At 43.2% G+C, this 144,179-nt stretch overlaps 1 long non-coding RNA gene and 1 pseudogene across 1 annotated transcript; both read right to left on the bottom strand.

Moving 5' to 3' along the window:
* Nucleotides 1-39,854: 39,854 nt before the first annotated feature.
* On the bottom strand, nucleotides 39,855-111,732 carry LOC105604858 (small ribosomal subunit protein uS10-like; annotated as a pseudogene).
* A 3,760-nt stretch (nucleotides 111,733-115,492) lies between these two features.
* Nucleotides 115,493-118,605, bottom strand: LOC121817813 (uncharacterized). Its single transcript, XR_006057865.2, has 2 exons — nucleotides 118,289-118,605; nucleotides 115,493-115,607 (listed from the first exon to the last, which is right to left on the bottom strand). It is a non-coding gene; the product is annotated as an uncharacterized LOC121817813 (long non-coding RNA).
* Between the last annotated feature and the right edge of the window lie 25,574 nt (nucleotides 118,606-144,179).

Below are 144,179 nucleotides of genomic sequence, written 5' to 3' on the forward strand. Positions count from 1 at the left end.
TATTCCATGAACTGTATAGTCCATGGAGTCACAAAGAGTCAGACACGACTGAGGGACTTTCACATGTTTCTCAGCAGGCTACATTTTCCCAACTGTTACTCAGTACCCTTTGCTTCTTTCTCCCTCTTTTCCTCTACATATTCATCTCTCTCATCCCACATGGAGGACTTCCCACACAAAAGCAGCCCATTAAGTATTTTCCTAATCACACATGGTTCCAGCATATGAGGGTCTCTGGTACCCACTGTTGAAAAAACAGTTTTTATTCCACAAAGTGGAGGAAACTCAGAAGTACAAAGATCTTTCAGACTCCAGGTCAAGCCCACCATATAAGGTTTTATGAGTTGTGCAGTGCACAAAGGTGTCTGGCTGAGAAAGTAAGTAGGGGCCAAAAGGTAGCCAGTTCTCCACTCTCCAAGCTGTGTGTCCCATGATGTTGGGGTACTTCTCCCTAAGTCAACCACTGAGGTAGAAATAGCTTTTTCTAATTTTCTCCCTGGGTGGGGATGATGGGTAGGTGGAAATTGTTGTGGTGTATTCTTTTAAGTTGTCAGTCTCGAGGGGCTCCATTTTCTCATTCTCACAAAGGTACATGTTAGCAGTGGCCTTGCTTGAAGTCAGGACATTGGCAATCAAGTTGGGTAAGTCAGAGCCCGGGATTGAAGTAGAGCAGTGTCAGTAATTGAGTGAAACAGCAGCGGGGCTGTGTCATTTTGAGGGAAAGACATCTGCAGTTCTCCCCAAGCTGTCACTGGGAGGTATCATTTGCATATTAAACAAATATTTAAAATTAACCATGCAGCAAACAATCAGAAGCTGCCTTTACAGACATCACTCCTTCAAAGCAACAGCAGGCAAAGAAATATACCTCTAGGTGTGCTCATCTGGATGGCGGTGGTGTGACTTAAGCCTGGATAAATTTCTATGACAGGTGACATTTTCAAGTATGAAAGGGAAAATAAAATGAAATAAAATGGCATAAAATAAAACCCATAAAATAAATAAAACACCAACTCCTTTATACTCCAGTGGCTATGTTGTTCATCAGCCACTAAATCGTGTTCAACTCTTTGCAACCCCTGAACGGCAACATGCCAGGCTCCTCTGTCTTCCACTGTCTCCCAAAGTTTGCTCAAATTCATGTCCATTGAGTCAGAGATGCTAGCTGACCATCTCATACACATCCACAACTGAATGTCGTTTCCACTTTGGCCCAGGTGCTTCATTCTTTCTGGAACTACTAGGAATTGCCCTCCACTCTTCCCCAGTAGCATATTGGACACCTTCAGAACTGGGGGAGCTCATCTCCCAGTGTCATATCTTTTTGCTTTTTCATACTGTTCATGGGGTTCTTGTGGCAAGAATACTGGAGCGGGTTGCTATTCACTCCTCCAGTGGACCACAGTTTGTCAGAGCTCTTCACTATGACCTGTCTATCTTGGTGGCCCTGCACAGCATGACTCATAGCTTCCCTGAGTTACAAAAGCCCCTTGGCCACAAGGCTATGATTCATGAAGGGGATCTTGGTTGAGAGTTAAATGTGGTGATGCATTTAGACTAGTGGCTAACCATGGTAAATACTCAATAATGTGAGTCAACACTCATTCCAGAGGTGACAGCCGACATACTTGTAAATGGGCCAATCAGAATGGATGACACCTATGGAAAATCAAATTTTGCCTTGGACAGGCAAATTTGGCCTTGAAGTACAAAATGAAGCAGGTTAAAGGCTAACAGAGTTTTGCCAAGAGAATGCACTGGTCATAGCAAACACCCTCTTCCAACAACACAAGAGAAGACTCTACAAATGGACATCACCAGATGGTCAACACTGAAATAAGATTAATTATATTCTTTGCAATCAAAGATGGAGAAGCTCTATACAGGCAGCAAAAACAAGACCGGGAGCTGACTATGGCTCAGATTATGAACTCCTTATTGCCAAATTCAGACTTAAATTGAAGAAAGTAGGGAAAACCACTAGACCATTCAGGTATGACCTAAACCAAATCCCTTATGATTATACCGTGGAAGTGAGAAATAGATTTAAGGGATTAGATCTGATAGATAGAGTGCCTGATGAACTGTGGACATAGGTTTGTGACATTGCACAGGAGACAGAGATCAAGACCATCCCCATGGAATAGAAATGCAAAAACGCAAAATGGTTGTCTGAGGAGGCCTTACAAATAGCTGAGAAAAGAAGAGAAGCAAAAAGCAAAGGAGAAAAGGAAAGATATAAGCATCTGAATGCAGAGTTCCAAAGAATAGCAAGGAAAGATAAGAAAGCCTTCCTTAGTGATCAATGCAAAGAAACAGAGGAAAACAACAGAATGGGAAAGACTAGAGATCTCTTCAAGAAAATTAGAGACACCAAGGGAACATTTCATGCAAAGATGGGCTTGATAAAGGACAAAAATGGTATGGACCTAACAGAAGCAGAAGATATTAAGAAGAGGTGGCAAGAATACACAGAAGAACCATACAAAAAAGATCTTCATGACCCAGATAATCACAATGGTGTGATCATTCATCTAGAGACAGACATCCTGGAATGCGAAGTCAATTGGGCCTAGAAAGCATCACTACGAACAAAGCTAGTGGAGGTGATGGAATTCCAGTTGAGCTGTTTCAAATCCTAAAAGATGATGCTGTGAAAGTGCTGCACTCATTATGCCAGCAAATTTGGAAAATTCAGCAGTGGCCACAAGACTGGAAAACGTTAGTTTCCATTCCAATTCAAAAGAAAGGCAATGCAAAGAATGTTCGAATTACCACACTATTGCACTCATCTTACACGCTAGTAAAGTAATGCTCAAAATTCTCAAAGCCAGGCTTCAGCAATACGTGAACTGTGAACTTCCAGATGTTCAAGCTGGTTTTAGAAAAGGCAGAGGAACCAGAGATCAAATTCCCAACATCCGCTGGATCATGGAAAAAGCAAGAGAGTTCCAGAAAAACATCTACTTCTGCTTTATTGACTATGCCAAAGCCTTTGACTGTGTGAATCACAATAAACTGTGGAAAATTCTTAAAGATATAGGAATACCAGACCTCCTTACCTGCCTCCTGAGAAACCTGTATGCAGGTCAAGAAACAACAGTCAGAACAGGACATGGTATAACAGACTGGTTCCAAATTGGGAAAGGAGTACGTCAAGGCTGACGTACTTATATAAGTACGTACCCTGCTTATTTAACTTATATGCAGAGTACATCATGAGAAATGCTGGACTGAATGAAGCACAAGCTGGAATCAAGATTGCTGGGAGAAATATCAATAACCTCAGATATGCAGATGATACCACCTTTATGGCAGAAAGTGAAGAACTAAACAGCCTCTTGATGAAAGTGAAAGAGGAGAGTGAAAAAGTTGGGTTAAACCTCAACATTCAGAAAACTAAGATCATGGTGTCCCATCCCATCACTTCATGGGGAAGAGATGGGGAAACAATGACAGACTTTATTTTGGGGGGCTCCAAAATCACTGCAGATAGTGACTACAGCCATGAAATTAAAAGATGCTTGCTCCTTGGAAGAAAAGCTATGACCAACCTAGACAGCATATTAAGAAACAGAGGCATTACTTTGCTGACAAATGTCCATCTAGTCAAAGCTATGGGCTTTCCAGTAGTCATGTATGGATGTGAGAGTTGGACTATAAAGAAAGCTCAGTGCCAGAGAATTCATGATTTTGAACTGTGGTGTTGGAGAAGACTCTTGAGAGTCCCTTGGATGGCAAGGAGATCCAACCCGTCTATCCTAAAGGAGATCAGTCCTGGGTGTTCATTGGAAGGACTGATGCTGCAGCTGAAACTCCAATACTTTGTTCACCTGATGTGGAGAACTGATTCATTGGGAAAGACCCTGATGCTGAGAAAGATTTAAGGCAGGAGGAAAAGGCGATGACAGAGGATGAAATGGTTGGATGGCATCACTTACTCCATGGATATAAGTTTGAGTAAGCTCCAGGAGTTGGTGATGGACAGGGAAGCCTGGCATGCTGCAGTCCACGGGGTCACAGAGTCGACATGACTGAGTGACTGGACTGAACTGAACTGAATGGAAAATCAGATTTAGTCACTATTTGACCTGATTTTTCCCACTTGATCAAAATGTATAATTCAAATAATAGCTCAGTGATTTTTGAGTAGGCTAAAAGTGTTACACATTTCATTTTATTTAATACTTGTGATAACCTCATGTAGCAGGGAATAGCATTATCCCCACATTACAGGTGAGGAAACCAAGGCAAGGAGAAATTAAACAAGGTGGCCAAAATCACACCTCCAGCAATGAACCTCACACCACAGCTTGTTCCCATGACCATCTGCCATACTGTTCCTGTCATTCCCTTCCATTCTGCTCAAGGCGCTGCCTAGGAACACGTCCATCTTCTTTGATTTAGCAGGTAAGGCTTTTTGGTGATGTAGTCACTGTGCCCCAGTAAATAAGGTTTCTAACCACTCCATGCTTTTCTCTAGTTTCCAGTTTCCCACAGCTGTTCTAGTATTTTTATAATTGGACAAAGAGTGGTAAATAAAAGCAAATGGTAGTTAAATTTAAAGGAGAAGATAAATTTATGCTTCCCACTCAACCAAAGGGACTATGGATTTGTGTCATTAATTAAAATGCTTTCTTCAGCACAGATACTGCATCCCCATTAGCTCATCTGGTCTTCACACTGTGTGGGAGGGGGAGCTTATATCCATATTGGAGTGAGATTAAACATCCCAGAGGAAGTGGGTGCAGAGAACGTAGTGACAGGCAGCCCGGATGCGGGAGCCCCAATCCTCTAGGGCCTAAATCATTCACGTTGGCTGTGTTCAGATGCCCCTCATCTACAGGCAGAGCAGGTACAAGCCACTTCTGTGATCTGAGACTACTGTTTATGCTTTCTCCAACTAGAACAACATTTGGTTTTAATTTACTGAGCCTGAGAATTATGCGGGGGTACTTGTTAAAAGTGTAGATTCTCCCACTAAGAAGTAGTACTTTATTCCACCAAGAGCAATTCCAGGATCCTTCACCCCCAAGAAACACTTTAGAAGGTTCAGCTGAGAGCATTCCTTCCACTTTGCTTTGGGTGGGAAGTGGGTATGGCCATGGGACAGTTTCTCTGGGTCACGTCTGGACTAAGCATTTCAAAAACACGTTCTCATTTCATCCTCATAACCACCGTCTTTAGCGCCATTTTACAAATGAGTAAGCTGAGACTTAGAGAGTTTAACCCAGACTTATCAGTCCCCAACACTTTGGCCCCTTGAGCTGACTCACTGGAAAAGACCTTGATGCTGGGAAAGACTGAGGGCAGCCAAAGAATGGGGTGACAGAGGATGAGATGGTTGGATGGCATCACCGACTCAATGGACATGAGTTTGAGCAAGCTCCAGGAGATAGTGAAGGACAGAGAAGCCTGGTATGCTGCAGTCCAGGGGTCACAAAGAGCCAGACACAAAAATAAATCAGCCCCCAGGGCCCTCCCTCTTGTCCAGCATACTAGCAACCATTTCCAGATCCAGGTCTACCAGCTGGTCCCATCACGGTCACTAAGATTTTTGTTAAAATACATATTCCCAGGTTCACCCTAGAATCACTGAAGCAGAACCCGAATTAAGGGCCCAGATTCTGAATTTTTAGTAAGTGTTCCAGGAGGTGTGTGATGTGCAGGCAGGCTTACACCCTCTATTTCTGTCCACGCAGGGCTGCTGGTATACCCTGGCACACTTACCTAAGTTGGTGAAACATCAGTGCCTCTCCATCCTGATTGGTAGAAGTGTGCTCACCCCAATCTCTGGTGCTCCAGCCTCCTCCTGCAGCATTCCAGCCACTCAACCAGAACTCCAGCTAGTAGAGGGCTGTTCCCAGCTCACTCAGGGTCTTCAAGGGTCTGCTCCAACGCTGAAGCCATTGCATGTCCTAATTTTTGGTGATTGAACATACCACAGATTAGGTGTTATCAAGGATTTTGAATATCACCATGTACATGAATACATCCCCCTCTTGAGAACATCCGCCCTGGAAGTCAGGAAAGATGACTGACATGTCTTTCCATTTTAAACGGGACCCTATGCATAGTCAAATATTCATTGAATTGAGTTTCTTTTTTTTTTTTTTTTTTATCCCAACTGTATGAGTTTTGTTCTCATATGTGTTGGAAGAAGGAGCCTGCACAGACAGGAGACAGAGCAGATATGACCCAGAACCAATTCCTGGAGGTGGTGCAGCAGGGTGGACTTTGGGAAGCCTGGGACCAACTTCCAGGGACTCAGGAAGACAAGAAATCAGTGCCATTGCATAAAGAGAAAACGGGGTGCTCAGCAGACTGGGTCCTCTAAGAGACATTTGATCAATGTTAGGTGAGTGAACATAACAAGAGAATTGCAACTAGGCTCATTTTTCACATAATCTAAAGAGAAGAAAGGACCCGCAGGTAGAAGTATGTCAGTTTCAATTCCACTGTAGCCACCACATGTGGAAAAGACATTAAATTCTCAGGAAGGAACCCATTAAGTGAAATAAACGTCACAGTAGCCAACTATTATTGGCTCCCTGACTTCCACAGATAACTTTAGAGATGGGTTATTTCCTTACTTGAGAAATCATGGCCAGGTATTTTCAATGGAAATGAGTTTTGAAACCTCTAACATGTTTGAGGAAAAGAAATATTTTTGACACTCCATTCCAATAATAGATAATGCAGAATAATTTCTCCGGTAAATCAGCAAGGTGGAACAATTTGCTTCATCACGGGAAGGCTGGCTATCCCCCCACCCCCACCTTTCCTTTCTGGAATGTCTGTGTCATCTCCCATGCTGCTCTCGGGCTTCAGGAAAGCAATAAGAAACTCAGCGTAATACACTAACTGTGTTTGTAGCAGAGAGCTGCATTTCTGTACCACTGGCACACCCACTAGCTCCCTTGGCACCCGGTCAAGTCCACTGACCAGGGTGTTGCAACACAATCTAAGAATGTCTAACTAATTGACCCCTGATTATGGAAAAATGAGGTTTTTAATAGAGGAGGAGAGTGTGCCAAGGCTTCATCTGGGAGACAGAGAGGAAGAATAAAAAGTCAAACTGTAACCAAGCCAGCTCAGAGCATGAGAATGAGAGATCAGCAAAGAATGCAGATGCAAGCAACCAGACTATTCCCAGAGTCTCGGCTGCAAGATTTCCAAGTTGAGGTAAGCTTTGAAAATAAATTCTTCTACTTGGCTATTCAGGGCAAATTTCAAACCATCCAAGAGCCTCCTGGTTGGAAAATGGATGCAATGGCTATTCTTTGTTGTAGGGGAAGAAAAAGTGAAAGTGAAAAAGTATTAGTCTATCAGTCCAGTCTGACTCTTTTTGACCCTATGAACTCTAACTCACCAGGCTCTTCTGTCCATGGGATTCTCCAAGTATGAATACTGGAGTGGGTTGCCATGCCCTTCTCCAGGGGATCTTCCCAACCCAGGGATCAAACCCAGGTCTCCTACATTGCAGGCAGATTCTTTACCATTTCAGCTACCCAGGAAGCCCTCATACACTGTAGTCATCTTTATTGTGGAGCTGGACCCCAAGGCAGCCTCTAGACCCTAAGGAACAGCAGTCTTCGTAGAGAAAAGTCATTGATCCCCTATGTCTCTGCTTCCTGTGTTTTTACTTTCACTTCTTGGTGGAGAAAACTAAAAGACAAAAATATTTTACAGTAAGGAAGCCTTTCCATTCCTTGTGAACCCAATATTTTCACACAATAGTGAACCCAATATTTTCATTCTTTCCACAGCAGTGAGTTTTCGGTAGAAAAAGAAGTCATAAGATTTGCTGATGTTTTAGAAATCACTCAAAGGGATTTCTCAACAAGAAGTCACCATAAGTGTCCAGAGCAACTGATGTCAGGGAGCTATTAACTAAAGATAAAATATATTATATATTTATTAGAGATGCGTTTGATCCCTGGGTCTGAAAGATGCCCTGGAGGAGAAAATGGCATGCCTCCAGTATTCTTACCTAAAGAATTCCATGGGCTGAGGAGTCTGGTGGGCTACAGTCTATGGGGTCAAAAAGAGCCAGACATGACTGAGCATGAAATGAAGTTGCTCAGTCGTGTCCGACTCTTTGCAACCCCATGGACTGAAGCCTACCAGGGTCCTCCCATGGGATTTTCCAGATAAGAGTACTGGAGTGGGTTGCCATTTCCTTCTTCAGAGGATCTTCCCTACCCAGGGATCGAACCCAGGTCTCCCACATTGTAAGCAGACGCTTTACCGTCTGAGCCACCAGACTGAGCATAGCACAGTATATATAAATAAATAAATAAATATATATGCAGAAGCATGCATATATTTATATATGCCAAAGAGATCAAGAACAGAGGGAAAGAATGCACAAAAGAACTGTACAAAAAAAGCATCTTAATGAACTGGATAATTACTATGGTGTGGTCAGTCACCCAGAGCTAGACATTCTGGAGTTTGAAGTCAAGTGGGCCTTAGGAAGCACTGCTGTCAATAAAGCTAGTGGATGTAATGGAATTCCAGGAGAGCTGTTCAAAAGTCTAAAAGGTGATGCTGTGAAAGTGTTGCACTCAGTATGTCAGCAAATCTGGAAGACCCAACAGTGGCCACATGACTGGAAAAGGTCAATACTCATCCCAATCCCCAAGAAGGGCAGTACTAAAGACTGTTCAAACCATCAGACTATTGCACTCATCTCCCATGCTAGTAAGGTCATGCTTAAAATCTGGCATTCAGCATTGTTCGAACCAAGAACTTCCAGATGTCCAAGCTGGGTTTAGAAAAGGTAGAAGAACCAGAGATCAAATTGTCAACATTTGTTGGATCATAGGAAAAGCAAAGGAATTCCAGAAAAACATCTACCTCTGTTTCATTGACTACACTAAAGCCTTTGGCTGTGTGGATCATAACAAACTGTGGAAAGCTCTTAAAGAAATGGGAATTCCAGACCATCTTAACTGTCTCCTGAGAAACCTGTGTGTGGATCAAGAAGCAACAGTTAGAACACTGTATGGAACAAAGGACTCGTTCAGGATTGAGAAAGTACAGCAGGGCTGTCTGTGTCACCTGTTTATTTAACCTATATGCTGAGCACGTCATGAGAAATGCAAGGGTGGATGAGTTACAAGCTGGAATCAAGATAGGCGGGAGAAAGATACAAAACCTCAGATATGTGAATGATACCACTCTAATGGCAGAAAGTGAAGAGGAACTAAAGAACCTCTTGATGAGGGTGAAGGAGAGTGAAAAAGCTAGCTTAAAATTAAATATTAAAAAAAAAAACTAAGATCATGGCATCCAGCCCTATTACTTTGTGGCAAATAGAAGGGGAAAAGGTGGAAGCAGTGGCAAATTTCCTCTTCTTGGGCTCTAAATTCATTGTGGACAGTGACTGCAGTCAGGAAATCAGAAGACAATTGCTTCTTGTCAGGAAAACAATGACAAATCTAGACAGTGTGTTGAAAAGCAGAGACATTACCCTGTCGACAAAGGTCTGTGTAGTCAAGGCTATGGTCTTCCCAGTGGTCACATATGGTTTTGAGAGCTGGAGCATAAAGAAGGCTGAGCACCAGAGAACTGATGGTTTTGAACTGTTAGAGAAGATTCTTGAGAGTCCCTTGGACAGCAAGGAGATCAAACCAGTCAATCTTAAGGGAAATCAACCCTGAATACTCATTGGAAGGACTGATTCTGAAGATGAAGCGCCAGTATTTTCATCACCTGATGCCAAGAGCAGACTCATTGGAAAAGTCCCTGATGCTGGGAAAGATTGAGGGAAGAAGGTGTCAGAGGATGAGATGGCTGGATGGCATCACCGATGCAATGGACATGAACTTGAGCAAATTCCAGGAGATGGTGAGGGACAGGGAAGCCTGGTGTGCTACAGTCCATGGGGTCGCAAAGAGTCAGACCCAACTAGGTGACTGAACAACATCGTATATCTATTTCTTTCTTCTGTATCCAGCTCCCTCAAGTGCTATGGTTTTCTATCTTAGAATCAGCAAACAGTTTGGAGTTTGGACCATCTGAGTTCAGATCTCAGCTCCTCTCTCTTGAATGAAGCTGAGCAAATTTCTTACTCTTTTCTGTGCCTCCACAGTCTCAACTGTAAAATGGGACTGATCACTGCTGACTGAGGATGCTCTAGAGAGCTCAGTTCAGAGGCAGGGAGGATGGTCCTCCTCCAGCTTTACTTTACACTTTGTCATCTGCTCCCAAAGGACTCAGAACCCATGAAGTCTAAAGACAAGGCAGTTTGTAAACTTCGAGCTCAGAGCAGAGAAGAGCAGTCCCAGAGCCAGGGGAAGGGAGATACCACGCAGGCCCTTCCATGGTTGTTCCCTTTCTCCCTTTGACAGAACAAAATCCTGGCCCCCAGTTCTTCCCTGATTATAAAACAAAAACCTCCATGTATATCAATGCGTGCGTGTGTGCTAAGTCACTTCAGTCTTGTTCAACTCTTTGCAACCCTACGGGCTGTAGCCCACCAGGCTCCTCTGTCCATGGGATTCTCCAGGTAAGAACACTGGAGTAGGTTGCTGTGTCCCCCTCCAGGAGATCTTCCCAACCCAGGGATCTAAGCCACGTCTCTTGCATCTCCTACATTGGTAGGCGGGTTCTTTACCACTAGTCCCACATGGGAAGCCCATGTAAATCAACAAGTGAACATAAATTTCTAAGGAGAAAGAAAAACAACATTCTGTCTGAGCATGGTTGGCCAAAACACCCCAACACTTTATAAAACCCACTTGCGAACACTGTGATTCCTGATTATTAACATTATGGTTAAAAAGACATTCCTCCACCTTGCTTTTGGCTGAAGACTGGAGCAGAACTTTCAGAACAAAGAAAATGAACTTCTTCAGAAAAAGTTAGCTTTTTTCCCCCCAAGACTGAACACAGAATGAATATGAACATATTTTCACAGTGAATTTTATAACAGGAATTACCAGACCAACACAACACTATGCTGATTGGACTGGAGACTTAAAGAGTGATCTTTCACACCTGGCTACACATTAGAAACATCTGGAGAGCTTCAAAATGAATAGCCACCCCCCCCCCACACACACACACAGTGTCCAGGCACTCTCCCTACCCTGAGATTGTGACTTATTTGGTCTGAGAAGTGTGAAAGTGAAAGTGTTAGTTGCTCAGTTGTGTCTGATTCTTTGTGATCCCACGGACTGTAGGCCACCAAACTCACCATGCTCCTCTGTCCATGGAATTCTCTAGACAAGAATACTGGAAAGGGTTGCCATTTCCTTCTCCAGAAGATCTTCCCGACCCAGGGATCAAAGCCATTACAGGCAGATTCTTTATCATCTGAGCCACTTGGGAAGCCCAAGCATCTATTGGCTTCACGGCTCCCATGGAGACTCAAACATGAACTTCAGATTGGGGCACCACTGTTCTAAAATTGTTTCCTTTGGGGCTTTTTGTGGCTGCCAATGCAAAATAAACACCAGAGATTGATGTTTATGTAAACGTAGACACCTTACCCTTTCTGACTCTGAGTTCCAGCAAAAGCTAGCTAAGGTGTCCTGATCCCCAAGGAGTACTGGGTGTGGTCTCAGATTCAAAGAGAAGAAAAAAAAAATCATCATAAACTCATTTAACAAATGCAGATTCACTGGGAGAAGGTTTCTAATGGGGAACCTGCCATTGGCCGCAGCTGCATTCTGTGGTGGGATAAAAAGACTGAAAGAGACTTGTTCAACAAGGAAGAGGTGAAACTGGCAAGGAAATGCAACCACTCTGTCTCACTGCATGCTCACTTTAAGAAACAGACCTAAGGCAGCCAGCATGGCAGAGAGAAACCTTCTGAGCTCAGACTTAACCACCTGTTCTGCTGGCTGTGCTTGGGCCATAGTAAGGTGACCGGTGAATCCTCAGAATCAAAAACCATCTATCAATCACCACTAACATTACACCTTAAACTAGGAATTTTTTAAGTGGCCTGAGCACAGTTTTGATCGATATGGAGTGGGTCTTTACACTGGGAAACTTTCCAAGTAGCCATGGCTCATCTGCCTATGTTCATCAGGGTCTGAGAAAAGCAACCTCTGCCCCCCAGCCCCTCTTCTAGTCTCCCATACACACAGCCACTCTATGGGCCCCTCCGCATTGTCCTGATCCAGTGACAAGGACACTGTATCACAACTCGTTTCTCTCATGGGCGGCAGATCCTTACATCACTATAAGGCAAGTTTTATCTTTGGGGCTTGTAGTAGATTTCATTATTGGTCTTAATTATGTCCTCCTTTGGAACAGTATTTAGACACCCACCTCCTTGCCACGGTTTCCTGGTGGACAGTGTTTCCCTACCATCTGTCTTCAGGCTTGGTCGTGTGACTTGCCTTGGCCAGAGGGGTGAGAAAAAGTGCCGGCAGAGACTTGAAACGTGCTTTTCGGATTGATTACACTTGCTGCCTTGTGCTTTTGTCATCGTCATGACATACACCTGCCCTGGCTCACCTGCTGGTGCACAGAGAACGAGAGATGTGTGGAGCTGACCTGAGCCCAGCTTCCAGCTTGCAGCAGAGTGCAACCTAGAACAGAGGTCCCCAGCCTTTTGTGCATCAGGGACTGGTTTTGTGGAAGACAGTTTTTCCACAGAAAGGGGGTGGGGAGGTGGTTTCAGGATGGTTCAAGCACTTTATTTAATTGAGCACTTTATTTCTGTTACTATTATATCAGATCATCAGGAATTCGATCCCAGAGGTTGGGGACCCCTGGCTTAGTTCATCCATCAATCACCACTAACAATGCACATTTACTAGTCTGTAACTGGTATAGCTAGCTGGCCCACAAATCTCTGCATCAGAAATAAATACTTGTTACTGAGTCTTAGCGTTGTTTGGGATGTATTGCTATTTTGATATTAACTATATATTAAGCACATGGCCTTCAACTTTGGACCTTTTCCGTTGTTGTTGTTCAGTTTCTGAGTCATGTCTGACTCTTTGCAACGCTACGGACTGCAGCACACCAGGTTCCCCTATCCTCTACTACCTCCCAGAGTTTGCTCAAATTCATGTCCGTCGAGTTGGTGATGCTATTCAACCATCTCGTCCTCTGCTGCCTCCTTCTCCTTTTACCTTCAATCCTTCCCAGCATCAGGGTCTTTCCCAGTGAGTCAGCTCTTCACATCAGGTGGCCAAAGCATTGGAGCTTCAGCTTCAGCATCAGTCCTTCCAATGAATATTCAGGGTTGATTTTCTTTTGGATTGACTGGCTGGATCTCCTTGCAGTCCAAGGCACTCTCAAGAGTCTTCTCCAACATCACAATTCTACAGAATCCATTCTTAGGCACTCAACCTTCTTTATGGTTCAACTGTCACATCTGTACATGACTACTGGAAAAACCATGTGTGAAAGTCATTCAGCTGTGTCTGACTTTTTGCGATCCCATGGTCCGTTCATGGAATTCTCCAGGTAAGAATACTGAAGTGGATTGCCATTCCCCTCTAGGGATCAAACCCAGGTCTCTTGCATTGCAGGCAGATTCTTTACCATCTGAGCTGTCAGGGAATCTATAGCTTTGACTATAAGAACCTTTGTCAGCAAAGTGATGTCTCTGCTTTTAATACACTGTCTAGGTTTGTCATAGCTTTCCTTCCAAGGAGCAAGTATCTTTTAATCTCAGGGCTGTGGTCACCATCCACAGTGGTCCCATCACTTCATGGGAAATAGATGGGGAAACAGCGGAAACAGTGTCAGACTTTATTTTTCTGGGCTCCAAAACCACTGCAGATGGTGATTGCAGCCATGAAATTAAAAGATGCTAACTCCTTGAAAGAAAAGTTACGAGCAATCTAGATAGCATATTCAAAAGCAGAGACATTACTTTGCCGACTAAGGTCCATCTAGTCAAGGCTATGGTTTTTCCAGTAGTTATGTATGAATGTGAGAGTTGGACTGTGAAGAAAGCTGAGCACCGAAAAATTGATGCTTTTGAACTGTGGTGTTGGAGAAGACTCTTGAGAGTCCCTTGGACTGCAAGGAGATCCAACCAGTCCATTCTGAAGGAGATCAGCCCTGGGATTTCTTTGGAAGGAATGATGCTAAAGCTGAAACTACAGTACCTTGGCCACCTCATGTGAAGAGTTGACTCATTGGAAAAGACTCTGATGCTGGGAGGGATTGGGGACAGGAGGAGAAGGGGACGACCGAGGACGAGATGGCTGGATGGCATCACTGACTCGATGGACGCAAGTCTGAGTGAACTCCGGGAGTTAGTGATGGACAGGGAGGCCTGGCGTGCTGTGACTCATGGGGTCGCGAAGAGTCAGACACGACTGAGCGACTGAACTGAACTGAACTGAACTGAAGAAAATAAAACCTGTTACTGCTTCCGCTTTTTCCCCTTCTGTTTGCCATGAAGTAATGGAACCATGTGCCATGATCTTAGCTTTTGGAATGTTGAGTTTCAAGCCAGCTCTTTCACTCTTCTCTTTCACCCTCATTAAGAGGCTCCTTACTGCCTCTTTGCTTTCTGCTTTGATACAGAAAAATCATCCTTTGCTGCCATTTCATTGTTTATGGTCTCCATTCTGAATCAGTGTCTTCAACCTGCTTGCTCTCCTTGCTGACATGTTCTTCATCTTCCCCACCTTTGTTCCTTGACTGTTGATGGCCTTATCTGCTCCATGGAAATTGTGCTCTTGGCTGCCTCTCTGATTTGCCTTCTGCTCCCTTCTGGCATGAATTGCATTGGTCTCAGTGCTGGCTTTGGTATGCATCATTTGTGAGTGCTGGGACTTCACAACGACACTCAGAGCCTCAAACACAGATCCCTACTGAGCTCACGTATTCCTGTGGGTGGGGTCTAGACACGTTTTCATTTTCTTCCAAGCGCACAGTGGGGAAACAGTGCAACCTACTGGTTAGAGTACAGGCCCAGGAGCCAAAGTGTGTGAACTTGGCGACCATTTTTATGTCTTTACCTACAAACTGAGGAGGGAAATGCCTGCCTCCTAGGATGGCAGTGAGGATTCATTCCTGGAAAGAACTTAACTCAGAACCTGGTACAAAGCAAGAGCTCTGTAAGTTTTTGCTCTGATTATCATAATCATTATCCTTCATCTTCCTCAAATTACTGCATTTTACATCCAACTCTCAACATTCTACTCTGTGACTGACATGATACACATGAACAGTCAACCACGCGTTGACTTTCTGAGATGTAAGTGGTGTCTTAATACTTTAGCACCAGGCTTCTCAAATTGAAGTGTACATGTCCCTTAGTATACAGTTCTGCTAACAAGCACTCAGAAGCCATGGAATAAATGTGGTGCAACTTTCTCAAATGTGAATTTTGCTTGACAGTGTTATTAGAAACACTACTTTTATGTACTGAAGTTACTTTTAAAAAATCTTATTAGCTTGAATAGAATTTCTCTTAGAGAAGAAATTCCTGGGGTAGAAAGTGAGGACCCTGAAGTAAAGAGTCAAAACAAATATAAAAATGAAGGATATTTTTGCTTTCAAGTGACAGGAAAATGAACTCAAATTGGCATTAAAAACAGAGGGAATTTATTACTTCTTATACCTACAAGTCAGGAAAATTTGGTTTCAGATAAGGCTCTATCTTCAAATAATTTTACCAAGGACCCAGAGTTTGTGTATCTTCTTTGCTTTCTTGCTTTTTGACTAAGATCAAGTGTAGCGTGGGGGCTTCCCAGGTGGCACAGTGGTAAAGAATCTGCCTGTCAATGCAAGAGACACAAGAGATTCAGGTTCCATCCCTGGATTTGGAAAATCCCCCTGGAGGAGGAAATGGCAGCCCACTCCAGTATTCTTGCATGGAAAATTCCATGGATAGAGGAGCCGCTACAGCCCATAGGGTTGCACAAAGTCTGACATGACGAGGGACTGAGTTTGTATTTGTGCACGCGTGTGTGCGCGCATGCGCGCGCACACATACACACACACACACACACACACACACACACACACACACTTTACTTTCCATGGTGTCTGGCTTCATCCTCAAGTTCTGGTAGTTTCTCATCCCCCAGTTCTGAGTTCTCTCCTTGGGATAATAAAGAGGCTGAAGTAGTTCCTATCTCAAAATACATTGTCCAGAGAAAAGGAATTTATCTCTTCTAATATCACCTCCTTAAGACCTGGGTTTCCTTCTCTTTCATTGGCCTGCATTAGGTTGTGTTGAACTCTGAACCAGTCACTGTAGCCAGGAAGCTGGGACATGCTGATTGGCTAAGTCTCTCAGAGCCAATCCCTGTAGCTGGGGAAGGGTTCATTCTCTCATATAAAACCGAGACTGGAGGAGGGGCGCATTCCACATTGAAAATGTAATAGGCTGTTGATGGGGAAAGGGACATGGATGTTTGGGTGGTAACCCACAAACACCCAATATCTAATGAAGTATTAGTTGCTCAGTCATGTGGGACTCTTTGCGACCCCATGGATTGTAGCCCGCCAGGCTTCTCTGTCCATAGGATTCTCCAGGCAAGAATACTGGAGTGGGTTGCCATTCTATTCTCCAGGGGATCTTCCCAACCCAGGGATCGAACCTGCATTTCCTGCATTGCAAGCAGGAAATACCATCTGGAAACCCCAATAAAAGAGATGATTAAATAGCTCTGCAGAAGATAAAGAAAGCAATTAGTTTTTGCACCTGATAGGGAGGGAGAAGAAAAATTAACTATTTTTGAGGTGAGAGAGTGTATATATATATATATATATATATATATATATACACACACACACACACACACACACACACACACACACACACACACTCACTATTCAATGTGTTTATATTATATTATTATGGTGGGCTGCTAAATGTTTAACAACTAGCTCTCTGGGGAAACATGTAAGCTTATTCAAATCTTTACTAATATGAAGAATGTATAACACACAATTTACAAATGAGAACAAAATATAGGCTATTCTTTCCCATCTAACCACTTGATTCTCACAAAATGCGTTCACGAATTTTGTAGAATTCTTGAATCTCTAGCTGATCAATGGTTGCAATTCAACCATAATTTGACAAAACCAGGCTAAAAATAAATACTTGATTGCAAGTGTAGTTCTGACATGAATATTGGTTGATATTTTCGTTTATGTTGATGAGTAAGATGGAAGTGAAACAAGGGTAACAGCCCTGTCAGAACTTCACTCATTTGTCAATGACATGAGTGACTACTTTGTTGACACAGGTAATAGTTTTCAAATATTGACAAAAAATTTCTTCAGCCTTTTATGTGAGTCACACAGACAATACATTTTAAGTTTGATTGACCTTATTAATATCATCTTCATGAATTTTTAAGTCTAGATAATGAACAAGATTTGATTTATTGAATTCGCCAATTTATGTGGTATAAAGACTCTCACCATGGCCAATTTCTTTCCACCAATGTAACCACTAAACATAGAATTGGGAAAGGATGTGATAGCAGCTCATTTTATAATATTTCTGCCACCCAAGTATAGTAGAAAACTTCAGTGGTATAGATAATAATAAAATGTAGTGAAATGAATAATAAATGATGTGTTTGGGATAGTTTATTTAATTATAAGTTTATATAATTTAATTTTAACTAATGGCTTTGTTTACCAACCAGATTGCAAAAATCCTGAACATTTAATAGCTGGCTCTTGTGAGCCTATATGAGACTGCTCCTGCACATCACTGTCCCTCCTCCCTTCTATTTTGCCCCTATTCTTTCCCAAATAATCATTATTAGAGTATACTGTACAGACCAATATCTTCTGAGAACTAATTTTAGTGGAAATCAAATACTTTCCATGCATCAAAAAGTAGAGATGATGACCACGGAATGGTGAGAGTGTCCAGAGATGAATTTAGTGGAAGAAGGAATTTAGAGCCTGGAGATGAACCTGAGGCTATAAGCACCCACCCTTACACCACCAGGGATTTTTAGAAATCTGAGGAAAGTCTGTGTATGTGCCTTGGCTAGAGCATGGGCTATTCTAGGAAAGGTAGCATATTCTGGAGCCAGCTAATATCTGGGATATGAATATACATGCATATATATGTATATATGCACATGAATATATGCATATTTGTATATAAGTCTTATTATTAAAGTAGAATCCTAAATTATATCATTTGTAGGATAAATGAGAAAGTTTCAAAGAAATTCCCCTGTGGGAATGTCTAGGCTCAAAGTTCCAACCTCTTGGGAGTATGTTTCATTCTTCTCTGCTATTTGAGACACGTAGTGTGTTTCTCTTCCCTGAAAGCTTGTGTTTTTCATCTACCCTTGGCATTTTAGAGGGCTTCCCTAGTAGCTCAGACAGTAAAGAATCTGCATGCAATGTGGGAGGCCTGGGTTCAATCCCTGGGACCGGAAGACCCCCTGAAGAAGGAAATGGCTACCCACTCCAGTATTCTTGCTTGGAGAATCCCATGGACAGAGGATCCTGGTGGGCTACAGTCCATGGGGTCACAAATAGCTGGACACAACTGAGTGATTGACACTTGACATTTTAATCAGATGACTCCCATGTCTGACTAGTATCAGAATCTGCCTGGAGGCATTTGAAAAAATACTGATTCCAAGACCCTATTCTCAGATGCTGTGATTCAGCAGATGGAGACTTGGGATTGACAGTCTGAATTCTGAAGACCTTATCCCAGTGACCCAGCCACATGTGATAGGGAAATCACAGGACGGGTCCAGGTCTAGGGCTGAATCACAGTTCTACCCTTAGTTGGGTCAGTTGGTGGGTCACATGGATGGTTTATGTTTCAAGCTCTGACATTCAGGAAAGTGCTGTGAAGCATGGCAGGGCAAGGGGGCCTCTCCCATCCCTGCTGGTGGGAAGGTCCTTCCCACCTTCACAGCAGCCCAGCCCTGTCTGCATGGCTGGCTACCCTTTGATGGGGAGAAAGGATTGTGTTCCTCCCTTAAAGTGGCATGTCCTGATTACAATCCACTTCTAAAGTTTCTCTCTGACAAGGAAAACGTTCACTCCCATTTAATTTGCCTGGACCAGAGGGGCTCTGCATGTCAGACTTCCTTCCAGATGGAAAACAAAAAATTGGTGTGAACTCTTATATCAGTTAAAAAAGAATTATTATTAATCTGCCTCATGGAATACAGCATGCTCTGACCAAAGGCAGGAGGAGTCAGGGAGCCCCCAAGTATCTAATTTAACACCTGAAAATTCCCAAGGATGATTATACCATGGAAGACATATTGAGGATTGTAAGAAAAGGTTTAATAAAAAAAATGTAAATGGAAAGGCCATAAAATTCAAATGAGGCTCATTCCCTGGGTTATAACAAGCTCTGTGCACAGACCTTGTTAATAGCTTTTTTTTTTAAAAAAATAATTTTATTGTAGCTTCTATTTTTTTCTGTCAGTGTAATTAGAGCTTAATTAATTCCCCCCTAAAGGGGAAAAAGAGGACAAAATGGTATTTGATCTGAGACATGTAGAGCGGGCAAAGCAATTAGGATCAGCAAGTTACTTTCTGTTACCCTTTTTTCCTAGTTAGGTCTTCTGAGAGGCAGAAGGCTTTGGACAGAGACTCCAAGGGTCTGTCCCTGGATCAGACATTCAGCAGTGCCAGGACATGCAGTAGGCCAAAATGTTTTATTTAGACAGAGATCATTCAATTAAATATATATACACACACAACTGCAAGAAGTTCTGAATGTAAAACATAGTTCAAAGTACCAAAACCATAGCTTGTGGAGGAAATTAGAAAGAACATGAGTTTGGTAATAACTTAGCACTGAGATGAAATCCCAACTCTAGCACTGAAGCTGTGTGACTTTAGAGACCTCTCTGGGCCTCTGTTTCTTAGAATCTGTAAAACAAGAAGAGCCATGAGTACCATTGTACCTAATGGATGGGCTGATTATGGGAAGAAAAGGAAGCCATGTAACGAAAAGCATCAGAAGTAAGAAATTGCTAAGTGACAGTATGATTTGTGTGTGAGTGTGTGTGCCCTGATTTCACAATACAGTTTAGTGGAATTAGTCTTGAGCCCTTCCCAGTGTTAGAATTAATTACCCTGAGCTTTCATGGCAAAGACTTATTATAGCGAGCTTGTTAATGCGACCTCTGGTGGCCTCATGGGCTCAGGAGAAGTCTCCGGGAGCTCAGGTGCACTAGCTAATTAGAGAAGAAATAACATGCAGGACCCTCCATCAGTTCACACAGTGTGTTGGAAGCCAGGTGCTTGTGGGACCCTGTGAGCAGCAGAAAGTGATTTAGGGTAGGGGGTGTCACAAGAGGAAAGGGAAAGAGACATTTGTCTTCCAAAAGCAAGCAAGCCAGCCCCTAGCTCACTCCCGCATTGCTGGAGCCTCCAAGGTGGTAATGCAAAACGAAGCCAAGGAGTAGCTCCTGCTGCACGCATTCTTAGATGAAAGCCTGGAGGCAGAGCTGAAGTTTGCTTTCTGCTTCCTGGCCTCTTTGAGTGTTTAGTTTCTTCTGCCTGGAGTGCTCCCCTCACCTGCTTCATCAGTGAGCCCCTCCTCTTTCTGTCATATTTCCTCTGGGCAAATACTTCTGATGCCAACCGCCTTCTCCCAACATATTAAATCCAAGACAGTTGTTATAAACTCTTATCTCCCCCTGCAAGCACTTTGTAAATAGATAAGTTTATTTGATTAAGCTCCACTAGGGTGCAGATTGTTTTGTTGTTTATTTTTGCTCACCTCCATATCCTCCATTTCCAGCCCAATTTAAGACTTTTTAGGCAACTTCTGGTGGTTTCCCACAGACCTTGGCTTGTGACTCCATTGCTCCAACAATACATCTTGTCTGACTCTGACCCTCCTTCCTGCCCAAGGACACTGAACCCACCAGGATAATCCAATATCACTCATCTTAAGATCCTTAACTTAATCACATCTACAATGTCCCTTTTGCTGTGTAAGGTAACATATTCACAGGTTAAGATTAGAACATGGCTGACTTCTTGGAGGGTCATTATTATACCTACCACACTCTCTAAAATGATCTACAGTATTTTTTAATATAAATATATTTATTTTAATTTGAGGTTAATTACTTTACAATATTGTATTGGTTTTGCCATACATCAACATGAATCCACCACAGGTATACACGTGTTCCCCATCCTGAACCCCCTTCCCACCTCCCTCCCTGTACCATCCCTCTGGGTCATCCCAGTGCACCAGCCCCCAGCATCTAGTATCATGCATCGAACCTGGACTGGCGATTCATTTCATATATGATATTATACATGTTTCAATGCCACTCTCCCAAATCATCCCACCCTCGCCCTCTCCCAGAGTCCAAAGACATCTGTGTCTCTTTTGCTGTCTCATATACAGGGTTATCGTTACCATCTTTCTAAATTCCATATATATGCATTAGTATACTGTATTGGTGTTTTTCTTTCTGGCTTACTTCACTCTGTATAATAGGCTCCAGTTTCATCCACCTCATTAGAACTGATTCAGATGTATTTTTTCAATGGCTGAGTAATACTCCATTGTGTATATGAACCACAGCTTTCTTATCCATTCATCTGCTGATGGATATCTAGGTTGCTTCCATGTCCTGGCTATTATAAACAGTGCTGCAATGAACATTGGGGTAAACATGTCTCTTTCAGTTCTGGTTTCCTCGGTGTGTATGCCCAGCAGTGGGATTGCTGGGTCATAAGGAAATTCTATTTCCAGTTTTTTAAAGGAATCTCCACACTCTTCTCCATAGTGGCTGTACTAGTTTGCATTCCCACCAACAGTGTAAGAGGGTTCCCTTTTCTCCACACCCTCTCCAGCATTTATTGCTTGTAAGCTTTTGGATTGCAGCTATTCTGACTGGCGTGAAGTGGTACCTCATTGTGGTTTTGATTTGCATTTCTCTGATAATGAGTGATGTTGAGCATCTTTTCATGTGTTTGTTAGCCATCTGTATGTCTTTTGGAGAAATGTCTATTTAGTTCTTTGGCCCATTTTTTGATTGGGTCATTTATTTTTCTGGAATTGAGCTGCAGGAACTGCTTGAATATTTTTGAGGTTAGTTGTTTGTCAGTTGCTTCATTTGCTATTATTTTCTCCCATTCTGAAGGCTGTTTTTCACCTTGCTTATAGTTTCCTTTGTTGTGCAGAAGCTTTTAATTTTGATTAGGTCCCATTTGTTTATTTTTGCTTTTATTTCCAATATTCTGGGAGATGGGTCATAGAGGATCCTGCTGTGATTTATGTCGGAGAGTGTTTTGCCTATGTTCTCCTCTAGGAGTTTTATATGGTCTTACGTTTAGGTCTAAAATGATCTACAGTGTTAATTCATTACTTATCACTATCAAAGCTGGACTTTTTTCAGGAACTTTCAAGCTAATATGAAAATTTGTGTATCCTAGAATAGCCAAAACAATTTTGAAAAGAAGAACTAAGTTGGACTTACTGTTGTTGATTTCAAAACATACTTCAAAGCTACAGAATCAAGACAGTGTGGTATTACATAAGGTTAGATATATAGATCAAGAGAATAGAATTGAGAGTCCAAAAATAAGCCTTCACATTTGTGGTCCATTGATTTTTGACAAAGGTACAAAGACAATTCAATGTGGGAGAGAACAGTCTTTTCATCAGATGATACTGAATACCTGGATATTCACAAGTAAAAGAATGAAGCTCTGTCCCTACCTCACACCAAAAATTAACTCAAAACATTTCAAATTACTTGTAAGAGTTATAAGTATAAAACCACTAGAAAAAATAGGGGTATATCTTTGTAATCTTATGTTGGCAAAGCCTTTTAGATATGACATTAAACAAAAGTGACCAAAAAATAATTAGAGAAATCAAACTTCATTGAAATAAAAAAAAAAATTTGTGCTTTGTAAGACAGCATGGAAAAAGGTTAAAAGGCAGTACTCAGATTAAGAAATATTTGCAAATCTTATATCACATAGGGACCTTGTGTCCAAAATAATTAAAGAAGTCTTACAACTCAATATTAAAAAAAAATTTTTTTTAATGAGGAAAGGATTTCAGCAGACATTTGTCCAGCAAAGATAAGCAAACGGCCACTAGGTACATGGATGCGTAGATGCTAAATACCATTAATCATCAGGGAATACAAATCAAAATCATAATGGGATACCTCTTCATACCTACATCAATGGTTAATAATCAAAGAGACAGACAATAATGAGTAGGTGAGGATCTGGAGTAATGAACCTTAACATATTGTTGGTGAGATTGCAGAATGATCCAGCCACTTTGGAAGACAGTTTGCTAATTTCACAAAATGTTAAACATATTTACTATATGGTAGCACTTCTACTCTTAGGTGTATCTCCAAGAGATTTGAAAACATACAGCCATGCAAAAATGTGTATATAAACAATGATAGCAGCACTATTCACATTAGCCAAAAAATTGAAATAATCTGAGTATCTATTAATTTATGAAAGCAAAAGTAAGATGTGGCATGTCTACACAATGTAATGTTATTCTGTTATAGAAAGGGCTGAAGTATAGATATATCCTATCCCATGAGTGAACCTTGAAAACATTATGCGAAGTGAAAGAACCCATCACAAAAGGATGCATATTTTGTGATTTCATTTATGAGAAATGTTCAGAACAAGCAAATGCATAGAGACAGACGGTAGAGTAGGGGTTGCCTCACGCTGGGGATAGTAAGCAGCGTGCAGTGACTACATCATGGGTTTTGGCTTTCTTTTGGGGATGATGGCAATGTTCTGGAATTAGACAGTCATGATGGCTGAACAATTCTAAATTTACTAAGACCTACTGAGTTGCACACTTTAAAAGACTGAGTTTTATGGTATGTGAATTACATCTCAATAAAGCTGTGATTTGAAAAATGAAATCATAAAAAATGTTCAATTAACCCAACAAAGGGAAGAAGCAGAAAGGAAATAGATACAAATGGATCAAATAAAAAATGGCAAGATGCTAGACATGAACGTAACTATATTAATAATTATATTCAATTTAAGTGGCTTAAGAATCCTTATTAAAAGGCAAGAAGATCAGTTTGGATTTTTTAAAAAAGACCTAATTATATGCTGCAAGTACAAGAAATGTTCTTTAAATGTAGATACATAAATTGGTTAAAAGTAAAAATATAGAAAAAGATATAACATGCTAACCCTATCTTTATAAAAAGCCAGAGCAATTTTATTATTATCAGACAAAAATATAGCAAGGAATACAGAAGTTTACTTTGTAGTACCAAGGGGGTCGATTACTCCAGAGGACATACATGTTTATGCACCCAATAAACAGACCTTGAAAAGACTCAAAGCAAAAATAGGAAAGTGCAAAGAGAAATAAAGAATTCCACAATTATAGCTCAAAAAATAAAACTCTCTCTCAATAATTGATAGAGCAAGTAAAGGGGAAATCAGCAAGGAAATAGAAGATTTGAACAGCACGGAACTAGCATTACTGAATTAACATTTCCAGAACATTCAATAGTAGCAGAGCTCATGTTCTTTTCATTGTTTTCAATGTCCACACAGAACCTTTAGCAATATAGACTATACCCTAAACCAAACACAAGTCCCAATATGATTAAAAGGATTCAAGTTATTCAAAATATGTTTTCTGACTCTCTTGGAATTAAATTAGATATTAACAGAATAACAGAAAGATCTCTGGAAAACTCCAAGCACTTGGAAATTTAGTAGCATACATCTAAATAACCCATGGGTCAAAGAAGAAATGACAACAGGGAATTAGAAAGTATTGGAACTGAATGAAAGTGAAAACAACATATGGTAAGATATTGAATATTGTTAAGGCAGTAGTTAGGGAGAAATCTGAAGTATTTAAATGCCTTCATTAGAAAGCTATGACAGTCTTAATCAATGAACTCAGTTTCCACCTTAAAATAAAAATGCAGAGCAAGTTAGACACAAAGTAAGCAGAAGAAAGGAAGTAATAATATGAGAGCAGAGACAAATTAAATAGAAAACAGAAAAAAAAAAAAAGGTGGAGGGGGGAACCAATACAACAAAACCTGATTCTCTGAGGCCATCCAATATTTGATAAACATCTAGCTAGACTGATCAAGAAAAAGAAAGAAGACACAAATACCACTATTAGAAATGAGAAAAGTGATCTCATTACAGATTCTATAAGAAAGTGAAGATTATGAACAGTTTTATATCCATACGGTCAACAAGTTGGTTGAAATGGACACATTTCCTAAAAGACATAGACTAGAAAATCTCATTCAAGATGATATTGATAACATAAATAGTGATATCTATTGAAATGAAATCATAGCTTAAAACTTTTTCACCAGACTTCCCTGGTTGTACGGGAGATAGGAGTCTGCCAGCCAAGGCAGGGGACATGAGTTCGATACTTGGTCCAGGAAGATTCCACATGCTGTGGAGCAACTGAGCCAGCTGTGGGCTGCAACTACAGAGCCCACTCTCTAGAGCCCTCATGCTGCGACTGAAGCCCCAACTCCCTAGAACCTGTGCTTTGCAATGAGAGAAGCCACCACAACGAGAAGCCCGCTCACCACAACTAGAGAAATCCCATGCACAGCAACAAAGACCTAGTGCAACCAAAAATAAAACTAATTAATTAATTTTAAAAACTTTTTCACAAAGAAAACTCTAGACTCAGATGTCCTCACTGGTGAACTCTCCTACACATTTTGGAAGGAAGTAATATCAACTCTGCACAAAGTCTTCTGAAAAGTTTAAGAACACTTCTTAATTCATCGTATGAATCCAATATTACCCTGACATCAAAACTTTATCCAAGACATTACAAGAAAACAAAATCACAGAGTGAGGTTCTAGTCACTCTCAAGACAGAGTCTGAATGTGAAAATATGGGGGACCAACCTGGATAACTGGTGACTGCAGCCGTGAAATTAGAAAATGATTGCTTCTTGGCAGGAAAGCTATGACAAACCTAGACAGTGCATTAAAAAGTAAAGACATCAATCACTTTGCCGACAAAGGTCTGTATAGTCAAGGCCATGATCTTTCCAGTAGTCATGTATAGATGTGAGAGCTGGATCGTAAAGCAGGCAGAGCACCCAAGAATTGACGCTTTTGAACTGTGGTGTTGAAGAAGACCTGTGAGAGTCCCTTGGACAGCAAGGAGATCAAACCAGTCAATCTTAAAGTAAATCAACCCTGAATACTCATTGGAAGGACTGATGCTGAAGCTGAAGCTCCAATATTTTGGCCACTTGATATGAAGAGCTGACTCACTGGAAAAGACCCTGATGCTGGGAAAGATTGAAGGTGGGAGGAGAAGGGGGATCACAGAGGCTGAGATGGTTGGATGGCATCACCAATACAATGGACATAAACTTGGGCCAACTCTGGGAGAGGATAAGGGACAGGGGAGCCTGGCATGCTGCAGTCAATGGGGTCACAGAGTCACATATGACTTAGTGACTGAAAAACGACAGCAATCTGGATAAAAATTCTATGAGACAATTATTAAGAGGGATCATGCTGTCAGCCCAGCCTAAGTTCAAAAGTCCTTCTCTGACACATTTCCATCTATGTGACTTTGGACAAGTGCTTCACCTCTCTGATCCTCAGTTTCCTTATCTACAAAATCAAGGTAATAACAGCACCTATGGCTAAGGATTAGAGTGAAACTTCAATTAGATTTCATTTTCCCAGCACCCTCAAACAGTGCCTGGGACATAGCCGGCAGTTCAATAACTATTAACTGTAACAAGGTAATATTCTTGTTAAGATAAAGGAGGCTTGTGCCTTTTGTAGTGGGAATAAATGTTTGCAGCCGGTAGTTATTTTCTGATCAATGAAGCCATTTCAAAATTATTGTTTTCCTTTGCATTTAAAGGAAGAGTTCGAATCCTCTATAGCTATATAGCTTATATGACAACATAACTTAACTCTTAAATAGCAGTGGCCCATCTTTTTTATTTTTCTCCCTTTTTTTCCCTTTTTCTTATTAGTAGAAGGAAGGATTTTCTGCTCCAATCTAATGTAAAAATTCCTCTTGACCATTTATATTTCTGCTAGCTGAGGAAGGACTTGACTTCTCCGGATAGCAGTCACAGTTCAAGCCGAGACAAAGACCAAGGAAGTCTGCCTGGCTGGAATCTGCTGGTTTCCCCTAGTCCATGAGGATTACAGCCTTGCTTGAGAAAAAGCTTGTTTGGAGGAGAGCTTTAACTGGCTCTGCTCAGAGCCTTGCCTTCCCTGGGGCCTGGGGAATAAAAACAAATAAATAACCCTGAGTATTTATCTTTCTTTATGCCTCACCCCAAAGTCACCAAGACACCCAAATGCAAGGGATTCAAATGCTTTCCTCCCTCTGCTCCAGGTTAATGAAAACTGACATGAAGAGTTGGGACCATGAGCTTTATTCACAGTATAGTTTCCATGAGCTTCATTGATGGTTTGCACTGTTCCATTCCAATCATCGCCCAGTCCTCATCATTTGATAAAACCGTATTATAGAAAGTGGCTTAGACAGGGGCTCATGGACCCCCCCCCCCAAATCTAAACCCTGGAAGGGATACGACTTCTGTGTATGGAAGCAAAACATACCGAACAGACTTGGAGTCCACACTCACAGACACCAGTGAAAGGCAGGCTCCTCCCTCATCCGCCGTCTTCCGCAGTGATGCCCTGCTTCTTGTTTTCACTGCAGGGGTCAGCAACGGGACTGGAGAAAGAAGACTTACTGCGTCTGGGGGCAGATGAGACCAGAGGAAGTAGACAGTCTAGCTCTTGGTTTTGAAGCTTCTCGAGCCCAAAGACCCTGCCTGCTTATTAATGTGCCTCAATAATTGTCCCATAATCTGACAAACAGGGTTACTCGCTCCCTCCCATGGAGAGGACAAGTAAATCCACACAGAGACTGAAATTACCAGGGTATGTTTTCCCTCCTGCAGCATTGCTGGCATTTTGGACCAGATAATTCATTTGTTGTGGGGTCTGTTCTGCCACTGTCAGACTGACCTCTACCCACAAGATGCCAAGAGTGCCCCCTCCCCAAGTCATCACAACCAAAATGCGTCCAAACAATGCTGAATATCCCCTGGGCAGAGAGGGCGTGCAAAACCCCCTGGGGGTCGAAAACCACTGACCTCTGCAGAACCGTGGGAGTAAAAGCATTTCTCATGAGCTCTCACTACAGCTTTCTCTTAGAAAAACGGGAGAAGGAAGCAAATTCCTGAAGTTCACACAGCAAATCAATGGATGACGAGAGAGGGAAAAAATGGGTTTGCAAATGCTGCTTGGGCAGTTAACTGTTTGGGCCAGACTCTGTCCAAGTAGGAAATAAATCACCAATTGATTTAGTCAGAAAAATACCAAAACTGTTTTGCAGGACTCTCCCAGTGAGGGCTGAGCTAGCAGATTCAGGATGACTGGACAATATTTCTTAGCATCCTACCTCACCTACAATGCGGGATATCCAGGAATGCAACCCAGGCCAGCAGCGCAGAGTCTGGTGGAGTTAAAGGAAGAGCACATTAGCCTTGAAAGAAGTTCTCTCCCTTCAAGCAAGAGATCCTCACCCCTTAGCAAAACTTGGAATGGGCCAACCAGAGAAACAAAATTTGAGAAAGGAGGCAAGTTCCCCTCCTCTGCAACAGTGGTCACCGTTCATCTGTGATGCAACAAAAATGGGCTGAGGCCAAAAAATCCAAGCCCATGATGGTAGAAGCATAGAACCATGGTCCACTGAACAGGGTCCTCCTAAAGATACTTACGTCCTCTTCCCCGGAAACTGCATCTTACCTTATAAGGCAAACGGGATCAAGTAAAGGACCTTGAGATGGAAGATCATCCTGGTGAAAGTGAAAAGTGAAAGTGTTAGACAATCACATCTGACTCTTTCGAGACCCCATGGACTGTAGCCCGCCAGGCTCCTCTGTCCATGGGATTCTCCAGGCAAGAATACTGGAATGGGTTGCCATTCCCATCTCCAGGGGATCTTCCCAACCCAGGGTTGAACCCAGGTCTCCTGCATTGCAGGCATATTCTTTACCATCTGAGCCACAAGGGAAGCTCTGGTGAGCCTGATACAATTACAGGGTCTTTCAGCATGCTTGGGGCTGGTGCATGGGGATGACCCAGAAAGATGTTATGGGGAGGGAGGTGGGAGGGGGTTCATGTTTGGGAATGCATGTAAGAATTAAAGATTTTAAAATTAAAAAAAAAATAAATAAATAAAAGGAAAAAAAAATAATAAAAAAAAAAGAGAGGTACAGAAGAGTCAGACAGAAAGTCATGTCATGATGGAAACAGAGGGAGAGAGAAAGAAAGGATTTGAAGATGCTACACTGCAGGCTTGAAGACAGAGGAAGAAGATCATGAATAAAAAGATGCAAAAGAACCTTGGAAGCCAAAAAGGTCAAGGAAACAGGTTCTCATGGAGCCTCCAGAAGGAACATAGCCCTGAGGACTCATTTCAGACTTCCAGCCTTCAGATCTGTAAGCTAATAAATGTATTTTAAAGTCACTAAGTTTGTGATAACTGGCTAGAGTAACCACAGGAGACAAACATGGAACCCTCCAGAGAATCTCAGAGAATTCAGATTTAGAGACCAAAGTTTCACACCAGCTTAGCCCCGGAGGTCTCAGCGTCTCTCAGTCTCTTTCACTCCTCTGTAAAACAACAGATCACTACACTCTGAAAACATTCAGCCAGTTCTCGGGGGGAAATCTGGAGTGAGAGAAAGGAAGAGTGATGGTGTCAAACTCTGCCCTGGGGGTATGATTATAAAGAAGGAAAATCTGGTCTTTGTCTCTGATTCCTGGCACAGAGCTTCAAATACCTTTGGAATTTCCTAAGTGGTAGGAGAACCTTGTTATTCATAAGGAGCCCCTTTTGAGTGCACCTGAGTTTATGTAAAGAGGTAATTCGTACAGGATAGTTTCCCTTGAAACTTGATTTGGCCACACAAGAAACACTGTGTATGAGATTACAGGATTGGAACTTCTAGCCCCTCTCTGTTGTTTTTCTTTTATTAAAGTTTATTTAATTTAATTTAAAACTCCAATACTTTGGCCACCTCATGTGAAGAGTTGACTCATTGGAAAAGACCCTGATGCTGGGAGGAATTGGGGGCAGGAGGAGAAGGGGACGACCGAGGATGAGATGGATGGATGGCATCACCAACTCGATGTACATGAGTTTGGGTGAACTCTGGGAGTTGGTGATGGACAGGGAGGCCTGGCGTGCTGCGATTCATGGGGTTGCAAAGAGTTGGACATGACTGAGCGACTGAACTGAACTGAATTTAATTTAAAATGCTGGGTTAATTTCAAGTGTACAGCAAACAGATTCAGTTATATGTGTGTGTGTGTGTGTGTGTGTGTGTTTGTTACCAGATTCTTTTCCATTATAGGTTAGTATAAGACATTGAGCATAGTTCTCTGTACTTCATAGTAGGTCCTGGTTTGTTTACTTGTTGTTTACTATTTTAGTATAGTAGTTTGCATCTGTTAATCCCAAATTCACAATTTATCTCTTCCCCCACCACTTGCCTTTCATAACCATAAATTTGCTTTCTAGGTCTGTAAGTCTGTTTCTGCTTTGTAAATAAGTTAGTTTGTATCATTTTTTAAGACTTCACATATAAGTGATATTGGCTTTCCCAGGGGGCACTAGTGGTAAAGAAACCTCATGCCAACATTGAAGACATAAGAGACGCGGGTTCAGTCTCTGGGTTGAGAAGATCCCCTGAAGGAGGGCATGGCCACCCACTTCAGTATTCTTGCCTGGAGAGTCCCATGGACAGAGCAGCCTGGTGGGCTACAGTCCACAGGGTCACAAAGAGTTGGACATGACTGAAGTGACTTAGCATGCATGCCCATAAGTGATATTAAATGATATTTGTCTCTATCTATCTGACTTAATTCACTTGGGATGATAATCTCCAGGTCTATCCACATTGCTGCAAATGGAATTTTTTTCATTCTTTTTTGTGGCTGAATAATATTGCATTGTGTGTGTGTGTGTGTGTGTGTGTGTGTGTGTGTGTGTGTGTGTGTGTGTAGGCTTCCCAGCTGGTAAAGAATCTGCTTGCCAATGAAGCAGACCCAAGAAACATGGGTTGGATCCCTAGGTTGGGAAGATCCTCTGGAGTAGGAAATGACAACCCACTCTAGTATTCTTGCCAGAAAAATGCCATGGACAGAGGAGCCTGGCGGGCTACAGTCCATGGGGTCACACAGAGTTAGACACGACTGAGTGACTGAGGACCCATTTATACACACACACACACACACACACACACACACACACACACACACACACACCCCCCACATCTTCTATATTCATTCATCAACAGATGAATGAATGCATATTGAGGTTGTCTTCATGTCTTGGTTATTGTGAATAAAGCTGTTATGAACATTGGAGCACATTTATCTTTTCAAACTAGAGTTTTCTCCAAATATATGCTCAAGAGTTTCAGCCCATTCTGCTCAGACCTCCTTGGGAGGGGAGATTTGCTGAAGGTTGAGTTCAGTCACATGGTCAATGACTTGATCAATTACACCTAACTAATAAAACCTGGACAAAAGCTCTGAACAAGAAGACACAGAGGTTTCCTGGCTGGCGACTTGTGGCTACACAGGTAGGACGGTACCTCCCCAGACTTCACAGATACAGAACCTGCTGTACTTGGGGTCTCCTCAAACTTTGTTATCTTAGGAGTCTCTTCATCTGGCCATACATTTTTATCCTTTATATTAAAATAATAATCACAAATGTGTACTGCTTGGATTCTTTGAGTCCTTCTGTTAATAGGTGATCATCGCACCTGAAGGGGGATCATTGCTGTTGTTGTTCCATTGCTAAGTCATGCCCAAGTCTTTGTGACTCCGTGGACTGCAGCGCACAGACTTCCCTGCCCTTCACAGGGGATCATAAGGACCACCAAATTTATAGCCACGTTGGTCAGGGAGACGTGCGGGCGGCTCTTGGGACTTGTGGCCGGCATCAGCAGTTTGAGCAAATTCCAAGCAGTTAGTATCAGACTTGAGTTGAATCATTGGATACCCAGTTGCTGTCAGAGAATTGGTGTTAGAGTGTAGCCCTTGACTGGTTGAGTGGCCTTGGGCCTAGTTTTCCTCATCTAAGTTAAGAGATTAGTGGAGTTTATGAATCTGAGCAGCAAAGTATCTTTTTCTCTAGATAATATCTTATCCTGAAGCCCACATGTTAGCAAGGTAATGCTCAAAATCCTTCAAGCTAGGCTTCAATGATACGTGAATGGAGAAATTCCAAATGTACAAGCTAGATTTAGAAAAAGCAGAGGAACCAGAGGTCAAATTGCCAACATCCATTGGATCATAGAAAAACGAAGAGAGTTCCAGAAGAACATCTACTTCTGCTTCATTGACTACACTAAAGCCTTTGACTGTGTGGATCATGACAAACTGTGGAAATTTCTTAAAGAGATGGGAATACCAGACTACCTTACCTGCCTCCTGAGAGATTTGTATGCAGGTCAAGAAGCAACAGTTAGAACTGGGCATAGAACAATGGTCTGGTTCAAAATTGGAACAGGAGTATGTCAAGGTTGGATATTGTCACTCTGCTTCAGTTCGGTTAAGTCAGTCAATCGTGTCCGACTCTTTGCAACCCCATGGACTGCCACACACCAGGCTTCCCTATCCATCACTACAGGAGCCTGCTCAAACTCATGTCCATTCAGTCGGTCATGCCATCCAGCCATCTCATCCTCTGTCGTCCCCTTCTCTTTCTGCCTTCAGTCTTTCTCAGCATCAGAGTCTTTTCCAGTGAATCAGTTCTTCACATCAGATGGTCAAAGTATTGGACCTTCAACTACAGCATCAGCCCTTCCAATGAATATTCAGGACTGATTTCCTTTATGATTGACTCCTTTAATTTCCTTGCTGTCCACAGGACTCTCAAGAGTCTTCTCCAATACCACAGTTCAAAAGCATCAATTCATCAGTGCTCAGCCTGCTTTATGGTCCAACTCTCACATCCATACATGACTATTGAGAAAACCATAGCTATGACTAGATGGACCTTTGTCAGCAAAGTAATGTCTCTGCTTTTTAATATGCTATCTAGGTTGGTTATAGCTTCTCTTCCAAGGAACAAGCATCTTTTAATTTCATGGCTACAGTCACCATTTACAGTGATTTTGGAGCCGAAGAAAATAAAGTCTGTCATTGTTTCCCCATCTATTTGCCACAAAGTGATGGGACCAGATGCCATTATCTTTGTTTTTTGAATGCTGAGTTTTAAGCCAGCTTTTTCACTCTTCTCTTTAACTTTGATAAAGAGACTCTTCAGTTCCTGTTTGGTTTCTGCCATAATGGTGGTGTCATCTGCATATCTGAGGTTAATGATATTTCTCTTGGCAATCTTGATTCCAGCTTGTGCTTCTTCCAGCCCAGCATTTCTCATGTTGCACTCTGTGTATAAGTTAAAGAAGCAGGGTGACAATATACAGCATTGACGTACTCCTTTCCCAATTTGGAACCAGTCCATTGTTCCATATCTGGTTCTAAGCGTTGCTTCTTGATCTGCATACAGATTTCTCAGGAGGGGGGTAAGGTGGTCTGGTATTCCCATCTCTTTAAGAATTTTCCACAGTTTGTTGTGATCCACACAGTCAAAGGCTTTGGCATAGTCTATAAAGCAGAAGTAGATTTTTTTTTTCTGGAACTCTCTTGCTTTTTATATGATCTAACAGATGTTGGCAATTTGATCTCTGGTCCTCTGCTTTTTCTAAATCCAGCTTGAACATCCGCAAGTTCTCAGTTCTCATATTGTTGGAGACTGGCCTTGAGGGTTACTTTGCTAGTGTGTGAGATGAGTGCAATTGTGTGGTAGTTTGAACATTCTTTGGCATTGCCTTTCTTTGGGATTGGAATGAAAATTGACCTTTTGCAGTCCTGTGGCCGCTCCTGAGTTTTCCAAATGTGCTGGCATATTGAGTGCAGCACTTTCACAGCATCATCTTTTAGGATTTGAAATCGCTCAGCAGGAATGCCATCACCTCCACTAGCTTTGTTTGTAGTGATGCTTCCTAATGCCCACTTCACTTCAGACTCCAGGATGTCTGGCTCTAGGTGGGTGATCACACCATCGTGGTTTTCCGGGTCATTAAGATCTTTTATTGTATAGTTCTTCCATGTATTCTTGCAACCTTTTCTTAATATCTTCTGCCTTTTTAGGTCCATACCATTTCTATCCTTTATTGTGCCCACTGTTGCATGGAATGTTCCCTTGTATCTCTGATTTTCTTGAAGAGATCTCCAGTCTTTCCCACTCTATTGTTTTCCTCTATTTCTTTGCATTGATCACTGAGGAAGGCTTTCTTATCTCTCCTTCCTCTTCTTTGGAACTCTGCATTCAGATGGGTATATCTTTCCTTTTGCCCTTTGCCTTTAGCTTTTCTGCTTTTCTCAGTTATCTGTAAGGCTTCCTCAGACAACCATTTTGCTTTTTTGTATTTATTTTTCTTGGAGATGGTCTTTATCACTTCATCCTCTACAGTGTCATGAACCTCTGTCCATAGTTCTTCAGACATTCTGTCTATCAGATCTAATTCAGATGAAGCATAAGGTGGAATTGAGATTGCAGGGGAGAAATATCAATAACCTCAGATATGCAGCAGAGAAGGCAATGGCATCCCACTCCAGTACTCTTGCCTGGAAAATCCCATGGACAGAGGAACCTGGTAGGCTGCAGCCCATGGTGCCACTAAGAGTCAGATATGACTGAGCGACTTCACTTTCACTTTTCACTTTCATACACTGGAGAAGGAAACAGCAACCCACTCCATTGTTCTTGCTTGGAGATTCCCAGGGATGGGGGAGCCTGGTGGGCTGCCGTCTATGGGGTCACACAGAGTCAGACATGACCGAAGCGACTTAGCAGCTGCAGCAGCAGATATGCAGGTCACACCAGCCTTATGGCAGAAAGGGAACAGGAACTAAAGAGGCTCTTGTTGAAGGCGAAAGAGATGAGTGAGAAAGCTGGCTTAAAACTCAACATTCAAAAAGCAAAGATCATGATATCTGGTCCCATCACTTCATGGTAAATAGATGGGGAAACAATGGAAACAGTGACAGACTTTATTTTCTTTGGCTCCAGTATCACTGTGGATGGTGACTGCTGCCATGAAGTTGAAATACATTTGCTCTTGGAAGGAAAGCTATGACAAACCTAGACAGCGTATTAAAAAGCAGTGACCCAGAAAGATGTTATGGGGAGGGAGGTGGGAGGGGGTTCATGTTTGGGAATGCATGTAAGAATTAAAGATTTTAAAATTTAAAAAATAAAAACTAAAAAAAATAAAAATAAAAAAATAAAAAATAAATAAAAAGCAGTGACATTATTTGTCAACAAAGGTCCATATAGTTAAAACTATGGTTTTTCCAATAGTCATGTATGGATGTGAGAGTTGAACCATAAAGTAGGCTGAGTGCCAAAGAATTGATGCTTTTGAGCTGTGGTGTTGGAGAAGACTCTTGAGAGTCCCTTGGACTGCAAGGAGATCAGAGCAGTCGATCATAAAGGAAACCAGTCCTGAATATTCATTGGAAGGACTGATGCTGAAGCTGAAACTACAGTACTTTGGCCACCTGATGTGAAGAGCTGACTCATTGGAAAAGACCCTGATGCTGGGAAAAATTGAAGGCAGGAGGAGAAGGGGACGATGGAGGAGAAGGGGACGACAGAGGATAAGATGGTTAGATGGCATCACCGACTCAATGGACATGAGTTTGCCCAAACTCCAGAAGATGACAGAGGATAGGGAACCCTGGCGTGCTATAGTCCATGGGGTTGTAAAGAGTTGGACATGACTGAGTGACTTAGAAACAAAGCCCAATATGTATACACCTGACCCTCAAACAAAGCAGGCCGTAGAGGTGCTGACCTCCACACAGTCGAACATCCACATACAGCTTTCTGGTCCACATACATCCATGGTTCCATGTCCACTGGTTCAACCAAACACAGATCACATAGTTTTTTAGAATTTATTTCCTGCAGGAAAACACACACACACACACACACACACACATTTAAGTGCACCTGTACACCTTTAAGCCTATGCTGTTCAAGGGTCAGCTGAATTTGCATGAAAGCAAATTCCAGGCCCCAAGTCTCTTCCAAAGCTTCCTTCTCCTTATCCCTGAGATGTCTGTGTGAAAACCTGGGGGTCTGGTGAGTAATTGGAGAGTCAGTGGCCTAGGTGGTCTGAGATCCCCTTTGCTCTCAAGAAATCCTATTACATACTCTCCAAGTCTAATAAGCAGGAATGTGATTTCCCCAAGGCCTTGGATGCCGCTTCAGGGGAACCCTTCCTCTCTCAAGAGGCCCCCAGGGGAACTGATGACAGACGATGCCTGCTTCTCAACTGAGTTGGAAATGAGCCCTCACTCCTGCTCAAGTCCCCTGCCAGGGACCAAGGTCAAACCTGTGTGGTCGCAGATCCCAACTCTTTATTATCAGAAATAAAGTAAATTCTACACTTCTCTCCTCCCCCATGCAAGGCAGCAGCAGGCTCTGGCCCTATCTCTGGTAATATCAGGTTTATAAGAACAGTTTCTCACTTTTATTCATTTGAGAATTGAATTAGCTTTCACATTGGCCTCCACAGCTTCAAAGAACATCTCCCAGCCATCATTTACCACACTATTAAATCGAGAAGCATTTGTCGGCACATCTGATAATTTGATTCTGAGTGATGTTTGTGTTGTTGCAAAGGATTTTAGCCAGCAATAATAACGTTACGGATGTGTGGCTGGGCCTTTTAACTACTAACTCAAAAGAGATTTCGACAACTGGCTATAGCACTGGTAATGAACAGACTAGGTTAGTTTGAAAGTTATTATGTTTCAATAGAAGGAACTGGATTCAATTTAAAGATACTCCCAGGTCTGGCCACGGTAACATCTTTAGTTCCTTACATGAAACTAGGTAAAAAGTCTGCTGTTGGAGCAGTGGGCAATCTTCAAGGCCCAGCATGCTAAGTAGGTTCAGGATTGTTACTGTCAAGTTCCGTTTAGTTCTTCCTTGTTGGTAAGACCTGCCAAGAGTTACAGGCTCAATAGTGAGAGCAGAGGATTTTGACCTAAAAGACTGAGGTTCAAATTCCAGATCTGGTACTTGGGCAAATAACATATTGATCAGATTTCTCTTTAGTCTAATCAGGAAAAAAAAATAATAATGTTGTCGATGGGATTCATTTAGATCAGAATTTCTCACCCTTGGCGCTATTGGCTTGGGGATGGACTCTTTGTTGTGAGGGTTTGTCTGGTGTATTACGGGATGTTTAGCAGGATCCCTGGCCTCTCCCACTAAATACCAGCATCAAACCCCTCCAGAGTGAGAATCAAAATTGTGTCCAGTCCTTGCCCATAGTGCCTGGAAGCAAAGTCACACTGAATAAGACCCACTGGTTTGATAATGTTGTCAAGGCTCTTAGGTGGTGCCAGACTCATAGGGCTCAGTAACTGTTATTCAGATTTCTTTTTAAAAAGTATCTGAGCAGCCTGGACCCTTCTCATTAATAGTGGGTTGAATGTGTGCTCGTGGGTCTCTGCTGTACCTGCTAGACCAGGATTGTCTGTGGATCCAGGTTAGGAGACCATCTAAGGAGATGTGAATTCTGGTGGCTTTTGTGTGACCCGATAGCCTAAATTCCCTAATCTGCACTTTCACAATAGTCAGTGTAATCACACGTCTTGCTCACAGCAGGATAAGATACCTCTGTGGACAAGTGAGGCTGACCAGCACAGTATGTCTCATAACTATCCATCCTTTTTTTAAATAAACATTTGCGTGCATACTAAGTCACTTCAGTGTGTCCGACTGTGTGCAACCCATGGATTACAGCCTTCCGGCTCCTCCGTCCATGGGATTCTCCAGGCAAGAATACTGGGGTGTGTTGCCATGCCCTCCTCCAGGAGATCTTCCCGACCCGGGGGTCAAACCCACATCTCTTAAGTCTCCTGCAGTGACAGGTGGGTTCTTTAAAACTAGTGCCACCGGGGAAGCCCAATAAACATTTATTCAGAGTCTATTATATGCCAAGTTATGCCCTGGGCATTTGGGATACAATGAATAAGTATTGGTCTTGGTCTTCTACAAGTTACAGTGGCAGAGAATACACACAGAGAGAAAAATGAATATGGCAAAGAATGATAGAAAAAAAGAAGCAAAGAAAAAGATAGAAAGAAGAAAAGGAAGGAAGAAAGGAAAGGCCAGAGTAGAACTTGGCCACCCAACGCAACCTGGAATATTGGAAAGACTCCTTTGTGAGACTCAGAGTTTTGAAAATTTAGGACCTAGTTTTTCCTCTCCCAAAACTGGCTGTAAGGATTTATTTCATATTTAATCTTTTTACTTTTCAGACTAGAAAATTTGAGGACAAAGAGATAGTAACTCTTGTTCAAAGAAATCCAGTGAGTCTTCCCAGAGTTCATAGTTTCTTTATGCTATAGGTCTCGTGTGTGTGTGTGTGTGTGTGTGTGTGTGTGTGTGTGTAGGTTAAGTCACTTCAGTCATGTCCAACTCTTTGTGACCCTATGGACTGTAGCCTGCCAAGCTCCTCTGTCCATGGGATTCTCCAGGCAAGAATACTGGAGTGGTTTGCCATGCCTTCCTCCAGGGGATCTTCCCAACCCAAGAATCAAACCCATGTCTTCTGTCTCCTGCATTGGCAGGCAGGTTCTTACCACTAGCACCACCTGGGAAGCCTATAGGCCTCCTATAGGAGGCAAATAAATACAACAAACTGAATGTGGCTGACAAAATGCTCTATTCACCAGAGGAAAATAAGGTGGTTTCTCAGTTTCTAGTACTGCATCCTGGCCTGTGTGTGTGTGTTTGTGTGTGTGTGTGTGTGTGTGTGTCTGTCTGTGTATACGTATGTGCATCTGTGTGACTATTGAGACATTGGCAATATCTGTTGTGATATTTGCCCATTGCTGGCTGTTTCAAAGAGAATAGACTGCTCGACAGGGGTAGTCATGGGCTTGAAATGGTCTAGAAGCTGCTGTTCGCTGGCAAGTGGGGTAAGAGTTTCTCTAGCAGAGATAGAAAAGTGTGAGAGGAATGTAGCTGCAGTAGGAAGAGGAATCTTTCCTTTACTCTAAACCAAGAAGATGAGCGTGACCTGACAGGTAGTGCTCTAACAAGTGTTTAGTGTTTGAATGAATTAATGCATAAGGGAAGTGAGTAAAACTTGGAACAAATGAGTTCTTCCTGTGTTTACTTCCAGAAGAGAAGGGTGAATTCCATCTTTGGTTTTGTCTGGCCAGCCTGGCTCTTTTTCTCCAAATCATCCCTCCATCTACAACATCCATTTGTTTTCATTTAGAGGGACTGTGTTCTCAAACGACCCTGCATCTCCTGTCACTGGTAGCTGGTCCAGGAGCAGACATCTGATCCAGAATGGGCCCATCAGAGCATACTTCTCTGCACCAGAAACAGCTGAGTGACCAAAGAAGGGGTCCCTGACCCCTGCTAAGCCAGTGAGTCCATTCATGAAGCCATTTAGACTAGCATTGCGGGAATGAGTTCAGTATCTCTAGAATGACTGACATCATAAATAGAACAATCAGGAGTTAGCAGGAGCCATTTTTTTAAACAACTGATTATCAACTTATTGGGGGCTTCTCTGGTGGCTCAGATGGTAAAAGAATCTGCCTGCAACATGGGAGACCTGGGTTTCATCCCTGGGTTGGGAAGATCCTTGGAGAAGGCAATGGCCACCCATTCTAGTATTCCTGCCTGGAGAATTCCATGGACACAGGAGCGAGAGTGGCAGGCTACAGTTCACAGGGTCGTGAAATGCCCGACACAACTGGGTGACTAACAATTTCACTTCTCACTTTCACTTTATCAATTTATTAAAAAGGTTAATTTAAGCATCTGCAATGGTGACTTCAACCTCAACTCCTGACTCAGTGATGATAGAAGTGATCTGTTTGACAGTCTCAGAATGTGCAAGTCAATGTTGCTTGTGGATCCTTGCCTGGAAACAATTCCAAGTCTTAGAACCATCTTTTCCAAGTCCTCTTTGTATCCTTGTAGTTATTCTCAGAGTCTCAGTAGGTATCTGAACCCATGCTTTCAGTTTGAGATTGTTTTCCTTCACATCTCCGGTCAGCTCAGCACTAACCTTCTCCAAAGACTTCATGTTGCAGCTGAGGGTGATTCTAATCTGGTGAATCACCACCACTGGCTCCACAGAGTAGTGTGTGTGTGTGTGTGTGTGTGTGTGTGTGTGTGTGTGTGTGCGCGCGCACGTGTATGTGTGTGTGTGTGGGTATGTGTTCAGTCGCTCAGTCATGTCTGACTCTTTACACCCCATGGACTGTAGCTCGCCAGGCTCCTCTGTCCATGGAATTTTCCAGGCAAGAATACTGGAATGGGTTGCCAATTCCTCCTCCAGGGATCTTCCCAACCCAAAGACTGAACCCATGTCTCCTGCATTGGCAGGCAGATTCCTTACCACTGCACCAACTTACAGTATCTTTAAAAGCCACAGGTGAGGTGAGGCTTCCTGACCAACTTGTTCCTGGGGAGAGTGAACAGTGGTGGGTCAGGAACAGGAGCGGGTGGCCTTGGGGCTCCACTGAAGCAGCAACCTGCATTTTTCTCAAAGAGCAGGAGCTGTGTTTTTTGCTGTGTAGCTACAAACCATGTACAATGAGAGAGAAGAAAAAAGGAAACAAGCAGACAGATGCTATAGGAAATGGAAGAAGAATCTCAGTGTGTCTGAATCTTGGTTTTATGGATCCTGAAGTCTCCCTGCATTCCTGCCTTTTCCTGGGCTTGATTCATCCGTTCTTCACGAGATCCCTCCAGGTCCTTATAATTCCACTTTTCCTTAAACTATTTTGAGTTGTGTGCCTGTCAGTTGCAGTCAACAGAGTCCTGGCTGAACACACAGGCCAGGCATCAAGATAAGTTCATTCCCTTTGCCTGATTTGTAACTTCTGCAGATCATATCAGGCAGGCGTACACCACTCCACTGTAAATCATCAACACAAGGCCCTTAGTCTGTAATAAAGCAACATTCTTCTTCAAATTCATTCAATACACCTTCATAAGAGTAATGGCTCAGAAGTTGCTTTGTAACAAAGATGCCGATATTATAGAAACTCAAGATGGAGAATTTACTGGAGAGAGAAGAGCAGTCTATTGACCTGCTACAAATGTTCTGGCTCTGTCGTTATTCAAATATTTCTACTGCCTGGACTCCTGAATTTTTTCCTCTGTCTTCTGAACATGAGGGAGTCTTTCTCCTAAGCCTTTCCTACCTGTATGATTTTGAATTAATGCTTATCTGTGGAAATGGCAGTCCATGGTGTAACAGTTTGTGGCAGCCAATAGCCCAAGCTGCCAATGAATCCACATAATCTGGAAGCCTCCATTCAGAGAGGAAGGAAAATCACCCTTTATCCACCGCTGACCACTTTTCTAGGCACTGTCCACTTGTTATTATCTGTCATAAAATAGCAAATGTGATGCTCACAGCCACACAGCAAGGATTGGTACCCTATTTTAGAGGAAGCTGAGGCTCACATTAGTTAAGGAAGTGGTCCAACTGATCAGCTATGGGGCAGGGCTTGGAATTTGGATTTTTCTGGTTTTTCTGGCTTTATAGCCCATGTTCCCTCTTTGTTGAGATCTTTGAGAGACACAGAGAGACTTCCCAGGAGAAATTCCTGATTGCCCAGAGTGGAAGGAAGTCCTGGCTCATTCAAACCAGGCTCTCCTTACTGAAATATGAGTGCCTGCAATCTATAGGACCTATTGCATCCCAGGACACTTCCCTCTTTTTAACATGGGAACTCCATGTCGGAAACCTACCATTTTTGTAAAATAACAGAAGAAAATGCTCAACTACCTTTTGTCCCGAAATTTTTGTTCCTGTCTTCTTCTCCCCTCTGCTGCTAATATGGCCACTCTCCTTCCCACTCAGCTGGGTCCAAAGCCTCGGAAATAGTTTGCTGACTTCTTTCTTTACCAAATTTCTATTTTGCACCCCAGAGCAAAAATGAGACCTGAGAAACTGCAAATCTGCCTGGTGTCCCTACTTTGCTTTTTGCACTGTTGGAGGGAATGTAAATTGATACAGTCACTGTGGAGAATAGTATGGAGATTCCTTTAAAAAAGTAAACATATGAGCTGAGGTGTCCACTTGGCCATTTTCCAGAAGGAGCTCTGGCCTGAAGGGCTGGGTGCAAGGCCTCTGCATGAGCAAGTGAAACCAGACTAAGCATTAAAGAAAAAAAAAGAGATCACACCCTGAGCCTTTGGAGTGGGCATACTGACTCCAAGACCCTAGACTACCAGAGAACTAACCCTAGGGAGTATCAAATAGTGAGAACTCACACAAAGGAAACCACTTGAACACAAGACCCAGCATCACCCAACCACCAGTAGCACCCTGTGCATGATGCCTCATCTAAACAACAAACAAAACAAAAAATATAAACCCAACCATCAGCAGACAGGATTACCACCTCACTCAGCCTTCTCCTTCAGAGGAAAAACAAACAAATATACAGAAAATTCAGCACAAATCTCACCCTATACAAAGTTTACACAAACCACTGGACCAATCTTAGAAGGCCAGAAACCAAAAGGAAGAAAGAATTCAACCTTGAAGACTTTGAAAAGGAGACCTCACACACAATAAGTTAAAAAAAAATAATGAAAAGGCAGAGAAATATTACACAAATGAAGGAACAAATTAGAAACACAGAAGTCCAAATTAAAGAAGAGGAAATAGGCAAACTACCTGGAAAAGAATTCAGAATGATGATGGTAAAGATGATCAAAAACCTTGAAAACAAAATAGAGAAAATACAAGAATCAATTAACAAAGACTTAGAAGAATTATAGAAACAACACAATTACTGAAATTAAAAATACTGTGGAAGGAATATGAATTCCCTCATAGCTCAGTTGCTAAAGAATCCGCCTGCAATGCAGGAAACCCCAGTTCAATTCCTGGGTCAGGAAGATCCTCTGGAGAAGGGATAGGCTACCCACTCCAGTATTCTTGAGCTTCCCTTGTGACTCAGCTGGTAAAGAATCCGCCTGCAATGTGGGAGACCTGGGTTTGATCCCTGGGTTGGGAAGATCCCCTGTAGAAGGGAAAGGCTACCCACACCAGTATTCTGGCCTGGGGAATTCCATGGACTGTATAGTCCATGGGGTTGCAAAGAGTCGGACACAACTGAGTAACTTTCACTTCCTGAAAGGAATCAATAGCAGAATATCTGAAGCAGAAGAACGAATCAATGAGCTGGAAGATAAAATGGTGGAAATAACTTCTGAAGAGCAGCATAAAGTAAAAAGAATGAAAAGAACTGAGAATAGCCTCAGAAACCTCTGGAACAACATCAAACGCACCAACATTCAAATTATAGGGGTCCCAGAAGAAGAGAAAAAGAAAGGGTATAAGAAAAAATTTAAACAGATTATAGTTGAAAATTTCCCCAACATGGAAAAGGAAATAGTAAATCAATTCTAAAAGGTGCAAAGACTCCCATACAGGATAAACCCAATGAGAAACATGCCAAGACACATAAAAACTAACCAAACAAAAAAGACTGAACACAAAGAAAGAATATTAAAAGCAGCAAGGGAAAAGCGACAAGTAACATACAAGGGAAACCCTATACATTTAACAGTTGATCTTTCAGCAGAAACTCTGCAGGCCAGAAGGGAATGGCAGGATATATTCAAAGTACAGCAAGGAAAAGATCTACAACCAAAATTACTATACCTGGCAGGGATCTCATTCAAAATTGATGGAGAAATAAAAAACTTTTTTTAATTGATTTTTTTAATTTAAATTTTATTTTTTTACTTTACAATACTGTATTGGTTTTGCCATACATTGACATGAATCCACCACAGGTGTACATGAGTTCCCAACCCTGAACCCCCTCCCACCACCCTCCTTATATCTAAGACAAGCAAAAGTTAAGAGAATTCAGCACCACCAAACCAGCTTTACAGCAAATATTAAATGGATATATATAGTCAAGAACTACAAGAGAAGGAAAAAGGTCTACAAAATCAACCCCAATTAAGAAAATGTCAGTAGGAATATATATATATATACATATATATATATATATATATATATATATATATATATATCAGTAATTACTTTAAATGTAAAAGGATTAAATGCTCCAACCAAAAGACACAGACTGGCTGAATGGATACAAAAACAAGACCCGCATATATGCTGTCTACAAGAAACCCACTTCAGACCTAAAGGCACATGTAGACTGAAAGTGAGAGGATGGAAAAATATATTCCATGCAAATGGGAAGCAAAAGAAAGCTGGAGTAGCAATCCTCATATCAGACAAAACAAACCTTAAAATAAATAATATTACAAGAGGTAAGGAAGGACACTACACAATGTTCAAGGGATCAATCCAAGAGGAAGACATAGCAATTGTAAATATTGTTAGGCACCCAACATAGGAGCACCTCAATACATAAGACAAACACTAACAGATCTAGAAAGAGAAATTGACAGCAACACAGTAATAGTAGGAGACTTTGACACCCCACTCACACCAATGTGCAGATCACCAAACCAGAACATTAATAAGGAAACTCAAGTCTTAAATGATACATTAGATGAGATGGATCTCATTGATATCTTCAGGACATTCCATCCAATTGCAGAAGAATACACCTTCTTCTCAAGTGCACATGGAACATTCTCCAGGATAAACACCATCTTGGATCACAAATCAAACCTCAGTAAATTTTAAAAAGTTGAAATCATATCAAGCATCTTCTCTGACCATAATGTTATGAGACTAGATATCAATTACAAGAAAAAACTGTAAGAAACACAAACACATGGAGATTAAACAATACGTTTCTAAATAACCAACAGGTTACTGAAGAAATCAAAAGGGGACTCAAAAAATTTCTAGAAACAAATGACAATGAAAACACGACAACTCAAAAACCTGTGGGATGCAGCAAAGTCAGTTCTAAGGGGGAAGTGTATAGTAATACAATCTTACCTCAAGAAACAAGGAAAACATCAAATAGACAACCTAACTTCACACCTAAAACAACTGGGAAAAGAGGAACAAATAAAACCCAAAATTAATAGAAGGAAAGAAATCATAAAGATCCAGGCAGAAATAAATGAAAGAGAAATGAAAGAAACAATAGTAAAGATGAACAAAACTAAAAGCTGGTTCTTTGAGAAGATAAGCAAAATTGACAAACCTTTCACCAGACTCATCAAGAAAAAAAAGAGAGAAAAATCAAATCAACAAAATTAGAAATGAAAAAGGAGAGGTAACAACAAACAATGCAGAAATACAAAGGATCATAAGAGACTATTATCAACAACTATATAGATAAAATGGATAACCTGGAAGAAATGGACAGATTCTTAGAAAAGTTCAATCTTCCAAGACTGAATCAGAAAGAAACAGAAATTATGAACAATCCAATTACAAGTAATGAAATTGAAGCTGTGATCAAAAATCTCTCAGAAAACAAAAGCCCAGGACGAAATGTCTTCACAGGAGACTTCTATCAAACATTTAGAGAAGAGCTAATGCCTATCCTTCTAAAACTCTTTCAAAAATTTGCAGAGGAAGGAACACTTCCAAACTCATTCCATGACGTCACCACTACCCTGATACCAAAACCAGACAAAGACAACACAAAACAAGAAAACTACAGGCCAATATCACTGATGAACATAGATGCAAAAATCCTCAACAAAATTTTAGCAAACAGAATTCAGCAACACATCAAAAAGCTGATCAAGTTGGGTTTATTCCAGGGATGCAAGGATTCTACAATATACACAAATCAATCAACTTGATACATCATATTAACAAATTGAAAGATAAGAACCAGAAGATAATCTCAATACTTTGGCCACCTGATGTGAAGAACTGACTCATTTGAAAAGACCCTGATGCTGGGAAAGATTGAAGGTGGGAGGAGAAGGGGACAACAGAGGATGAGATGGTTGGATGGCATCACCGACTCAATGGACATGAGTTTGAGTAAGCTTCAGGAGTTGGTGATGGACAGGGAAGCCTGGCGTGCTGCAGTCCATGGGGTCACAAGGAGTCAGACAGATTGAACAACTGATCTGATAATCTCAATAGATGCAGAAAAAAACTTTGACAAAATTCAGCACCTATTTGTGATTAAAACTCTTCAAAAAATGAGCATAGAAGGAACCTACCTCAACATAGTAAAGGCCATATATGGTAAGCCTACAGCAAACATTAATCTCAATGGTGAAAAACCAAAAGTGTTGCCCCTCAGATCAGGAACAAGACAAGGGTGACCACTTTCCCCACTTTATTCAACATAATTATGGAAGTCCTAGCTACAGCAATCATTGAAGAAAAAGAAATAAAAAGAATCCAGATCAGAAAAGAAGCAAAGCTCTCACTGTTTGCAGATGACATGAAACTGTACACAGAAAACCCTAAAGATAGTATTAGAAAATTACTAGAGCTAATCAGTGAATTTAGCAAAGTTGCAGGATACAAAACCAATTCATAGAAATCACTTGCATTTCTGTATACTAACAATGAAAAATCAGAAAGAGAAATTAAGGAATCAATCCTATTCACCATTGCAACAAAAAGAATTAAATATCTAGGAATAAACTTACCTAGGGAGACAAAGGAACTGTACATAGAAAATTATAAGACACTAATGAAAGAAATCAAAGACAACATAAACAGATGGAGAGATATTCCATGTTCCTGGGTAGGAAGAATCAATATTGTGAAAATGACTATAATATCAAATGCAATCTACAGATTCAATATGATCCCTAGCAAATTACCAATGACATTTTTCACAGAACTAGAACAAAAAATTTTACAATTTATATGGAAACACAAAAGGCCCTGAAAAGCCAAAGCAGTCTTGAGAAACAAGAATGGAGCTGGAGGAATCAAGCTTCCTGACTTCAGATTATACTACAAAGCTACAGTCATCAAGACAGTATGGCACTGGCACAAACACAAATATAGACCAATGGAACAAGAGAGAAAGCCCAGAAATAAACCCATGCACCTGTGGGTACCTTACATTTGACAAAGGAGGCAAGAATATACAATGGGGCAAAGACAGTCTCTTCAATAAATGGTGCTGGGAAAACTGGACAGCTACATGCAAAAGAATTAAATTTGAACATTTCCTAACACTATACACAAAGATAAACTAAAAATGGATTAAAGACCTAAATGTAAGACCAGAAACTATACAACTCTTAGAGGAAAACGTAAGCAGAACACTCAATGACATAAATCAAAGTGAAATCCTCTATGACCCACCTTCTAGAGTAATGGAAATAAAAACAAAAGGAAACAAGTGGGACCTGGTTAAATTTAAACACTTTTGCACAGCAAAGGAAACTGTAAGCAAGGTGAAAAGACAACACTCAGAATCGGAGAAAATAATAGGAAATGAAACAACTGACAAAGGGTTAATTTCCAAAATATATAAGTGGCTCATACAACTCAGTACCAGAAAAACAAACAACCTAATCAAAAAGTGAGAAAAAGACCTAAACAGACATTTCTCCAAAGAAGACATACAGATGGCTAACAAACACATGAAAAGATGCTCAACATCACTCATTCTTGGAGAAATGCAAATCAAAACTACAATGAGCTATCACCTCACACTGGTCAGAATGGCCACCATGAAAAAGTCTACAAACAATAAATGCTGGAGAGGGTGTGGAGGAAAGGGAATACTCTTGCAGTGTTGGTGGGAAGGTAATTGATACAGCCACTATGGAAGATGGTATGGAGATTCCTTAAATAACTAGGAATAAAACCACACATGACCCAGCAATCCCACTCCTAGGCTTATACCCTGAGAAAACTAAAATTGACAAAGACACATGTATCCGATTGTTCATTGCAGCACTATTTACAATAGCTAGAACATGGAAGCAGCCTAGATATCCATTAACAAATGAATGGATAAAGAAGCTATGGTACATATATACAATGGAATATCACTCAGCCATAAAAAGGAATGACTTTGAGTCAGTTCTAATGAGGTGGATGAACCTAGAACCTATTATACAGATTGAAGTAAGTTAGAAAGAGAAAGATAAATATCATATTCTAATACATATATACAGAGTCTCTAAAAATGGTACTGAAGAATTTACTTACAGGGCCACAGTGGAGAAACAGACATAGAGAATAGACTTATGGATATGGGGAGAGGCGAGGAGAGGGTGAGATGTATGGAGAGAGTAACATGGAAACTTACATCACCATATGTAAAATAGCCAATGGGAATTTGCTGTGTGACTAAGAAACTCAAATAGGGGCTCTGCATCAACCTGGAGGGGTGGGATGGGGAGGGAGATGGAGGGAGTTTCAAAAGGGCGGGGATAGGTGTATATATATATATACATACGGATATATATATATATATACATATATATATATATATATCCCTATGATTGATTCATGTTGGGTTTGACAGAAAACAGCAAAATTCTGTAAAGCAATTATCCTTCAGTAAAAAAATAAAGTAAACGTTTTAAAAAAAGTAAACATAGAACTACCACAGTCCATACGGTCACGAAGAGTTAAACATGACTTAGCAACGGAACAGCAACAACAAAAGAACTACCATATGACCCAGCATTCCCACTACTGGGGATATACCCTGAGAAAACCATAATTCAAAAGTACAAATACACCCCAATGTTCATTGCAGCATTATTTATCATAGCCAGGACACAGAAACAATCTAAATGCTCAAGGACAGATAAATGGATAAAGAGGATGTGTTACATATACACAATGGAATATTCCTGAGTATCTGAAAGGAATGAAATAAGGTCATTTGTAGATACATGGATGAACTTAGAGTCTGTCATACAGAGTGAAGTAAGCCAGAAAAACATATATTAATGCATATATGTGGAATCTAGAAAAATGATACAGATGAACCTGTTTCCAAGGCAGGAATAGAAATGCAGACATAGAGAGTGGATCTGTGGACACAGCTGGGGAATGGGAGAGTGGGATGAATTGGGAGATTGGGATTGACAGATACACACTACCATGTGTGAAATAGATAGCTGGTAGGAACCAGCTATAAAGCACAGGAACCTTGGTGTTCTGTGAAGACCTAGAGGGGTGGGATAGGGGGAGTGGAAGGGAAGTCCAAGAGGAAGGGGATATATGTATATTTATGGTTGATTGATTCTTTTGAACTGTGGCGCTGGAGAAGACTCTTAAGAGTCCATTGGGCAGCAAGGAGATAAGACCAGCAGTCCTGAAGGAAATCAACCCTGAATATTCATTGGAAGGACTGATGCTAAAGCTGAAGCTCCAATATTTGGGCCACTTGATTTGAAGAGCTGACTCATTGGAAAAGACTCTGACAGTGGGAAAGATTGAAGGCAAATGAGAAGGGGGTGACAGAGGAAGAGATGGGTGGATAGCATGACTGACTCAGTGGACATAAGTTTGAGCAAACTCTGGGAGACAGAGAAGGACAGGGAAGCCTGGCATGCCGCAGTCTATGGGGATGTAAAGAGTTGGACATGACTGAGTGACTGAACAACAAATGGTTGATGCATGTCATTGTACAGCAGATAGTAACACAACATTGTAAAGCAATTATATTCCAATAAAAAATAAAATAAATAAAAATTTAAGAAACACTTTCCTCTGTAGCTTATCCTGACCCTAAGAATAAGGTCTAAAATCCTGAGCCATGGTTTACAAGGCCCTCCAGGATCATCCACGTCTTCTCTTGCCTCACCTGCCACTGTTACGCTTTGCTCTTGCCCACCCCAACCCAATTATATTTTCTTAATTCCCTTCCTTCTTATTCTCACTCATCCACCCCAACCCCCTTCACCCCAGAGATCTGAGCATCAAGGGCTTTCCCACTGAGAAGTGTATTCTGATCCTTGAGACCAGATTAGGCACCTTCTCTGTGCTCCAAGGGGCACCCTCTGCTTCCCTTTTTAGCGTTACATTAGGACTGGTTTTCCATGTCCATCTTCCTCACTAGACTGCAGAATGATGGACACATGGCTGTCATATTCTCAAATACAGCCCAATACTTGGCGCCTATAATCACCTAATTCTTCTTCCTGTGGAGAACATCACCTTCCTTGGTGTTCTTTATTTCCTTTCCATTTATCATTATCCCAAATGTTTTAATACAATACAATTGGTTCCTGGGTCTCCTCACTCCAGTTCCTCTTGTGCTGCATGGCCCATTCAACTTCTTATAACACATTGCTTTGAACTTAAAGCATCCTTGCTCTGAAATGTTCATTGGCTTCTTATTGCCTACACACCAAAACAGCAAAATAATATTCATAGCTCTTCACATACAGTCCAAATTAGATTTCCAGCCTCAATAAGCCCGATTTCTCTTGTGATCCCAGTCTAACCAGAGTTTCTTTCCCTTTCCTTTTTTTCCCTCTACTTCCTTTGCTTCTTCTCCTTGTATCCTTTCATCTCTCCCCTTTTTCCCCCTCCCTTCTATCACTTCCTCTCTGTTTCCATCCCTCCCTTCCATTCAGTAAGCAAAGATTTCAGCAATGGTCACCTGCTTCTGTGATTATCAACCCGAACTTCACAAGAGATTCGGTTGGGAAATTTTCTGTTTTTTATGGATGCCTGGATCTAAATCCCTTCACCTCATCCCCTCAGAGATTCCTATTTGGTATGGGGGTCAGATCATGATTATATTAATAATTTTTAGAGCTCTCTAAGTGAAATGCTGGTATTGAAAACCAAATAGATACATTTACCAGGCATTGGATTGGTTCTTTCCTGCTGGAGTCTATAGAATTAGATTGTACAGTGGCGGTTTTCAATGGGGGGCTATTTTGGTCCCCACCCACCCAGGAGACCTGGAGTGATGTCTGGAGATATTTTTGGTTGTTCCAACTAGAGTGGGAAGGGTGTGCTCCTGTTACCTAGGGGGCAGAGGCCAGCTGTTGCTGTTTTTCAGTTGCCCAGTCATGTCTGACTCTTTGCGACCCCATGGACTGCAGCACGCCAGGCCTCCCTGTCCCTCACCATCTCCCAAAGTTTGCCCAAGTTCATGTCAATTGGGTTGGTGATGCCATCCAGCCATCTCACCCCCTGACACCCTCTTATCCTTTTACCTTCAATCTTTCCCAGCATCGGGGACTTTTCCAATGAGTTGGCTATTTGCATCAGATGACCAAAATACTGGAGTTCCAGCTTCAGCATTGGTCCTTCCAATGAGTTTTCAAGGTTGAGGGATGCTGGCAGAGGCAGGGATGCTGCTGAAGATCCTGTAACACTCATGGCAGCCCCTTCCCCCACACACAACAAGGAATTATCTGGTCCAAAATGTCAATAGAACCAAGACTGAAAAACTTGCTGTAGAGTGCAGAGGCATTGATGAAATAATCACTCAAATGAAGTTCTATTTACTAACTGAAATAAGGGCAATAATGATAAATACTCAGTGACACTGAGTGTGCATCACAGGGGGATCTGAACTGGCCTGGCTGGAGTGGTCTTCCTTAGCTAGAGATCTGAAGGTAGAGTGTAAATTAATCACGACACGAAGGGTGGAGATGAAAGCATTTCCCCAACATGGTGGCCTCCCCAGCACATCTGAAGTTTTGGAGAATTCATATAATTCAGAGATCATGGTGGACTGGAGTGCAGAGGGAGGAGGCAGGAGAAAAATTTTAGCCTAGAGCAATGGGAGACTTATTGGAAGGCAAGTAGGGTATGTCATCAACAGATGAAAAAGATCATTCTAGCAGACATGTAAAGAATGGCTTAGAATGGAGCAAAAGTGGTTGCCCCAGGAATCTGGGTGAGACATTAGGCTGAGCGGGAGGTGGGAGAAATGGGGAGAAATAGATGTAAGAGATATTTAGGAGATAAACTTGACCATCTCTCTTTGCACCTTGTACTTGTCAGCCTCTAGGTGTTTGATAACACCATTGTCTTTAATGAGAAATATACTGTGTATTTGAAACCTTATGGTCTTCACTTAAACCCCAAGCCAAATAAATACCATAAGGAACTTCCTGCTTATCTCAGCCGATATCACTGCCTTTGAAACTGAGGTTCTCTGTGCTTCTGGAATCAACTTTTACTTGTGATGTACAATTTGCATACACTGGGTTTTAACTTTCTTATAAAAAGATAAGGTCCTTGACAGCTGAAATCTGTCTTAATAATTTTTATTTCCCACATATTTTTCTAGATATTTAGTCAAAGGCTGTTTGATGACAAGAAACAGAAACCTATTGGACTAACTTAAAACAGGGTTTTGGGTTGTGGGTTTTTTTTTTTTTTTTTTTGGTAGAGACACTAGGATATGGCAGAGGTTCCCTCTTTTTGCTGCCCAGAATCCATGTTCTGGAAGAGCACCCTAATGTCCTTTTGAGTGGCATCCCTTTGCATTCTTTCCCTTAGTCCTCATGGTTTGGGTGGGTCTGATTCACCTCATGGTGAGTTCTAAAGATGGGTTGATGAGTTAACATATAACTCAGTGTCAGTGTCTTGGTTTCCTGGTGGTTATGACCAAAACCATCCAATGGGCATCAGCTCCCCAGTTTTTCTAAACCTGCTGGGAATGTGAGCAGTTCCTCCGTTGCCGTTTCTCAGCCAGAACATCTGGGAGCTTTTGGTGAGCCCACCAGAGAATGAAGGCTACCTCGAGGAAGGCAGACCTGAAAGCTGGGGAAGGAGCACCCTGATGGCAACATCCTGGTAACTGCAGCCCTTGTGCCTGGTCTTTGCAGCTCCATAAGCTAATAGCCTCCTTGGATGTTTGGGTGAGTTTGAGCTGTGTTTCTGGCACTTGCAAGCAAAGCAACCCTGACTAAACTGGCAGGGCATCATTCAGGACTAAGAGCAGGAATTTCAGCCATGTCTCCAGGTGCCTGTCTCCCCTGGATGGGGACCCGAGTGTCTCACCCTGTGTCTTTCTGCAGGCTTCTCTGCTTCACGCTTCTCTTTCCCTCTCTGGTAGCAGCTGTGTCTTTCTGAGGCAGGTTTCAGAATTGTGTGGCTCTTCATCCAAGTGCATGACAGCAACAATGCAGAGCTCCTGAGCCACATGCTGTTTTTAAAAAATTGAAATATAGTTGATTTACACTATTATATTAGTTTCAGGTGTACAGCAGAGTGATTCAGTATTTTATAGATTACACTCAATTTAAAGTTATTACAAAGTAATAGTTGTATTTCCCTGTGCTGCACAATAGATTGTTATTGTTTATCTACTTTATACATAGTAATTTGTATCTCTTAATCCCATGCCTTATCTTCCCCCTTCCCTCCCCTACATTGGTACCACTAGTCTGTTTTCTGTATCTGTGAGTCTGTTTCTGTTTTGTTATGTGCATTTGTTTGTTTTATTACTTAGACTGAGCCGCATACCCAATCCCCAAGAGATGCTGGCATTATCCAAATTTAGACTTAGATTTATGTCTACCCTTGGCCCAATCTGTAGTCAAGGGGCAGGATGCAAGGGTCGTTTTCCACTCGGCAGGCTGCGTGGAAGCTCACCAAGAAATGGAGTTGGGGAGGAACAGCACACCGAGTGGTCAACATTAGGGTTACACGAATGACTCCAATTCACCATTAGTAAGTACAGGCGGGAAGGAAATCACACAGAGTTGCACCAGCTTCAACTCCAAACCTGACAGGTTGGAATGTCAGGTGACCTTTCTCGCAAGAAAGCAGGCTGTATTCTGACATTTTTTGTGGCCCAAATGTTGAGTCCATGGCAAAATCCAATGATATCTTCCTTTTGTCTTATCTAAGTAAGACCCAAAGTTCCTTCCCCGTCTGTCCACTGAGATGTGTATAAAAAGCAAAGAAGACAAGCAGGATTCCTAAAAACGGTGCTTTGACCGAGGTCTACAACCTGGTGTATCCTTAATCTGTCCCCAATGGAGATATGTGGGCTCCTGCTCGGCAGGGGTGCGGCAAACCTTGTCCTGTCTCAGCTTAACAACACTTCGCACAGTCTAATGGTCTCATCTGTTCCCTTGAGGGAAAGATAATTATGGCACTGTGACAGAAATCCTTATAGCAGATTTTCCCAAGAGTCTCCCATAATAGTTCTCTAGAGCTCACAGTGAGACCCCACTATAGACTGGGAAGGTTAAAGGCACAAAGCTCCAAGATGCTGCCCCCAGTTCCAATTAGCAGCTCTATTTTTATTTTGTCCATGTAATCAAAGCCATGGTTTTCTCAGTAGCCATGTATGGTTGTGCAAGTTGGACCATAAAGTAGTGTGCGTGCTGAAGAATTGATGCTTTCAAATTGTGGTGCTGGAGAAGACTCTTGAGAGTCCGTTGGGCAGCAAGGAGATCAAACCAGTCAATCCTAAAGGAAATCAGTCCTGAATATTCATTGGAAGGACTGATGTTGAAGCTGAAGCTCCCATACTTTGGCCACCTGATGCAAACAGCTGACTCATTGGAAAAGATCCTGATGCTGGGAAAGATTGAGGGCAAGAGGAGATGACAGAGGATGAGTTGGTTGGATGGCATCACTGACTCAATGGACATGAATCTGAGCAAATTCCTGGAGATAGGGAAGGACAGGGAAGCCTGGTATGCTGCAGTTTGTGGGGGTCACAAAGAGTCAGACATGACCTATTGACTGAACAGCAACAACTTTCATTTTGCAGATTGGGTTTTTGTTTTTTAATCTATAGAGACACAAACACCTGGAGCAACAGGCAAATTTGGCCCTGGAATGCGGAATGAAGCAGGGCAAAGACTAATAGAGTTTTGCCAAGAGAACGCACTGGTCATAGCAAACACTCTCTTCCAACAACACAAGAGAAGACTGTACACACGGACATCACCAGATGGTCAACACCGAAGTCAGATTGATTATATTCTTTGCAGCCAAAGATGGAGAAGCTCTATACAGTCAGTAAAAACAAGACCAGGAGCTGACTGTGGCTCAGATCATGAACTTCTTATTGCCAAATTCAGACTTAAATTGAAGAAAGTAGGGAAAACTACTAGACCATTCAGGTATGACCTAAGTCAAATCCCTTATGATTATACAGTGGAAGTGAGAATTATATTTAAGGGACTAGATCTGTTAGACAGAGTGCCTGATGAACTATGGATGGAGGTTCATGACATTGTACAGGAGACAGGGAAGCAAAAAAGCAAAATGGCTGTCTGGGGAGGCCTTACAAATAGTTGTGAAAAGAAGAGAGGCAAAAAGCAAAGGAGAAAAGGAAAGCTATAAGCATCTGAATGCAGAGTTCCAAAGAATAGCAAGGAGAGATAAGAAAGCCTTCCTCAGCGATCAATGCAAAGAATTAGAGGAAAACAACAGAATGGGAAAGACTAGAGATCTCTTCAAGAAAATTAGAGATACTAAGGGAATATTTAATGCAAAGATGGGCTCAATAAAGGACAGAAATGGTATGGACCTAACAGAAGCAGAAGATATTAAGAAGAGGTGGCAAGAATACACAGAAGAACTGTACAAAAAATTTTTCATGACCCAGATAATCACAATGGTGTGATCACTCACCTAGAGCCAGAAATCTTAGAATGTGAAGTCAAGTGGGCCTTAGAAAGAGTCACTATGAACAAAGCTAGTGGAGGTGATGGAATTCCAGTTGAGCTATTTCAAATCCTGGAAGATGAAGCTGTGAAAGTGCTGCACTCAATATGCCAACAAGTTTGGAAAACTCAGCAGTGGCCATAGGACTGGAAAAGGTCAGTTTTCATTCCAATCCCAAAGAAAGGCAATGCCAAAGAATGCTCAAACTACCGCACAATTGCACTCATGTCACATGCTAGTAAAGTAATGCTTAAAATTCTCCAAGCCAGGCTTCAGCAATATGTGAACTGTGAACTTCCTGATGTTCAAGCTGGTTTTAGAAAAGGCAGAGGAACCAGAGATCAAATTGCCAACACCCGATGGATCATGGAAAAAGCAAGAGAGTTCCAGAAAAACATCCACTTCTGCTTTATTGACCATGCCAAAGCCTTTTGACTCTGTGGATCACAATACACTGTGGAAAATTCTGACAGAGATGGGAATACCAGACCACCTGACCTGCCTCTTGAGAAACCTGTATGTAGGTCAGGAAGCAACAGTTAGAACTGGACATGGAACAACAGACTGGTTCCAAATAGGAAAAGGAGTACGTCAACACTGTATATTGTCGCCCTGCTTATTTAACTTATATGCAGAATACATCAAGAGAAACGCTGGGCTGGAAGAAGCACAAGCTGGAATCAAGATTGCCAGGAGATATATCAATAACCTCAGATATGCAGATGATACCACCCTTATGGCAGAAAATGAAGAGGAACTAAAGACCCTCTTGATGAAAGTGAAAGAGGAGAGTGAAAAAGTTGGCTTAAAGCTCAACATTCAGAAAACTAAGAGGCATGGCATCCGGTCCTATCACTTCATGGCAAATAGATGGGGAAACAGTGGAAACAGTGTCAGACTTTATTTTTGGGAGCCCCAAAATCACTGCAGAGGGTGACTGCAGCCATGAAATTAAAAGACACTTACCTCTTGGAAGGAAAGTTATGACCAACTTAGACAGCATATTCAAAAGCAGAGACATTACTTTGCCAACAAAGGTCTGTCTAGTCAAAGCTATGGTTTTTCCATTGGTCATGTATGGATGTAACAGTTGGACTGTGAAGAAAGCTGAGCACCAAAGAATTGATGCTTTTGAAGTGTGGTGTTGGAGAAGACTCTTGAGAGTCCGCAAGGAGATCCAACCAGTCCATCCTAAAGGAGACCAGTCCTGGATGTTCATTGGAAGTACTGATGCTGCAGCCGAAACTCTAATACTTTGGCCACCTCATGTGAAGAGTTGACTCATTGGAAAAGACCTTGATGCTGGGAGGGATTGGGGGCAGGAGGAGAAGGGGATGACAGAGGATGAGATGGCTGGATGGCATCACTGACTCGATGGACGTGAGTCTGAGTGAACTCCAGGAGTTGGTGATGGACAGGGAGGCCTGGCATGCTGCGATTCATGGGGTCACAAAGAGTCGGACACGACTGAGCAACTGAACTGAACTGAAACACATGAAACAGACTAATGGATCCAGGGGCTGGGAGTGGGAGATGGGCATGAGGTTTCCCTTGGGAGTAATGAAAATATTTTAAGCCCTACAGGAGAGATGGTTTCACAACACTGTGAATGCACCAGCTGCTGCTGGATGGACCCTGTGTGCTGTGCTTAGTCGCTCATTTGTATTCGACTCTCTGCAACCCCATAGACTGTAGCCCACCAGGCTCCTCTGTCCATGGGATTCTCCAGGCAAGAATACCAAAGCGTGTTGCCATGCCCTCCTCCAGGGGATCTTCCTAATGGTTAGCGGTTAAGTTTACATCATGCCAATTTTACCTCAGTAAAAAAAGCTGGAAAACTGCTAGTATAAATAATCTCGTTTATAAGTCATTTGTTAGGCTGTGTGAATCTCTTTACCTCCCTCAGTCTCAGTTTCCTCATCTGGAAAAGGGGTTAATAATTGTGCCTATATCTTGGGTTGGATGTAAGATTGAAATGAGACAGTGATTTTGAAGGCCTTCATTAAACGTAAGCATGTCTCCCCAGTCTACCTTTTTGTCCTGATATTTCATGATTCCACTTGATCTGTAGATCACAGGGAATGTTGTTGGGATTTTAACAGGGATGAGATATGATGCCAGTGTTTTGTCCTCCCTTTGCACTGAGCTAGAGAATTTTGCTTGCCCTCTTTTTCCCTGCTCCCAGAGTCTCTTCGGAGGTCCTGCCTGTAGAGGCCACATTTTTCTCTCCTGACTTGCTTCAGAGACTGTCAAAGAATGTTGATGGAGAGATGCAGAAGCAGGGATGAATTGCCAGGCTCTGAAGTCGATACTTGTTCAGAGGCTACCCTGAAAGTGAATGATTACGGGCAGGGAGAGTTTGTCGAAGTGGGCTGATGAATTGGGACACATACAGTCACAATAAAGATTGCGATGCTGTTAGGAGACCAGATTAGATTTTTCTGGACTACAATAGGCTACAATCATCTTGTTATGTCAGCTTGTTTATTGTTTTGGGTCCTGACTTATTTTCAGAGCACAAGGTGTTTACGAAAGAACTCTGCTGTAAACACTCAAATAATTTGGGTAGCAGACATTTAATCCCACCAGTGTTCCCCATTAATTAGTAGAATGGGTCGCCTGCCCTAGGGGTACATTGACCCTATATTGTTCAGGAATGCTTTCTCATGGTGGAAATTTCACACCCAGTAAATTGCTAATGAATATGTCATTTTGCTGCTGAGTTTATCTGACTATTCCTCTTGCCATTGCCATTAGAGATAGAATTACTATCAAATCGACTACAAAAAACAGAATTGATTTTTGATTTGAGTTCCTAGAACTAAAGGTTAAAGATGGTTTAAAGAAATGGAGCTGGGGCTTTCTCCTTACATATCCCCAAGATTGCTTCCTTACTTTGTTGAGAAGCCAGAGCCCTCACCTGCAGAGAGGATGCTCCATAGTTAACCCTTCATACTTTCATTGGAAACAGGAACGTGAACAAATTCCTCTCCATCCCTGGCTCCAACCCTTTTGCAAGTCAGTGGTGTCAGAGTGTCAAAGGAGAACAGATTGCTTTAGTTTGTGTAACAAGGGTTGCTGAAATTGCAATCTTACCTTCGCAAACGATTCGGGGAAGGCTCCGATAACCTCATGCAGGCGTTTCATATACAAGCAATTATAGGGAGATAGATTAGAGTGTCCAGAAGAATCATAACTTCCCTTTGCCTGATTTATAAGCCATATCCTGATTTTTTACAATACCATTTATAATATCAACACCATCTAGACAGCTGTCTATGGGAGTTGGTTCCTCCAAAGCATTTGCTGGTGCCCGTCTCACACAGGAGATGAGATCCTAGAGGCAAACTCCCTGGGAAAGCCGATCTCATGGAGAAATCCTGAGCTCAGGTTCTGGGGTCAGGGCTGGATGTGAGCCTGAGCTCTGCCACTCGTGAGCTGTGTGATGGTGGGCAAGTGGCTTAACCTCTGTGAGATTTGGTTTCCTCTTCTATAAAGATAGGAAACAATAAATCCTACATAGTAGGATTGTTGTTTGCAATAGGTAAGCTGAATCTTATAAATGGATTAGCATAGTAACTGACACAGAGTTGTTGTTGTTCAGTTGCTCAGTCATGTCCAACTCTTTGCAACTACATGAACTGCAGCACACCAGGCTCCCCTGTCCTTCACCATCTCCTGGAGCTTGCTCAAACTCATGTTCATTAAGTCGGTGATGCCATCCAACCATCTCACCCTCTGTCGCACCCTTCTCCTCCTGCCTTCAATCTTTCCCAGAGTCAGGGTCTTTTCCAATGAGTCAGCTCTTCAGATCAGATGACCAAAGTATGGGCGCTTCAGCTTCAGCATCAATCCTCCCAGTGAAGATTCAGGGTTGATTTCTTTTAGGATTGACTGGTTTGATCTCCTTGCAGTCCAAGGGACTCTCAAGAGTCTTCTCTAGCACCAAAGTTCAAAACCATCAATAGTTAGACACATAGTTAGCATTCAGTAAATATTAGCTACCATGAGGAGGGGGGAATACAGTGTTGGAAGTAAGACTTAAAACTGTGGGGAGCTCTGCTTGTAATTCATTCTCCCAAATAGCTGTTGGTTTGTATGATGTCACTGGATACCCACTACTCGCGTTACCTTCAGATAGTCTCAATCATCTTTGCTGTTGTAGGAAAAACCTCTTTACATGGTCTGGCTTCTCTTATTTTTCATGTTTTCCAGTTCTTTCCCTGTGGCCAGGCTGAGTGCCCACTCGGCACATTATCTCCAGTCTGCCTTTTTTCACCCTGATGCTCCATCCACAGGAAACCTGGTCCCCAGGGAACCCCTCCCCTTAGTCCTCAGTCTGTGAAGCTGAGAATGAGTAATTGAAGAAGACAAAGGATCTCCACTGCCCTGAGCATTTGTGATGGGAAGCCTGGATGCCCTGGAGCAGCAGAAATCCGGTTAGAGGCTCTACCTGCCCTTTGGCTAGCTTCCCATAGGAAGCCAAGACTGCCCCTGCCTGATAAGTTCTTTATACTTTAAACAAAAGACATTATTGGAAGGAAGGACACGAGTGTCTCAAAGTGGTATTTTGGTACTAAAGGATGTCTTAAAATAGCATGCTTACGCTTTCCACTGGGGCAGGAAGGACCTGAGGAGAGGGAACATTAAGTCTGGAAAAGCCAAAATGATTGCCAGGCATTATGGTCCCCTGATGGGTAAGAGGGCCCTCTGTGAGAAGTGGCAGTGTGCTTGGATGATGGGCTGCTGGGAGAGGAGAGGGCCCCGTGATTAAGTGCAGGCTGGACACGCCCTCTCAAAGGACAGTATCAGGGAGACCCAGCAAGCTGCAGCCCACGTAGGCAGTAGGAAGAAGAGAAAGGTGATGAGTCTGTATCATTCCTTCCAAGCCTGATTGGAGACCCTGCAGACACTAAACAGGGAGGCTGTACCTGATGACTGCTACCCTCTGGTACCCAAGCCTCCATTTCTGCATCCCCTATCTCTGTTTTCAGATGCATTCATTGAGTGCCCCCCACCCCTCCACCAAACAACCCATAACTCACAAGTCTCAATCGCCAACACAATAAATCCCCTACATATGAACACTCAAGTTGTGAACTCTTAAAGATACAAACATGCCAGCCCCTGTGTGCCAGCTGTTGTTCTGCACTAGTGTACTTTTCAAGGTATTGTAAGATTAAAACTCTTTTCTTTGTTTTTTGTGTTTGTTTTTAATGTATTATTTGTGTGCAAAGTATTATAAACCTATTGTAGTACAGCACTATAAAGCTGATCGTGTTAGTTGGGCACCTAGGCTAACTTTATTGGACTTACTAACAAACTGGACTGACAGACATGCTGTTGGAGTGGGTCTTGTTCACATGTAAGGGGCTTACTGTACAGTCATAACACAGATTCCCTAGGGGACAGAGGCAGTGTTACATGGTACGCCTATTGTAGACAACTTCAAAATCCATGATATATATGTCTACTCCCCAAATTCTGTCTCTGATAGAATCTTTCCCCTACATCAGGGATAAAGAAACTTCTTCTTCAGTGACCATCTATAATAAATAGGCTTTGCAAAGAAAGAGGTAAAATCGAAGCTATTTCATGGGTACTTATATAGTCATTGAAATGTAACCATTACAGAAATGCAAAACTCACTCATAGCTCAAGGTCATGAGAATAGAGCTGGATTTGGCCTGTGGACTAGTCTGCTGACCTCTGTCCTACATAATTCTCAAATTTCAGGTTCACTGATTTGCCTTAGTAGTTCCGTAGCACTTCAGAGCCTCTGCCAGCTCATATCCTGAAGCCAAACCCAGTTTACAGAAACAAATCCAGTTTACAGACGCCACGACAGTTAATGGACTCTAAAGAGTTAACACAGAGCAGGAGCTAGCAACCCATCCAGTATTCTCGCCTGGGAAATCCCATGAACAGAGATAGCGGGCTACAGGACATGGGGGTTGCAAAAGAGTCAGACGTGACTCAGCAACCAAACAAAGACTTAATAGGAACAAACTTGTTTGAAAATGATCAGGTTATGGGTAGGTTGTTTTATTTATTTTTTCCCCTGTCATATGAGAAAAAATTGAGGACATTGGTGAAAAGGGACCAGAATCTCAGGATTTCTGCCCGTGAGTCAGTAAAATTAGGTCATGTTTCAAAGCAAGGGTAATGCCTCTTGGTCTGCTCTAAGGAGAACTGGCCCAGTGATTTGTGGAGAAGGAGCCTGCAATTGCTATATCCGTGTTTATGTCCAGCACAAATACAGGGTACATACATCCATTGGGCAAGATAAGACTCCTTAATACCGGACTTATTTTTCTTCAGAAGCCATCAAAGACAAATCACCCAGCTACCAAAGGACAGAAATTTCTCCAGATGCAGCAGTCAGCAAAACTCAGCTGTCATTTATTCACTCTCTTGTTCAACAAACATTTATTAAACACCTACCCTCTTCAGAGATTAAAAAAAAAAAAAAAAATGAAGCCAATGACCATGTCAAGTCAAGGTAGGGGAGAGAACTACAGAAATGGATAAGTTGCAGCCCATTTAGTCCAGAAAAATTGCAAAAGTACTGGGAGAAAGATCTGCCCAGACTAAAATGGGAGGGTACGGGAGTATGTGAGCAGGGGCTTGGGGGGACACCTCCCCAGATTGCGAAGGACAGAAAAGGGCTTCAAAAAGGGGACAGTTGGTCCAGGGAATCCAGGAGGTGGGAATGGTACTGCAACAGAGTGGCAGAAGATTAGGCTGACTTGTTAGGAGAAAGAAAATGAAAGGCCCTCCAGGCTTTACTTAGTGTTCACCTTTTATGCTTAAAGCGAGGAGATGCCTTTTGGAGACTAACAGAAAAGTTTCCAGATTTGCGTAGATGGAAAATGCACCAAACCTGTGGCCCCAGTGGCCATCAGAAGGAAGGTCAGTTCCTAAGCATGCATTTCAAGATCCTTTACAACCTGACTTCTCTCTGCCTTTCCACTTTATCTTCTTTGCCTTCTTTCCATCCCCCTCTGCTATGCACCCCAAATACTAGACCTTCTAGACCACCTCCTCTTTCCCTCAACATGTCATTGGTTTTGTATTAGTTAACTTTTGCCACATAACAAATAGTCTAAAGCTTAGCAAAGCTTAAAACACAAACACTTATTACCCCAGTGAATCTCCAAGGGTCGGGAATCCCGGGCTGACTTAGTTGGGTGAGTCTGGCCCGGGGTCTTTCAAGAGAGTGTCGTCAAGATGTCAGCTGAGGCTTCAGTTACCTGAAGGCTTGACTGGGGCTGAAGGACCTAATTCCAAGATGGTTCACTCCAAAGCAATTAACTAGGTCCCCAACTCCTCACTAGCTGTAGGCTGCAGGTCCCATTCCTCACTGGCCATAGGGCTGCCTATGTGTTCTCCTGACATAGCAGGCAACCTCCTCTAGAGCACGCATTTTCAGGGAAGAAAGAGGATCCCAAAGTGCCTTCTATAACTAACTTCATATGTCCCTATGATGTCCACTGTATTTCCATTTCTGAGAAGCAAGTCACTAAGTTCTCCCCACTCTCAGGAGGGTAGGAATCAGGCTCCAACTCTTTAAAGGAAGAGAATGAAAGATATGGGGAACATGTTAATATCTTAAGGCTTCACCTACTTTCATGCTGGTGTCCTTTTCTTTAAGTCCCCGATTGGGAGACTTTCGCCAGGGGACACGTGTCAGCGTCTGGAAAGGTTTTTGGTTGTCACAAGCGGAGGGGAGTGTGCTACCGCAGCCCAAGACAAGAGGCCATGGATGCTGTTAAACATACTACAGTGTAGAGGGCAGCCGCTCCCCGCCACAAAGAATTCTCTAGCCCAAAGTATCACTAGTGCTGAGGCTGAGAAACCCTGGAATAAGCCGTTAGCAGCTGTGTATCTGGGCTAATTAGTTGCTCATTCTAAGCCTTGATTTCCTCAGTGGTAAAATGGGGACACAGTGTAATCCACCTGGTAGAAAAATGAGATGATGCATCCAAAGCCGCTGTTGCTGCGTCGCTTCAGTCGTGTCCGACTCTGTGCGACCCCATAGACAGCAGCCCACCAGGCTCCCCCATCCCTGGGATTCTCCAGGCATCTAAAGCAGGGGTCCCCAGATTTCAGGCTGTGGACCAGTACCTGCTGTAAGGTCAGTGGTGACTTTAGATTAGACATAAAGTGCACAATAAATGTAATGTGCATGAATTGTCCCATAGCCATACCCCCAAACCCCAGATCGTGGAAAAATTATGTTCCACAAAATCGGTCCCTGGCACCATAAAGATTGGGGACTGCTGCTCTAAAACACTTATGTAGTCAGTCAAAGGAGCACCTTCTCTGTGCTAGGACCCCCAGGCTAGATCCAGGGAGCTTGGAGATAAACTAGCCAGGCCTGGTCCCTGAGCCTAGCATTTTTGTGTTTGAAGCCATAATCAATATGAGTCTGCGTTTTAGTATAATTTATCATGCAGAGGTCATTTTTTTCCATTTTTGTGAGAAAATCTTGGAGAAAGAAGTGGTCCTCTTTTCAGGTCCAGCACACCTAGGTGCCTAGCAACACGCTTTGCACAGAAAAGATACTCAATCAATGCTTGTTGAATTGAATTCCACCTGCTTGCTTCGTGAAATGACTACTCTGTACAATTTTAAGGTACTAAAGATTTTAAAATGTACAATCTATTTAATAATATCGTTTAATTTTGTTAGAAAGATTTGAGGAAAAAACCTCTATTAACTGTTTTTTTCCATTGTTAAGATACATCCTGATTTGAAAATGGCTAAAATTTGAAAAAAAAAAAAAATAAGCATTGCAAAATTGAGGAAATACGGTAATATTTGTATGTTGTCGTTTAGTCGCTGAGTCATGTCCAACTCTTTGCGACCCCATGGACTGTAGCCCACCAGGTTCCTCTGTCCATGGGATTTCCCAGGCAAGAACACTGGAGTGGATTGCCATGTCTTTCTCCAGGGGAATCTTCCTGACCCAGGGATGGAACCACGTCTCCTGCTTTGGCAGGCGGGTTCTTTAACTACTGGTCCACCAGGGACTAATCTACTAATTTTGAGTGAAAGGAGACTGTGTGGTCCTCTATTATTCTTCCTATGGGCATGGTTTTAATGTCAGTGTTCTAGTTTTCTGCTGCTGCTGTGACCGTACCTCCAGCTATAGACTTAGCAGCGCTTTCCCTCGTAGCTCAGTCAGTAAAGAATCTGCTTGCAATGCAGGAGACCTGGTTTGATCCTTGGGTTGGGAAGATCCCCTGGAGAAGGAAAAGGCAGCCTACTTCAATATCTTCCATGGACAGAGGACCCTGGCGGGCTACAGTCCATGGGGTTGTAAGAGTCTTAAAAGTCTTACAAGACTTAGTGACTAGACCACCACCATCACTACTACCACAGACTTAACACAAATTTACGATCTTACAGTTCTGTAGATTAAGAGCCCAGAAAACGTCAGTGGGCTAAAATGGAGGTATCTACAGGGCTGCCTTCCATTCTTTCAGGGAGATTCCATTTTCCTGGTCTTTTCCAGCTTATAGAGGCTGCCAGCATTCCATGGCTATGGTCTTCTTCCTCCAACTTCAGAGCCCCCAGTGGAAGATCAAGTTCTTTGCACAACACATTAACTCTGCCCCTCTTCATAATCACATCTCTCTCTGGCTCTGTTCCTCTGCCTGCCTTCTACTTTTAAGGACACTTGTGATTATATTGGGCCCATCTGCAGAATTCAGGCTAATCTCTTGGTCATAAGCTCATAAGGCCAGCTGATAAGCAACTTAATTCCTCTACAATACTGATTCACTTTTGCCATGTTGCCTCACATAAATTTCATGCTTCCTTGGCAGCTCAGCTGGTAAAGAATCCACTTGCAATGCAGGAGACCCCAGTTCAATTCCTATGTCAGGAAGATCCCCTGGAGAAGGGATAGGCTACCCACTCCAGTATTCTTGGGCTTCCCTGTGACTCAGCTGGTAAAAAAATCTGCCTGTAATGCAAGAGACCTTGGGTTCAACCCCTGGGTTGGGAAGATCCCCTGGAGAAGGGGAAAGGCTACCCACTCCAGTATTCTGGCCTGGAGAATACTTTGGGGTTGCAAAGAGTCAGACATGACTGAGTGATTTTCACGTCCACCTCCTCACATAATTACAGGTTCCAGGGATTAAAACTAGGGCATCTTTGGGAGGACTGTTACTCTGCCAACCACAGTCAGTGATACCAAAGAAACCACAAAATCCTTCTAGACTTGTAAAGGTAACCCAAACCACATCTCATCATATAGAAAATCTTGAACATGAGTTACATTTTCCAATTTGTTTGGAAAGATTCCAGCCACTGCTTTCAAATGCCAGGATCCAGAGAAATATTGCATTCCCATGCTCCTTGCCACTGGATGAAATGCGACTCAGTCCTTTTCTATATAAGCAAATGGAACCTATAAACCTCAATTTGGCTACTCCACTGTTCCAACATAACATGGTTCAGTGTCATGAAACGTGACTCTTCAAAAATCTATTATGTGACAAGCCGGGTGGTTTATGACACAAATATTGTATTTTGCACACTTCATTTGCAGTTAAATTATTGAACATCTGACAACACAGGCCATGTTCTGTTTCTTAGTGCAAATCCATTAGAAGGTATTTTTTTGGTTGTTGCTGTTAAATTAGGGCTTTAACATTTCCAGACATGAAGAGTGAATTTATTTTACAATGATTAAAAATCATTTTGAAATTAGATTTGAATGAACAGGGAGTTATTGGGAAAGTTGAGCCTAGCATTCAGCTTCTAAAGGAACAATTCCAATGCTCATGCTTTGATGATACTTACTGTTGTATCACTTGGCTATTTTATAAAAGAGGAAATTAAGGCCAAAGAGAAAATGGCCAATAAGGGTTGAGACCAGGGAAGTAAGTCTCCAGGAAGATTTCAATTTCCACATTTTGAGATAGGTCAATCTTTGATTTTTTTTAAATCATGGACTATTTTATCTACTCTGTGATTAGATCATTATTGCCTACATCATAACATCAAAGTCTGTTACTGCTAGGTGGTTAAAGAGAATGAGAAAAAATACTACTGGGGCACTAGAGAAGAGTGAAGAATGTGGAAAATTGGAAAGTACATGTCCTGATAAATAAGTAGCTGCTCCTCAGCTCTTACTGATTTTTCCAGAAGGGTATGGGAGATCAATCCTTCCAAATTTTCTAAGTTTTTACAAGAAAATAAAATTCTGGATTATTGTGTAAAATCTGATTTCAAATATAGACCATTAATACAAAAACATTTTTAAAAACTATTCAGGGTGAATAAAACATGGGTACAGTTCCAGTATAGCCCAGAGATCATTCGTTCTAGAACTCTGGATTCTATTGTGCCAGCTAGCCTATATGCAGGAGCTGTTTCAAGGCCCAAACCCTGAAGTGAGCCGTGTAAAGGCAGTATAATGAGATATTAAACAGCCTAATAATGGAATTGCTTGTTTCAGCCTCACCTAGCTCATGTTAATGACCTTGGGCAAGTCACTTATTACCTCTATCTTCATTTTGGTTTCTTGTTCATATAAAATGGAAATAATATCTATCTCATAAGGTTCTTGTGAAGATCTAGGGTTAATGTCTGCTTAATGTCAACAGTGACTGGATTTTAGGGAGTGCTTGTGTGCAGTTGCTGTTGTTACCTATAAGGACTCTAAGTGACTTATTTATGCTCAAGGTCACATAATAAGTATGACTCTGTGCATTGCCTCTCATGTGTTGCTACTGATGCAAATGTCAACAACTGTCATAATTTGTTTCAAAGTGGGAAAAAATTAAGTCCATAATTCGGATGCTAAGATTCCCAAAGCCTGTTTCATTAACACTTGATAAATATACCACGTGAATACAAATAAATGCTCTGAGCCTCTGACTCAAGCTGAATGCCTTGCTCTCTTGTTGCTAGAGTTTGGACTGAAAACAGAATCATATCACTTATAATCCTTCAGTGACACCCTATGACCTTAAGATAAATTTCGATTATTTAGCATGGCTTCAGGGACCCTTGATAGTCTGGTCTCTCCTTACAGTGCTCCAGCCTGACTGAACTCTTTTGTGTCCAGAATGCATCACATTCTCTTTCACCTCTGGAAACTGTACTTGTATTATACTTGTTATTCTCTCTGCCTGCAACACTGTATTCCCATTCTCCACCCCCACCCCCCGCCCCCACACTCTTTTATTGATTGATTGTTTGTTTATTGGATCCCAGGAACACAGAGCTGAATTAATCATATTCTCTAGCCCATGGCACATCATTGTACTTGGTCAATGGATGGCCCCCGTCTTATTGTATTATTCATTTATTTCTTCCCTTGCACACCTAGTCCCCAATATCATTTGCCTCTCTCATCTGTTTGATAGATATTTGTAAATATTCTAAAATATGCAGTTATTTTGATTGTGAATGTGTTTTTAATTAGCATAAATAGCATTGTTATAACCCACATCCTGAGGCTTTCTTCACTCAACACTGTTTTAAGATCTATCTGTATTGCTTGCTATATATTTAGCTTGTGAATTCCTTATGCTGTATGCTTTTTTTGTCACATGCATTTATCACATTTTATTTACCCAAGCTCCTAATGATGGACACCTGGGTTCCCTCCAATTTCTTGGTAGTACAAACAAAGTTGATGCTATAAACTCACCCCTTTATGAATCTATGTGAGAACTCTCCCAGGGTGTACACACAGGAGACAGATTCACAGGTGATAGGCCACATGCCTACATTCACCAAATCCCACCAGACAGCTTTGCTGAATGGTTTTGCCAGTTTACAACCCCACCAGGAAGGAAGGAGGGTTCCCAGCTCCATGCCCCTCAGCATTTGACTCCTGTCTTACTGCACTGCCCTTCTGATGGATAGATGGCAGCTCATGGCTTCACATTGCATTTCTCTGGATGGGAAAGTGTCTGAGCTCTGCTTCCAATCACAGAGCTATTCAGGTTTCTCATTGTCTGAAGCCTCTGTTCATGGGCTTTCTTTCTTTCTTTGCATCTTTGCACTGGGTTCCCTTTTTGATTCTGGATGTTGTCAGTGCCTCTCCAGGTCTCATCCTCACCTCCCTCTTCCCGAGGCTACCTGACTCCAGCTCTCCTGGGTTCTCCAGGCTCAGCCTAGACATCCCTTCCTCCACAAGGCAGTGCCCAAGCTCCCTGGAGTCCATGTTATCCATCTTGTGTTCACTCCTCCAGCCCCCTCCACTCTCCTGCCGTCATGCCTATCACTCTATCCTAATTGCCTGTTGGCGTCCCAGTTACCCTACCGTGATGCTGGCTCCCTGAGGCTATAGGTCATGTCTTGTTCCTTGAAGCATCTTCAGCTCCTATTTCAAGGGCTTAAGATGAAGAACTAGGACAAATATCTGTTGAATCAGTGAGAAACAAACTCATTTGTGAAATACTTTCAGTACATCAAACCCTCATCTATGAGTGTGGTAGGCAATGATCCATTGCTGCTGCTGCCGCTGCTAAGTCGCTTCAGTCGTGTCCGACTCTGTGTGACCCCAGAGACGGCAGCCCACTAGGCTCCCCCATCCCTGGGATTCTCCAGGCAAGAACACTGGAGTGGGTTGCCATTTCCTTCTCCAAATGATCCATTAAACTATCCCAAAGTGAAGTGAAAGAGTTAGTCGCTCTGTTGTGTCCGACTCTTTGTGACCCCATAGACTGTAGTACGCCAGACTCCTCTGTCCATGGAATTCTCCAGGCAAGAATACTGGAGTTGATAGCCATTTCCTTCTCCAGGGGATCTTCCCAACAGAGAGATCAAACTCTGGCCTCCTGCATTGTAGGCATATTCTTTATTGTCTGAACCACCAAGGAAGCCAATAACCCCTAAACAGAGGCTTTGTTATCCCCGTTTTACAGATGAGGAAACAGAGGTGATGTGTGGTAAGTATGGTAGGGAAGATGGATAACCACAGTATTTGCTATTTTCCACACTCATTGTTTATATACAATCCCATCACTCAAGCTGCCAAATTAGGGTTTCAAAAGTTCTTACCCAAAGCCTAATCATTTATTTGCCTTCAAATATTTCATTTTTGCTCAAGGTGGCTATGAGAATCTGACGGAGTCTGCCCCTGCCTCTTCTCTCCAACTTCGTCTCTACCATCACCACCAATTCTTTCTCTCCAAGTTCTAGGAACACCCAACCTCCCTGGCAGTCCCTCAGATGCTGTTCATTCTCTTCAGAGCAGCACTTCTCAGACTTCAGTGCAAATATAAATCACCTGGGGATCTTGTTAAAAACTTCAGATTCTTATTTACTGCATCCAGAAAAGGGCTTGCAATTTTACATTTCTAACCAATTCCCAGGTGATGCTGCTGGTCTGAAGACCACATTTGGAGTCGCCAGAATTTACAGCACTGTTTACTCAGCTCTCCCTTCATCTCCTGACTATTCATGCTTCAGAGCTCAGCTTAAATATCACCGCCTCAAGGAATCCATCCCTAACCAGACTAGACCAGGAAACATCCCCATTGCTCTCTGTCCTTATTTTTTGAAGCTCTTCACACCATCATATGAATGAGTCGCCAGGTGAATCATTTAATGTCTGTCTAACTCACATGCAAGCTCCATAAAAGAGGGAGCATCAGTCTGATGCCCCATAATAGTCCTTGCACCTGACCTGGACTTCCCCATAGGAAGAATTAATATCTGTTAAGGTAAAAAAGGACTGGATGGAGGTAAATGTCCTGGATGGAGGTCTGATTGAGGGACCCCACAACAGTTGGTTTTTAACCTCTTAGGGGCTACAGATCACCTTGAGAATTTGAGGAAATATAGCCCCAGGAAAAATCTCTCCCAAGAAACTGGAGCATTAAAAATGAACTTTTGCCTAACATTGTATTGCATTTCAGGAGGTGAAGAATTACTGTCCTATGTAAATATAATCATGGTACATCTCTTCCAAGGAGCACCAGGTGCCCATGGGATCTTTCCTCCTCTCACTTCAATCTCACACTGGAGCGCACGGTGGGAACTCCTAGTATCCTTTTAGTATCTTCATTCCAAAGTCACTCCCCCACACAAGCAGTGGCAAAGGGCAGGTAAATATGGCCAGAACAAGGCAGGTGGGTGTGTGTGTGCCGCTGGGAGAAGACCAGGCTTTGCCAAATGAAAAAATGAATCAGCTAGCCCTGAATTAACCGAGACATATCATGAGCTAGAAATTGCTTCACCCAGAAGTGGACTAATTTTTAATGCAGTTCAGTTCAGTTGTTCAGTCTTGTCCATCTCCTTGCAACCCCATGGACTGCAGCACGCCAGGCTTCCCTGTCCATCACCAACTCCTGGAGGTTGCTCAAATTCATGTCCATTGAGTCAGTGATGCCATCCAACCATCTCATCCTGAGTCCTCCTCTTCTCCTCCTGCCTTCAAACTTTTCCAGCATCAGGGTCTTTTCCAATGAGTCAGTTCTTTGCATCTGGTGGACAAAGTATTGGAGCTTCAGCTTCAGCACCAGTCCTTCCAATGAATATTCAGGACTGATCTCCTTTAGGACTGACTGGCTTGATCTTGTTTCAGTCCAAGGGACTCAAGAGTCTTCTCCAACACCGCAGTTCAAAAGCATCAATTCTTTGGCGCTCAGTTTACTTTATAGTCCAACTCTCACATCCATACATGACAACTGGAAAAACCATAGCTTTGACAAGACAGATTTAATCCAGGGACTGCAGCAAATGAACCTGATCCTGAAACATCTCAGAGACCTACCTGTCTCACCATCATTTCTGTGACTCTCTGTTTCCTGGAGATGAAAACACCTTTTTAGAGGACGAATGCAGACTTCAGTGACAGAGGCAACTGCTTTCACATCCTGCCTACCAGGGTGTATTGCTTTTGAGACCTGTTGGCAAAAGAGTTACCGTCCTTCTACCTCAGTTTCCACATCTGTGAAATGGGTCCCCTCAGAGCATCCTCAGAAGTCCTGACACATAGTTTCCAGGATTGAAACAGTGTCGCTAGTGCTTTTAAATAGAAGCTTCCCCCTCTTTCCCACTGCTTCCCACCCCCATACAAAAAGACAGCTTAGAGAGCCTTGCTTTGCCCTCTCAGACTGGTTATCTAATCTTCCTGCTCACTTCTTCCAGGCTTCTGGGGATAAAGCACATTAAAATCTCTTATTGGCACTGCTGTTTATTTGGAGCCAGGGACATTTCATTCTTTTCCAACTTGTACAAACTTAGGCTTGGCTTCCATCCACAGCTAGACCTAGAAATTATAATGCATTACCAGGTAGGTATTCATTTCCTGGTATTATTCTGAAAGACTTCTGGGGCTCAAGAGATTTTGAGCAGTGAATCTCAGGAAGACACCCTGTAGGTTGCAGTAAAGCATGTGAAGGTAATAGTTAAGGTGTGTGTGTTTTTTTTTTAATTCTTTAATATTCTTTCAGAGGTTCAATTATTTACTGTGCTAGCTTCAGGTGGGAAGTAATTTGAATATCACTGTCAGGAAGAACTGAGGGTGGAGAGGGAAGCAGTTTGCAAATCACACAAGTCAGCCTGGGCTTTGGTGAAGATCACCAAGATGCAGAAATGGAGGTTTGCACTATATCCCACGTTACAGTTTATTGATTAATTTTAAAATTACATTATTAAACACATCTCTGTCTTTAGGGGCTATATTCAGAACACACAACTATGATAGACAAGGGCTCAAAGCCTGAGACTGGAGCAGGGATCTGGCAGACAAAGCAGTGACCCTTTCCCTGCTGGATCATGGGGAAGGCTGCAGGGAGAGACTCTAGGAAAGGGCCCTGGAGGGTCAGGAGAGCAGGGACATTCTTTCCTGACTGGTACAAAAATATTTCAGTGTTTTCTCAGCTGCTATAGCCCAAAGGTTGCCTAACTGTTGAATATCACCTGTCTTAGTTGTAACATTTCAATAGTGAGACTATAGTGATAAAGTGATTCATCTTCCCCTTTAAATCTCATTTGTCCTAAATCTGGTACATTGCCCCTCATTCAAACACTAGGAACATCTATATTTATGGGTAGGTTTTTTTTTTCTTCTTTTTAACTGCATCACAAAAAGTGGAGTTATGTGTCATGAATAATAACACCTAACAATTGTTAAAGCTTACTAGTACCAGACACAGTTCTAAGCAATTTACATAATAAGTCTTCTAATCTCCCCAGTAGTTTTCCCAGCTGACAGAGGGAACCTAGGCACAGTGACGCTAATTACCTTACAAGCTAATAAATGACAAAGTGAAAGCGTTAGTTGCTCAGTCGTGTCCAACACTTTGTGACCTCATGGACTGAGCCCACCAGGCTCCTCTGTCCCTGGGATTCTCCAGGCAAGAATACTGGAGTAGGTTGCCACTCCCTTCTCCAGGGGATCTTCCCAACCCAGGGATTGAACCCAGTCTCCTGCATTGCAGGTAGGTTCTTTACCATCTGAGCCATCAATGCTGAAGGAGAGCAGCAAATCCAGGTGGGCTGGCTCCGAACCTCCACCTTCGGTATCATGAACTAAGCTAAATAAATCGTTTCCTCTTTGCTTTTTGTTATAGATCTGACTCATTCTTCTAAATGGCTACTATCATGTTGTTTTGTAGGGTTTACTATGTTTTAAGTCTTCTTCCTTTTGATAGACATTCAGAATGGTTCTCAGCCTCTCTCTCTCATTCTCTCATCTGCTTCTGTGTCCTTCTACAAATGAGCCTTTGCACAACTTTTGTTTCTGGAATATGTACTTCCAGAAAAGAATTGCTGACCCTAATGGTAAAAATATATTGAATTCTAATAAATATTGTTAGAATTATACTGCAAAAGACCTATGCAGTTTCAACCAGTTGTACATGTGCTGTGCTTAGTCGCTCAGTTGCGTCCGACTCTTGTGACCCCATGGACTGTAGCCCACCAAGTTCCTCTGTCCAGGGAGATTCTCCAGGCAAGAATACTAGCGTGGGTTGCTGTGCCCTCCTTCAGGGGATCTTCCTACCTCAGGGATTGAACCTAGGTCTCCTGCAATGCAGGTGGATTATTTACCATCTGAGCCACCAGAGAAGCCCCCATTTGTACATCAGTTCAGTTCAGTCTCTCAGCCATGTCTGACTCTTTGTGACCCCATGGACTGCAGCATGCCAGGCTTCCCTGTCCATCCCCAACTCTTGTAGCTTACTCAAACTCAGGTCCATTGAGTCGGTGATGTCATCCAACCATCTCATCCCCTGTCGTCCCCTTCTCCTCCCACCTTCAATCTTGCCCAGCATCAGGGTCTTTTCCAATGAGTTGCACATGGGGTTGTGTAATTGCGTTCCTCCACACCCTTACCAGCTGGTGGCACAGCTGGTAAAGAATCCGCCTGCAATGCGGGAGACCTGGGTTCAATCCCTGGGTTGGGACGATCCCCTGGAGGAAGTCATGGCAACCCACTTCAGTATTCTTGCCTAGAGAATCCCCATGCACAGAGAAGCCTGGTGTCCTGCTGTCCACGGGGTTGCAAAGAGTCCAACATGACTGAATGGCTAGACACACACACACAGCTTTACCAACACTGGCACATATCAATCTATCAATTATACCACAAATAGGAGAAGGGTGATGCCACATGGTTATCTTAATTTATCTTTTTCTGGTTATCAGTGAGATTGAGCCAATGTTCATAGGTTTATTGGCCTCCTGCTCACAATTTGCTTGTTCCTGCTCATGTGCTTTGCCCAGTTTTAAACTGGGTTATCTTCTTTCTTATTGGGTTATAGAAGCCCTTTAGCTGTTAAGAATATTCACCTTTTGTCAGTCACGTGTGTTGCAAACATTCAATTTGTATCTAATATTGCCTTTTGATTTCATGTGGTCTTTGGTTGAACAGGTTTTAAAAAAAATTGTAATCTGTTTTTCTATCATCTATTTTTCAGCTTCTGGACTTTCTGTCTAGCTTAAGAAGGTCTCTCGCATCACAAGTTTATACATATGGTCTCTTATTTTCTTTCCAATTTCTTTTATATATTTACATATTCAATTATTCAGAATTGATTTCTATATCTGATTTGATGTGTGAAGCTGTGTTTTCATCCAGATGGAGCACCAAATATACAGTTCCGCTGATTAAATTAACCATAACTTCCCCATCAATTGAAATGCCACGGCCAGCTCTGAGGACAGAATCACAGGCCTGGGTGGAAGCTTGGAGAAGCAGAGTCAACTCTGACTCTTAATTCCTCACTCCTCTGATGGACCACATGTGCTAGACCTGGCTGGCTTCTCTTTGGAAAAATGCCTGCTACAACCATCTGCTCCTCTTTAAAAAGCAGGAAGTGTCTAGAGTGAGAACTAAGTGAAAGAGGGCCATTGAGTCTAAACAAAAGGACTGTCTCTCCCCACAACCCCCAGGTACTCAGGATTTGGTCCAAGTCAGGAGGACTTGGCCCTCAAACCCATCACTGTAGAGAGCATCTGAAGGACTGCACCCCGAAGACCTATAAGCCTTGGAGTTGCCCAGCCTTGAAGGAGGAGCCAGGAGACGGCGACAGAGACATTAATAGTCTATTGAACGAGTATTACACGTCTTACACATCGAAGTCTTACACATTGAAATCACAGTTCCTGGAGAGACACCCCACCATGCATGGCAGACAGCACAAGGATGTGGCAGCAATCTTCACTACTGGGGGGAGAAGGAGGTTACCATGGACGGGGGAATCGATGTCTCATTGGTTCAATAGTTATTAGGAAAACCAGGACAGGGGCAAGCACATAGGCATTTACTGATTGCTGTTCAGTCACTAAGTCGTGTCCTACTCTTTGTGACCCCTTGGACTGCAGCACACCAGACTTCCCTGTCCATCACCAACTCCTGGAACTTGCTCAAATTTATGTCCATTAAGTCAGTGATGCCATCCAATCATCTCATCCTCTGTCAGGTCTCAACATACAGCAACCTGGATAAAAGTTTAAGAAGTGTTCAGCATTTGCCAACAAAACTGGAAAGCTAGTTTGGCCACCTTTTTCTTTCTTTTCCTTCTCCTTTTTGTTCTTTTCCCTCCTTACCCCCCACCTTCCCCCCTCCTTTTTCCTTTTCTCCTTCCTGTCCACTTCCTTCTTTTCTTTCCTCCCTTTCTCCCTCTCTTCCTCTCTCTCCATCTCTCCCTTTTTGTGGGAAGATGCGATCTGGACAATCCCACTGAGGGCTCATCTGCAAGACAGAACCAAGCAGCCTGCCCTGTGTCTGATCAACAGTTGATGTGGCTGCAAATACTCTCACTTCTCATTTAAATGTGTATTGATCTCCCAAATGGAAAACAGGCAACCAAAATAAATTATATCAGTGTAAAAAGAGTTGATTGGGAAGGAGGTAATGCACAAGAGGAGTCTGGTGCTAGTACCACCGATTGTGCTGATATGGAAAAGTTGCAAGAATGAAATATAGATGCTTTGGAGAGAAGAAAATAAACAAAAGCTAGTCCCCAGAATAATTGAGAAGTGAACCAGAGTCTCCCAGAACAGACTTGCTCCGTCACTGGCAGTTCTAGAAGTGAGAGTACATGGATCATTAAGGACCACCGTCTCCTTGAGAAGAGGCTGCAGAAATCCTCTGTGGGGAAGGAAAGATCCACTTAAAATAGGTATATGGGTTTCTTCAAATCAAGCCATTTTGAGCCAAACAACCCATGACTCTAGGAAGCCTGATAATATTATTCTTTTCAGTTTGTGGCTTATAGAAAGTATCTGTAGCTTTTGTCTAATTTTTCCTGATTTGGACTTAGCGAATCATCTCAAGAGAAGTGGGCGTGCAGTGCAGGTTTAGCCAATCAGCTTTCATCCTTCCGATCCGATATTGTTAATATCAATGTTTTGTTTTGCTACAACTGTTTTGATTTGTTGGCTTGTTTAAATGTTTAGTTGTTGACATCTAAACAATGGATATATTTTATGTAAAACCATGGATTGTTGGCTTCCACGCCCAGCCCATGTCATTCACTCACCCAATTCCTTCTTGACTTTGAGTTTCTAATTTAGCACTTATCTCATTTCACATCAAAAGTCAAGAAATATAGGGACCTCAGACAATAACTGTTCTCAATTTTCTCCTTACAGATGGGCAACTTGGTCATAAGAAGGGAAGAAAGTTGTTTAAGGTCACACCACGAGTTGAGACATAAATGGGAAAAGGACCGTGAACATTTTTATATTAGCTCTCAGGAGCAGACCATAGTTCCTACATTTCCTGCTGGGGAAGGTCTAGTTGCCCAAGGAGACCTCAGAAGGTAATATCATATGCTGCGATCATTTAGGTGTTAATAGTGGGATTTCAGATCCAAAAGATGGTGGATATTTTTAGGCAGTGGGACTGGGAACTGAGCGTTCTCTCTCAAATAGCTTTTCACAGATGGCTGCCAACTCCTTTTATGACCAGAGTTGAAGGTTGGTTGTATAAGACTGTTCTTTTCCTGACCATTAAAAAAGATATGACAATATCCCTTAGTCTTTCTGAAGTAGGTGTAACTTATAAGCTTATAGATGGAAAAAAAATGTCTTTATTCATTTGTTCTTTCAACTATTTGTCTATCCATCCTACATTTACTGAGCATGACATACACCATATATGATGCTAACTTCCAGAGACACCAAGATTGGCCCATGGAGTAATCAATTGAGCTATAAATTGTAAGGCAGACACAAAGAAGCAATGGCTTCACTAAGGAGGCTCCCTGTTCCTAACTTTCCATGACAAGGAAGAGTTTTGGTTAAGAGTCAAGGATTAACATCTGCAATCTATGCTTAGAGCCCCGATCCACCACGGTTGCCCCTCACACCACCACAGTCTTAAAAATTAAATTAATAAGAAGTAGTTTCCCACATTTAAAAAAATTGGAAAATTTCAAATAAAGATTCAGATTCCCAGCTTCTCTTGAAAAGTCATGAATCTGAAACCACTGGGTCCACACCCCAGTGTGCTGCAGTTGGGTGTGGCAGAGCGGTAGCTGTGCCTTTTAGAGAGGGCAGGCATTCTCCAGTTTGCCACACTCCCCACCCCTCCCTATCACCTTATGCCTGGCTCCCATCATAAGTTACGCAATTTGCCTGTCCTCTCTAGGGATTTGAATCAGTAGTCTTTGATCTAGCATCTCCAAGCCTACAAGATGGGCACAGGGCAGAGGTGGAGAATAATGTGTAGGCAGAAACTTAGAGGTGGGAAACATGGAATCCCTTCAAGGCACTGCATGTCATTCCATGTAGCAGGCAGATGATGAAGCGAGACAGAGAGGAGGCAGACAAGAAGCTGGAGAATAGGCGAGGGCTGAATTTAGGCGAGGGCTGAATTACTCATGGAGGGCCCTGTGGGTCCTGCAAAGGACTTTGTCCTGAATCCTGAAATCGCTGGGGAAACTCTGGATTCTCAGCAGGGGATTCTGATGATGATGCCTGTGTTTTTGAAAGACCACCGTGCAGCCATGAAGAGAATAAAACTGGCAAAGTCGTGAAGAGGCTGGGAGACCATCTGAGCAGCATTAGCACAGACCCAGATAAAGGTGAGAGAATCCCGTAATCTTTTTTTTTTAATTAATTTATTTTTATTGAAGAATAATTGCTTTATAGAATTTTGCTGTTTTTTGTCAAACTTCAACATAAATCAGCCATAGGTGTACATATATCTCCTCCCTTTTGAAACTCCCTCCCATCCCCCTCCCCATCCCACCCCTCTAGGTTGATACAAAGCCCCTGTTTGAGTTCCCTGAGACATACAGAGAGTTCGCATTGGCTATCTACTTTACATATGGTAATGCAAGTTTCCATGTTACTCTTTCCATACATCTCACCCTCTCTTCCCCTCTCCCCCTGTCCATAAGTCTATTCTCTATGTCTGTTTCTCCATTGTTGCCCTATAAATAAATTCTTCAGTACCATTTGGATCCAGTAATCTTTAATCCACGCCTGGCATAGGCACTTGGCTAATAATTTTCAGTGACTGAGATGCATGATGAAGTCTCAGGAGTCACTTGCCCTTTTATCAACCAAGGGTCACAATGACCGCCCTCTAGGCTTCCTGCAGCTGAAGTTAAACACATGGTCACAGGCAGGACACAACTGAGTACTTTCTTGTCTGGAAAATGCTTTTTGGCAAAGTACACAGGAATTTAGACTTTCTTAGTAGTAATTACACTATCATGCCCCAGGGACCCCCAGGGTGTGCTCAGAGAATCAATGGACCTACCAGTCTCACTTACTTCTTAGGGTCCTAGGGTCTCCTTCCACAAATGAGCATTCCCAGTGCACCAAATGGGACCCTGGAGGGCTGGAAGAGTGATTGCTTCTCACAGAGGTGAGCTGGAGCTGAACATCAGCCCCTGAAGGATGCCTGTGGCCCATTGATGGGGAAATACTGCAGCGACCAATGGCAGAAGCTGCTCCAAATGTGAAGAACACTATTCCAGGCAGATGAGGGAACCCAGTAATTATTTCCACTCAAAAGTTGGTAATGAATAGGCACGTTATTTATTCATTCATTAAACGTAGGCAAATAAGCAACCAAAGAGGAAGCCGTCTGGCCATTCTTTTAATGAATCTGCCCCATTTCTGAGTGAAATGTGGGCTGTGCGGATGAAATGCTGAACTCCGGAAATATATTACCCACTCAGGAAGCCATCCCTCCAGCCTTAATTAAAGAAAATCAGCAACTCCCACTTGCAATGGATGATGATGGAAATCAAACCGAGGAACTGAAATACAGGCTTGCCAGGCCGGCAGGGCTGGGCTTGGCTGGGCTCCCAGAAGCCTGGGGACCTCATGAGTTGGTCTGAAAGATCGTGCCTTGGGTGTCCAGGCAGGCCAGAGCATCAAAGGGGCCAAGATGTTGCAGGGAACTGACGTCATTACATGACACCTGGTCCTTTTGGATGAAGCTGTTGCCAACTCATTTATTCATTCCCTCAGTTTTTCATTCATCCACTCAGGAGATATTTATTGAGGACCTACTATGTGCCAGGTTCTGCACCACAGATATAAAATGATAAGCAAAACCAAACATCATCTCAGCATTACTACAGTTATATTTTAGTTGAAAAGATTTTATTAAGTAGAAAATAATGTCAAAAATTATGATCAGAACTCAGAGGGAAAAATATAAAATACTCTGCAAACATAAAAGGGAGCTCTGAACAAGCCTGGGGAATCAAGGTAAATATCGGGGGGCAGGGGGGATTGCAGTGGGCATGGGCTGGGATCCTAAGGAGGTCTGAGGAAACTGGATGAGGAAAAGGCAGAACAATCCAGGTAGGGCCAACATGTGCCAAAATTCAGAAATGCCCCTTGGGTATGATTTTGCCTCACTCTTATATACAAGCAATGGACTCTCTTTAGATGATTGAGAAATAATTGTGGGCTGAATACTGTCATGAGAGCAGGAGGATTGGTTCAACTGTGTTGGTTTAGATGCATAGACTAGTGAGAGCTGTGTTTTCACCCTATTAGCCTCTTAAAAGGAGGACTGAGCTTACTTCGATGCAATAGTATGCATCTCCGGATCTCTCATCCTGGCAGCACTTCCTGCCAGGTGAGCTGTCCCCACCTTGGCTGAATCCAGAGCCCTAGAGACCTCTAGGTCTCAGGAAGAGCTCCCATGCCCTTTTTCCACAAGGCTGCCTATAGCCTGAACTCCAGAGACTAATCATGTATGGGCTTCCCTGGTGGCTTAGCAGGTAAAGAATCCGCCTGCAATGTGGGAGACCTGAGTTTGATCCCTGGGTTGGGAAGATCCCCTGGAGAAGGGAAAGGCTACCCACTCCAGCATTCTGGCCTGGAGAATTCCATGGGATGTATAGTCCATGGGGTCACAAAGAGTCGGACACGACAGAACGGCTTTCACTTCCTGCTTTTCATAAGTTCTGTAACCTTGACTGATTCACTTAACCTCACTGTGCCGCAGTTTTCTTGTCTAAAAATTGGGCATAATGATAATGCCTACCTTAGAGTAGAGGGCTACTTGGAGGAGGGACTAGATGGGAGGCATACGGCAGCACCTGTCCTATAGGAGGAGCAGCAAGAAGACCTATGTGATTATTACTCAGAGAATCTTCCTCACTTCCATTTCAGGCAAAGGGATAAACAGAAGCTTACTGTTTAACATCAGGGTAGGTGGACGGATGTGTGCATGTGTGTTTCATGTTGCTATGCACAACTGAGAGGTAAATGTTCCCGAGACAGAGGTGTAAAAGGTGTGTAACCCAAGCAATTGTCTTTGGCCACATCTAGAGGGACTGAGAAGTCAGCATGGCCAGAGTTGACAGAACTTGAAGTATCAGGATTCTTCTGATGGTTTCTGGGCGTCAGCTTGGGACTGTCTGCCTTAAGACTGTGCTCCTGAAAGATGATAATACTCCTCAATTCTCCATCTTTTCCACCTTCACCCACTTTTCAGGCTTAGCTAGTCACGGTGTGCTGAGGTTGGAAGTGAGTATGGACGACTTATCACCTCCATTTTATACCCAAGCTGCTCTTTCTGCTCTGACAACCCTTTTTCTCTTCTCTCCTCCTTTATCAACAGCCATCAGGAAAACCATTTATCTTCCAAGACTTAGCTTATGTGTCATGCCCCTCAAAATATCCCCTAGACTCATCTCCCATCCCCACCCTCATAAAGTCAGTGATTTCCTTCTTCATCCCTAAATGAAATATATATATATAACTGTCTTGGCATGGGTAATACTGTATTGTCTCATTAAATGTATGTCTATCTCCCCATGTAGACTCCAGAAAATCCCCTACAAGGTGGAGCCCTTTTGTGTCTCTTCTATGTCCAGGATCTAGCATGATGCTTGGCACGCAGTTGATACTTCAAAAATATTGGTTGAATTAACAAATTAAATAACATGTGAAAGCCTAGCTTATTGTCCCTTGAATATAAAAGAAATCAATTAAGCCACTATGATTATTTGGGAAAGAATGCTTGTTCTCTTTTCAAAAGCTCTTTCATGGAATGCTACTCAGCAATGAAAAGGAATGATTCTGATACATGCAATACTTTGGACGGCCCTCAAGACAGTTATGCCAAGTACCAAAAAACTGGTGGTCCCTCGTGGCTCAGAAGGTAAAGAATCTGGCTGCAATGCAGGGGACTCGGGTTCAATCCCTGGATTGGGAAGATCCCCTGGAGAAGGGAATGGCTACCAACTCCAATATTCTTGCCTGGAAAATTCCATGGACAGAGGAGCCTGGTGGCTACAGTCCATGGGGCCACTGAACAATAACAACAACCAGTGGTTAAGAATCCACCTTCTAATGCAGGGGACGTGGGTTCAATCCCTGGTTGGGGAAGTAAGAGCCCACGTGCTATAGGGCAACAGCCTATGTGTCACAACTACTGGGCCCATGCACTCTGGAGTCAGTGCACCAACCGAAAATAGAGAAGAAACCTGTGCGCTGCAACAAAAGATCCCAAATGCCGAAACTAAAACCCAATGCAACCAAAAATAAGGAAAGCTTTTTTAAAATCTCAAAATTTTACATACTGTATAACTCTGTATATTGTTGTTCATTCTCTAAGTCATGTCTGACTCTTTGTAACCCCATGGACTGCAGCACACCAGGCTCCTCTGTCCTTAACTGTGTCCTGGAGCTTGCTCAAACTCATGTCCATTGAATTGATGATGCCATCCAACCATCTCATCCTCTGTCATCCCCTTCTCCTCCTGCCTTCAATCTTTCCCAGCATCAGGGTCTTTTTCAATGAGTCGGCTATTCGCATAGGATGGCCAAAGTATTGGAGCTTCAGCTTCAGCATCAGTCCTTTCAATGAATATTCAGGGCTGATTTCCTTTAGGATTGACTGGTTTGATCTCCTAGTCCAAGGGACTCTCTAGAGTCTTCTCCAGCACCACAATTTGAAAGCATCAGTTCTTCAGTGTTCAGTCTTCTTTGTGGTCAAACTCTCACATCTATACATGACTGCTGGAAAAACCATAGCTTTGACCGTATGGACCTCTGTAGGCAAAGTGATGTCTCTCCTTTTTAATATACTGTCTAGGTTTGTCATAGCTCTCCTTCCAAGGAGCAAGTGTCTTTTAATTTCATGGGATATATAACATTCTTGAAATAGCAAATAAAGAGATGGAGACCAAATTAATGGTTGCAGGGGAGAGAGTGTGAGAAAGGGAGGGAGGCAGCAGTGGATATAAAAGGCAGCAGGAGAGATCCTTGTGATAGCCTATTCTGTGTTCTGACTATGGTGATGCTCACTGAGTGTATGTATATGGTAAAATTACATGAAACTAGACAGCACACACACAGATAAGTACATGTAAAACTGGTGACCTTTGACAAATGTATCAATGTAAAATTATACCAGCAACAGTTTTCTGGTTGTGATATTGTGCTATAGTCACACAAATATCACCACTGGGGGGAAATGAGTAAAGACTATATGCATCTCTGTACTCTTTCTTGCAACTGCAAGTGAATCTTCAATTTTCTCAAAATAAAAGAAACACACACACACACGCAATGAGATCCCACTACACACTTGCCAAAATGACTAAAATTAAAACGACAGACAACATTAAGTGTTGACAAGGATATGGAGCAACTGGAATCACACTCTTGCTGGGTGTACTGATTGATATAAACACTCTGAAAAGTTTTTTGGTAGTTTCTACCTAGGCTGAAATATATGTAACCAGCATTTCCCTTCCTGGGGATATAATCCAAAAGAAAAACATACATATTAGATGATTTGAAGTAGTACATTTCATAATAGCTCCAAACTGGAAACTGCCCAATGGATTGAAAGCGGAACAGATAAGTGAGTTGTGGTATATCCCCATGTCTCAGTGTGGGCTACGTTAACAAACCACCATAATCTGGGTGTCTTAATCAACAAGCATTTACCTCTCACAATTCTGGAGGCTGAGAAGTCCAAGATCAAGATGCAGATAGCTTTGGTGTCTGGTGAGGGCCTTCTTCCTGGTTTGCAGGCAGCCATCTTCTCTTATTTTCATATGGTCTTTCCTTGTTCAGGCTTGAGGCCTTTTTATAAGACATTAGTCTCATCCTGAAGGCCCCACTCTCATTACCTCATCCAATCTTAATTACTTCCCAAAAGCCCCACCTTCAATTACCATAAAACTGGGGATTGGGTAGGGCTTCAGCATATAAAGTGGGGGCATAAACCACGTATTGATTCCATAGCACCCATATAGAACATTCCATCACAGAATAAGCAAGTAGTAACTGCATACATCCATAGGAATGAATCTTAGAACCATAATGTTGAATGAAGGAAATCATAAAAGAAAACATACTCTATGATCCATTTATATAAAGTTCACAATAAGCAAAACTTATCTATGCTATTAGATGTCAAGATGCTGGTCGTATTTGGAGAAAAACAATTAGAGAGGGACATAAAGGAGACTTCTGGGGTCACAGAACTCTTCTGTCTCTTGGTTTGGGCTCTGGTTATGCAGGTGAATTCAAAGTTTGTAGAAATTCATCTAACTGTACATTTAGGATGCATGCCTGTTTGAGTATGTACAATATTATACTTCAATAAAAAAAGTTTATTCATTTTGTTCTATAGTCAACATCTACTAGAAGCCAACTTTATTCTGGATGTCCTACTAAGCTCTGCGTGCATGCGTCCTCAGTCGTGTCTGAGTTTTGCGACCCTATGGATTGTAGCCCGCCAGGCTCCTCCATCCACGGGATTTTCCAGGCAAGAATGCTGGAGTGGGTTGCCGTTTCCTCCTACTTACTAAAGCCCTGGGGAGACCCATATAGCTGAAGGAACCTCTGGTCTTGGGGCTCCCAGTCTATGGAGAACCTGCTGATTTTCTTCTTTCTCCTTCTTTTGCAGAGTTCTAAGTAACCCGATAAGATCAAGACAAACTTTTCTGTTGGTGGTAGCTGTGATTTTAATTAGTTATCGAACTAGAAGGACTTGCATAAGAGAGATTTTCTTGTCTTTACGGCAGAGCAGAGAAATCTTTTTTATAAAATACTTATTGAGTTCTAAATCGTGAGCCCCAGCATCCCTCAGATAATTCCTTTTAAGACATCCTCAAACTAATTTTCAGTCTAAGGAAGAAAAAAAAATACCCAAATGTAATTGCTGTAAAAGAAAAGAAATCCCCTTATTAGGAAATCTATAAATGCCTTAGGAATTCAAAAATAAAAATTCTCAAGTGAAGGAATTGTTGCTTAGCTTTGCCTGGAAATACCCCAGCTGAGAAGAAATTCTACATCTGTGTTTGTAGCCCTCCAGCTTTGATGAACAGACCACCCTCTGCCCCCTAGGACAGATTATTTCCCACCATTTAAATGAAGGGCAGTTTGTGGTTTTCACTGTGATTTGGTGAAAACAGTACTTCTTGTCATTCTATCCATCAGAATCTTGTAATTTGAAGAACACAGGGGTCATTAAAGCGTGGATAGTATCACCTCCCGATGCCAAAGATGGAAAAGAGAATTAATGAGATCAATAAAGCTACTCTCGCAGGAAAAATGGAAACACAGATGGGAAATGGTACCGGAGTTGGCAAGCCTGGGAGAGAGCTGGGGAATCTGCTTATGGCCCTGTCTTAAAGCCAGAACTGTTACAGGGAACACGTGAGCTGGACCGCCTCACTGCCACACCTCCAGCAGAGCCCCACCTTGGTAATGCTCAGGGTTCTGGCCAGGATGAGAAATCAGTCAACACGGTCAGTGGGTATTGATGGAACACTGCCATATGCGTGGCACCAGGTGATGCAAAGAATTATGAAATATTGTCCATGTATTAAGAAACTTATGTTCTACTATGAAAGAAAGTCAAATGTCCTCATCTCTTCCATTGTGTGTGTGTGTGTGTGTGTGTGTGTGTGTGTGTGTGTTATATGTTAGTCACTCAGTCGTGTCCAACTCTTGCAACCCAATGGATTGTAACTCATCAGACTTCTCTGTCCATGGAAATTTCCAGGCAAGAATACTGGAATGGGTTGCCATTCCCTTCTCCAGGGATTGAACTCCAGTTTCCAGCATTGCGGGTGAATTCTTTACCAAAGTAAGCATGATATATGGAGATAGACATTTGATCAATATTTATAATAAAAATTGTGTCAAAGTTTATCCAAGCTTCTCAAAGAATTGAACACAGAGGGTAGAGAGACAGAAGCTCCGATCAAGGCAATAAACATACAGCCTAATACATCCTTCAGGGCCTCAAAGCAGCCCTTAGAAAGATAGATGTAATTACACCCTATGTACAGATGGAAAAACAGTGGCTTCAGAGAGAATATGAACTTTTGCCAAGGTCCCAGAGCAAGTGGTGAAGCCAAATCTGATTGTCATTAGTCCAAAGCCCATGCTTTCTCAACCCGACCTTGTATCCTATGGAGAGAGGCAAGTAGCACCTGGACGGGCATTTTAAGGTTGGGTCATCACAGGTTTATATTAATATTTATAAGAAAAAGTACGCATAGTTAGTATACCAAAGCCCTGGTTTCAGATATTTTTGCTTCGAGTGTGCGTGCTAAGTAGCTTCAGTCATGTTCGACTCTGCTGTGACCCTATGGGCTGTAGCATCCAGGCTCCTCTTGTCCATGGGATTCTCCAGGCAAGAATACTGGAGTGGGTTGCCATGCCCTGCTCCAGGGGATCTTCCTGACCCAGGGATCGAACCCACGTCTCTTATGTCTCCTCCGTTGGCAAGTGGGTTCTTTACCACTAGCACCACCTAGGAAGCCCATTTCTACTTCAGATTAGCCTAAAATATTTAAACAATTTAAATAGTGCCTCCAATGAGGCTACGGTATTTACATACTCTAAAATATAATGCAGTTTCTTAGAGCCATATTAATAAATCACCCTGCGGGTGATAAGTGTTTGTAGCAAAAAGCATGAACAATTAGTTTGGACAGTTTTCATTACAGAAAGCAACTATCTCTATCACGGGGAGACTTCAGAATGTTTTACGGAGTCCTAGATGAGGACTGACGAATTTAGAGGTTACTAGGACTCACAATTCCTGCCTGGGACAAAGGGAGTTAGTCTACAAGGGGTGGAGTCAGAATGAGAAAGTCCAGAGTGGCGGGGACACCGCATCCAGAGGGTCTAGGTCAATATAAACAACTGAATATCAATCGCTATCAATTAGCATCAATATGAAAAACATAAGCTCGTGCTTTTCACTACCAAGTTGAGGAGATATAATTTCTGAGAACTTGAAGTAAGGGACATCAGGAACCCAATCTCCTGGGACAGCCTGATGACTTCTGCTCACCTTGGTGATCCTGGCAGCTGGTTTAAAGGGCAAAGTTTGGAAAGAGGATCAGACAGCAGCAGGCTAGGGAGGGCCTAAGGCACATTCTAATTTTCTCCTAGTTTGTCATTGGCTCTTAGGAATTATCACATCCAAGACAAACATTCTCATCACCACCTCTGAGATTAGCTTCTTGTTGGCACTTCCATCTTCTCTTCCCACTAATTTTCTTTTTGATATTTTAATTTATTGCATTTCATTGGTCCCTCTTTCCCTTTAAGGCACTGTAATTAATGGGCAGTCTAATTTCCTTTTCGACAGTGTTCTTAATTGCCGTAATTCTCACCTACATCTTTTAGGCATCCCTGTTGGCGGTGGTTCATTCGCATTTGCATTCTCCAACTCTTCAATTATAAATACACTGTCGATACAGGCAGACAGTTTTCCTTCCATCCGACACAATGCTCGTGGTGTGTGAGGGCTCTGGGGCTTCTGTCTACCTTTTAACATCTCATTTATAATTGAAAATCCTCTAAGTCTTGGAGTACGTTGGAATTTTTATGAACTTCTGTGAAGAGGCTGGGTTGAGTTTCTTTTTGTTTTTGTTTGCTTTGGAAAGTCAGTCCTCTTATTTAATTACTTTCTTGTTGCTGGATTTAAATTTGCTTCAGTTTTCTGTTCTTTTCCTTTTTTAACCAGTTTTTACAGAATATGGGCACTTAAGTGCCCTAAGTGACTGAGAGTGAGAGAGAGAGAGAGAGGAATTGAGATTCTCATCTTTACCCAGGAAGTTCACACGGGTTTATTAGCCCCTGGCAACCACTGATTTTGTTCTTATCAGCATAATTTTGACATTTTGAGAATGTCATATACACAGTGCCCTTATAATTTTCTTAATTAAAGTATATTTGATTCACAATTTTGTGGTAATTTCTGCTGTATAGCAAAGTGATTCAGTTGTACATATATATATGTATATACATTCCTTTTTATATACATACATATATATACATTCATTTTTAATATTCTTTTCCACTATAGTTTATCACAGGATAGTGAATATATTTCCCTGTGCTCTACAGTAGGACCTTGTCATTTACCCCCAAACTCCCAGTTGCTTCCCTCCCCCAGTCCCCTCCCCCTTGGCAATCACAAGTCTGTTTTCTAGGTCTGTGAGTTTCTTTCTGTCTCATAGACAGATTTATTCATCTCACATTTTAGATTCTGCATGAGTGATACCACATAGTATTTGTCTTTCTCTGTCTGACTTAGTTCACTTACTATGATAATCTCTAGATCCACCCATTTGCTCCAAATAGGGCACTTGTACTTTGATGCTAGTTTTTGGTTATGCCTGTTTCCCAGTTAAGTCTACTTATTTTTAAAGTATCCTTAAACTTGACTCCGTAATATGTTATATTACCATGTAATCCATTATAATTACATTAATTAATACATTATATTTTCCTTTGGTGGATCAGATGGTAAAGCATCTGCCTGCAATGCAGGAGACCTGGGTTCAATTCCTGGGTTGGGTAGATCCCCTGGAGAAGGAAATGGCAATCCACTCCAGCACTCTTGCCTGGAAAATCCCATGGATGGACTAGCCTGATAGGCTACAGTCCATGGGGTCGCAAAGAATCGGACATGACTGAGCGACTTCACTTTCACTTTCATACATACAATGACACCCTCTCCCTTTTAAGTAATGCACAAAAGAGTTGGAGGAAGCAAGACCCTTAAAAAGGCTGAAATGCAAAGAGCCAACCATTTAGGTTTCTAATCAGGGTTTTTAATCCTTGCGGTCCCCCAGCCCTGCCTTCTAAGCTCATAAGCAAGGAGGAAGGGAAAAGGTTTGATCTCAATGAGAATAAACTCAACGGTGTTGATGATAAACTGTATGGCCTTGGGCAATGGATTTTCTTCCTGAACCTCAGTTATTCTACTTTTAAAATGGGGATAATAGTGCCTACTCTCGGGGGGCAACTGTGAGGATTAGACGAGTAGGCATATGCTGTGTGCTTAGAACTATACCAGGCACACCTGCACCATTTCTGAATCTGGTGCTTTCATCAGTTTCATCCCCCTCATTGTTTCAATAGTCATGTACAGCAAAAAAGGAGTGAGAGCTTTGATCCCAGTGCAAAACCAGTCCCTCAAAGATACTGGTATGCGGTGCAGGGAGTCAGCAAGCACTGTTGGTGCACACAGCCCGCAACAGGGTCCAGGAGGGACTCCCGCAGCACCCCACTGTCTCCAACACCCACACTTTGGCTTGAGTGCTTATGCAAAATCTGAAACCCTCTCCTTTCTGCTTCCTGTGCTGATTCTGCCCAAATCTGCCTCACGTCTCCAGCAGGACCATGTGCTTCATCCCAGAAAGTTCCCACAGAACCACTCCCCCAGGCCTCGCTTCCTGGGCGACTGCCCTACTGTGGCAACCCGTGGGTGGCATTTGGTGTCTGTGGCCACTCTGATGCCCACTCTGATGCCCACCAAGTCTGTCACTCGATAATCTAAGGTAATTGGTTTCCCTTCCATTGTGACCCACCCCATTCTGAGTCTGTGATCAAATCTACTGGAAAAATTGAGAATTTACTTTCCATTATATCTGATACTCACCTGTTACTGTTAAAGGGATAGTTTTAAGCTTTCTACTGCTGTTGTAATTTTGTAACTTTTATCTTGAAACAATATTCAATTCATAAGAAGCAGCAATATAGTAAAAAAGAGTTGCTGTGTACCCTTAGCCAAGCTTCCCTAATGGTAACATCTCACATAAGCAGACTACACCATCCAAATCCAGAAAGTGACCCTGATATAATACTGTCAGCTAGACCGCAGGTATTATTTGATTTGGATTTTGTTCATCTTTATATGTTTTCATTCATGTGTGTGTGCAAGACCTATGAAATTTCATCAAGTGAATAAGTCCATGTGACCACCACAAGCAGGGTACAGAACTGTTTCATTGGCACAAAGAAATTCCCTCACTACCCTTTCCAGCCACACCCTGAACCCTAGTCACCTGCAACCATCGATTTGTTTTCCATCACAATAATTTTGACATTTTGAGAATGATATGCAAACAGTGCCCTTATTTTTTTATTATTATTCTAGCTTGTGGTTATGCCTCCTTTCTACTGTTTTCAAAGTATCTAGAAATCTACTTTCATATTTTATTTTATTCCCCGTCACCACCACCCCCCATGTACAACATCATTCCCCAGCTTGAGTATTGTATAGCATAGTTGGTGGGGACGTCCCTGGTGATCCTGCAGTTAAGAATTTACCTGCCAATGCAGGGAACATGGGTTCAATCCCCGGTCCAGAAAGATTCCACATGCTGTGGGGCAACAAAGCCCTTGCACCATAACTACCAAAGCCCTAATGCGCCAGAGCCAATGCTCTGCAAAGAGAGAAGACACTGCAGTAGCAACCTGAGCACTGCAGCTAGAGAGTAGGTCCAGCTCAATGCAACTAGAGAAAGCTCGTGCACAGCAAGGAGGACCAAGGAGCCAAGAACAAATTTTTTTTTTTTAATGTCCAACCTCAAAAAAAAAAAAAAAAAAAAAAACCCTAGGATACACAAAAAATAGACTAAAAACCAAACTGATAACCATTAAGCTTTCTAAACAAGATCTGGTCATGAGATTAGTAACAGTAGCAGTGATGAAAGAAAGTGAAAGTGAAAGTGAAGTCACTCAGTTGTGTCTGACTCTTTGCGACCCCATGGACTGCAGCCCACTAGGCTCCTCCATCCATGGGATTCTCCAGGCAAGAATACTGGAGTGGGTTGCCATTTCCTTCTCCAGGGGATCTTCCTGACCCAGGGATCGAACCCAGGTCTCCCACATTGCAGGCAGACGCTTTAACCTCTGACCTACTGGGGATTACTGAGCCCACACCTTGTGCCAGGCACTGCTATAGATACTTTATGAACATCACCTCACTTAATTCTTACAACCCCCACCATGGGGGAGATATTGTTATGATTTTAATGATGCTACGAATATTTAATGTTTGAGGGAACTGAGGCACAAGGAAGTTGTGTAAATTGCTCAAAGTTAATGCCACAAAGTGATGGAGCCAGGCTGGGACCCCAGGCAGGATTCACCCCGTCCCCTGAGTCCCACCACAAACAAGAATTCACTTGATTTTTTTTCATTCTGTAGCCAGGACCCACCCACACTTTGTGAAAAATCATAAACTCCTTAGGAGTGAGAGATTCTCAGAACTGGAGGGCATCTGAGACTACGTGATTTAGTTCCTTAATTTTACACAGAGGAAATGGAAGTCTGATCACCTTTGGGGGTTGGACAAATGATACAGAGGCACAGCCAGGATTAGAATCTTGGGCTACTTGCGTCTCTTATTTTTTAACAAATATTCCCTTTTTGCAGCTTTACTGAGGTGTAAGTGGCAAACGCAAATTGCGTATAATTAAGCTGTACAATCGGAGAAGACGACGGCACCCCCTCCAGCACTCTTGCCTGGAAAATCCCATGGACGGAGGAGCCTGGTGGGCTGCAGTCCACGAGGTCGCGAAGAGTCGGACGTGACTGAGCGACTTCATTTTCACTTTCCACTTTCATGCATTGGAGAAGGAAATGGCAACCCACTCCAGCGTTCTTGCCTGGAGAATCCCAGGGACGGGGGAGCCTGGTGGGCTGCCGTCTATGGGGTCTCACAGAGTCAGACACGACTGAAGTGACTTAGCAGCAGCAGCAAGGTGTACAATGTGATGATATGATAAATGTATACAGTGTGACATGGTTACTACAATGCAGCTAATTTATATATACACCACCTCACACGTGGAGAAGGAAATGGCTACTCAGTCTAGCATTCTTGCCTGGAGAATTCCGTGGACAGAGGAATCTGGTAGGCTATACAGTCCATGGGGTCACAGAGTTGGACATGACAGAGTTGGACGTGACAGAGTTGGTCGTGACTAATCATGTCACCTCGCACAGCTACCCTTTTTTCAGTGAGAACAATTAAAATATAAAGTATATACATTGCAGTATTGTTAACTATAAGTAACCATGCACTGCATTAGATTTCCAGAACTCATTCATGCTGCTTAACTCAGACTTCATAGATTTGAATACCTTCCTAGGGATTTTCAGGGTTTGGGTGAAAGTCAGGATGTGAAACCAGTTATTTTCTTTGGTCTTTACTTCACTTGTCTTGCTGCTGCTACTGCTGCTGCCTACTTGCTCAGTCGTGTCCGACTCTGTGCGACTCTATGGACTGTAGCCCGCCAGGCTCCTCTGCCCATGGGGATTCTCCAGGCAAGAATACTGGAGTGGGTTGCCATGCCCTCCTCCAGGGAATCTTACCAACCCAGGGATCGAACCAGGGTCTCCTGCACTGCAGACAGATTCTTGATCACTGATCCACCAGGTAAGCCCCACTTGTCTTGCTATCCTCTCCGAAACACAGCATTTTTTATGATCAGTATAACCTTGTCATCTTATGATTAGTCACTAGCCAAAGTCAATTCATTTGTTCAATTCATAGTAGCCAGGGGTCTCCAGAGAAACAGAACCAACAGCCTGGTGATGTATATATATATTTATACATTCAGAAAGGAATTTGTCATAAGGAATTAGCTCATGCAATTTTAGAGGCAGTCAGCAAGCTGGAGATCACACACACACACACACACACACACACACACACACTTCTACTCTGTTACAGCCATTGTGATCTGGGGGCTTAGTTGTTACAGCAGCTAATATGACCTCAATCAATACACAGCACTGGGTCTGATTCATTTGAATCCAATTCACCCCAACCACAAGCCACTGAACATTCGTACACAGGGCAGTGGAGTCCCAGCCCCTCGAGCTCAGGTCTGATTCCAGGGGTCTGGCTCCCTGCTTCTGGCCTCTCCCAGTGTTCTGTGCTTTGTCCCCCATAACACTTCCCATGTTTCATCATCAGCATCTATTTACCAGTCCATCTTGTGAAAGGCGAGTTGCTTGAGAGTTAGGTAACTTGTCTTCATTGTGTTTCTAGCACTGTGGTGCCAGAGACACAGTGCAGGTTGATAAACACTTAATACTCCACCTGCTGTTATCACATTTTGCCCCTTTAACCCCAGTTAGTAGAGAAGGGCCATTCCAGGTCCTTTTTGGGTCTTACTGGCTTTTTTCAGAACCACATGGAGGTCTTTTGCCTCACAAGTGAGGCAACTTCATTGAACCCGAAGGGAGATTTTATGCCTCACTCCATGGCATCCCTCTCAATGAGAAAATAAAATATTTGACCATTTTCTCCCTTGTCCTCTGACTTTGTTTTGAATTGGGCTGCATTTTGCGGTGTTCCTCCTGCTCAGAAATGATGAATACCCTTTAAACCAACACAGTGTTGTTTGCAAATGAACTTAAAGAGGAACAAAATTGCACAGGGCCGAAGTGGGCTTCAGCAGCAGCTTGGAAAAATGTATTTTTCAAGGTACCAACCAAAAGGAATTTATCCAATTTAATTTTCAGGTAGGTCTATAAAATTAATAAGTATTCTGACTGAAAAGCATAATTAAACCAACGGTGAATATAAACGAGGAAGGGAAGTATCGTGCTATGACTGGAATGTCGTTTTGCAACCGAATGGCCCACACCAAGAAAACAAATTATTAATGCAGTCTTATTTCTGGAGAATATTCAGGGAAACAAGAAAGCTCTCGCTGTTCTGCATAATCATCTTCTTGGGGATGTATGAGCAAAGAACAGCAGGCTCAGCTGGAACAAGAGGTTGTTTCTGCAGCACTGAAGCCAAGGGGGAGCTGCCATTTTTCATCTCCAGGTGGAGACAGTTTACATAAAACTGAAGCCCACCTCCCACCTTAGGGCAGACACTGCTCAAAGCTAGGCCTCCTAGTAACAGAATCTTGATTTCATTGAAAGGAGGCATTCTGTAAGCTCCAGGGCATGAATCATGACTGGTCTAAGCCATTCAGGTACCCCTTTTTGCCTTTGCTGGATACCTGATTTCTCAGCTCACCTTGCAACTAGGAGTGATCATAGGACACTGTCCTAGACACTGTTCTGGAGACATCAGCAGATATCTGCTGGAAAACTGGAAAATAGTCCCTCCTTAATAAAAAGAGAAAGAATGAGCCTCTCTCAATACCCTGGCTCACCCATCTTAACATCTTGTTCTTCTCTTGGAAGGCAGTCATAGTGCCTGGAGCTGTGGCAGCCATTTTGCAACCATGAGACAACAAACACGAGCATAAAAAACCATTAAGCTAGAGGCTGGAGTCCGAACTGCAAGCGATCTGGATCTTTAATGGCATAATTGAGTTGCTGAAACAAACCAGGAGTGTCTACCTCTAGCCTTCTTGTTAGTGAGATAAGGGATGTTTACATTGTTCAGGCAACTGTTGATTAGAATTCTATTACTTATAGCCAAACAGAATCCTAAGTCTTTCGAATTCAATCCCCCTGTAATGTTCCCAGAAGCTATCTCTTCCTCACCAAACTCTGTTCCTTGCCATTTCAGACCTGCTCATCTTTCTCATCTGAGCTCTAGCTCCAGCCACTTAACAAGCCTCCCTGCCTCCATTCTCACCCAGACTATCTCCCACTCAGCAGCCTCTGTGATATAATGTTCCTTCCCAATTTGTGCACCTGACAAATGCTTATTCATCCTTTAGGAGCATTTAGGGTCAAAAATCAATCACCATGTCCTTTGAGAATCCATCTCAGTTTTCCCAGGAAACTTCACAGCTCCCTTGTCCTTTTCCACAGGTGATACTATTTCCATATACCTTTCCGAGTCCTCTTTCCTCCAGTCTTGTCTCTTCCACTATGGTATCTGTATCTCAATAGAGCCCTGTTTGTCCAGGTAGCCTGTGGTCAGAGACTTCTTATTCCTTTTGTGAGCTTAGCATCTAGCACAGCCTTTGGCACCTCCTAAGAACTCCATAAATATTCATGGAACAAACTCACAGGAGATAAGGTGGTGAACAAGACAGAATGGCCCCTTCTACGCTCCTGGTTTACCAACTCCAGCTCAAGAGACTCAGTATACAAATGATTGCAGACACTTAAGCTTGGAAAGTGTGCGGGAAGCTACAAAGGGAATTAGCAGATGCTCTGAGGAGTGTAACACGGGATCTAATTTAGACTGTGGAAGGAGAGGTCAGACTAGGGCTCCCGGAGGAAGACACTCATGTATATTAAAACCCTCAAGGCCATGCAAGGGGAAGAAATTGAGTTTTTCCAAAGAGCTAGAAAAGAGTCATTGGGGCTGCAACACAGTGAGGAAGGGGAGGAGGGATGGGAGAGGTTGCAGGAGGTGACTAGGGGCCAGACCACAGGGAAGACCACAGACTGTAGGAAGGCTTTTTCTCTTTAATATAAAAAGTGAATTTTTTCGTGTTAAAAATGTCCAATTGTGTCACACGTGGTGTATGTTTTAAATAAATTTAGTCCAATAATCCTGACATACAGAGAACATTGATCATCAAATTATCAAATCAATAATACCTTTCCAGCATTTATTAATAATGTGCACATAGCTTATCTTATTATTGGAATGAATTAGCGTCTATTTCTCAGATGAACTGGAGCACACAAAACGTTGGTCGTTCATCTTAAATTTCAGTTTTAAAATAATGGGCTGTGGTGACATTTGGTTTAATTTTTTAAAGTATTTTTATGGTGAGACTTCCCTGGTGGTCCATGGGACCATGGTTAAGAATCCGCCTGCCAACGCAGAGGACACAGGTTCGATCCCTGGTCCAGGAACGAAGATCCCACATGCCGTGGGGCAGCTAAACCCGTGTGCTTCAACTACTGAGCCAGAGAGCCTAGAGCCCGTGCTCCGCCATAAAAGAAGCTACGGCAACAAGAAGCCTGTGCACAACAACGGAAAGTAGTCCCCACTCACCGCAACTAGAGAAAGCCCAAGCGCAGCACAGACTGGTGAAGACCCAGCACAGGCATGAATAAATAAAGTATTTGACGGTGGGAAGACCACTTAAAGTGAGATCTGGCCTCTTAACACGATTGAATTGTCCAACAGAGGATGGTTGCACGGCAGGTCTCCAGATCATAAGTGCCACGTTGCACGGCAGGTCGCCAGAGCTGAACCACGTGACTTCACTGAACCCTAGAGCCGCTGATTAGCAACTTCCTGTTTCCTTCCCCACACACCCTGGAACCATCATGCCAGTCCTTGAGTCTGATAGGATGCCAGTCCTATCGAAAACAGGCAAACTCGTTTCGATGCCTCGTATAAGTGGTCTTTCTGTGCGTCTTTCTCGGATGGGCTTATATTGTGCTTAGCACCATATCCTCAGGGGTCGTTCATGTGATTGCGGAGTCGCACAGTGTCCTTCTGACTTACGGCTGAACAGCATAGTGATGTTTGCCTCTACCGCATTTTCTTCGTTCATCTGTTGACGGACATCTCGGTGGTTTCCACCCGCAAAGGATTTTTGATGTTTCTCCCAAGTGCAATGGGGAGTGACTGGATAGTTTCAGGAAGATGGGGTGACAGTGATCTAATTTACATTTAAGAGAGTCGCTCTGCTGGCTCTGAGGAGAAGTTATTGGAAGGAAACAAGAGTGAAAGTCGAAGGTCAAGTTAGGAGTCTATTTCAGGCAAAGATGACAGCTTGAGTTGGGGAGACTGCAGTGGGCTAGGCGGATAGGAGGGAGGTTTGGGAGTCAAATTGACAGGACTCGGTGACAGGTTGGATGGGGAGCTTGGGGAGCAGGTGAGACAGTTTCAGACACGCAGCGCTGTCTCTACCTTCACCCTCCTGCTTGGCTGCCTCCTGACTTCTCTTGGGACATGGAGCCAGGGTCATCCGTCTCTGAGTGGCTGCCAGGCTTCTCCTTGCAAACAAACCTGCTTTGTGGGAACAAGGTCAAAGGGACGCCTTTCCTTCTAGAAAAATCAATGAAACTCATAAACCAGAAGAAAAAATATTAAACCTGCCTGCCTTTCTTTCCACACATCTGTCCGTCCAGAAAGATGCATGTGGCATTTCCTAGTAATTAAATCATACAGTTGAGAGGAAATGCAAGGGATCATTCAATTCTCCAAAGTCTGTTTCCCAAGGAAGATGCTTCTCCTCTGCCTCCCACCCCCGCCCCCAGGAGCCAGGTGTGTGCAGAGCACCGCCAGCCTCCCTCTGCAAGCGCTGCTCCTCGCGGCTGTGGTTCCTCTGACCCAGCCTCAGTGGGGACTTCCGTTTTTGACCTCTCAAGCCCCCTCCACCCTCTAGCACTTATCACTCTGTATTTAAATAATTAATCGTGTAGGCAGTTCCACGATGTCCCATTAGGATGGGAGACATGCCTGGTGTGCTCAGGCTGTTTTCAGAGTTCAGACTTATTTAACAGCGCTGAATTAACTCATTCCTGGGGCTCACCCAGACATCTGAGCACCCCCTGAATCATCTCATGTCCTTGTGAAAGGGCACTCCGAACCCCAGCCAGCACCCTTGCCCACCAACTCAGAGGAAATTCTCCCATCTCAAATCTCGGCTCTGATGCTTACAAGCTTGCGTAGCTGAGCCCTCCACTTCTCTGTGTCTTGTTTTCTGCAGTGAGAACTGTACCACTCACCACAACATAGGGGTGAAGACCCTGGAGTCAGTGTGGTTCACGTTCAAATCCCAGCTCTGCCACTTCTCTGCTGTGTGACCTTGGGTGGGTCACTTAACCTCTCTGAATCTGCGCCTATTTTTCTAAATTGAGCCTCAAGAATATCCATGACATAGGAATGCTTTGAAAATTAAATGAGGCTTTTTTTTTTAGATTGCTTCAAATTTAGCATTTATTTGACGCCCAATAACTGTTAACTGTCATCATGATTATGGCTTGTTTATCATCTCACATAACTGTTGCAAAGAAAGCACTTTAGTATGTGAAAGAGATGCTTAAATGGTACCATTATCAACACAGGGGACAACAATGGCTGGCCCTTGTTGAGTGCTTACTAGATGCCAGACATATTCTCAGTGGTTTACTTACATAAACTCAGCAACCTTGAGCGGCGTTGATAATATCCCCATCTTAATATAGGGAAATTGGAACAACTCAGCAAACATTAGATAATAGTATCATCAACAAACATTCAACCAGCACCTGCTATCTGGCACGTACTACTCTCAGCACAGAGAATACAAACGTTCCCGTCTAGAAACTCACAGACCAGCAGAAGAGGTAAATAAACACGTAACTAACTTAAAGTGCTCTGCTCACAGCATGAATAAAATTGTATGCAAATATTGAGTTAATAAGCAATTTTTCTGAGACGTAGGAGAGAGGATTAAACTGAAAATATAGAAGAGAACTATGTAAATATGAATGCATGCACAAAAAAAGGAAAATCGTATCATTAGCAGGTTGGAAATAGCCCCTCAGCTATCTGACCAGGTAAGAAAGAACATGCCTCAGGTCAAACGATAAAGAATCTGCCTGCAATGCAGGAGAGCCAGGTTTGATCCTTGGGTCGGGAAGATTCCCCTGGAGATGCGAATGGCAACTGGCTCCAGTATCCTTGCCTGGAGAATCCCACGGACAGAGGAGCCTGGTGGGCTACGGTCCATGGGATCGCAAAGAGTCAGACACGACTGAGCAGCATTAACATTTAATGGACTTGATGGTGATGGGTGCTAACAGAGGAAAAGAGAGCCGGATAAGGTGGGAAAGATGAGTCTTGGGAGGGAGAGTGGAATTATTATGTATATAGCATGTTGTATTCACAACAAAGCACCTCAGCCTGGGGATCCTAAACCACAGGCATTTATTTCCCACAGTTCTGGAGGCCAGAAGTCCAAAATCAAGGTGTTGGCAAGGTTGCATTCTCCTGAGGCCTCTCTCATTGGCTTGCAGATGGTGGCCCTTTGCTGCCCCGTCACATGTCTCCTGGGGTCTCTTTTTGTGCCCCAATCTTTTCTTATAAGGACACCAGTCAGACTGGATTAGGCCCCACCCCAACAGCCTCATTCTAACTGCATTACCCATTTAAAGACCTCATCTCTAAACACAGTCACATGCTGAGGGACTGGGGCTTAGAATGTCAATCTACGGATCTGGAAGGAGGGGAACAGACAGCATGCAGTCTGTAACAGGTTACAGAAGGCTTCATTCATATGCTTACACATGATGGGAACTTGAGGGAAGCGAGGAGTCACATGGACATTGGGAAGAGTCTTCCAGCAGGGTAACAGCAAGGGTTGGCTTGGGTAGGAACTGACAGACAATAGGAGACAAGAGCGACTCAAGCTGACTGAGTGATGCCGTCATAGAGACACCAGGGAGGATGAGTCTTATAGTCTGTGCTTAAAACATGCATTTTATTCTTGGTGCAGTGGAAGGGATTTGGGAGAGTTTTGAACAAAGGGGTGATACAGATTGCATTGCTCTTGCTTTTAGATGATTGCTCTGGTTGCCACACTGAGAGCAGAGTTCAGGGAGGCAAAGGAAGAGAAAGAGAACTGGTTATGAAGCTGTTGCCAGAATATGGGCAAGGAATAAGGGTGCCCTGAGTCCAAGTGTCAGTCCCGCAGCAGGTGGAAGGTAGCCAGGTAGAATAGGAAGGTTTTGAAAGTAGAGTTGAGAGGACTTGCTGATTGCTTGGACATGGGTCAAAGAAAAGGAGGAGATAAGGAGACCCCCGTGTTTTGCCTGGACCACCAGAAAGATGGAGCCTTGTTTTCTGAGATGGGAGAGGCTACAGTTGGACAGGTGGGAAGCAGGTAGATTGCAACCCATTGGACCATTTGGTGTGAGCTGCCAACAAGGCACCTGCAGAGCTACTGAAGGAGTTTCAGCAGAGACATCCAGATTTGGATGCAGAAACTTGAGAACCATCAATGTATATACACCTTGGCCACCTGATGCAAAGAGCTGACTCATTGGAAAAGACCCTGATGCTTGGAAAGATTGAAGGCAAGAGGAGAAGGGGATGACAGAGGATGAGATGGTTGGATGGCATCAGCGACTCAATGGATCTGAGTGTGAGTGAACTCCACAAGATAATGAAGGATAGGGAAGCCTGGCATGCTGCACTCCATGGGGTTGCAAAGAGTTGGGCATGACTTAGGACTTTATAACTGAACAGCAACAATGTATAAACAAATACTCTGCAACCCTTGAGACTAGAAGATACCATGGACTGGATGAAAATAGAAAAAGAAGAAAAAAAGCTCTGAGGAATTGCTCCCTGGACCACTGCAAGGCTAAAAGCAGAGGCTTCTAGCCAGGAAGGCCATGAACTCAGAAGGGGAAAATAAAATGCATCTTCATTTTCACCGACTCCTAACTGAAATTTGATATGTCCCTCAGTTATGAATGAAGGAATAATACACAGCAGCATTAAGTATTAGTGACCACATCACCAATAGGAATCACAGCTAATTATCATGTTACTAGTGTTGCCAATATTTCAAAATATCATTCACACTTATCACTATTTAAAAATTAGGAAGTCTTTAGACTTGCCACTGAATCTTTTCCTTTAATGTGTTAATAAAGAAGCCCATATATTACCATTTCACACATTTGTTTCATTAAATATTTTGATAACTATTTTTAAATGAAATTTGTTTGCAAAGGCAATGCATTTTATGGATTTTTTACAAATCATTATTCTGCAAAGATATCCACAAGCTTCGTCTGCCTGCCAAAGAGGTCCAAGCCACCAAAAAAAAAAGAGTGGGGGGGAGGGCTCAGTTTTCTGGTTTAATGGCTGAAGAATCAACAAAGAAATTGAAGAGGAGCCAGGCCCAGACTGATTCTGCAAACCTGGTTCTTCTCCCTGCCTCCGCCCTCCCTTCCTGATGACCACATCCTATTTATCTAGCCCTTGTGTTCAGTGCAACTTGGATTCTAAAATGAGCAAGCCAGAGCCTCTTCTCCCAATGACCCTGTTTTCCAGAAAGGGCACAAGTACCCAAACAGACATTCTACTCATCAGACACTCTTGCAACTTACAAATGATACTCAGGCGCTCTGTGCAAGCTCCCAAGACTATACTTTATAGCTTTCAAATGCAGGTTTCTACTGCCGGGGAGCAGAGAATCGACACTGTCATTGTGTTCTTTTGTGGCTTACTTTCTTCTGGAAGTATTCAGCTCAGAGAGGAGATCTCTTTGGAGAGGGTAGTCTTTCTGTGCTGAATTCATCACAGGAGTAAGTCGCTTAAACAACACCTCCTGCCTCACGGGCTGCTCAGGATAAGAAGCTCCGTTCCTCTGGCGACTCTTCTGTTTTCTCCTCACTCACTTAAGTCCCTTCCCGGCCCAGGCTGGAGTTAGGGATGGGGGAGGGGACCAACAGCAAGAGCTATTTTCATTGTCCTTTTGCAGATTTTCTATCCAGAACCTCATGGGTGCCATTTACTCCACTCCACCTCTGAAAATAGGAGCGCCAGAATGCTCAGATCCACATTTTGGGCCCTGTAGCTTGAGGCCTTCTATCTCACTGATGCCATTTTGGGAGCTAACAAATGGCTGAGTAGATTTTCCTGGCTCACACCCACTGTCTCGAAGCAGCAATCAGGCGGGGAGGGACATCTCAGAACATCATCTGCACCACAAGAGGAAACCCAGAGCGTCAGAGAGCAATACCCTGGCTGTACGGCTAGGTGTGTGCTAGGTGTGAGCTCAGTCGCTTCAATTGTGTTGGACTCTGTGTGCGACTGTAGCCTACCAGGCTCCTCTGTCCACGATTCTCCAAGCAGGAATACTGGAGTGGCTTGCCATGCCCTCCTTCAGGGAATCTTCCTGACCCAAAAATGGAATCCGTGTCTGTTCTGTCTCCTGCGTTGGCAGGCAGGTTCTTTATCAATAGCACCACTTGGGAAGCCCCGTACTGTTGGGAGATGTCTTCATATCCCATTTCCGTGGCTTCCAAAAAAAAAAAAATATATATATATATATATGTCTATTAAGAATCTGGGAGACATCAACTGCATGAAAGAATGTGTGTGTGAAGAGTTGGATGTATGAATTTGCCTTAGTTGAGAGAAGACTGTCTCATCTTGGAGAAAATATCTTGGTAAATATTTTAGATTTAAAGGGCAAAGGTAGAAGGCATGAGACCCCAGAATCTCCAGTGATGGAAGACTTGGCTCAACTGCTTGGTTTAGAAATAGACAAGAAATAGAAAAGAATAGACATACCCTTTAATAAACAATGGGAACTTTCTTTTAACAACGTACAGTGGCGTGGGAAAGGCCTTTCCAACCATCTATCTATTCAACAAACATCTTTAAGTGGCAGGCACTGCTCTAGGTGCAAGGATCCATGTTTCTGTCTTCAGATGACTTTCCATGAATATAAATGAAGAAATAAGGTGTAAAAGTAAGGCAGCAAGAGGGGCTTCCCTGGTGGCCCAGTGGTAAAATATCTGCCTGCCTTTGCAGGAGATACAGGTTTAACCCCTGATCTGGGAAGATTCCACATGCCGTGGAGCGACTAAGCTCGCGTGCCACAACTGCTGAGTCTGCGCTCTCAGAGCCCTGGAGCCCCAAACTATTGAGCCCAAGAGCTGCAGCTACTGAAACCCACACACTTTAGAGACCGTGGTCTGCAGCAAGAGAAGCCACCACAGTGAGAAGCCCGAGCATTGGAGCAAAGAGGAGCCCCCGCTCGCCGCAACGAGAGAAAAGCCCAATTGCAGCGATAAAGAACCAATGCAACCAAAAAAAAAAAAAAAAAAAAACAAACCGCTGGTGGTATTAGTAAAATTCAGCCATTCTGTTCTCTGCTCCCCTAGAATAGGACAGGGCATTCTGACCAACTGTGGATGCGCAGTCAGTCATAATGCCTGTGCCAGTTTGTCACACCTGCGTGTGAGGTTTCTACCAGCATCTGATGGGTAGAGGCCACCGGTAAAGGTCCTACTATGCGTACAACAGCCCCCACAGCAAAGAGCTATCTGGCTGAGATGCCAATAGTGTGGAATCTGAGAAGCCCTGCTGTGGAGGGAGTTGGCAACGTGCACGCCCGTGTCCACGCTTACTCACTCAACCGATATTTGTTGAGACGACACTATGCGTCCAACACTCTGCGGCATGTCAGAAAGGCAGCAGTGGCCAAGAGATGATCCTTATTCTCATGGAGAGTCCTTGTAAGCTGAGGAGGAAAAGCAACTCCACAAATAATTGCTTAACAGTTATGGTGCAGGACACGAGACAGTACATGGTCCAGTGTGGGAGCTGGGAAGACTGCTCTATGGATGCGGCCTCTGAGCTGATGCTGGGAGGATCTGGCGGTATTTAACCTATGACCTCAGTATTCTAATCATTGTGTGTTGGGCCACTGGGTTCAGCAGTTCCTTGGCATATGACCATTTGTGAAATCAGAGACAGATGGAACAGCATGGCAGATAGGAACACGGATTCTGAAGCCAAACTGCCTTGGTTTATAACCACCTTGGGTGACTTCTCTGCCTCAGTTTTCTCATTTGTAAAATGGGGATGAAAATAACACCTACCTTGTTGGTTCCTGGCAAAGGTCAAATGAGTGAAAAAAATTATTGAATAATGGGAAACACTCATACAGTAAACTCTACATAAGTACCGGTGATTATTAGAGTAAATATTGTTATTTGCAAGGATCAGGTCTTCTCCACTGAAATCTGTCCCACTTCTCTGGGAAATGGTGAGAAAGCACATGCCTCAAATGGGCTAACCACTCAAGTACTTACCTGCTCATATTTTCTATGTAATCTCATCATTTTAAAGTGAATTTGACCATCTTACTTTAACAGCAACAGCACCTGAGGCTGGGGATGGGACCTACATTCTTCTTAGAAAAGTGAACAGTTAGTGTTTGACCTGCAGGGGGCAGAATGTCAAAGATGCAAAATCCAATTGCTCTCCACTGGTAGTATTTTTGACTCACTTTCATAATCTTGATTCTTTAAATCCCAAAGAATCCCAAATTCTTTGCATAAACACACCCAAATTTTCCCTTCTATGAAGCCTGTACTCCATAAAAAGGAGTGACATGTTATTTTTATAGCAGGTACTAAAATACTCTTTTGGGGATCCTGTCTTTTTTTGAAAAACATTTTGATAAGCTTTAACTGTAGAAGGACAATTTAAAAAAGAGAGATAGATGACCAGGCTTGTACCCCAGACATTTTGAGTTGGGAAAAGGGAGAGAGAGAGGAAATGGGAAACGTCACAGAAGAAATCCTGAAAAGAGTCCAGGAATGGTTAATTTAAAAAAAAATCAGAAATAGGTGTAACTGAAGGATTTTTTAGTTCACATGTGCCTGAAAGTCAATTTTCAAGTTGTGTGCTGAGTAGAAATCATCCATCACCTTAAACTTTCTTTTTAGATGGCTACACACCATATTAAAAAGCAGAGACATTACTTTGCCACCAAAGGTCCATATAGTCAAAGCTATGGTTTTCCCAGTAGTCATGTACAGATGTGAGAGTTAGACCATAAAGAATGCTGAGTGCCAAAGAATTGATGCTTTTAATCTGTGGTGTTGGAGAAGTCTCTTGAGAGTCCTTGGACTGCAAGGAGATCCAACCAGTCCATCCTAAAGGAGATGAGTCCTGAATATTCATTGGAAGGACTGATGTTGAAGCTGAAACTCCAATACTTTGGCCACCTGATGCGAAGAGCTGACTCATTGGAAAAGACTCTGATGCTGGGAAAGATTGAAGGCAGGAGAAGAAGGGAACGACAGAGGATGAGATGGTTGGATGGCGTCACCAACTCAATGGCATCACCAAACATGGGTTTGGGTGGACTCCAGGAGTTGGTGATGGACAGGGAGGCCTAATGTGCTGCGGTTCATGGAGTTGCAAAGAGTCAGACACGACTGAGCGAATGAACTGAACTGAACTGAACTAAACATACCATATAAACATCTTTTGTGAATTCTGGGTGCAGAAAGTTAAGGAAAAGTTTCTGGTGTCCATATCTGCAGAGTCATCCTCAGAGTGAGACTGTGGTGAGATGAACAGGTAACTAGAGGTAGCTTCCCTGGTGGCTCAGATGGTAAGGAATCTGCCTGCAATGAGGGGGACCCAGGTTTGATCCCTGGGTCGGGAAGATCTCTTGGAAGAGGGAATGGCTACCCACTCCAGTATTCTTGCCTGGAAAATCCCATGAACAGAGGAGCCTGGCGGGCCACAGTCCATGGGGTCGCAAACAGTCAGACACAACTGAGCAGTTAACACTGTCACTCAATTTCAAAGATAACCTTAAGAATATATGACCCTGGAATCTAAAGAAATCTTGGAGCAGAGATTAAATTTTCCAGCTGAGTGTGGGATGGGGGTGGGGGTTTGTCTCAATAGTAAGAAAACAAGGAAGGATGTTCTCAGATGAATTGTGAGTCACATGCCCCTTTCTTTTGTAACGTTTCACACTGCAATACATGGATCACAGGAGGAAATAGTTTATGGACCATTCTTATGATTCTTTGGGGCAGTCAGACATAAAAGACAATAAAAGAGGACATTAGGTGCTCAAAACAAAGTAAGTGAAAGCATAAAAATCTCAACCTACAAACTTAGAGCCTAACTAACTAAAAAAAAAAAAATCTTGCTAACTGAAACAAAGAAATCAATAAAAAGGCAAGAATGCGCTGGTTGTACTGATTTAAGCTTCACTTTCCTTTCTATATAAATAAGGTATTATTTATTTATTTTTAGCGTTATTTTTTGAATATTTATATATTTATATGGCTGCTCAAGGTCTTAGTGGCAGCATGCAGGATCTTTGGTTGCAGCAGCACGTGGGACCTAGTTCCCTGACCAGGGATGGAACCCGGGCCCCCTGCACTGGGAGCTCAGACTATTAGTCACTGGACTGCCAGGGAAGTTCCTAAAAAGATATATTTAAATTTTTATAAGAACTTAGTCTTCTCTGAGAATGTCTTGTTTTGCCTGGGCTCATCACCCTGTAGTTGACATCTTTCTGAGATGAGAAGAGATAGAAACAAGAAAAAGCTGCAGGTACCCCTTGTTGCCTTGAGCATCATTTTACCACACTTCCCAGATGGTTTGTTTATTTGTTTTGTGAATTGAAGGTTTGTGGCAATCCTGCATTGAACAAGTCTATTGTCACCATTTGCTCAACAGCATTTGCTCACTTCACATCTCTGTGTCACAGGTTGGTAATTCTCAAAGTAGTTTAAGCTTTTTTGTTATTATTATCTTTGTTATAGTGACCTGTGATCTATGATGTTATTATGACTCACTGAAGGCTCAGGTGATGGTTAGTACTTTTTAGCAATAAAGCATTTTTTAATTAAGGCATGTACATGGGATTTTTTTTTTGGAGAAGGAAATGGCAACCCACTCCAGTGTTCTTGCCTGGAGAATCCCAAGGATGGGGGAGCCTGGTGGGCTGCCGTCTATGGGGTCGCACAGAGTCGGACACGACTGAAGAGACTTAGCAGCAGCAGCAGCAGCATGGGACTTTTTTAGACCTAATGTTTTCCCACACTTAACAGACTGCAGTACAGTGGGAACATAGCTTTTGTATGTGCCGGGAAACCAAAAAATCCATGTGACTCAATTTAATGCAATATTCACTTTATTACATTTATCTGGAGCCACATCCACCGTATCTCCGAGGTATGCCTGAACCCCAATTTAAAAATGAGGTGCTTTCGAGTGTTCAACATGATTCAATTCAACCAGAAAATTCTGGAATCAGCAAAACTGTATAGAAAGAGCGTGGACGATTCATTCTGGCAGCGCTGCATTGGACTTCTGGTTTTGGGTGGCCGCAGGCAAGCTGTTAAGCCTCTGGCTCCTGGAGACTTGGTGTCTCCCACTGTCTCGTGGGTGGAATGGTGCCCACCTTACAGGCTACTGGAAACATCAGATGAGGCCAAGAGGGGCGCATGTATCCGTCTCCAGGTGATTCTCATTATTCGCAGGAGTCAGGCGCCATAACGTTGTAAGAAAACCAATTCAGTGAACACTGAACCGTCGCTGTTAGGGGAAACACAGACTAGGGTCCTGTGAGACTCTGGTCAGGGCATTTTCATCAAACCATCAATGTATCACTTTGCTTTCTGTGTGTGTGTGTGTGTGTGTGTGTGTGTGTGTGTGTGTGTGCGTGTGTGTTTTAAAACACTTGAATATTCAGGGCGATCCTATAATGTTGCTCTCAGGGCCGCAACACTGTGACCCCAGCATGTCATCCAGCCATTCTCTCTGTAAGGGGCATCCATGCCTTCTTGCTCACCAGACAGCATCCCAGCTCGACACGTGGGGATCACTGTAAACAGTAAAATCCCCAATAAAAAGTGCAAAACTGCAAGAGCAGTGGTGCTAAACAGGCTTCAAAACGAGCACTTGTTTACAGTATAAGAACTGAAATGACAAAACCTGGCTGTTTCATCAAAGCTGCATACATCAGCTGGAATCTGCACACGAGTGGCTGGAATTTTTTGCAACTCTGTGCGTGGCTGTGAAGGATCACTAAAGTATTGCAAGTTTTGATTTGGGGATGACGGGTACATTGTCTTGGGCAGCAAGATCAAACCAGTCAATCTTGAAGGAAATCAACCCTGAATATTCATTGGAAGGACTGATGTGAAGCTCCAGTCCTTTGGCCACCGGACGCGAAGAGACGGCTCATTGGAAAAGACCCTGATGCTGGGAAAATTGAGGGCAAGAGGAGAAGGGGGGCGACAGAGGATGAGACGGTTGGATGGCATCACTGACTCAATGGACATGTGTTTGAGCAAACTCCAGGAAATGGTGAAGGACAGGGAAGCCTGATGCGCTGCAGGTCATGTGGCTGCGAAGAGTCAAACACGACTTAGCCAGTGAACAACAAGTAAGTTGTAGCGAGTAGGTAAATTTGCAGATACACAATATGGAAATAATGAGATTGTGTTGAAATAGGTAGACCTGTGTGTGTGTACTTAGAACTGAATAAATGCTTAGTTTCCCTCTTTCTCTTTTCTCAATAATGTGCTAGACATGACTGGGGAACCAAGGAAATTTGAGACAGGCATGTACAATCCCAGGTTGTCAACAGCGGGGAAAAAAAAAAAAAAAAAGCAAACAAACACAAACAGCAGCTGAAAATTAATTAAGATGAGAATTATAAGCAGCCCCTCACAGCCTGAGGGGTGCCACAGGAAGTGGGTGATTAACGGCCACCTGCCTGATTCAGGCAGTAAGGTCTACAGCTGGAATGCAGGCAGGTCTTAGCATAAGCCTTGCCTCCCTCCTCCGAGGAAGGTGGTCCCAGACAAACAACATCGGCAGTTCTTCTTATGGCTTCTAGAGTGGAATTTGTCTCAGTGGTCATAGGCAAGACTTCTCTCACCAGCTGTGTGACCTTAGGCATATGGCTTAACTTCTCTGAACCCTGGGAGCTATGTGTGTGAAAGTCGCTCAGTCGTGTTCGACTCTTTGAGACAACGTGGTCTATACAGTCCATGGAATTCGCTAGGCCAGAATACTGGAGTGGGTAGCTTTTCCCTTCTCCAGAGGATCTTCCCAACCCAGGGATTGAACCCAGGTCTCCTTCATTGCAGGCAGATTCTTTACCAGCTGAGCCACCAGGGAAGCCTTGGGAGCTATAACTTAGATGTTAAATTCCACTCTCCATCCAAAGGAATGCCCATGATCTTTTGGAAGAGGACTGATGGATCTGGAGGGGATCTTGTTTCCTGTGCATTGAAATCATCAGAGAAAGGATTTGGAAGAGATCCTGTGAACGGCTGTATCAGCAGCGGACATATGCGTGCTCTCTGTGACCAGCCCCTAACACACAGGTACTGTTAGGGAATGAATATTTGTGTCCCCCCAAAATTCATAAGGTGACACCTAACCTCTAAGGTGATGGCATCAGGAGGTGAGGCCTTTGGGAGGTGATTGTGTTATGAGCATGGAGCCCCCATGAATAAGATTAATGTCCTTATAATAAGGACCCCAGGCCTTTCCAGGGGGTGCTATGGTAAAGAATCCACCTGACAATACAGGAAACGGAGGAGATGTGGGTTCGATGATGCCCTGGAGTAAGAAACGGCACCCCACTCCAGTATTCTTGTTTGGGAAATTCCATGGACAGAGAAGCCTGGTGGGCTACAGTCCATGGGGCCGCAGAGTTGGACACGACTGAGAGGCTGAGCACACTGAACATACAATAACCCCAGGGAGCTTCCTCCCTGTTACAACAGCCTGAACAGACAGAGGCAGGAGCTTGGTTTCCTTCTCTGTGAAGCAGAGGTAATAATAAGGTCGACTGCAGGTCCTTTGTGGAGTTGTTGTCAGTTATTACACGGCAAGCACCGGAAACAAGGCTCTGGAGGATCTCAGCAAACACCAGTCACTAGCAATAGTCATAACCACAGTGGCGGGAAAAGCAACGTGAGAGTGTTGTTTCCTTCCTTCCCAAGCCTCAGCTCATGCCCCAGGTCTGGAAACAGCCACCTGTAGATGGCGACACTCCAGAAAAAAAGGTTCTAATTCCTGAGCCCCTTCCATGAGCCAGGAGTCAGGCCAGCTCTTTGCAAGCATGATCTCATAACATTTGCTCTTTTCATAACAAGGCTTTCTCAACTGCAGCCCTACTGACATCAGGGCCAAATATTTCTTTGCTGGGGACCGGTCCTGTGCACTAGGAAGCTGAGCAATATCTCTGGTCTCCAATCATCAGGTCTCAGGAGCATCCCATCCCCTCCCCACCCCCACCCCCACTGCCATGGCAATCATAGATGTCTCCAGACTCTGCCACGTGTCCCCTAGGGGGCAAAGTGTCCCCACATTGAGAATCTCTCTGCTTTACATTATCTTTGTTGTTGTTCAGTCGCTCAGTTATGTCCGACTCTTTGCGACCCCATGGACTGCAGCGTGCCAGGCTTCCCCATCCTTCACTATCTCCCAGAGCTTGCTCAAACTCATGTCCATTAAGTCGGTGATGCCATCCAAACATCTCATCCTCTGTCACCCCCTTCTCCTCCTGCCCTCAATCTTTCCCAGCATCAGGGTCTTTTCTGATGAGTCAGTTCTTCAAATCATCTTTACAAAGCTATAATTCTCATGGTTGTTTTTCAGATGAATAAATGACATTTAGAGAGTCAAGCTACCAGCCCACCTGCTAGGAAGTGAATTTATGACCAGAACCTCTTTTGCATGCCCAGGGTGAGAATTTATGAGTTACTGATTTCTGTGCCTTTCTACTGAGCCTTTGACACTGTTGATTGTCACAGAACTCTGGGGCTGGCAACTATGTTACTGAGAGACAGTGCCCTGTTTCACGAACCCTTCCAGAAGGCCAGAGGGGCATGGCGCCCTGAGGTCCTCCTGTCTCCCACCTCCTCTCTGGCCACAGCTTGCCCACCAAGATTTTTCAATGTCATTCGAGTCTGTTCTTACCCAGCCTGCAGTTCCTCCAGCTGCCGGAGCGTCTGTGACTGCAGGCTTGACTTTCTCGTGTTTGAGGATTTCATCTAAAGGATTCAGACAGACGATAGACAACTGCCTTCTTTCCTCCTGTGTCTGGTTGACAGAATCTATCCATTTCCTTCATAATGGATAGGACAGTGCTTTGAGACTCTGGACCAAGGACTGCCAGTTTTATCTAACCCAAAGGCCTTTGTTATAATAAGTAATATTAATGGACTCCTTACTGTCCCCAAATGAAACCCACACGTGATAGAGCCTATCTCTACTCATAACTATTAAAAATGTCACATTACATAAAAATAATCTATTAGACTCTGTATTTCAATATGTAACTACTCAGGCATGATTACAATTAGAAAGCTTAGGGAAATAATGAAATGTGTAAACCTACATGGGCTTCCCCGGTGGCGTTAGTGGTAAAGAACCCACCTGCCAATGCATGAGACATAAGAGACACAGGCTCAATCCCTGGGTCAGGAAGACTCCCTGGAGAAGGAGATGACAACCCACTCCAGTATTCTTGCCTGGAGAATCCCATGGCCAGAGGAGCCTGGGGGCTACAGTCCATAGGGTCGCAAAGAGCCAGACACGACTAAAACAACTCACGTAAACCTGCACACACCAGCACCACGACTGTGGCAACTGCAAACCCAGGTGTCAGGGGGCTTGGATTTGGTGATTCAAATTCACGAGCAGTGTGGCTAGTGGTAACATGATTTTCTGAGGTGGTGAATAACTCTTACTACGGTTCTGAACGTATAGAATACACACTTGCCTTGATTTTCACAGTATCTTTAGGGAGTTTAACTTTCTGGAAAATTTGATATATATTAAAAGTGCAAAAAATACCATGTTTAAATTTAAAAGACTTCTTTTAGCAATAGACTTAGATAGTAATAAATGGATTTTTCACCTTTACAAATTGCTGAACATTGAGCAGGATGGCAGGATGGCCCCAGGCATCGCTGGCGGTCTCGTTTCCTGGACTCTGCCTACCGAATATGACTAGGACCCTTCCATCGTCATCATGATAACAAAAAATGCTCCCCAAGTCCTCCAAATGTCCCCCAAGGGCCAAGGGGCAGTGCTACTCCAAGGAGCACCGCTGGTCTTACCTTCAGGTAGCATTTTCCCAGCTTTCCAGCAGCCTCAGTTCACCTCTTCTATTCTGGTTCAACCCCCAGGCCCAGTCCTCATCGCCTGTAAGCAGGTCTCAGTACCCACTCCCCGAGCACTGCCCTTACTTTCATCCCTGTCTTCGTTTCTGGCCCCTGGTGAGTTTCCTCTTGGGCTGTTAAGTTTGAGTGGGTATCCTCGTGTTTTTATGATGCGTTGTCCAGCCTAACTATGCATTTGAGGCAAGAGAATTTGCTGTCAGCCTCAGCTTCACCCGATAATTTACTGGGAATCACGTGTGATTCCATTTTCTCCCTGTCTCACGGCAGCTCCTGTCCTCATGGCGACGCTGTTTAAGTATGGCCATTGCAAGTCCACCCCACACTTCCGCTGGTCGTTCACCCCAACCATCCCAGACCAGGGTTTCTCAAGTCCACCATTTACAGTCATCACACCCCTGTTAGGACACCTGTTCCAAGTTTTTCATGATCAAGCCCTTGGTTTCTAACTCACCCCTGCAGTGTCAGGACATCTGGTTCTAAAAAGGTCTCAGTCACGGCCTCACACTCACCCGGAACCAACCTGCCCCCCATGACAACCTGGTCTCAGCCCCCTCCCCAGCCAAGCTTCTCCCTCTCTGCGGTGAGTCTCCCAACTGCCCACCCCCAGGGCATCCCTCGGGATTTGTGATGACATCAGGCAGGACCACATGAGTTAGGATTTCCCTGGTGGTCCAGCGGTTAAGAATCTGCCTTCCAAATGCAGGGGACATGGGGGTTCGATCCCTGATCAGAGAACTAAGATCACACACGCCGTGGAGCAACTAAAGCCCACCTTACAACTACTGAGCCTGCGAGCCACAACTAGAGAGTCTGTGCACCACCGCGAAATAAATAAAATACTTTTAAAAAAACAACACACGAGTCAGCAGCGATATCCCATAATCTTGACCCTCAGGTACTCAGGGGTCAGTGTGTCAATCCCTTTCTCCCCAGAAGGGGTCTCAGCTGTGCCCCGCTCCCTGTAACAACCCTCTGTATCTGTTGCTTCTGTAATAGGTGGCCACACTCTGAGTGGCCTCAAACAAATGAACTCTCTATTGTTCTGGAGGTCAGACCTCTGAATCGAGTCCTGAGGCTAAAGATGAGGTGTCGACAGAGTTCATTTCTTCTGTTGGTGCCAAGGAAGAGTCTGTTTCCTTGCCGTTTTCAGCTTCTAGAAGCTTCCTCAATCCTTGGCTCATGGCCCTGCATCATATGGTGTTTTCTCCGTCTGCTTCCATCATCATCCCACCTGTTCCTCCACTGACCTCCTTGCCACCCTTCCATATGATTACATTTAGGGCCCACCCAGATAATCCAGGGTCACGCCATCCCCAGCAAGATCCTTACCAGAGCTAAAGAGCTCCTCCTGCTAAATAAAGGAACATTCCCGGGATCAAGGAATTAGGACTTGGGTATCTTTGGGTGGGTGAAGGGGCATCAGTCAGCCCACTACACTCTCCACCACTTTACAAAAGAGAGTGGGAGTGCTGAGGCCATCAAACTAGAGAAGAAAAATGTTTTCAAGCTGTTGCACACATCTAGGCTTTCCACAATGACTCAGCAGGTAAAGAATCTACCTGCAGTGCAGGAGACACAGGAGATGTAGTTCAGTCCCTGGCTTGCGAAGATCCCTTGGAGGAGGAAATGGCAACCCACTCCAGTCTTCTTGCAGCCCTCTCACCACTGGACAGAAAAGGAGCTAACAAGGTTTGCGTGGAAGTTTCTTGTCTTGTATTAGTAATCATTACAAGAATGGGTCTCACCTTACCATGAATCTTGCTGATAAGAAGTACAGAATTCTAACAACAAACAGAACACACTTTCTGTGCCAAGTCTATACCTGTTTTATCTCCTTTGCATTACCCTCGAAAGCCTACTGGTGGTTCCTTTCCTATTTTCTGGACAAGGTAACTGAGGCACAGCTAAGTAGCTTGTCCAAGTTTTCCAAGTTAGTGAGAGGCAAACCTATGATTGGGAGCCACACACATTTGGACTCAAGAGCCTGCTTCTAACAAGCCTGCAGATCATTCTGCTGCCCAATTCTACCACCACATTGCTGTGTGACCCCATGTCAGCCCCCTTCCCTCTCTCGGTGTTGGTTAAAGCAGAAGTAATAAGCTAGGTCAGGATTTCTCAACCCTTACTCTACTGACATTCCGGTGGCGGGGCCTGTCCAGAGCACCGTAGGATGTGGAGCAGCATTCCTGGCCTCCGCCCACTAGATGGCAGGAACATCCCTCCTTGCACCCCCATCTCCATTGTGATAACCATAGATGTGGAGGACAGAATCTCCCCTGGTTAAGAAACACTGAGCAGTCACCCACCAGGACTTGCCAAACTTAAAATATTCTGAGATCATTTCTTTCCATCTTTCTTTAGCTTCAATTTAGGAATCGCTTTATATTCAGGAAGCTCTCTCAGCAGGCAAGAGTTCAAATGCAATGTGCAAGCTAACCAGTCTTATAAATTAGCACAAACATATGTCAGTGGTAATTAATTAAATCCCTCCATTGCATCACTAATAGCACTGGCTGAGGACAATATTACCATTCAGAGTATACTGTTACCCATTTCTCAGTTTTGTATCACATGAGGTATAAGAGTAAACAGTTTGTTTAGGGGTTTAAACAAAAGCTGTTGCTTTTCGTATTGAAGGAAAGAGGAATCTCCCCAAATAGAATCAGAGTCTGCTCACCCTCCAATCTTGCCACTTTCTACAAAATCCTCTTAAGGAGTCAATTTACATACAGTGGACAAAAAAAAAAAAAAAAACAAAAAAGACTGGCCCTCAGAGTCAGCTTATCTTTTTCCTTCTCCCTGTGGTCTCAGGATTGTGAGCATGCCTCTTAGCTTCAAGATTTTCCATTACATTGTTATAGAAGCTCTCCAGCGCAACTTCTTCCTGGCACATATATACTGTGCTCATATCATTTGACTTCATCTCCCATTTAAATGAGTTTGGGGTTCTTTGGGTACTGACTGAAGCAACGAAAAATATAGACAAATGTCCAATTTTGTATTCCAATTCTACCACTGGTTGCGTGATTCTGGGCAAGTGGTTTAATGTCTCAGCCTCTGTTTTATCATCTTTAAAATGGGAGTGTTTTATCATCTTTAAAATCCACTTATCTCATGGATTTCCATAAAGATTAAACTAAATCATATCTATTAAGCATCTAGATAGTGCCTGGCAGGTACTGGTGGCTCCCTTTTGCCAAAGTGATGAGCCAGAAGGCAGAGAAGTGGCTTTGGGCTTCCCCCTTAGCTTCTTCAGAGAAGGTAATGGCACCCCACTCCAGTACTCTTGCTGGAAAGTTCCATGGATGGAGGAGCCCAGTAGGCTGCAGTCCATGGGGTCCCTAAGAGTCGGGCATGACTGAGCGACTTCACTTTCACTTTTCACTTTCATGCTTTGGAGAAGGAAATGGCAACCCACTCCAGTGTTCTTGCCTGGAGAATCCCAGGAATGGGAGAGCCTGGTGGGCTGCCGTCTATGGGGTCACACAGAGTCGGACATGACTGAAGTGACTTAGCAGCAGCAGCAGCTTAGCTTCTTGCTCTCACGATTAAAGAATAGAGCTCACGCACATGAGATGATCTAGATGTATATTAAGAGAAGGAAAGAGGTAGAATAGTCAGTCTGTGAATAATGAACATCTGACTATGTATAATCACTTTGGGAAACACAGATCCTAACGTCGGACTCCATGCTGGCTTTAAGCAGGATCAAGTGTCCAGCTTGATCATGAGCTCAGTCTGGGAAGCTTCACCACACACAATTCACATGCACATGTGGTCAGCCTGAAAAATCAGATCCACTGGGCTACCAAACTCCTGAATCAGAGGTAAGAACAGAAGCAATATTCCATAGAAGTAAGTTTAAGTTTAGCAAGAGAAACTATTCTTGTGTGTGTGTGTGCTAAGTCGATTCAGTTGGGTCCAACTCTTTGCAACCCTATGGATTGTAGCCCAGCAGGCTCCTCTGTCCATGGGATTCTCCAGGCAAGAATACTGGAATGGGTTGTCATGCCCTCCTCCAGGGGATCTTCCCGACCCAGGCCTCTATTAAAATAGTTATCGGTTCTTTGGTTAATGACCCCTTTCACCTCCTGTATCAGTAAGCTTTTACTAGGTTATGCTATGCAAAAGCAACCCACAAATCTCAGTGGCTTACAACTTAGCTTTATTTCACTACTTCTTCATATTCTTGGAGTCACAGATCTTCTTCAACTCTATTCCACGTATATTCTCATTTCAGGATACAGATTGAAGGAACAGCATCTGTCAAACAAAGCTTCATGACAATCATGGGGCAAAGGGAAAGAGAAAGAGATCTGACTGAAACACACATTTCTAAAACTGTTCTTTGAATATGCTTTGCATTACATCTACTCATATGCCATTGGGCAGAGCAAGTCATGTGGATAAATCTAACATCAATGGGTCAGACAACAGAAAGAGCTAGTAAATATGTAAGGACACATCTCTGAATTGTGTGTGGGGTAGAGGTGGCTTATGCTCCAAGCATTTCCAAGCCTTCTCTGATTTCAAACAAATTTTCAATTTTGAGAAGACAAACCAAGGGAAAGGCTTCTTATACACACAATGAGAAGGCGCACTCTCAAAGTTACTCCTGAAGGTTCTTAAGGTCTATGGGCTCCAACTAGGGTCTTTCTAACAGATTTCCAACAGATCTTGCAAATCTCTAAATTTATTTTGCTACAGCAGGGAGGTATTCGTTTATGAGGACAATAACCCATGACAATATCTTTTTCAGGTATCTTTGTGGCTTTTAGGCATTTCCAGCAGAAGACTATTACAATTTCTTTCTAGACTTGCTATGGCTATGAAAAGAATCTGCCTGCAATGCAGGAGACCTAGGTTCAATCTCTGGGTCAGGAAGATCCCCTGGAGAAGGGAATGGCAACCCACTGCAGTATTGTTGCCTGGAGAATTCCATGGACAGAGGAGTTTGGTGGGCTATAGCCCATGGGGTCCCAAAGAGTCAGACACAACTGAGTGGGTAACACTTTCACTTGCTTTCATGGCTATGACAGACTTCACATTAGTAAAAGATGAAAGGACATATAGAGAGAATGGGATATGTATGCACCTTGGGAGGAGTGGGCCCCGAAGGAATATAGAAATGCTGTCACCAGATAATAAAAAGGATGGTGAACAGCCAAAACGACAAGGATTGAGGAACACCAGCTCTTCCACTGGTTCCGGAAATTTCCTCCACGTCTAAGCTGCTTTAAGTCTAAGTTTAAAAGTTAATTTCTCTACCCAGACTTCAAACCAACAGCAAAATCATTTTCTAAGTATGATACTTTCCTTTACACCACTCACTCTCCCCACTGCCACTAGGAAAGAGGATCTCAAGTTGTCCCTCATTAACTATTTTATTCAAACAAAGGACCTTTTCTTCCAATTCACTAGCTCCACCACCACCCCAAATCCCATCACTCATCTTCCCAGTTTTCTGATTTCCCTCATTTCCCTACTGACTTTCCTTGGAAAACGCTGCTGTCCTTGCAGGTCTAAGTCAGCATTCTGAACATTCTTGCAGGAGCAGTATGAATGTTCACACTGAATGTGTTATGTTCACTAAAGGAAAAAAGCTCACTCACTTTGTTATCACCGATAACTATCTATCATATTGGCTACCTAAAGAGTCCCTGATAACGTTCTAGGCTTTGTGCTCCAGAGTTTTCACTTATGAGAATCACCTCTGAGTATAGGAGAGAATATGACTCCAATTGAAGAGCTGAATCAGATGGGGGCTCAGAAATGTGAAGTGCTTGCCCAAGGTCGCAGAAGCTAGAAACTGGCAGAGCAGACATTTAAACTGTTTTGCCTGATTTCCGTGTCCATCTTCCTTCTATATCATGCTTGCCTCCAAACAAACACTGGATGAAGCAAGCATTATGAAGGGCATGCCACGCTGGGCCGGAACAATGCCCATTAAGTGGAATTCACACCTACCTTGTACTTCCTGCACACTTCGATTCACTCAACAGACTGAGGAATGGAACAGGAGACACTTATTCCTCTCCAGACAATAAATCATTGGCTTTCTATCTGTCACCAGCTCGATTTCCCAAAGATTTGTTTTCGTCACTTTAATGAATTATTGGATCACCTGGAAATTGCTCAGAATTAACCTGTGGCTGGCATTAATGGATCTGCAACACAAGTGTCAAGCTCTCTCTAACCAGTCCTATCCATCCTTTTATAAAGAGACCGGCTGCCTAGCACAAAGCGGTTCATTTATTCTGTTGCTACGGGTCTGCTGCGCTGAGGTGAACAGGCACCGGAAGAGCCTGCGGCGAACAAAATGGCGTCCTCTCCCCCAGAGGCCCCTGGGCGCTGCCTGCTGCTTCCGCCCTGCCATGTGGGTGGACCACAATCCCATTATAACTTGCCACACCATCCTCAGTTCTTTGGAGAGCCTTAGCAAGCTTCGAGCTTCTTTACTAGAATCCACTCTGTATCTTAAACATGCTTGAGTCCTCTAAGCTTTTAACTCCAGATTTATCCCGAATTCGAACAGTTCTATCTCCCATACTTCCAGCCTTCTCAAGCTACCCCTACTTCACGCCTCAAGAGCTAGCATAAAGCAAATTCTTTATGCAAATTCCTGCTCCCACTCTCAGCCTTCAATATCCATTCACTACGGAGTGGCTAGAGTGATCACTTTAAATCAGATCATGCCAACTTCCACTAAGCTTGAAGTTCCCCGTGGCTTCCCACTCTACTTGACAGAAAATCCCCAAGAGCCTCCAAGACCTGGCTCTGTCCTCCACACCAACTCCTTATCTAGTTCCTTGCTCCAAACTCTCCTTTGGCTCCCATCACTTGGGCCTTTGTCCCTCCCACATTTCACTCTCCTTTTTAGTCTCCTTTTGCTAACAGTCCATCTACAGCACTATGACAGAGCTAGGCACATAGCAAGTACTTACTGTGTTGACTCGATCAATTAATCAGTTATTTTCAGAGTCTTAAGAAGATGGTGGAGAATGGGGAAATTGAGGACTGCTGATCCCTGTGAGTGGTTTTGCAACAAAGCTCCACTCATGAGAAGCCCCATAGCTCACTGAGCTCCTCTGCTCCCTCCTTTCATGCTCCGGTGTTAATTTCCAGGTTGTCAGTCGACTCTCTAGATGAGGAAGTGGTACACTTCTCCTGCAAAGGGCTGGATGGTAAACATTTGCCCCATTCAGTAGTTGTGACAGAGAACCCATGCTGCCTTTTCCAGGAGGCATTCAGTCTCTGTCACAACGACTCTACACTGCCATTGTAGGGCAAAAGGTCATAAACAGCATGTAAAGGAACAGGCCTTATATTGACAATAAAACTTTATTGACCTGCTGCAGGCTGGAGCTGGTCCACTGGCTATAGTTTTCTAAATCCTGTTTAAACTACAAGTTTCAGGAGTAACTGTAATACAAGGCTGGCCACCACTCACTAAGGGCCCACTGAAGAAGGTCCAATACAGTAGAGATGAGAATTGATCCACTGCTGCGGCAATCAAGAAAGCCCTCTCCGTGGTCTTCCTTTCCTGGGAGAAGTCTTTCACATCATAAATGTTGGAATCAAGCCTGTCATCTATTACAACTTCCTCCACAGACAAGGTACGCAGCCATGAGTGTGTGTTAGTCACTCAGTTGCATCTGACTCTTTGTGACCCCATGAACTATAGCCCACCAGGCTCCTCTGTCCATGGGATTCTCCAGGCAAGAATACCGGAGTGGGTTGCCATTCCCTTCTCCAGGGCATCTTCCTAACCCAGGGATCAAACCTGGGTCTCCCACATTGCAGGCAGATTGTTTATCATCCGAGCTACCAGGGACAAGTTATCAAATTATTTCTCCTATAAAATGGAACAAAAGCCCTTAGAGTTTTTTAAAGAGCAAAGGAGACAATGTTAAGTGATTCCAGGTGAAGTGAGAATCACCCAGCAAACTTGTAAACACATGTGCAGGCACATGCCGTGCAAATACAGTTTTGATTGTCAGTTTTCTCAGCCAACAACCTGGCTTTTGTCCTCCCAAGTGATGTTTGCAGTCTAGAGGCACAGCTGAATTGCTCAGGACAACAGATGACATTCTTTGTAATGCTTTAGGGAAAGAGGAGAGAGAAAGATGAAGCAACTGGCAAGAAGAGAAGATTTGAGTAAAAATAAAAAATAAAAACAGGTGTTTGAAAGGGCTTTTCATGCTGTATGTGATATCTGATAGAAAATCTCTCCCTTCACCACCCATAAGACTTTCTTATTACTGCATTGGGGAGTTGGATCCATTTGATTTTTAGGGGGCTTTAAGGCATGAGCTGAGGACAAGTGCTCCCTTGCCTGGCATATTCAAGATTCAGTAAATGCTAGCTGGGCTTCCCTGATAGCTCAGACAGTAAAGAATCTTTCTGCAATGCGGGATATCTGGATTCGATCCCTGAGTCAGGAAAGGAATGGCAACTCACAGTTAGTTCCCTTCCCCTTCTACCTTCATCATTTTGCCTTTACAAAAAAAAAAAAAAAAAATCTTGGTGATTCAGACTCAATACCAAAAATCAGTAAGTCTCAAGTATGGATGTTTGTTAAAGGAACAGAGTAATTCAAATTAGGCTTGCCCGATAGAGATCCCTCAAGAACACACAAAGATGGCAATAGAGATCCCTCAAGGACACATAAGAATGGTTTGCAATTAGCATACTCATTCTTAATATATAAATGGGTTATTCTAAAGTGCTGAAGTATGCTTAAAAGCAATTTGATTCTCAGTAGTTCAGGCATTCTCTTTGCAGCCTTTCCTCCATGCTGTTTACATTTCTCAAGAATGGGGAAACCAGAGACCAACCCTTCACCTGAATTATAACAAATTACAAGTTAATAATTATCCCAGCACTCCCTGGGAGAGAAAACTCAAATTTGAGCCCTGGGAAAGAGAACTCAACCGGGTTCCAATTGATATTTTCCCATATGTGTTTGTTTGATCTTGAATAAATCACCTATTCTGTCTGGGTTTCAGTATCTTAACATATTCAAAAGCATCTTGTGTGTATTGATTGGAAAATTTAATATTGTTAAAATGTCAGTATACTGAAAATGATCTACACATATTCTTGACATTGTCTAACATCTGAGCTGTGACTCATCTCCTGGGTGAGGTGCTCTAAAAAGTTATCATTTTTGTTACTTGTCCTCCCCTTGTCCTGGAAATATGTGTATTCATGCACGCGCACACACACGCATACACAATTTACCTCTTTTCTTGCTAATGTTTTTCATATCATATTTAAGAATTTGGTGCTAAAGCCAAGATTGTGAAGTTTTACCTTTATGTTTTCTTCCAAGGATTTTATGGTTTTAGCTCTTATATTTAGGTCTTTGATCCCTTTTGAGCTGAACTTTGTCTGTGGTGTGAGTTTGGGATCTAACCTCATTCTTTTGCACATGAAAATCCAGTTGTCGCAGCACCAGCTGTTGAAGAGACAATTCTTTCTCCACTGAATAGACTTGGCACCCTTGTCAAAAATCAATTGGCCATAGATTTATTTCTGGACTCTCAATTCTATTCCATTGGTCTATATATCTATCCTTATGTCAGAAGCACACTATTTTAATTATTATAGCTTTGTAATAAGTTTTGGAATGGGGAAGTATGAGTTCACCAACATAATTATTTTTCAAGATTGTTTTGGCTACTCAGGCCCCTTGCAAATCCATATGAATCTGAGGAACAACTTTTTCTTTCCTGCAAGAAAGGCCATTTTGAAACTCATAGGCTATTGAATCTGTACATCACTTCTATGTATTGACTTCTTAACAATATTAAGTCTTCCAATCCATGAACACAGGATGTATTTTTATTTATTTAGGTCTTCTTTAATTACTTTCAGTAGTTAGAATAATTACATTTTTGTAGTTTTCAAGATATAAATATTTACCTCCTTGGTTAAATGTTTTCCTTTGATATTTTGTTCTTTTAGATGCTATTATACAAGGGATTGGGGTTCCCAGGTGGCAGTAGTGGTAAAGAATCCACCTGCAATGCAGGTGATACAGGACACTCGGCTTCAACCCCTGGGTCAGGAAGATCCCCTGGAGGGGGGGCATGGCAACCCACTCCAGTATTCTTTCCTAGAGAATCCCATGGACAGGGCTATAGTCCACAGTGTTGCAAAGAGTTGGACACAACTGAAGCAATTTAGCAGGTATGCATGCTTTCTTAATTTTCGTTTTGGATTGTTCATTGCAGGTGTATGTATTCAATTTGTGTTAATTTTGTCCTCTGCAACTTTGATAAATTTTATGTTAGCTCATCAGTAGCTTCTTTGTAGATTCTGGGAATTTTCTGTGTATAAGGTCATGTTGTCTACGAACAGAGATAATTTCCTGCCTTCTTTTCCAATTTGAATGCTTTTCATTTCTTTTTCTTATCTAATTGCTCTGATGAGAATTTCCAGTACAATGTTGATTATCAGAGTTAAAAACAGGCATCCTTGTCTCATTCCTAGTCTTAGAGAAAAAGTTTTCAGTCTTTCATCATTGAATGTGTTAACTGTAAGTTGTTCAGGAATGCCTTGTATTATGTTAAGGAAGTTTCCTTTATTCTATGTTTTTTTGAGATTTTTTAACCATTAAAGGGTGTTGGAGTTTATCAAATGCCTTTTCTTTATCATCTGAGATGATATTTTCATCTGAGATGATGTTTTTCTTCATTCTATCGGTTTTATGTGTTATATTGACTGACTTTCTTGCATTGAGCCACCCTTGCATTCCTGGGATAAATCCCACTTGACCATGATATATAATCTTTTTAATATGCTGTTAGATTCTACTTGGCAGTATTTGTTGATTTAAAATAACATTTTTAATAAAAGTCAAATCCTCAAAAATCCACTGCAGCCATATTGTAATGAATAGGAGCTCTCTGTCTCCTGCCTACATATAACTAACTTATCCTCTTAGCAATTGCACTTGATTTTTACTTTGCTGTATATATGATAGCTTAAATAACTGATCTTTTATATTCTTAAACATATATATGTTCTTGCATGTGCCTGTGCCCATGCGTGTGTGTGTGTGTGTGTGTGTGTGTGTGTGTGTGTGTGTGTGTGTGTGTGTTGTTGAGGCAGTACAGCACAGTAGTCTACTCCAGGCTTTGGGAGTAAAAATCTCCCAAAGTCAGAAAGATCTGCACTCAGCTCCCCGTTCTGCCACACACCATTTGTGAGAGCCTTATCAATGTCTTAGCTTCCCTGAGCTTCAGTTTCATCACAAGAACAGTTTCATCTCTAGCTCTCAGAGCTGTTGAAAAAAAAAAAAAAAAAGAACAAATGAGAGTCTGTATGCAAAATATTTAGCACAGTGCCTAGCATAGGACAGAAAGTCTCAATAAAAAGAGCAATGTGCTTATCAGAATAATTTAGATTTAACAAATTACAAGTGTGTTGTTTATGCATTTTTTTTCTCCCTGGGAGGTTAGTTTTGTCGGGAAAAGCTGCTCGGTTAACATGAACTTGAAGTGGCGGCTGTGGTTACACCTACTCAGCGAGATGTGCCAATGAAATAATTCCATCAGGCATCCAGATATGTTCACAGAGAAGACTGACTGGAAGTATGGACATCTTACTCACATGCTGAGTGCAGTGGTTCTGCTTTGTCAGCATGGGAAGGGAGGCAGTGCTCAGCCTCATCTAGCCTGATATTTCCTCTCTGATCTCCATTCTGGGCCAAGGGGAGGTGCATTCCATCACTAAGGTGGTGGATGACTTCCCAGGAAGGAAGCATGGCTGAGTGGGTATCCTAGACTAGAAGCTGTTAGAATTAAAAAAAAAAAAAATCAAGTATTTGAGCTGCAGTCTAAAGTCATGGCCTTGATTACATACTAAAAGAAGAGAAACTGTTTATACCACTGCCTTGTTTCTCGGGCTTTTCTGAAGAAATGGTACTCTGTTTAGGGTAGACTCACCTTTCTGCAACACCCCATGTGAAAGAAAAAATTGCATCCAATTCCAGAAATGATGCAGCAATTATAAAAGCTGCAGTATGCGCAAAGAATCACTATGACCAAAGTTCAGCATTGGGGTGATTGTATGCTGGCTAAGAGCAAGGGCTCGGCCAACGGAGCCCCTCCCTGAGGTCCAGAATGTCCCACCAGTGACCTGTTAGCTGTGTGATCTTGGACAGGGCACTTCCTCTCTCTGCACCTTGGTTCTATCCTCTGTAAAATGGTATAATAATAAAAGCTCTTGGGGGAGGAGTAGATGAGACTATGTGTTAAGCTCTGAGAGCAGTGCCCAGAACATCATAAGTATTCAATACATAAGAGTGATGATTCATTTAGCTAACATTTATAAGAGTTCATGACAGTACTCCCAAAGGGTGGTTGTGAGAAACAAATGAGATTTCACAGCTCAAGTGCTTGGAACAGAGTCAGCGCTCAAATCAAGGTTTACTATCAGTATATTAAGGGGAAGAAACAAAATACTGATACAGAGCATGATCTCATTTTTCAAATATGCAGAGGAAGGAGAACAGGTACAAAGCTCCTTCTTCTCCTTCCCCGAACCCCTGGTGTTGCTCCAGAAAACCTCAAATACCTAACACCACACTCCACCCTGGAGTGTTAGGAAGAGCAGGTTGCAGATGGTTGAGAAGCTTTCAATACCCAAAGGCAAGAGTTTCCTAATGGGATCTTGGGCATCTCCACCAGCTGTGCCAGATTCTGACCCTCATTCAAGACCCAGGTCTCTTGGAACAGGGGTCTTCACCATGCAAGTCATGGACCCCTTTGCAGTCAGAAAGCCCATGACTCCTTCTTACAGTGATGTGTTTAAATGGATAAGACAATCTACATGGGATTACAAAAGAAGCCTATAACTTGACATAAGCTGTGATTTTTATAGGGCTTCCCTGATAGCTCAGCTGGTAAAGAATCCGCCTGCAGTGTGGGAGACCTGAGTTCGATCCCTGGTTTGGGAAGATCCCCTGGATAAGGGAAAGGCTACCCGCTCCGGTATTCTGGCCTACAGAATTCCATGGACTGTACAGGTCACAAAGAGTCGGACATGACTGAGCAACTTTCACTTGCTTCATGATTTTTATAAGTGAAAGTCACAGATACTACTAATACCATTATCATTTTTGTTTGTATTCATAACTGATTGAAATGCTAATTTTTAGTAGAAGTTAGTTAAAACTGAAATGTAAAATTTCCTCTTTCAATGCACAGACTCCTGAATTTTATTCACAGATATTGTGGGTCAGTGGTCCAGAGGTGAGAAACCTTGCTGGGACAAATATCCACTAGGCCTACCCTCTTAGGCTTCCCTGGTGTCTCAGACAATAAAGAATCTGCCTGCAATGCAGGAGATCTGGGTTCAATCCCTGGGTCAGGAAGATCCCATGGAGAAGGAAATGACAACCCACTCCAGTATTCTTGCCTGGGAAATCCCATGGACAGAGGAGCCTGGGGGCCTACAGTCTGTGGAGTTGTAAAGAATTCACGACTGAGAGACTAGCACTCAGGTAGGCTGACTGAGTCGTTAAGATTTTGTTGTTTATTTCAGGAACAGCAGACGTTCCATTATGCTCCTTGAAATCTAAGTGAATTGATTCAGAACGCATAGCTTATCACCTTCTTTTAATTATGAGATTGAGAAAAACTACAAGTGCACCTTATGTTGAGGGGAAAATCCATCTAATTGGAATTGAATGGTATCAACAGCTAATTCTTTTTTTTAACACAATGATTCTACATAGAGTAAATTGGTTTGGCTGATCAATGGAAAAGAATACTCTTTTAGGGCTTAATGAGAATAATTCCTTCTTTCCTTACAAAGTTCTCACAGCTAGACGGATATTCCTCTTATCAACAAGTTTGGAAGTGATGCTGCATTGCTTTTCATTACAGAAAACAAAACACACAACCTTTTCTGAACCTTTTCAGCACCACAGATTTTATATGCACACACACGTGTTCACATGGATATGAGTACATTTTATCCCAGAGTTATGAGACTGTGATAAATAATTCTGTACCTAACAGAGAAAGCCTTCTGAGATTCTTTCCAGCAAGAAACAGCTAGAAGAGGTGAAGGACACAAGAGGCTAGAGAGAGTGAGAGGGCAAAGCGATTCCTGATTCCCCTGAAACAGACATGTTTCCTTTTCTATCTTCCATGATCAGATCAGTTATGGTGACTTTGCTATCAGGGAAACCATCCTTAGAACATTTAGCCCAGTTTCAAGGATCAAAAAATAAAAAGAGTTACAGAATGTCCCTCTTTCGATTTTTCCCTGCCTATGATTATCTGTTGCTTCTCAAAGCTCAATCCTGAATATAGTCATTTCCTACTGTATCTGCAGCACAGACCCAGAGGACACACTTTTCCTAAATATATGCTATTTAACAATTTAGCTAAGTAAGGGCATCTCAGAATAGCCTGGTATAGGTTGTGTGCATGTGTGCTAAGTCACTTCAGTCATGCCCAGCTCTTTTCAACCCTATGGACTATGTGGCCCACCAGGCTCCTCTCTGTCCATGGAATTCTCCAGGCAAGAATACTAGAGTGTGTATACATGGCAGTGCCCTCCTCCAGGGGATCATCCCGACCCAAGGGTTGAACCCACATCTCTTACATCTCCTGCATTGGCAGCTGGGTTCTTTACTATATGCATCACCTGGGAAAGCCCCCTGGTATAGGTTGGGCTGTGGTTATTTCAATACAAAACCAAGTCAAAAGTTCAATTTGGTCAAGACAGTCAATTCTAGGAAGATAAAAAGGAATAGAACTATCTATGAGGGTGAAAATTCTTCAGTTCAGTTCAGTTCAGTCGCTCAGTTGTGTCCGACTCTTTGCCACCCCATGAATCGCAGCACGCCAGGCCACCCTGTCCATCACCAGTTTCCGGAGTTCACTCAGATTCATGTCCATCGAGTCAGTGATGCCATCCAGCCATCTCATCCTCGATCGTCCCCTTCTCCTCCTGCCCTCAATCCCTCCCAGCATCAGGGTCTTTTCCAATGAGTCAACTCTTCGCATGAGGTGGCCAAAGTACTGGAGTTTCAGCTTTAGCATCATTCCTTCCAAAGAAATCCCAGAGCTGATCTCCTTCAGAATGGACTGGTTGGATCTCCTTGCAGTCCAAGGGACTCTCAAGAGTCTTCTCCAACACCACAGTTCAAAAGCATCAAGCTATTGAAATCATTCAATTTTATCTTCCAGGACAGTCTACAGAGGGAATTGAAAGCCTACTTGAACTTAAGACTAAGAAATTCAATATGTTTATGGATGTTTGCCTCATATATGTCTATACTATGTATGAGTTCACTGTGATCGTGCCTGTATGTGTCTGACCCTCATGTCTGTGTGTATGTCAGTGCTGATGTGCATTAGGGGTGAAATGACCAACAGATGTTGCCTTTGCCTGGTCTCCAAGATTATGTTTTGTGGGTTGCTTACAAATGCCAGCAAAGAAAACTCAGCCATGCTTAGTAGAGTCAAGAGCCCTAGATGTTGAGAATCTGAATCCCTGAATCGATGAGATACCGTGACATTGCATTTCGATGAGCAAAGGTGGAGAAGTTGAGTTACAAGTAGGAGTTTTGGCAGCAAAAATATCATTTTAATATTCTGCTGGCAGCTCTCTACGATGGAGTTGAAAGCAACCTCAGGATGGATTTTTTAAAGACAAACCTTGAGACATTTTGTCGAGTGAATGAACATTAAATAGAAAAGTATAGGAGACACGGATGTAAAAGCTGATTGGTACCAGGCTGGGGAGGACCCAGAATACCAGGTTGAAGCAGATGGCCTTGGAGAACCCATCAGTGGCTCTGGCCAAGCAAGGCATGGCACAATGAGGGGCAGATGTGCCATAACCAGGGAGGTTCTGGCATTGGCATGGACCAGTGTGGGCGCATTATAACAGGTACACTGGGTGGTTCTTCATGGAAATGGAACTGAGTCAACATGAGTCCCAGTCCTCCACTGACTGCACAACTCCAGACTCTGCTTGGCTCTCAGCTTCTAGAATTGTCTAAATGCTCATTCCCATTTATTCTTTCATTAGTTCATTTAAACCATGTTCATTATGGGTCTACCATGTTTCAGGCTCTCTTATCAGCACTGGGGTTTGAGCAGAAAATGAAAGCAAACCAAATACCTGCCCTTGTAGCGTGTCCATTCCTACTGGGAAGAGATAGAGACAAGATATACATAAAACTAATAAATTATATACTGTGTGAGGCAAGAGTAAGTGCTTGGGAGAAAATCTGATAACATAGACAAGGGAGTTGGGAAGAGATGGGCAGCTGAGAAGTTTAGATCGGGGAAGATCATGATGTTCCAGGGAAATGCGAGGATGTAAGGAGCAAGCATGTGTCTGAAGAAAGAGAACTTTCAGCAGAGGAAACAGCAAGTTTAGAGGACCTGAATTGGGAGCTCGTCTGCCATGCTCAAGAGATTATGAAGAGATCAGTGTGTCTGGAGTGAACGTGGGGGAGGTGAGGTCAGAGAGATGAAGGAGCTCACAGTAAAGGCATTGATTCGATCTGACTTCTAGAAAGAGTGAGCTACAGGAGGTGGGGAACAAAGCTCGCATTCTTCAAACCAGCATTAGGACCAACAGGACTAAAGGACATTACAGTTGCTGGCATGTTTGCTCGGAGCCCTTCGCAGTTGGTAACAACATTGACAAGTTGTACGGTGAGCAGGGTTCCTTGTGTAGTTTCCAGACAGTCTGAATTTAGAGCCCCTGAAAAAGCAGAATCCAGTTGGTTGGAATCTCTGCTCCCCTTAAAGGACCTGAGGTCTGTGGTCCAACATCTGCCAACCCTTTCTCTCCAGACAATGGACTCATCATCCAGTTGGATTGATCCACTAGGCACTGAGGACCCCAGGCGGGGGCAACCCAAAATACCAAAAACCTGATTTTGAGGGAAACTATGAGGCTCAGGCTCCCCTTCATTCTGCCCTGGTTCTGCCTTCTTTCCAAACCCATCTGGTTTTCTAAGGAAATTGAAGCCACGTGGCACCAGTGAGTCACAGACGTTGAACCCATCAGATGGGTTTTACACAATCCATTTGCTATTTCAATTTTTTTTAATCCTAATATCTCCTTCCTTTCCTTTCTTTTTCCTCCTCCTTCTTCTTATAAACATTCTTCTTACATGCAGAGATAGAAAGTGTTTTGGTAGTTTTATTTTTTGGCCAACCAGGGCCCTACCTAGGCTTCCCTGGTGGCTCACCTGGTAAAGAATTTGCTTGCAATGCAGGAGAACTGGGTTCCATCTCTGGGTTGAGAAGATCCCCTGGAGAAGGGAAAGGCTACCCACTCCAGTATTTTGCCTGGTGAACTCCATGGACAGAGGAGCCTGGCGGGCTACAGTCCATGTGGTCACAAAGCATCAGACACAGCTGAGTGACTAACACACACACATAGGACCCTACCTTCCTCTTCCTGCTGATGCCACTTGGCATAACCTCCAAACTGGCTTCTTGTCCAATTAGTCCCCTTCCTCGCCAGGAGGAAGACATCTCACTCCATCTTTCACCCTTCCAGTCCCACGTCTGCCAGATCCACAACAAACAGAAGGTGAGGGTCTTTGTGGTTCTTCTGGGAGAAGCTATAATTAGGCAGATTTTGTGATTTGGGGATTTTTATCTTTATTCTGTAAATTACCTCAAAGGGGATGTCCCTTAAAGAGAAGTGGTGCATTAATAAGGTTTCACAGTGTGGAACAAGTCATCACTTGCTTGTGTGCTCAACTGCTGTTTGAAGAGAAATGCTTCTTGCTTGGAAAGTGTATTTTGGCAGGGTGTATAGTATAATAGACATTCAAAAATCTTGATTCAATCCAGTTTGGCATTACTTGAGAGCAATCTGGCTTGAAAAGATTTGAGAGTAGCTATGAGTTTGGCCTTGTCCACTTTAAGAGTCCTTGGGTTTGGTGAGAATTTATGAGCATGTAAAGTTGTCCTCACTAAAATATCTCCCTTCTCATCACAATAACACACTAATTCTCTCTGTTCCTTGGAGGGCCAAAAAGTCCATATCTCATTTTTGTTTGCAGTTAAACACTTGCACATCTTTGCTCCACTTAGGACCCACCTCAGTGGTCCTAAAACTTAGGTAGCTTATCCAATCCAAATGGAGTCAAGCATCTTCAACAAGGAGCAGAGTACTGGGGCCTCTTTACACCATCACTGTTGTTGTTGCAGCTACAAGATATTACTGTTGAAGATCAGTTCTGCACAGCTCCGAGATGCTCCACCTTGGAATGTAAATCCCAACAGAAGCTTCAGTGGTTCTTTGAGGAAGAACAATCCCACTTCCGTAAGATTCAGCATAGCCAATGGTGTTTTATGCTCAGTTTTGTAAAACTGTATTTCTTTAACACTCTAGAAATCAGCCACTGGCCTCAGGCACAGAGCGTGATATTAGGGTGTCTGAGTTGGTGGGAGCTTACTGCACCCAACAAGGCTATACCCAAAATATCTCTTCTTTATAAAACCGCAGACTCTATTTTTGAGCTTAGCACGATAATGATCTCAGGGCTGTAATACAGTTAGGACTTCCCCTTTCTTTAAAGTAATCTGATTTCAGGGGTATTGTTCTCGCCTGCCCATTTGACTTGGTCAGAGCCTCCTGTCAACCTGGTCAGATCTGTTTAACTCAGAGTGGAATAGCAGAGATGAGCTACCTGCTGAATAACACCCCTCCACAACACACACACACACACACACACACACACACACACACACACACACACACACACACACACACACACACACACACACACACCCCTCTGTCGCAGGAGGACCCTGGACCCAGATGAAAAACTACATTTCCCAGCTTCTCTTGCAGGAAGGAGCAGCCAGTGAGAAGGGAGGAGAGGCCATTGGGTGAGATTTGAGGAAAACTGCTGATCTTTTCTCCTTGCTTCCATCTGGAGGCCAAACTTGTGAGGTGAACCCCACACCCCACCAAAGTTCTCTTGGATCATGAAGTGACCTTGAGGATAGAAACCATTAATTAGGTAAGGATGTTAGAGTGAGAAAATAGGAAGACTTTGGGTCCCTGATGACCAGGAACTTCTGGAAGACCTCAGACTGCCTTTAATTCATCTTTTAGCTGGACTCCTCAAACTTTAATGTGCATACGAATCATATGCTAACATGCAGACTCTGATTTGGGAGATCCAGGGAGGGATGAGATTCTGCAATTCTCAAATGATTCTAGATTAAGCTTCCCAGATAAAACACAGAAAAGTGAAAGTGAAAATCACTCAGTTGTGTCCGACTCTTTAAGACTCCATGGACTATACAGTCCTTGGAATGCTCCAGGCCAGAATACTGGAGTGGGTAGCTGTTCCCTTCTCCAGGGGACCTTCCCAACCCAGGGATTGAACCCAGGTCTCCCACACTGCAGGCAGATTCTTTACCAGCTGAGCCACCAGAGAAGCCCAAGAATACTGGAGTGAGTAGCTGTTCCCTTCTCCAGGGGATCTTCCCGACCCAGAAATCGAACCAGAGTCTCCTGCATTGCAGGTAGATTCTTTACCAGCTGAGCTATTAGGGAAGCCCTTAAAACACAGAGCACCCCATTACATCTAAATTTCATATAAACAAGTAAGTTTTTAGCATAAATATGTTCTAAATATAGATGCATGAGATATACCTATGCTCAGAAAAATTTGTGTAAGTATGACCCAAATATCACACAGTGAGTTAACAGGGGAACATCCTTTTAGGTACGGCAAAAAAATGCATATCAGCTCTAAGGAACTTAGACTTACACAAGGTGGGTGGATTTCTAGTGTTTTTATTTTTTATTTTTTTAGTATTGATAGCAAAGGAAAAAAGCACCCAATCTAAGTCAGATTTTTAAAACATCAATGGAAAATGTACTTGGGATACTCCTGTACTGCAAGATGAGATGTCCAGCAGGTCACCATGAGCAGCAGCTGGGGCATCAGCAGTTTGAGGCCAGAGGACTCTCTGCCTGTCTCCTTGATCTTGGCTTTTGTCCTGTTTGTGCTTCTGTCTACTCACTATGAACCAACTTCTTCTTTTTCCCACTGGCTCCTAATCCTTCTCCATTTTCACCTTGTCCAGATGTTCACCACCACGCCAGCCCCAACCCCAGGTCTCCTGGAGTAAAAGAGGCACCATGACGACTCAGGGCATGGACTCAGATTCACAGAGTGGTTCCTCATTGTTGCTGTTAATACAATGGTAGGGACGTTGTCATACTCTCTGTGCATTAGCTTCCTTGTCTGTTAAATAGGGAGACAGTGGTACCCACCGTGTAGGATTGCTGTGAGTTTGAAATAGACCAGAAACTGACACAAAGTAAGCACTAAATAAATCCATACTGGCTGCTATCACAGCATTGCCTTGACCTCAAGTTCTCATTAGTTTTAAATCTCTGGGTGGGAGGAGGAGGATCTGGCTTCCTCAGCTCCCTGGGGCTGTCAGTGCAGGGGCTGTGAGGAGGTTAATGGTGCCTCTGGGAAGGTGAGACCTCGGTGCTGTGGGAACCCAAAAGAAGAGCATCAGCCTTGCCTCATTTGGAAACAGCATCACAGAGAGGTGAGACTGAGCATCTTGAAGATATGCAGGGGGTTTCCAGGAGGGAGAGGGCAAGAGCATTCCAGGCAGAAGTGTAGCAGAGCAGGATGAGCACAGCCCTTAGCATGCGGCTATTTCTGTGCCTCATTACTCTACACTGCATTACTTGGCAACAGGTCTTAGCCACTGCTTGGTCTCTCAGTGGGCCCCGCCCACAAGCAGCCACCTGTCAATCAGCAACCCTCAGTTGTCTTGGTCAGTGCTGCAGTGGGCCCTGCCTACCAGCAGCTGTCAGTGAGGGACCACTGGGGAAGTGATTCAGTCACGGGTCAGTGGCGTGGTGGTCATCAGGTGGAGGTTAGAGGCAGATTCAGGCCTGCTCCCAGAGGCCCTCCGGCTCACCCAGCCTTGGGCCAGTGGGTGAGCTGGAGGGCCCAGGAGCAGACTGGAGAATACATCCTGCAGGGGTTCAGTGCCCTTACTAAGGTCCCCCACTAGCCTTGGCCCAGACCTTGAGGCAATGGTGAAGCTCTCCCTCACTCCTCTGTGGCCTAACAGCAGAGGCCATCTGCCTGGGTCACAGTCTGTCACGGTCTCCACACTTAGGTGGCCTGCGGAGACTGAGGCCAGTTGGGCTGGGCGCCTGGCTCCCTCAGGGACGACAGCTGGGCAGGAGGGGGGAACCTGGCTCTGAGGGAGCTGCCGGTTGAGATCTGTCTGCACTTAACCAGGACTGGGACCTTGGAGGGTGAAAGCTGTGCCTTGGGACTTTGTCCTTTCTTGGTCAGAACAGAGAATAACACTTGTTTTGTAGAGATTTACAGAAAAATCATTATCTGACCATGACCTGACCTCAAGAACAAAGGTTCTGACACCAGAGAAGTTAGCAACAACCAACAGGAGTGTGACAGGAAGGAAGGAGAGGTTCACCGCTGCCTTAAGACCTGAGCCGAGGTAAGTGGGGGGCCTTAGGGTTCTGGAGCCCTGTAGGATGTAGTCCCCAGTCTGTTCCAGCTCACCCACTGGCCCAAGGCTGTGTGAGCTGGAGAGCCTCTGAGAACAGGCCTGAATCTGCTGCTAACATCACCATCCACCTGATCACCACCACACACTGACCCTTGACTGAGTCACTTCCCTAGTGGTTCCTCACTGAGAGTTGCCAGTGGTTGTACCCCCTCACCTTTTGCTTTTAAAGGGGCTTGCCGAAAGGTTTCAGTAACTGTGGGGTTCTTAGGCCATGAGCCACCCATCTCCTTGTATAAATCTGTAATAAACCTTTCTCTGTTCCAGACTCTATAATGTTTTAGTTTTGATGGGCCTCACTGTGCATCAGACATATAGACTTGAGATTCGGTACCAGAAGGAAGACCTTTAAACAAAAGGAACAGAAAGTGTGGCAGAGCTTGATACCCTCTTGGAGTTTCACTAGCCCAGCAGTAAAGACATGTTATGAGATGGAACAGCAAGAGGTTAAGATGAGGTCAACAGGCAAGATAAAGAAGGCCCTTCATTGGCAAACTCAGGAGTCTGAACTTCATTCAACTAGTAATTGAACTGTCTCTGCCTAGAGTCCAGGAACTCCTCAAGATCCCTTATGCTTGATCAGAGGTCTATGAGTTCACTTTGAGAATTTTTCTTAGAAAATTTCTGGTGGGATAATTAGGGAAAAGTTAACGTCACCTTTCTGAGCCTCACTTCTCTCATCTGTAATATGACAATAATAATCACTGCTGTATGTTGTTCAGTCACTGAGTCAAGTCTGAATTTTTGCAACTCCATGGACTGCAGCATGCCAGGCTTCCCTATCCTTCACTACGTCCTGGAGTTTGCTCAAACGCGTGTCCACTGAGTTATTGATGCCATCCAACCATCTCATCCTCCACCCCCTTTTCCTTTTGCCTTCAATCTTTCCCAGCATCAGGGTCTTTTCCAGTGAGTCAGCACTTCCCATCAGGTGGCCAAAGTATTGGAGCTTCAGCTTCAGCATCAGTTGTTCCAATGAGTATTCAGGGCTGATTTTCTTTAGGATTAACTGGTTTGAGCTCCTTGCTGTCCAAAGGGATTCTCAAAAGTCTTCTCTAACACCACAGTTTGAAAGAATCAATTCTTTGGCGCTCAGCCTGCTTTATGTCCAACATCCATACATGAATGACTACTGGAAAAACCATACAGACTTTTGTTGGCAAAGTGTTGTCTCTGTTTTTTAATATGCTGTCTAGGTTTGTTATAGCTTTTCTTCCAAGGAGCAAGCATCTTTTAAGTTCATGGCTGCAGTCACTGTCTGCAGTGATTTTGGAGCCCAAGAAAATAAAATCTGTCACTATTTCCATTTTTTTCCCCATCTATTTTCCATGAAGTGATGGGACTGGATGCTATGATCTGAGTTTTTGAATGCTGAGTTTTAAGCCAGTTTTTTCACTCTCCTCTTTTACCTTCATCAAGAGGCTCTTTAATTTCCTCTTCACTTTCTGCCATTAGAGTAGTATCATCTGCATTATCTGAGGTTGTTGATATTTCTCCTGGCAATCTTGATTCCAGCTTGTGAAACATCCAGCCCCACAGTTGACATGATGTACTCTGCATATAAGTTAAATAAGCAGGGTGACAATATACAGCCTTGATGTACTCCTTCTCCAATTTTGAACAAGTCTGTTGTTCCATGTCCAGTTTTAACTGTTGCTTCTTGACCTGCATACAGGTTTCTCAGGGGGCAGGTAAGTTGGTCTGGTATTCCCATCACTTTAAGAATTTTTCACAGTGTGTTGTGATCCACACAATCAAAGGCTTTAGTGTAGTCCATGAAGCAGAAGTAGATCTTTTTCTGGAATTCCCTTCTTTTTCTGTGGTCCAACAAACGTTGGCAATTTGATCTCTACCTTTTCTGGATCCAACGTGTACATCTGGAAGTTCTCAGTTTGCATACTGTTGAAGTCTAGCTTGAAGGATTTTGAGCATTACATTGCTAGCATGTGAAATGAACACAATTGTGCGGTAGTTTGAACATTCTTTGGCATTGCCCTTCTTTGGGATTGGAATGAATATTGATCTTTTCCAGTACTGTGGCCACTGCTGAGTTTTCCAAATTTGCTAACTTATTGAGTGTAGCACATTAACAGCATCATCTTTTAGGATCTGAATTAGCTCAGCTGGAACTCCATCATCTCCAATAGCTTTCTTCATAATAGTGTTTCCTAAGGCCCACTTGACTTCACACTCTAGGATGTCTGGCTCTAGGTGAGTGGCCACACCATCCTGGTTGTCTGGGCCATTAACATAATAATAATAGTGCCTGCCTTATTGGGTTTTAAGGATCAAATAGGTTACTATATGGCAAGTACTAAGAACAGAGCTTGGCGCATAGCAGTTGCTCAATAAATTCATTACTGTTATTCTTATTAGTTCAGTGAAGTTTAAAAAAATGAATCTGGGCACTTTTAGGTCATTTGGGTGGCCCACTTAGAGCCTGAGACAACAATGGGATTATAATACCTATGTTTGCATTAGTATTTGTGATCCCACTGGCACCACTTAGCATATCTTCATCATTGTGGATTAATGGAGAAAGAACAAAGGTGGATTTTATCCATCAAGGATGTTTTTTTGTAGCAGGTGAGGTTCCTATAGTGTCAGGGTATGGTGTTCAAAAAACGTGCCCCGTCTTGTTCATACAGAGGAAAGTGATGGGAGGACTAACTCCCAGAGCACAAAACAGAATCTCCACGAGAAGGAATCTACATCACTGCAGCCAGCAGGGTGCCATAATGTCTCTGCCAAGGGCACTTTAGTTTTGGCACAACAACATCATCCATCCCATTAAATTAATGTTGTTAATTTAAATGTTATGGGTTTCATAGTCTTCCATTTTTAAATTTATAAATTTGGCTTTTGTTTTATAAGAGCTCTTAGCATATGGACTATATGCCAAGCTTTATGTTGGTACATATTTAAATAACAATATATTAGAAAATATAATTTAGGTCAATACTAGGAGTCTGCAATTTTTGTATTATCATTATTACTCACATTTGAGAATATTGTAGACAGCCGGGAGGGCGTTGAAGAACTGAAGTCTGTGTTTCAGAAAATCCAGGAAGTGTAAGGTTCTGTTGTCTCAACAGCACAGGTTGCTATGAGAAACTAACAACCTTGTGGAAATAACGCTATGTTTTCTGGTCTGGCCTCCGCATCTGGAGTAGGTAACCAGCACTCGTGGTTTGCTTGGGAGCAGGGCCAGCTTCATGAGCCTGCAACATGTGCAGGGTCCCACACTCAGAAGGAGACCACATTTCCTTTAATGCCCTGTCGTCACAGTCCTGAAATTCTTCATTCTGAACAAGGGCCCTGGTCTTTCATTTTGCATCAGGCCCTGCAAAATTACATAGTCGGTTCTTCCTGGACAGAGGGGATTCCCTGAACATGGAGTATCCACTGCTAAAATTAAGACCATCTCAGCAAACTGGGACGGTTGATCACCCCAACGGGCACCTGGTGGCTTTACTCCCAGTCTCCTGGCTGCTTCAAGAGGGCATCTGGCAGGGGATCTGTTGAGCTCTCAGGTCAGGAGGATGCACACACCAGGCTCAGGATTCAGTTTCCCAGGGAGCTGCTCACTGCAGAGCTGGCGGATGACTGGAGATGGCTGCGGAAGCAGCTGGATCTCATTTGGCACTAGGAGTGAGTCAGTTGGGGAGGAGATGGCCTGGCTCCTTGTAAATTGTTGGGACACACCAAAGGAAACAGTATCTGCACATGTCTCCTGGCAGGCTTACTTTTTCCAAAGTTAGCAGAAATCCCCTGACTACCTCAAGAAGTAAAAGATGCTGCTTCACCTGCAGCAAAATCCCCAGCAGGATGAGGGCCTGACTTATCCATAGCCAGCTCCCAGAGCTAGCCTACCTCTACAGTCTGCAGCTTAATCTCAGGTAATAGGTAATCAAGGAAGAAAAGGAAGAAAAGAAAGAAAAAAAAAAACCACAATTACTATTTTAGCTGTTAGGCCTCCCTCATCCAAATGAAGGAAGGTTCAAGGAACAGAGAACAGAAATGCTAAGGTCATAGGGAGCCACAGAAGTAGAAGCCTCAGGCCAAATACTTCTCTGCCATTGCAGCAACATGCCTTGCCTTTCCTCAGAAGGTACTCATGGCCATTCAATGGCGACTAGAAAGAGTCATCCCTCTCTGGAGTTTAAGCCAGTCTTTAAAACAGCATCAGCTGCATGATCCGCTGGACTTCTGAACGCAGAATCAGTTCAGTTCAGTTGCTCAGTTGTGTCCGACTCTTTACAACCCCATGGACTACAGCACCAACTCCCGGAGCTTGTTCAAACTCATGTCTATTGAGTTGGTGATGCCATCCAACCATCTCATCCTCTGTCATCTGCTTCTCCTCCTGCCTTCAATCTTTCCCAGCATCAGGGTCTTTTCCAATGAGTCAGTTCTTTGCATCAGCTGGCTAAAGTATTGGAGTTTCAGCTTCAGCACCAGTCCTTCCAATGAGTATTCAGGACTGATTTCCTTTAGGATTGACTGGTTGGATCTCCTTGCATTCCAAGTGACTCTCAAGAGTCTTCTCCAACACCACAGATCAAAAGCATCAATTCTTTGGCCCTCAGGATTCTTTACGGTCTAACTCTCACATGACTACTGGGAAAACCATAGCCTTGACTGTATGGACCTTTATTGGCAAAGTAATATCTCTGCTTTTTAATATGCTGTCTATGTTGGTCATAGCTTTTCTTTCAAGGAGCAAGCGTCTTTTAATTTCATGGCTGCAGTCACCATCTGCAGTGATTTTGGAGCCTGTGTCTCATGCTTTCCAAGAGCTCTTTTTCATATGTGAATTGTTATTTGGAAAGTATAATTATATATATATATATATAAAGTCCCTTCAGTCGTGCCCTACTCTGCGACCTCATGGACTGTAGCCTGCCAGGCACCTCTGTCCATGGGATTCTCCTGGCAAGAATACTGGAGTGGGTTGCCATTTCCTTCTCCAAGGGATCTTCCTTACCCAGGGATCAAATCTGCATTTCTTAAGTATCCTGCATTGGTAGGCAGGTTCTTCAGCACTAGTGCCACCTGGGAAGCTTATATATATATATATGCATGCCGTGCCTGTCCACTTTTCTTTGAAGGAAGTGCCCATGATCAAACATATTTGAGGACTATTGGCTCAGATGTCTTAAGCCATGAAGGCAAAAGAAGCTGTAAGTTTCCATTCAGGCTCTTTTTTCCTTCCCACCATTCGGTGGACTATGTGCACCGGCTGTGCAGATGACATCATACAGATGCAATGAAGAAAGGCACACAGTTGATGTCCCCCTAGGTTCAGCAATCTGATGCAAGAGCCAGGGAGACACATAGAAGGGTTTAATCCATGTTGTTTAGTAAAAGACGGAGAGTGGGATTTAAACAATGGGTAAGGAGTTGTTGGGTGAATACAGAGCAGAAAGATACTTTACGCAAAAGAAAGAATTTGAGCAAAAATATGGAGAGAATAGTATTCAGTTTGTGGTTTAGAGAAGGATGCTAGTGGGGAGAGTGGAGCTGAATGCTTTTTTCACTGATAGTAGTGAGGACAGAGGAGGTGGAAGAGGACGGATGGGCTGTTGCCTACAACAGTGCTTGCAGCCTGGTAGTGAAAATACAGGTCTCTCAGTTGCATCCAGCTCTTTGCAACCCCAGGGACTGTATCCCTCCAGGCCCCTCTGTCCATGGAATTCTGTAGGCATGAATACTGGAGTGGGAATATAAGGGAATATTGGAGATGCCCTTCTCCAGGGGATCTTCCTGACCTAGGGATCAAACCTGGATCTCCTGCATTGCAGGCATATTCTTTTCTGATAAGGGTTCAATAACTATTTTTTGAGTGAATAAAGAAAGAAATGAATGAAAGACAACCTTGAATGCCAGGCTAAGGACATGAAATTTAACTGTAGGCAATGAGAAGTCACAATAATAATACTAACTGGCATATATTATCTTCAGTAGTTTTGAGAACGGGAGGTGAGCTGCTCTGAGCATCACTTAGGGAAAAACACGGCACAAAATACTGCGTCACGGCATAGATTCTGGGTTGGATGGTAGACATTAAAGTCCGACTTCTATGTGCCTCCCCAGTGGCTCAGCAGTAAAGAATTTACCTGCAATGCAGGAGACAGAGGTAGACGCGGGTGCAGTCCCTGGGTCGGGAAGATCCGCTGGAGGTGGAAGTGGCAACCTACTCCAATGTTCTTGCCTGGAAAATCCTACAGTCCTTGGAGTCACAAAGAGTTGGACATGACTGAGCACAGTATACATTACATTGTATCTACCCTGATAGAGCTTAAATTACTTTGGTGGAAACTGAGGTTGTAGAAACATCAATGCCAGAAAAACAAGGAAATGTAGAGCCAGGAAGGAAAAAGCAGGGTAGTGTGAAATATAGCAAGGAGGAAGGCTTCCGTAAAGAATTCCTACATCAGGTGAGAATTGAAGGCTTACAATCAGTTCACCAGGCAAAGGGAGTAAAGCAAATATTTCAGGCAGAGGGACTGTTAATGCAAAAAGGGCTTTGGTGAAGGAAACAAAATGAAACAAAATAACGACAGTAGCAAAGCTGGTGTGACTGCCGCATTGTGAGTCAAACTGAGAAGTGTGGGCCCTGACTAGGCTGGAAACAGGCAGGGGCCAGTTTTGAGCCAGGCCTGGAAGACTTTGTTAAGGATTTCCATTCTCAACCAAAGAGCAAAAAAGGGCCACTACAGGGTCTAAGCAAAGGAGTGATGAGCTTCTATTTATAACTTTTAACAGATCACAGTCAAGGGCATGAGTCCAGATGATTTGCCCCTGGATCAAAGACCTGCTTATCTTTCTTTCCTCAGGATAGTCAGATGACGTGCTTTTGTTTGCTAGTAGTATAACTCTGGAATAAAAGTGTATTAACCATATAGATTATGGTTAGGTGATTCCAGAGTTCACTCAACAGCTCAACAATAGCTTCTCTATAATTCTTTGTCCCTTTCCTCATTGTGCTAAGTTGGCTGCCACGGCTCCAAACATCACATCCTCACTTGACAATATGCAAAACAGAGAGAGAGGAGAATGCCTTCTACTCACATCTCCTCCCTCCTCTTTTATGAACAAAAGGTATATTTTCCAGAAACCCCTCTGCAAATTTCCTCTTTACGGAGATTTGGTCACTGGACACACCATCATGTCAAGGGGGATGGTAAGGCAGTGATCAGGGAAGGAAGGAGGGAAAGATAAGGATTACTCAATGTTGCATTTCACCTCTTTCCCTCATTGCACAAGAGGGTGATTATCTGCTTTTGGACAGCTTTGCTGTGGGGGAAATTCTGGAGGCAGATATACTTGTCTATCTGCATACTTAGCTCGTTGACCTTAAATAAGGCATTGGGGAAAATAGTATAAAATAATGTAATAAACACTCATCCAGCTTAAGGAGAACATTTCAGCAACCATGAGACCCCCGATTACTCTCTATAAGATCATCTCCATCCCTTTAACCACAATTTTGTATTTGAAGCTTATAATCCCTTGAATTTGAGCATGCCTATTACATGTTTATATCCTGAAAAGATGGGCCTTCCTGGTGGCTCAGCTAGTAAAGAATTTGCAATTCAGGAGACTCCCGTTCAATTTCTGGGTTGGGAAGATCCCCTGGAGAAGGAATAGGCTACCCACTCCAGTATCCATGGGCTTCCCTGTGGCTCAGACGGTAAAGAATCCATCTACAATGCGGGAGACCTGGGTTCAATCCCTGGGTTGGGAAGATCTCCTGGAGGAGGTCATGGCAACCCACTCCAATATTCTTGCCTGGAGAATCCCCATGGACAGAAGAGCCTGGAGGGCTACAATCCATGGGGTCACAAAGAGTTGGACATTAACTGAGTGGCAAAGCACAGCTCAGCACATCCTTAAAAGAAAATCCATGGGGTCACAAAGAGTTGGACATTAACTGAGTGACAAAGCACAGCTCAGCACATCCTTAAAAGACACATGGTAATCTCTGATATATTGTTGAAACTTGATACGAAAGGATCCTGTACTAATACACTCTTTGGCAGCTTTTTTCATCCACGCTGCTTCCTTCTCCACATTAAAGATGGTATGCATATCTCTAGTTCATTCAGCTTAACTGACACATACTCTTTCAATGTTTAAATATTTCAGTTTTTTTTTTCCTCCTTTCTCTCACTGACAGACATTTGGGATTGATAGCATTTGTTTCCACTATTTACAAATGGATATTTTTGTATATGTTTTTGTATATTCCTCTGTGTACATGAGTATGTTTCTCCAGGGCATATAATGGGAGAATCGCTGTATGGAAAAAGCACAAAACTGAGAGTCAAACCCCCTAAGACTGGCTTATACCAACAGTTCTTCCATCTTCTCTCCTCTTTGGTGAGTCCTCTAACTGCTCTCCCCCAGGTTCTGCATCTGTGAACCACGGGATAATGATGTCGTTATGAGAATCATTATGAAAATTAAATTAAATCGTGTCCACTGAATACCTAACAGAGACCAGGCACAGGGTAGGTTTGTGTCCCCCGCTACCTCCCCCAGCTATTCCCTCAGTACTTCAGCTGCTCCATCATTTATAAAATGGTGATTGTATTCCTCATCGTGCTAACTACCCAGAATCAAAGGGAATGCGGCAGTAGGTAAAAATCTTATGAAATTGCTGCCTTTATAAGACAAAGAAGTTCTAATAGCAGCAATCGGTCACACAATTCAGCATGATATATTGAAGTGCTTTGAAAGTGAAACCCAGCATTCATTCATTCGTCAGATATTTTTTGAGATCTGCTTCACACCAGGCACCGGGTCATCAAAGGCTGAACAGAGAGACCCAGACATGGACTCCCAATCCTGCAAAGAAATGTGGTGAACAATTATCACACAAATACGTATAAAATATGCTAAGTGTGAGGAAAGAAAATAATAGCTAGTAATAATAATAACAATGGCAAGTAATCTTGGCACTACCCGTCCTGCCCAGGAGCTAATGTAATTCTCACAACAACCCTGTGAGATTGATATTATTATTGGGCATAATATCAATTATTATATTGATATAATAATAATATGATATTATTATAGCAGGAAGCAAATGGCCTAATCCAAGGAGCAACTGAGGTGAATGCAATGAATGGGATATTGACCAAGGTGTAGGCAGGGCTGAAGGAAACCCACCAGGATGGGGAGACTGCCAGGGGCTGGCAACATCAGGGAGCTGTGACCTCCTTGGTGCTGAGGGAGTATGGCGGGGGCATTTTCTAGAACTTAGTACACAGCTGCCCATCAAGAGCCTGGAGAGGGAACAGAGCCACCACCTCGCAGGCAGGGAGCTGGCTGAGTAAACTGCGTGATGTCATCTCCGTCTGCCTTTCATTGACTAAATCCGGCCAGAGGACAGGGCAAAGCATGGACCAGCCCAAGGGAGCACAGAGGAGGGCCAAAAGGGTGGCCAGACAGGGAACCTGCAGTACCAATCGTTATCCATATTAACGAATGACGGTGAGGCACAGGGAAAGGAAAAAACATTGTTGAGATCAAGGATAATCACAAGCAACCTTTTGCTGCTATGTGTGATCCAGGAGGGCTTCTCAGAGGAGTTGCCCCACCCAGTGAGCAGGGACCAGCAGAAGAAAGAATGTCCAGAGAGGATGTGCACAGGTAAAGGTTCTAAGTGAGGGAAGTTCCCGTTGTGCTGGACAGATGGGAAGAAGGTCAGCTCAGAGTGACTGCAGGACTGGAGTCAGGTGAATAGAGGCACCTCACCGAGTATTACCGTGATTACAAACCGACTGGCTCCAGAGGAACATGGCTGAAAGGCCCGTGACCACTTTCCTCTCTAATCTGGATTCACAAAGGCCCGCTGTGGACACCAGGGTGGTTTCTCCTCACCGGGTCACGCCGCTGGTGCGTGGTCACCTAAGAGTGGCCAACTCCTCGGCGGGAGGTTCTTGGCAGGATGCCCGGGCCAGACCGGCTGAGCTTGGCTGGAGGCTGCAGGACCCTGCCACGGGGCCGTCAATCAGCTCAGCGATGAGTGCTGCCTAATGGCACGGAACGTGTTTAAAATGCAACCCAGGTGCCAGACCCTATTCTACATGCAGTACCATTAGGGAGGCTCCATCCTCGGCCGAACAGGACTCCTGTATCCACAAGGGCACCACTTAGAGTGAGACTGGACTGAAATTGACTTTGGAGGAGGGTGACCTCCCCGAGTGAGGAGCAGAGGGAAGGGAAGCGGGGAGCATCTCTGCTCTGGGCACCGCCAGGCAGTCACTATGGGTCTCAGTTACCGCTGGTTCCTCACTCTTGCCGGTGCCTGCAATGGACAAGGCACCCTTCAGAGAGGAAAACAGTCTTTCAGCTGTTAGCTTGTTGGAATCCAGGTGTGGGCCTTGTCTAATTTACATATTTGTTTTAATAATTTGTATGCATGTATATCCACTGGAGAATCCCAGGGACAGGGGAGCCTAGTGGGCTGCCGTCTATGGGGTCGCCCAGAGTCGGACATGACTGAAGTGACTTAGCAGCAGCAGCAGCATGCATGTATATATCCACCCATCCACTCATCTATGTATGTATGCTTGTATCTACCTATCTATCACAGATAACCACAGGGCTCACATTTTTTTTTATTGCGTATTCCATTCAAGGAATGGTTGTAATCACTTTAATTTATTTCTTCCTCATAAAACTCCTGTGAGCTAGGTACTATAATAGTTTCCATTTCATGATGGTAATATAGAGGCACAGAGTATTGATGTAGCTTGCCTAGAGGCATTCAACAGCTAGTAAATTAGAAAGTGGAGATTTGAACCTGAAAAGTATGACTTCAGAGGAAGACTAAAGGATCTGTAAGTGACCACATGCATATCCTCCACCTTAGATTTATAATCGCTGCTACATGGAAATTTCTGCTCTCTCTCCTTCCTCTTTGTCTCTCTCTCTCCATACAATACAATGCTATATGTAATTGTATCTCAATGAAGCTAGGCAATAAACAGAGTTAGATGAGAATATATTACTCACAGAAGATGCATGCTGAGATATTAAGGTTGAAGTTTCATGCCATACAGAATTTATTTGCAAACAGTTCAGAAAAATATTCAGAAGACAAAAAGATGGCCAACAATCACAAGAAAAGATGGTCAGCATCGCTAATTCTCAGAACTGCAATGAGGTATCACCTCACTCTGGTCTGAATGGCCATCATTAAAAAGTCTACAAGTAGTAAATACTGGAGAGGGTGTGG

This window comes from Ovis aries, chromosome 24 (assembly GCF_016772045.2).
Source record: "Ovis aries strain OAR_USU_Benz2616 breed Rambouillet chromosome 24, ARS-UI_Ramb_v3.0, whole genome shotgun sequence".
Lineage (NCBI taxonomy): Eukaryota > Metazoa > Chordata > Mammalia > Artiodactyla > Bovidae > Ovis > Ovis aries.